Below are 144179 nucleotides of genomic sequence, written 5' to 3'. Positions count from 1 at the left end.
GACGGGATTAACCCGTCACAAGCAAGACGCTTTGTACTACATCCTACGTCATACTTCCTCTTAGTTGCTCATTTCTTCCTCTTCCATTTTACACAAGAAATAAGGAATTAATTTTAGACCACACAAAACAATTTAGCCCATATCAATACTATATATTAAATCCAGAAACCAAGGGACTTCAATGTAATTAAAGAAATTTATACAAATTAAATATATTATATAGTTTTAAATCGATAGCACCATGTGATGGACCTGATAAAGGGGTCTAAATGTAAATATTATATAGTTTTGGTTAAAAGTATAATATAAAGATTCCTTGATGAAGAATATTTATGGAAACTACATTAAATTAAAGTAATTAAATTTAGAAAACACAATAATATAGTGATTTTCCTTAAAATTAACATGTCTCACTTATGGAATTAAATAGCATCATAGATTTATAAATTAAGTTAAATGTAGTAAAAGTAATAGTAGCAGCAACGAGATTAATAAAAAAATTAACGGTGTTAATGTGGGAGTAGTGACAATTATAATAATGACAGTGAGAGTAGTGAATGTAACAACGAATGTAGTGAAAGTAACAGTGCATGAGAAAAAGTATGAACACTTAAATAACCAATCGACTCAAGACAATATTTTATTTATTTAAATATAGGCCGGATAAAATTAACGGGAATAATTAATTTAAAAAAAATAGAGGAATTAGTAAAAGAAACAATAGTAACCACGGGAGTAGTGAACATAATGATATTAACAAAGAATGTCGTGAAATTAATAATATTAATAGCGGGGTAGTGAACATGTCTCATAATTTGAAAATAAATTTTACATTTCACCATAATTACAAGATATGTCATAGAAAAACAAATTACTAATAGTAAACGTGTGAGTTAGACAACCCAACATAGTTTATTTCATTGAAAATAAAATTTAACGGTAAATAGAGGTAGCCCGGGCGAAGCCGGTCACCAAATCTAGTGCAAATAAATTTGGATCACACAAACTTTTTCAAAAAAGGAAAGAAGGAAGAAAGACCGACTACCATAAAAAAGAAAAAAAGAGAAAAAATGAGCGACTAGAGGGATAAATCATTTTCTTGTTTAACATTTGATTAAAATATTCTCACAAAAAAAATAAAGAAAAATGTAAGCAAATGGTTGGATGGAGAAACTAGGAAGTATCAATATCAAATATGGAGCATACATGCACAAATTTTTGTTTAGGATTGTCTTAAATTAAAACGTCATTCACAACCGATTCAAATAAAACAAAATTTAGACCAGAAAAAACCAATGAACATAGATAGAATTAGGGGTGGTCAACAGTGCAGATCGACCTTGCTAACCCGAACCCGGCCTGCCTGTGACCCGTAGATGAAACCAGCCCGCCTGACCCGGACCCGACCCGCCACTATATCCGGGCCGGTTTCCCAAATGTCAAACCCGGCCCATCCAAACCCGGACCCGCCCATAAACCCGCCTCCAGGTCACTCCTGACCCGCCTCAACCCGCCCCTTACCCGGGCCGGTTCCGGGTCTCCCAAACCTTGACCCGGCCCGTCCCCGGCCGACCCGCACTATTGACCACCCCTAGATAGAATAGTGCTTCCAAAAAAGTTCAAAATCAAAACGAGAGGTAAATGGGCAAATACAAACACCTCAAACCCCTTGAAGTAAATAGACTATGAGAATCAGTATGAACAATGCCATAACCCTCAATTTGATCCTTGAATTAAGCCAGTTTTCGATATCATTCCACGCTCGTATTAATGTTCCATGATGATGTTCACACCTACTTCGAACGATGGGGCTCTAGTAGAGCGAGCGAGTCGGCCCAAAGCCATCGATAATCCACAACAAGCTTCAAACTCAAGAATAATGTACAACCATCTAACACTAAGGACAATGAGTCAAAGACATTAGGCTAAAGACAAGTACTAATTCAGAAATTGAATCTACGGAATCAGAAACAATCTCAGCTAGTGTTGCCATTTGTAGTCCAAATTCCTCAATTCCTCAATTGCCCTCCTTATAAGCACCCCGTGTTTATGCTCAAGACAAACCTCTGCCCATTTTCAACTATCAGCCATTAGTCTTAGAAGCTTCTAGAGTTTGGGATGCATATGACCCATTGTTCCAAGGAGGTAAGACCGTTATAATGCAGCACCAAGCGTAATTGTTGTAGCATTTGTTTGCAAGCCCCCACTACTTTTGTCTCCTTCTCCTCTTCTGTATGTCACGCTGTACAAATTCTGTGACAAAGAATGAGATCAAATTAGATCAGCATGTTAGATGTTGTACAATAGGCCTAACAGTAGTATATACCTATTCATGACCTCAACATAATAACAACGTAAAACTTGGGATAAACGCAAAGAACTGAGCTTGTATGGTTTTAACGTAGAGAATTAAAGGAGTAACAATTGTTGTGACAATGGCTTAATGAAAGCAGAGAGATTAACCATTGTCAGAAATTGGCAATACCCAAATATTACTGACCTATTTCCAGTTGCAGCTTGGTTATTGTCAAAGCAGCCAGAAGTAGTGCTCTCATTTCAATAGATAACTTCATACTAACTGACAAAGCATAATATATGATTCGCAGCTGTATAAAGTGCCCGATGCCACTGTTTCTGGTCACAGTTGATTGGGCTGATTGTAGATGAACTCTTTGGATCAGAAATCTGGCGAAACCATCATTAGTTGTTGATAATTACAAAGTCCAAAAGTAGAAGATGGGGGTACTTTCAGACAATTGGTGGGAGTAATATTAAAGGAAAGACTAAAATGGTCAAATAGATTCATACATGTTCGGGCATGTTATATCGCAAGTGCAACTTTCCCACTGTAGAACTTGAGCAGCCATTTTCTCTGTTCCGAGAATTATGTTTTAACTAAAATAATGATTATTGGTTTGTAAATGTTAGATTAATGATGAGCTCCTATTTCTACTACATTTTGGCACCTTTTTGAGCTCATTTGGTAGCACTTGGTGACGGTTTTTGACGTTATTTAGCCAATTCCATATGCTTCACCATTTAGCGTAGTTTCAAGTGAAGATTAAGAAGCCAAAAGATCGAGAGAAGTGTCCTAGGAAGAGCCAAGAACAAGCTTGAAGAAATGCCACAAGAAAGCCTTCCAAAGGATCAAAGGAAAAAACGAAAGAAAGACGCACTCCAGCAGCAAACTCGCACCGTGCGAGTTTCCAGACACCAGAACTCGCACGGTGCGAAAATTCTGGGTTTGATGGCGTTTGTTGCCGTTTTGTATTACGGGCTTCTCTTTTGTTAAGCCCATAAGTATTAGGTTACGGTAGACTATAAATACAATGTTTGCAAGTAGGTTAATCATTTTTTGCTCTTTGAATTAATCAAGTTGTAATTTTGGGAATTATTTCATCTTTTGAATTGGGTTAGATCTAATTATGGAGAACTAATCTCCCTTTCTTAATCCGACTCAAAGGCTTAATCTTTGGTTGTAAGACTCCCTAATCTTTCCTTAATTATTATTATTGTTCTTAATCTCTTTGTGTTTATTGTTTGGAATTATGGAAACCTTGTTTATGTTGAGTAATTAAGTGTGATTTCCTTGTTGCTTAATTAATCAAGTTCCTTAATTTATTATTGTTGGGGTTATTAAGTGTGATTTCCTTGTAATCCCATGTTGCAACAACTTGTTATTAGACTAATGAATGTGATTTCTTCTTGGTTTAATTAGCATTAGAGAGATTAAGTTGTAATTGCTCATTAATTGTGATTTCATTGTGAGTAATTTCACCTATTAGATTCCTATTGCTTTATCTTCTTGTTAATGAATCTATGTGTGTGATTTCCACTAGAGGAGTTGATAAGTTGGGTCAATTATTAAGTGTGATTTCCTTGTGATTGACTTCTAATTAAGGGAATTTGGAGATTTAATCTCACTAATAGGACAATAATATTGATTAAAAGGATTGATTGAAGGGTTTTGTCAACTAAAGTGCCAAACTTTGGGTCGGGTTAAGTCTTTCTCAAATTGATTAATTTCCATCTTTAAAACTCTTGATTGATTACTTGCTTTGCACTCTTGTTTGAATTTCCTTGCTTTTGTTACAATTGAAACTCAACCTAAACCCCCCCTTTTATATAATTGTTGTTACTTTGTCTTAATTATTCTAATTACTCTTTTAATTTCACTATTGCAAAACCCATCTTCTCTTGGGTTCGATCCCTTGCTTGCTATTTTACTAGTTTATAATTAGTGCTAATTAGTGTGTTTAGTGGTATATAAATTGTTAATTTGGCCGTCTTTTAGTGCGACATTTTAGGCGTGTCAAATTTTGGCGCCGTTGCCGGGGAAGGTAACGGTTTTGCTAGTGTGTTATTTGTGTTTTAGAATAGTTATTTTAGTTACTCTTTGTTTCTTGTTGTTAGTGTCTTGTTCATCACTTGTGTGAACTTTTTGATTGTGTGCTCTTGTGTAGAGTTGTTTATGGTCAATACTAGGAATTCAAGTGAACCACTTTTTCCTTTCAATCCGGAGATTCAAAGATCACTTGCTTGGATAGGAGGAGGTATTAGAAGAGACAACCCGGTTATTGAAGAAATTGATGCCGGTTTTCAACAAGACCAAAGAGAAGATAACAACATCCCTTTTGAACAACCCATACCCATACAAATCATTATGGGTGATCGTGAAGACGGGAATCCACACCTAGATGGTGCAAGAGAGAACCCACCAAGGCCTAGAACCATTAAGGAACTTACCGCCCCGGATCTCACACAAGTTCCCTTGTGTATCTCCTTTCCGGCTTTGGCGGAAAATGCCACCTTTGAGTTGAAGTCCGGGCTCATTTACCAATTGCCCCAATTTCATGGACTTAGCACGGAAGATCCCAACAAGCATCTCAACAAATTTCATGTTGTTTGCTCAAGCATGAAGCCAAATGAGGTTACCGATGAACAACTTGAACTAAGGGCCTTCCCTTTCTCACTCAAGGACGCGGCCAATGATTGGCTTTATTATCTCCCTACCGGGAGCATCACCACTTGGAATCAAATGAAGAAGGCTTTCTTAGAAAAGTATTTTCCCGCTAGTCTCTCATCTCAATTGAAGAAAGAAATAAGTAATGTTGAACAAATGGATGGGGAGAACTTGTATGAGTATTGGGAGAGGTTTAAACAACTTCTTGCTAGTTGTCCATACCATGGGTATACCGACCACGACCTTCTCTTGAACTTTTGTGGTGGTTTACTTGAGGATGATGCTAGGATGATTAAAGCCGCCACCCAAGGTGGAATTGAATACATGTCGGTCCAAGAAGCAAACGAGTTGATTGAAAGGTTGGTAGGAAGCTCTAGGAATTTTGGGAGGAGAATTAAGAAGTCAAGTGGAACATTCTCTTCAAGGCAAAGCTCCAATCATATGGAGGAGAAAGTTGATTTTCTTACCAATTTGGTCAAGGAACTTACAAAAGGTGGTGGGAGTACTTCTCATGTGAAATTTTGTGGTCTTTGTAATGACCCAACTCATCCCACCGATGGGTGTCCATCTTTGCAAACGGAGGAAGCAATTGAAGCGGTGAAGGCTATTGGTTTTAGGAAGTTTGACCCCTATTCTAACACTTACAATAAAGGTTGGAAATCTCATCCAAATATGGGGTGGGGTGGAAACCAAAATCAAAGCCAAAATCAAAACCAAAATCAAAATCAAAAAGGGGCTTCAAACTCTTCATTTCAAAAGCCAAATCAAAATCAAAACCAATCCCAAAATTCCTTGGAAGAGATGATGAAAACACTTACCATGAATCAAATGTCAATGCAACAAAGTACCAAGGAATTTCAAATCGCCGTGTACCAACAAAACCGACTCACCGACTCTAGGTTTGTTAACCTTGAGACCCAAGTTGGTCAAATCCTCACTACACTCAATTCTCAACCCACCCAAGGAGGGAGTCTCCCTTCTCACACCATTCCTCCACCCAACAAGGAACAAGCAAAAGCGGTCTCTTTGAGGAATGGTAGAGAGTTGGTAGAGGCACCCAAGGCTCCTAAGAAGACAATACCACTTCCTATTGTTCATGAAGTGGAGGATGTGGTTGAAGATGAAATTGAAGTGGCAGTGGAACAAAGGGAAGCACCTACACCTCAACAAGTGAGGATCCATGAACCTCTTCCGGAATATGAGCCACAAGCTTCATTTCCAAGTGCTTTGAATGATACAAGGATAATTGACAAGAAGACTTCAAGCCTTTACGATATCTTTCGTAAAGTGGAGGTAAACATTCCTCTTCTTGATCTTCTTAGTAGTGTACCCAAGCATGCAAAGTTTTTGAAAGAGTTGTGCACTACTAAGAGGACCAACAAAGCAAAAAGCATGAAAAAGGTAAGGGCTAGTGAACATGTGTCGGCAATTTTTCAAAAACGGTTGCCACAAAAATGTAGTGACCCGGGCATGTTCACCATCCCTTGCAAAATTGGTGACTTGGATTGTCAACATGCTATGCTTGATTTAGGTGCATCCATTAATGTCTTGCCCAATTACCTTTATGAGTCACTCAAGTTAGGGCCTTTGAAACCAACTCGTACGGTCATTTCTTTGGCCGATAGGTCCAATATCTATCCTAAGGGGGTTGTGGAAGATGTCTTGGTGAAGGTGGGGGAAATGCTTTTCCCCGCCGACTTCTATGTGATTGAAATGGAACCCGAGAAAGGCTCCACTCCCATTTTGTTGGGAAGGCCTTTCATGAGAACTTCTAACACCAAGATTGATGTATCTAGTGGACGCCTCACAATGGAATTTGAGGGGGAAAAGATTGAGTATAGCATACATGAGGCTATGAAATACCCATCTGAGACTTCATCCTTGTGTTTTCTTGAAATTTTTGAGCCAATTGTGCAAACCGTGTATGAATTGTGCAAAGTTGATGCATTAAATGTTGTTTTGACTAATGGATTGGTTGGAGAGGATACGGGGTATGCTTTGTCTTGTGATTTGCAGGAAACAATCAAGGACCTAGAGGAAAATCCCCCAATGGAAGAATGGGAAGAAAAGGAAGAAACCGGAAGGAAGACAAACTCGCACCGTGCGAGTTTCTCAGCTCCAAAACTCGCACCGTGCGAATTACCCCCTGTCCAGGAAATTTTCTTCCTTTCTTCCAAATTGTTAGACGAGCTACCAAAGGAGAAACCCGTTCCCTCTATTGTCAAGCCTCCTACTGTTGAATTGAAGCCATTACCAAGCCACTTGAAGTATGCATTTCTAGGAAGTAAAGAAACTTTACCGGTAATTATTTCAAGCAAGCTTACTAAGGAGCAAGAAGAGGCTCTCATCCGGGTTCTTAAGCAACACAAGGAAGCAATTGGGTGGACAATGGCCGACATCAAAGGCATTAGTCCCACTTTATGCATGCACCAGATTCTTCTTGAAGATGAAGCAAAGCCCGTTAGACAACCACAAAGGCGTTTGAATCCTCCAATGATGGATGTTGTGAAGAAAGAGGTACTCAAACTCCTTCATGTAGGTATGATCTATCCTATCTCTGATAGTCAATGGGTTAGTCCAACCCAAGTTGTCCCAAAGAAATCCGGGCTAACGGTAGTCGAGAATCATGAAGGTGTTTTGACCCCCACTCGAGTTCAAAATGGGTGGTGGGTATGTATCGACCACCGTAGGCTCAATGCCGTGACCCGAAAAGATCACTTCCCGCTTCCCTTCATGGATCAAATGTTGGAGAGGTTAGCGGGAAAAGCCTTCTACTGTTTTTTGGATGGCTACTCGGGTTATTTTCAAATCTCAATTGCACCCGAGGACCAAACAAAAACAACCTTCACATGTTCCTTTGGAACGTTTGCCTATAGAAAGATGCTTTTCGGTCTTTGTAATGCTCCGGGAACGTTCCAAAGGTGTATGATGAGTATCTTTTCGGATCATGTTGAGGACTTTATTGAAGTGTTTATGGACGATTTTACCGTTCATGGCCAATCTTTTGAGGATTGTTTGAGTCATCTCACTTGGGTTTTGAAGAGATGTATTGATACCAACCTCGTTCTCAACCATGAGAAATGCCATTTCATGGTTGATGAAGGAATAGTCTTGGGACATGTGATCTCCTCTAGGGGGATTGAGGTTGATAAGGCAAAGGTCGATACCATTCGCACCTTGCCTTATCCTACTAATGTGCGTGAAGTGAGGTCTTTCCTAGGTCATGCCGGGTTCTACCGGCGTTTCATTAAGGATTTCTCCAAGATTGCCGCTCCCCTATGCAAGTTACTTCAAAAGGATTGTGAATTTGTCATGAGTGAAGAATGCAAGGGAGCTTTTGATATGCTCAAGGAGAAGCTTATTTCGGCACCTATAATTCAACCTCCCAATTGGAATGAACCGTTTGAGATAATGTCGGATGCAAGCAATTATGCCCTTTGCGCGGTACTTGGCCAAAGGGTAGGAAGAGCTCCTCATGTTATTCAATATGCATCGACAATGATGAATGAGGCTCAAAGAAATTATACAACTACCGAGAAAGAATTTCTTGCGGTGGTGTTTGCCTTAGAGAAATTTCGACCTTATATTCTTGGAGCCAAGGTCATCATCTTCACGGATCATGCCGGCTTAAGGCATTTGGTGAGCAAGAAGGAGTCCAAGCCCCGTTTGATGAGATGGGTGCTACTTTTGAGTGAGTTTGACGTTGAACTCAAAGACAAGAAGGGCACAACTAACACGGTGGCGGATCACCTAAGTAGAATTGTGCAAGAGAATCCTCAAGGAGCCTTGGAATCATCAATACAAGCTTCCTTTCCGGATGATACACTCCTAGCATTGTCTACCATTGAACCATGGTATGCACATATCGTGAATTACTTGGTCTTGGACAAATTTCCACCGGGTTTGACTCGACATCAAAGAGACAAAATCAAGAGTGATTCCAAGTACTATGTGTGGGATGATCCTTATTTGTGGAAATTTTGTTCCGATCAAGTGGTAAGGAGATGTGTGCCGGACACCGAAATCATGTCAATTCTTCGGTTTAGCCACGAGTATGCTTGTGGAGGTCATTTCGGAGCCAAGAAGACGGCTCGGAAAGTCTTAGAGATCGGATTCTTTTGGCCCACACTCTTCCGTGATGCCCATGCCATAGTCAAGACTTGTGATAGATGCCAAAGACTTGGCAATATCTCAAGGAAAGGAGAAATTCCCCAAACCCCGATGCTCTATTGTGAAATCTTTGATGTGTGGGGTATTGACTTTATGGGGCCATTTCCCGCGTCTTATGGCAACATCTACATACTCTTGGCGGTGGATTATGTCTCCAAATGGGTGGAAGCCAAAGCCACCAAAACCGATGATGCCAAGGTAGTTGGGGAGTTCCTCAAGACTAATATTTTCTCTCGGTTTGGGTTTCCCAAGGCATTGATAAGTGACCGCGGCACGCACTTTTGTAACAAAGCTATTGGTGCCCTTCTCAAAAAGTATGGGGTGATTCACAAAGTTTCCACGGCCTATCACCCTCAAACCAATGGCCAAGCCGAGGTTTCCAATAGGGAGATAAAGACCATCCTTGAGAAAACGGTAAATCCCGATCGCAAAGATTGGAGTTTGAGATTGGATGATGCCTTGTGGGCCTATCGCACGGCTTACAAGACACCGATTGGGATGTCGCCGTACCGACTACTCTTTGGAAAGCCATGTCATCTACCCGTGGAGATTGAACATAAGGCCTATTGGGCGGTTAAATCCTTCAATTTGCAAATAGATGAGGCGGGACTCCATAGGAAGCTTCAACTTCATGAATTGGAAGAGATTAGGAATGAGACCTATGAGAATGCATCAATCTATAAGGCTAGGACAAGGGCATGGCATGATAATATGATTGCAAGAAGAGTTTTTCAATTGGGAGAGAAAGTCTTGCTTTTTCAAAATAGGCTTAGACTTTTCTCCGGGAAATTGCGGTCTCGATGGATGGGACCATATGAAGTGGTGAAAGTTTTTCAACATGGAGCAATAGAAATCAAGTGTTTGAAGACCGGGAAAGTCTTGAAAGTGAATAGACAACGACTTAAGCATTATTATGAAGGCATTGAAGCGGGTGAAGTGGAAACATTACACCTTGTTGATCCCATTTACGAGGCTTAAATGAAAGCGCAACTTTGTCGAGCCATCGACGTTAAATAAACGGCAAAAGTTTGTAAATATTTCTTTCCCTTGCATATTTAAATTACGCATTGCATTGTTTATATTGCATTTGTCATATTTAAATTAATTGCATTGTTTATATTGCATTTTGCATGTTTAAATTTATTGCATCCTTTAATTCTTGCATAATAAATTAAATCATTTGCATTTTCACTAATGTTTTTGGCATATTAGAATGGTTTAATGTGTGTTTTAGTGATAGGATATCAACTCAAGGGCATATGTGAAGAAAAGAAGGAAGAATGATGGGTAAAAGAATTGGCTAGAGTGAAGAATTTTGCAACGAAAAAGTCGCTTCCAGCAGCAAAGTCGCACCGTGTGACTTTTCAGAAGGCATAATTCGCACGGTGCGAGTTTATGAAGAATGCCACATTTCAGCTTCTTTTTCCACGATTCACTCATTTGTTCTTCCCCAATTCTCCTAATATTCTCCCTCTCTCTTCCTCCATAACCCTAAACCCCTAAAATCAACCATCAAAACCTTCTCAAATCATACAAATCAATCAATTTACCTTCAAGTTTCATCAACTTTCATCTCCCAACATCAATTTGGGTAAGGTAAATTGCAGAAAACCCGAGAAACCATCACCAACTCGACCTAGGGTTTGAACGAATTGAAGAAATTGAAGAAATTGGAGATTTTGGGTTGCAAGTTGGATAAAAGGGACGAATTTGAGCAATTGTGGGTAGCATTCTTCACCACACGACACAAGCAAGGATCAAAGGGAGGTATAACACCTTATTCTTCTCCTTGTCATTCATTGTTTGCTAAATTTCGAATTTGAGTGCCTCAAATTCGAAAGTTAGTTGTTTTATTGTGTTAAAATCGTCCTTAAACAACCCTTTAACTAGTGAGGTGTTTTTATTCTAACAAATAGCTAATTAGCACAACATTTTTTGTAGTGCATATTAGGTGTTTGATCATTTGCCTCACCCAAAACTTTCTTCAAAAATTGTGTTTTTTCTGAAAGGCTAATTGTTCTCAATGGGAAAAGGTAAAGAAACTGCGGCTTCCTCCTCAAAAGGATCCAAGGGAGCCGCGGATTATGATGAAAGTGAATATTCGGGTAAGGAGGGCCTCCGAGACAAGGCCCTCTCAAATTGGAGGAAGTTTGCTTCGGTATCAACCGTGGCACAAACTAAATTCCTGGATGTAAATTTGCTCACCGAGTTGGGAATGCTTCCCATAACCCGTATGCTTTTAGAAAAGGTCGGACTTGAGGCCTACATTCGAATTTCCGCACCCACCCGAAGGGGTGTTACTTTTGAGTTTTTATCATCGTTGGAAAAAGTGAAAGTGGGAAGGGACAAGGTCCCGGGGATCAAATTTCGGGCTTGTCGCCTTGTCCATACCTTGACATATGATGAGGTTCATGAGGCCCTACATATCACCAAAGCCCCCGTCAAAGAAAAACTTGATAAACCATTGATGAGTGCTTTTTGGAACGATATTACGGGTGATGTACGTCACGGGAACTCAAAGAACACCACCATCCCCAACCCGGTCTTACGCCTCCTAAGCCGTCACATAAACACAAATTTCTTGGTCATGACCGAACCAACCAAAATGCAATACCAATAAATTCAATGTCTTTGGTCAATGACCCCGGAAGGGAGGGGAGTGCCGGATTGGGTGGAATTGTTTGTGAGTGGGTGCCTTGAATTACAAAAGAACCCCAAAGGGACCATTTTTATTGGGGGTATGATCAAATTAATCGTGCAAAAGACGGGTGTGCCATTTCCACCCAATGCTTACCCTCTTGATGGTAGTGGTCTCATAGACTACCATTACTTGAAGCACTCAAAAGTGATTGAGGTGGTTGACAAAGTAACCCCCTTAGTCATTTGGTGCATGGGTGGACAAAATTCCAAACATTATATGTACCTACCCCGTCCCTCTGACTCACCACCCTTGGGTTGGGGGAGTGCACAAGATTTCTACATGCCCCCCGATGATGCTTTTGTGTACCTTTGGGTTGATAGAGCCCAAGTAGTTGAGCCGGAAGAGGATGAGGGAGGAGAGCAACCGCAAGTGGGGGGGGGGGGGGGCTTTGACTTTTGGTGACATGCCTCATAATGATGCACCATTTGATGAACCCATGCCTAATGCCCCCTTTGATGAGCCACATTTCACTCCTCCCCAAATGCCACAACAACAACCACAATATCCTTTTTCGGGCCCTCAATTCGACTACCCGGCCTTCAACACATGGCAAACCAACATTACCAACCGTGTCTCAAACATTGAATCTACCCTCTCCCAAATGCAATTAACGGAGAATGCTCGGTGGGGAATCACCGAAAACCGCTACCACCATTATCAAGAAGATTTGGAAGAGATGCGTTATACTTCAAACGCAACTTTTGATATGGTGGCCGCGATGAATGCTCAATTCATGCAACAATTCCCCACCCAATACCAAGGGTATAGTGAGACTCGGGTTGAGGAAACAAGAGCCGAAAGGGCTAGGATGAGAAGAAGAAGAGAATCAAGAAGAAGAGGAGGACCTCCGGACTTTGGAGGTGCCTCAAGCTCACACTCTTAAGTGAGTCTAGGGTGTTCACCTCACAATTTGGGGACAAAGTGAAGATTAAAGTGTGGGGTGGGCATGAGTTGGTATCATCTATATATTGTGATATATTTCAATTCCATGCATTGTATTTCATTTCAAAAAAAAAAAAAAAACGAAAAAGAAAAAGAAAGAAAAGAAAAAGAAAAAAAAAACCCGGCTAGGATGAAAACCCGAAAGGGCATCCTAGGCAAAAATGGGAAAGTGGCCGAGGCCGGAGTGAAAACCCGAAAGGGCGCTCCGGGCAAAATGAAGAAAAGAGTGCGAGCCACGAGAGTAGAGGTGAGGAAAAGAGCTAAACCGAAAACCCGAAAGGGCGGTTTAGGCAAAATGAGAGAATTAGGAAAAAATTGAAAAATCATGTGACCTCTTTGAAGCCTTGAAATCATGTCACATACTTGACTATTTCCATTTGGAGTTGGTGACATAAGTGGTGGAGCTCTAGAAGGCCGGAAGGGTAGGATAGTGATATGCCAAGACTAGGAGGGGGATTTGGAAGCTTACTTTGTTACTAGTGCTTGGCATACTTGTTGTGTGGGATTGTGTTTACTTGTATTTATGCATTGGAGGAAGTGTTGAGTTTTGGGAAGGATGAATGGATGAATCGGTGGACTTAGGATCATCTTAGAAGAGGGATGACATAAGGAGGGGGAGTGAGAGAAGAGAGGTTCGAATTGGTGGAATTTGGGTCACTTACTCACTTATTAGAGCTATGAAGGAAAGTGACCATGAGCTTAGTCGAGGGATGACATAAGAAGGAAGAAGTGAGGTGAAGAGAGGGGAATTAGGAGTGCCCATACTTCTTGGCCTAGGTGGTGATTAGGTTTATTCTAGTTTGCTCGGGACGAGCAAAGGGCTAAGTGTGGGGTGTTTGATAAGCTCCTATTTCTACTACATTTTGGCACCTTTTTGAGCTCATTTGGTAGCACTTGGTGACGGTTTTTGACGTTATTTAGCCAATTCCATATGCTTCACCATTTAGCGTAGTTTCAAGTGAAGATTAAGAAGCCAAAAGATCGAGAGAAGTGTCCTAGGAAGAGCCAAGAACAAGCTTGAAGAAATGCCACAAGAAAGCCTTCCAAAGGATCAAAGGAAAAAACGAAAGAAAGACGCACTCCAGCAGCAAACTCGCACCGTGCGAGTTTCCAGACACCAGAACTCGCACGGTGCGAAAATTCTGGGTTTGATGGCGTTTGTTGCCGTTTTGTATTACGGGCTTCTCTTTTGTTAAGCCCATAAGTATTAGGTTACGGTAGACTATAAATACAATGTTTGCAAGTAGGTTAATCATCTTTTGCTCTTTGAATTAATCAAGTTGTAATTTTGGGAATTATTTCATCTTTTGAATTGGGTTAGATCTAATTATGGAGAACTAATCTCCCTTTCTTAATCCGACTCAAAGGCTTAATCTTTGGTTGTAAGACTCCCTAATCTTTCCTTAATTATTATTATTGTTCTTAATCTCTTTGTGTTTATTGTTTGGAATTATGGAAACCTTGTTTATGTTGAGTAATTAAGTGTGATTTCCTTGTTGCTTAATTAATCAAGTTCCTTAATTTATTATTGTTGGGGTTATTAAGTGTGATTTCCTTGTAATCCCATGTTGCAACAACTTGTTATTAGACTAATGAATGTGATTTCTTCTTGGTTTAATTAGCATTAGAGAGATTAAGTTGTAATTGCTCATTAATTGTGATTTCATTGTGAGTAATTTCACCTATTAGATTCCTATTGCTTTATCTTCTTGTTAATGAATCTATGTGTGTGATTTCCACTAGAGGAGTTGATAAGTTGGGTCAATTATTAAGTGTGATTTCCTTGTGATTGACTTCTAATTAAGGGAATTTGGAGATTTAATCTCACTAATAGGACAATAATATTGATTAAAAGGATTGATTGAAGGGTTTTGTCAACTAAAGTGCCAAACTTTGGGTCGGGTTAAGTCTTTCTCAAATTGATTAATTTCCATCTTTAAAACTCTTGATTGATTACTTGCTTTGCACTCTTGTTTGAATTTCCTTGCTTTTGTTACAATTGAAACTCAACCTAACCCCCCCCCCCCCCCCCCTTTTTATATAATTGTTGTTACTTTGTCTTAATTATTCTAATTACTCTTTTAATTTCACTATTGCAAAACCCATCTTCTCTTGGGTTCGATCCCTTGCTTGCTATTTTACTAGTTTATAATTAGTGCTAATTAGTGTGTTTAGTGGTATATAAATTGTTAATTTGACCGTCTTTTAGTGCGACATTTTAGGCGTGTCAATTAACATAAACAAGAACTTTAGCTCGTCGCTCATTTAACTAAAATAGTTATGCTCAAGTGCATCAACTAGCTCATCCAATTATGTGTCACAACTTTTTCTGTCTCGATTATGCTGTCGCCCCAAACCTGAATGCATTTAAACAGTTGTTTGTATTTCTTAGTTATTTATGTTAAAGATGGCCGGCAGTATGAATGAAGTAAGGGACATGATCTTAAAATAATGCTACAAACAAACATGAACACTAATAATAATAATAATAGTTATTGACAAAGTACGAGTTATTTCTTAGTTATTTATGTTAAAGATGGCAGTATGCTACAAACCCATCTTATAATTGAAGGCAACCCAACCATAATATGCTTCTTCTCTCCCACTTAAAAGAATGCTCCTTAACCATTCTTTTAAGTGGGAGAGAGATTGATATGGGTGTTAAGGAATCAATCTCTCTTCCACTTAAAAGAATGCTCCTTAACCACATGCTCGACATCATCTATAATTGTCTTTGATTCCTCCAAGAATACTCCTTTATCCTGCAATAGCTGAAACTGGCAAATCCCCATTTCTCACGACGCTAGTACCAGTACTCTCACAATCCAAAACCGCGATTTAAGTTAAAACCGTCTTAAACAAGACCATCTCATAAAATATAGCTTTCCGTTTCCTATTATGCCAAACCTGTGTAACATAGCCAAAACAAATCCCAAAATTGCTATGACAAAAGGCACAAAAACAAGCAGCGTTTCACAGTTGTATAAAATTTGATGCACCCCACTGCAGAAAGTTTCGATTTTGATGGGGGCTACGGTTCCATAATCGTTTAAATGACATTAAAATCATCAAAGTTGTGCAATTTGTCATGAAATTTCGCAACCACCCATTTGCTGAAAGTAAATACTACCCTCTCCGTCCCGAATTCCCGATCATTTGTTTAATTTGGTTTTGGCACAAAGACCAAATAACGAGGAGGGGGTCAATTATCAAATAACAAGTGGATTAAATTGGGTGTGGATGATTAAATTGCTTATCAAATACATTCATAAAATAAAAAGGTAAGTAATTGAATGAGAGACCCAAAAATAGAATAGATAAACAAATGACGAGACAAAGAGTATTATCCAGATCACGTAAAGGGTCATCTTTGAATTTAACAACATTGTTCAGAAAGAAAAGAAATGATTGATCCTACTCTACACTACATAGATAATTGAGTAAGGAGGTGTTTGGTAAAGTGCCGATTGATAGATTTTTAGCATATTGAGGTCGTTTAGCATGTTTGACTCGTTAATATGTCATTTGCGGTGTTTAGTAGATAGCATATTGAAATAGTATATTGGGTACAATGAAGTACTATTTTGCAATCGCTGCTCCCGAACATCTTCAATTACTAGATTGGAAAATATTTTAATTGACAATTTTACCCTTGAAAACATATACTATCCATAATGATTTACATCCCCTTAAACTAAAAGAATAAGACGGTGAAATGGATGTTTTTAGAGGAGCTTTTGATGCGGATGGGATTTGATGGTGCCTGGGTCAGGCGGGTTATGGAATGTGTGAAGACGGTGAAGTACGAGGTCCTGGTGAATGGTAAGACGTCTCGATTATTTAGCCCAGGTAGAGGGCTCCGCCAAGGAGATCCTATTTCGCCGTACTTGTTCATTCTGTGCGCTGAAGTGCTTTCTAGCCTTATTCGGAAGGCGGTGGAGAATAATGCTTTACACGGTATCCGTATTGCTCCTACTGCCCCCGTTATCTCGCACTTGCTCTTTGCAAATGACAGCATCTTCTTCGTAAAAGCTAATGAGGCAGAGGCGCTTAAGGTGAGGGCTATTTTGCGCGATTACGAGAAAGCTTCGGGGCAATTGGTAAATTTCGATAAAACTACAGTGTCGTTTAGCAAAGGAACGAGGGGTGCAAGGAGGGAGAGGGTGGCGAATATTCTGGGAGTTCGTGTTGTTGAGACGCAGGATAGATACTTGGGGCTGCCGACCGTCATTGGCCATTCGAAGCAGGTTGTGACGAAAGTTGTGCGCGACAAACTGAGTAAGAAATTACAAGGTTGGAAAGGGATGCTCCTAAGAAAAGCGGGTCGGGAAATTTTGATTAAGGCAGTGGCCCAATCCATCCCGACATATGCGATGAGTGTGTTCAAATTGCCAACGAACTTTTGCGACGAACTTCGATCCATGGTCACTCGGTTCTGGTGGGGGGCGGAAGGGGGGAAGAGGAAGATGGCGTGGATAGGATGGGATAAGCTATGCTTACCCAAAGCTAAAGGAGGCCTTAGTTTTCGGGATTTTAATAAATTCAACCAGGCTTTGATGGGCAAACAAGCCTAGAAACTTATGACGGAAACTGAACCTCTGATGACACGAGTTTTGCGCGGGAAATACTTCCCTGGAAGGAGTTTTTTAGAAGCTGATCTCGGCCATAACCCGAGCTATACTTGGAGGAGTATTTGGGAAGCGAGGGAGGTGATTAAAATTGGAGCTCGGCGTCGCATTGGAGATGGTAAAGAGACTAGATGCTGGACCGACCCATGGATTCCTGGCAATTCCTCCAAACGTGTTCTATCACCAAGAGGACAGGAAGATGTTAATATGTGTGTAGCCGATTTATTCTTGCCGGACACTGTTACATGGGATTCGAATAAGGTACGTAATTTATTACTTCCCTTTGAAGCTGATAGGGTCTTGAACATCAGGCTTAGCAGCGATGCCCCTCGTGACGAATGGTGTTGGGACCTCACGAAGGATGGGTGTTATTCGGTCCGGACAGCATATTGGGCTCTAACGAAGAATGATGGAGACCGGGCGGAACAATCTGATTTCTCGCGGGAGCGATGGTTGTGGAATAAAATCTGGGCGGTACCAGTCATCCCTCGTATCAAAGTTTTCTTTTGGCAACTTTGCAACGATGCCATAGCCACAAAGCATAATATTGCGAGACGCGTGCATGGGTTTGACGTGGGATGTCCGGTTTGTTCGTGCGAGGTGGAGACTTGTCTCCATGTTATACGGGATTGTGGGTGGTTGGGGGGTATATGGGACGGGCTGGGTTTGGATGTCAAGAAGGAAATTGGGTTTGAGCGGGTGAGGGAGTGGGGTGAGGCCATCATGAGGGAGTTGGAGGTGAGGGATTGCGAATTATTGATGACATGTTGTTGGGCCGTATGGGAAGCAAGAAACAAGTGTGTGTTTGAGGGAGCTAGACCGAGAGTGCCTGATGTCCTTAGAAGAGTGAGGGATATTGTGGGTGAGATGAGGGAGGTGGAGACGGAGGTGTTCGGGCTGTTGGGGCTGGTGTCCTTAACAGTTAGTGCAAGGACTTATAAATCTCTAAAAGGATCAAAGGGTATACTTTTGTATCATAATCAGTTGGTCCACGTTTATCAATAACGGTTGGCTTGCTAGATAAGTTTGACGTTATTGTCATACAGATGGCGGTGATCAACTGGTCCCTAAAAGTCACACCTATAGGATACGTTTGAGAGATGTGACGGTATGAAAATACAGTCATATAGATGCCAAATTTGACTAACCAGTTAGTCTGAGTTATTTGACTAATAATAAGTCAAAATTGTGATGTTGAGATATTTTATTTAATACGGATTAAATAATAATGGCTAAGGCGAATTGTGATTAATTCGTAAAATTGAATATAAACGTTTTATATTTAATTAAATGTATATTGAATATAATTATACGATATTGTCTTTGTCGGACATGTATTAATAATTCAACTAACCCGTCTTATTAGTTGATGCTTTAATAACCGATAACCGATGACGATTTATAATTAAACCGTGTCATATACATTTAGCGCATTTCGGGTCGTACCACGAGTTTAAGTGAAGAGGAAATTAAAAAGCCCACGAGCTCTCCTCTCACTCGGTTTGGCCGAGCCCTTCATAGACAAAAGGAGAGCTTCTCCTCTTGTCTAACAAAATTGTCATTTGCAAAATTAAATTAGGGTTTTGGAGATCATTTTCTCTCTAAAACCTAGATCTCTCATCTAGGCAAAAACTCACAAAATTAATCCTCTCAATATTGCAAGGCAATTAGAGGATTCGATCTAGCACAAGGGCATTTCTCGGACTATCTTGGGTGCATCATTTAGGAGGAGGTCTACTTTGATCTCTCATTGCCTTATTGCACTAGGACCGAAGGTTATTCCTTAATCTTTATCGTTTCATTATGTTTTTCGTTTTATGACTATAAATTACATATAAAATTTGCGTTATAATCCTAATTTTATAGGGTAGTATACGGATATTACCCCATAAGTGGTATCAGAGCGAGGCCACGTAAATTTTCTATGTGTTTTTCATCAAACGAAATGAATCGATGAATTTTTGTTCAAAAAAAATATGTCACGGCAGCCATTTTTTTTACACGGCAGAATTTTTTTTTCTTTTTGCTTTGCTGCGTTTTTTGGGTTGCATTGGGAACCGTGTCTTGTATACACGGCATTGGTTGTTTTTTGTTTACATTTAGATCTTTGCATAATGTTTTGTAAACGATATTCATTGCAATATGCGAAAGATCCATCAAATGTTTGCATAAAATTTCGTGTGGCACAAAAAATTTTTGTCTCGGCAAATTTTTTTTTGGAGAACCGTGTTGGCCTTCATGTTCACGGCCTGATTTTCTGTTTTTTTTGCATCGTTTTGCGTGCTACACTATTTTGTTAGATCAATCGATCTCTTGTTTTCAATCGTTCTTCACATGTTGTAATTTTAACCGATAATTATTGCAATATGTTGAAGATTAACAATTGTAGTTTGATTTCTATACGGATTAGATTAAAATTGCAATTGTGTTTTATCAAACCGTTTTGTTTTGATCTTTTGTTGCTCACGATTTTGAGCCGTATAAATTTTTTTTTGGGCCTTTTTGATGCTCTCGGTTTTTACAGCATTTAAAAAAAAAAATTTTTTTTGGTACTGGTACTGTTCACGTACAGCAGTACAGAAAAAAAAAAAAAAAATTTTTTGTTTTTTTTCGGCCGTTTTGTTGCATAAAACGTTTTTATGCTCTCGCTTGTTAGTGAAATGGTTCACCCACGTAAAATAAAGTTACTTTAAAACAATTTATTGTAACGGATTATCTCGGATTAAAATTAACTTGACTAAAGCGGTTTTGTCATGTAATTTTAATTATCTTTGGTGGTTTGGATAAAAATTTAACATAATTACGGAATTATGTCACGAATAAATTTTAATTTTAGTTGATGCATTTTATTTATCGTTATTGTTAATTGTTTTGAATGCTTTTAATTACGTATTTATTTATTTTGCAAACGGTTGTAACTTAGTGTGGCCTTAGTAGAACGTGTTACCGTAATGATGGAACACGGTCTTGGTTGCATTTTGAGATCTCGTATCTCCATTTTTATTTCTTTTAATTACAGTTTTTTATTTAGAATGTAAATAGGTTTATATTTGTAAATTTTAAATTGTAATTTTTTGAGAAGACTAAAGATGGAGACCGGATGCTCACTCCCGCTACATGGACAAAGATGGAACACCAAGACAAGCTTTTCGGGTCCAACGGTGGATTCCAAAGTTGTATTTTGTTCTTTTTACTAGGATAGGCCACACTAGGAATTTTTATTTACGTATCGCATTCATTTATTTATTTTATTGTAACGATAGTATGCATCATATTCCGCCTAAAAACCAAACCACCTAATAATTGCATGAAAACTGACACATATAGAGGTCACGAGTTAGTTTTCTTTGACATTCGCATGTCACACGATTTTAAGCCATCACCCAAAATTAATTCATTCACGCAGACGCTAGTTATTCGTTCACTTAATATGAATTATAATTTAGTTGATGGGATCTTCCTCGTATAAACAAAAATTGAGAACGGTCTTTATAGGTCAAACTCCAATGAGTCCCTTCTTCGTCGGTAGGCATAATATGACCCCTTCTACGTCGGGTAAGTTGGAACCGATTGACCTATTTTATCTCAACACTATGGTCACTCGTACGATCCTGTGACTATGGTGGACTATAAATAGGATTTACGGAAATCTATCGACCAAGAGTTCTTCCGGAAGAATTAGCTAAACAGTTGGCTTATCAATTTACAGAAATTGAGTCTTGGGATCACTTGTATCATTCTTGAGGGAGATCAATTATGCAAGTGCATTGAGTCTACACGTTAAAATGAATTTTAAATAGACTTAAATCACCTCGATGAGTTGCTTATTTCGTTTTTGTTTTTCTTTCTTTTTCAGTGTAGATCACGTTCTTTTAAACCGCAAATAACAAATGGTGGTTCTCGATAACCCAATGCCAAGTGCCACATTGGACCGTGAGTCCCGGCTTCGGATCTTCATGAATCGGATGAATCGGTCTACTCGATCGAAGAATGATGGATCAAACTTCGGAGCGGGAGGCGGCATTACGGAATGTCACGCCGACGGAAGCTCAAATATCTATTAGAGCCCCTCCCGGCAAACCCAGGTCCCACGGCTAGAGCTGCTGAAATCACCAAGTTTAATGATTTCTGTATGGAAGCGGGTGCGATTAAAAACGTACTCATTTTTGCAATGGAATCCAATTTGCAGAAACGCTTCATAGCCCATGGTGCGAACAAGATTTTCACCACGCTCACCATGGAATTCTCGAAAGCACCGAGAATCGTGACCTATGAGCATACCACTCGCTTCTTTGATGCGAGACTCCAGAAGGGCCAACCAGTTAGCCCACACATTCTCAGCATGATTGAGAATGTCGAGAAGCTGGAGACCTTTGATTGTAACATCAGCGAGAACATTGTCATTGACCGCATGCTTCATTCACTCCACGATGGTTTTTCGCAATTTAGAGCGAATTACTATATGAATGATTTGAAGAAAACCCCACATGAACATGAAGCTCAGTGGGAGCTTGAAACAGGATGTTCTCGTTGTGTCGAACAAGGGGAAAGGTAAGGGCAAAGCTCAGGCAAACCTAGCAGTAGGTAAACCGAAGTTCAAGAAGTCGGGTTCAGGTAAGAGTGGGCCTGGTGAGTCGAGCACCTCAACAGGCGCGACAAAGAGCAAAACCGAGAACATGGAATGCCATCACTGCCACAAGACTGGGCATTGGAGGCGGACATGTCCTGTTTATCATGAGGACATAAAAGCAGGTCGCGTTAAACCTGTTGGTATGTCTTCTTCTTCTACTTTTATTCATATGATTGAGATTAACCATGCAAGTTACGGAACTTGGGTACTAGATACTGGTTGTGGTTCTCATCTGTGTAATCATGTGCAGGGCCTCCGAAATCTCGAGCCTCTCGTAAAGGGTGAGGTTGACCTGCGTGTTGGGAATGGAGCAAGAGTGGCTGCCGTCTCAAAGGGGACATATGTGATCCAGCTTCCTAGCGGATTTGAGTTGTCATTATATGATTGCTATTATGTACCCAGTCTTTCCAAAAACATTATTTCTTTTCGCACTTGACAAACTTGGTTTTTCATTTGTAATAGAGAATAATACTTGCATTTTCTCATTACACGATATGATTTATGGCAAGGCAGTCTCCATGAATGGAATTTATGTTTTAGATCAGACAACCGAAATATTACACGTAATGAATAAAAAGTTAAAGGTTGGTGAGAAAGATCAAACGTATCTATGGCACTGCCGTATGGGACACATTAATGAGAAACGCGTAAAACAGCTCATTAAAAATGGAGCTATCTCGGCCTTTGATTTTCAATCATTTGGCACGTGTGAATCATGTCTCATCGGTAAGATGACTCGTATTTCCTTCAAAGGTGTTGGAATGCGCGCTACGCCGACCTATTAGGGCTCATACACACGGATGTATGTGGTCCTATGTCAATCACCGCACGAGAAGGCTATAGGTATTTCATCACTTTCACGGATGATTTAAGTAGATATGGCTATGTCTACTTAATGAAGCACAAAAGTGAATCCTTTGAGAAATTCAAAGAATACCAAAATAGGGTCTGAGAACCTACTTGGTAGAAAGATAAAAACACTACGTTCAGATCGTGGTGGCGAGTATCTTTCTCACGAGTTTGATCAACACCTCAAAGACTGTGGGATTGCCTTACAGTTAACTCCACCTGGAACACCTCAATTGAATGGTGTGTCCGAACGGAGAAATCGAACACTACTTGATATGGTTCGATCCATGATGAGTCACACCGTGTTGCCTCATTGTGGGGTTATGCTCTTCTGTCAGTTGCTCTAATACTTAACCGAAGTCCGTCTAAAGCTGTTGACAAGACTCCATATGAACTATGGAAGGGAACGGTCCCTAACTTGTCCTTTATACGGGTTTGGGGCTGCGAGGCTTATGTCAAGTGGAGACACGAGGATAAGCTCGGCCCGCGATCGGTCAAGACATACTTTATAGGTTATCCTAAAGGAACACTTGGTCATTACTTCTATTCGCCAACCGAACAACGTGTTTTTGTTGCGGCTAGTGCGACATTCTTAGAGAAGGAATTTCTCGAGAATGCAAAGAGTGATAGAACCTTCGACTGTCGGAGATTCCGAACCAAATACCGAGCAACTATTGGAGGAACCTATTCCTTCAATCCCGGCTGCGGTTAACATTTCTGAGGAACCTAGGAGGTCGGGAAGAGTCTCTATTCCTCCGGACAGATACATTGGTATGGTCGAGGAACATGACATAGATGACGTTCTACTCTTAACGAGTAGTGAACCCGCAACCTATAAAGGTGCCATGACTAGTTTCGACTCAAAGCTATGGCTTGAGGCCATGCAATCCGAGATGGACTCTATGTATGAGAACAACGTGTGGGATCTTGTTGACTTACTTGCTAAGGTTCGTCCCCTTCAATGCAAATGGCTTTACAAGATAAAGCATTCAGTGGAAGGTCAACAAGATATCTACAAAGCACGACTAGTTGCTAAAGGTTTCACCCAAGTGCCAGGTTTGCACTACGATGAAATTTTTGCACCCGTAGTCATCTTTGCGTTCCATTCGGATTATCTTAGCGATTGCTGCTTTTCATGACTATGAAATTTGGCAGATGATGGGACGTGAAAACCGCCTTCTTAAACGGCTTTTGGAGGAAGAGTTGTACATGGTACAACCCGAAGGTTTCATCGATCCATAACATCCTAAGAAAGTGTGCAAGCTTAAGCGTTCCATTTATGGACTTAAGCAAGCATCAAGGAGTTGGAATCATCGCTTCGACCAAGTGATAAAATAAAATGGATTTACTCGATCGGTCGAGGAACCATGTCTATATATCAAGTCGAGTGGGAGCAAGATTGTCTTCCTAATATTGTATGTTGACGACATACTCCTGATTGGGAATGACATACCTCTCTTAACTTCGGTGAAAGTATGGTTGAAAAACCATTTCCAGATGAAAGATCTGGGAGAGGCACAAAGAATTCTAGGCATCCGTATCTATCGAGATAGATCACGACGGATGCTATCTCTCGATCGGGAGTCTTACATAGACAAAGTCCTAGAGAGATTCAAAGCATGACTAACTCCAAGAAGGGGTTCCTTCCTATGTCTCCAGGGGTGCATTTGAGCAAGTCTCAGGCACCAGAGACACCGGAAGAGAAAGAGCGCATGGCACGGATACCTTATGCCTCGACAATAGGATCTATCATGTATGCCATGATATGCACACGTCCGGACGTGGCATATGCATTGAGTATGACAAGTCGATTCCAACAGCATCCAGGTGAACCACATTGGTTGGCTGTCAAGAAAATTCTTAAGTACCTACGGAGGACTAAAGATTGGGCATTGACTTATGGAGGCGAACAAAAGCTATGCGCAACCGATTCTGCGCAGATGCTAGCTTCCAAACGGATCGTGATGACTCGAAATCTCGTCTGGATTCGTTTTTTACTCTTAATGGCGCTGCAGATCAGTGGAAGAGTTCAAAACAAATGTTACAAAGAGATTCTACGACCGAGTCCGAGTACTATGCGCGCGTCGAAGCTACAAAGGAAGCGATATGGATGCGTCAATTCTTACATGGGCTATCTGTAGTGCCTAGTTCGAATGACCCGATCACCATCTATTGCGACAATAGTGGTGCCATCTTCCAAGCTAAGGAGCCTAAGTCTAGCAACAAGTCTAGACATGTACAACGGAAAGCTCATCTAATCCGAGATTACGTGGAGCAAAAGGAAGTAGTGATAGACAAGATTGCTACCGATGATAACATAGCAGATCCTCTCACTAAAGCATTACGACAAGATAAGCATGAAGGGCATGTTAATTCCATGGGAATTAAACGTGTTCCTAAGTTGTAGTACTCTTTTATGGATTAGATTCATTCGCTTTTGTACTCTATACAACATCATCGTTTTGATATTTATCTATTTTGTTTTTCATGTGGATTTGTACGACAAATGTTGAACACCACAAAGTGAACTGAACGAACATTATATTTTTCAGTCCTTAATTGCCCACATGAGCTGATAACTCTGGCAATTATTTTGTGACGTTGGTTGATGGTGGGTTCAACTAGCCATAAGTCAACAAAGTTGTCGACCAATCACAGAGGCGATTTATACGGATATCTCGTAGGACACAATTGTGACATCAACGTGGAGTCCTAAATGTTTTACAACATTCGGTGCCCGGTCGTGGATAGGACCTCCATGGTGATCCTAAGAGTCGATTCTTTTGACTATCGACTGTCTCTTGAGACTACGGCAGATTTTGGGTGACTTTGGTTTCTTTCTCACGGTCATCCGTAACAGGGGCCAAGTAGATTGTTTTCGGGTCATTTCATGCCGTGCTTAGATCGGAAGGAGTTCGAGTTGAAGGAAATATTCAGCCTTTATCAGGTACTCGATATTTCTCAGGGCCACTCGAGGAGTCAGAATCGAAATGCATGGCCATGCTCGGATACGGATTCGTTTTATCAGTTAAGTTACTCTCTAGTTGGAGAAACCACTCTAGATCCAGATCGATTGTGAAATACGACCTTTGTGGATCCAGATCTGCAAATTGTTTTACATTGAGTGGGAGAAATTTTAAATGAATATGAGAATCGGTTATCGCACATACACTTGTACGGACAAGTGGGAGTTTGTTGGAGCTTGTGTCCTCCAGTTAGTGCGGATAACGTCATTGCACATACACTTGTACGGACAAGTGGGAGCTTGTTGGGGTGGTGTCCTTAACGTTAGTGCAAGGACTTATAAATCTCTAAAAGGATCAAAGGGTATACTTTTGTATCATAATCAGTTGGTCCACGTTTATCAATAACGGTTGGCTTGCTAGATAAGTTTGACGTTATTGTCATACAGATGGCGGTGATCAACTGGTCCCTAAAAGTCACACCTATAGGATACGTTTGAGAGATGTGACGGTATGAAAATACAGTCATATAGATGCCAAATTTGACTAACCAGTTAGTCTGAGTTATTTGACTAATAATAAGTCAAAATTGTGATGTTGAGATATTTTATTTAATACGGATTAAATAATAATGGCTAAGGCGAATTAAGCAGTTAATTCGTAAAATTGAATATAAACGTTTTATATTTAATTAAATGTATATTGAATATAATTATACGATATTGTCTTTGTCGGACATGTATTAATAATTCAACTAACCCGTCTTATTAGTTGATGCTTTAATAACCGATAACCGATGACGATTTATAATTAAACCGTGTCATATACATTTAGCGCATTTCGGGTCGTACCACGAGTTTAAGTGAAGAGGAAATTAAAAAGCCCACGAGCTCTCCTCTCACTCGGTTTGGCCGAGCCCTTCATAGACAAAAGGAGAGCTTCTCCTCTTGTCTAACAAAATTGTCATTTGCAAAATTAAATTAGGGTTTTGGAGATCATTTTCTCTCTAAAACCTAGATCTCTCATCTAGGCAAAAACTCACAAAATTAATCCTCTCAATATTGCAAGGCAATTAGAGGATTCGATCTAGCACAAGGGCATTTCTCGGACTATCTTGGGTGCATCATTTAGGAGGAGGTCTACTTTGATCTCTCATTGCCTTATTGCACTAGGACCGAAGGTTATTCCTTAATCTTTATCGTTTCATTATGTTTTTCGTTTTATGACTATAAATTACATATAAAATTTGCGTTATAATCCTAATTTTATAGGGTAGTATACGGATATTACCCCACAAGGGCATGTGGAAGGCAGGCAGGAGATTAGGGGATGGCGCAGGCCGAGACAAGGGTGGAGTAAAATTAATGTGGATGCGGGTTGGAGGGAGGGAGGGGGACTGGGATTTGGAGTGGTATGCCGGGACGATGAGGGAAGAGTGAAGTGGGGAGTGACGGTACAGAAGCGGGACGAGCGTGAAATCCAAGCCTTGGAAGCTGAAGCGGTAATTGTCGGACTGCAGGAAGCGAGACGAGAAGGCCTGACTAAAGTCGTGATCGAAAGTGATTGCCTTACAGTGATAGAAGACGTGAAGAGGAAGAAGCATGGTCGAAGCGATATTTTTCTTATTTATGATGAAATTCATAAGTTATGTTCTCATTTTGTTTCTGTTGAGTTTTCTTTTGCAAAACGTTTGTTTAATAGAGTGGCTCACGAGCTTGCACATGTGTGGCCGTGGCACGTAGGTCGTAGATTTTGGGACGGTGTCCTGCCTGGCAGCATTGAAGAAGCTGTGGCTTTTGATAGTGATAATATGATTTAAACCCTATATGGGTTTCCTCAAAAAAAAAAAAGAAAAAGAAATCTATAAAGTTTTCCCGCCTAAATGAATTAGGCTATAAATGGGCTTCATAACATCATATCTACAACTGAGTCATCTTGATTAATTTCGACTTAAGTTATAAATGGGCTTCATAATATCATATCTACAACTAGACCATACTGATTAATTTCATACAATAAATAATTTCTATATACCATTTAAAAAAGGGATAATATTCTTTTAATTTGCATAGACATAATAACAGATATAAATATTTTTACTTTTGATATATTTTTTTTTACACTTTAACTTAATATTCATCTTTGCTCCATACTATATGAAAACTTAAATTTTGATTACTTTTTCTTAATTGTTTATATAACGCCTTGAGGATATAGTGATATAATTAAAAACAACGTTTTATTAAAACAAAGTTAATAAAATAATTTTATTAAAACCGACAATCTTATACAGAGTAAAAAGTGTTGAAAAATCTCTTTTCTAGCTCTTAATACAAAATTACTAATAATAAATTTTATAATAAAATTTCAAATGGAGTTAAATACCAATAGTATAATTATTAAATTCTCTAATATTCTTATCTAAAAAACCGCGCATTTGCGCGGGATCTATACTAGTCCATTATTAGTCATTTTACAAGAAAAATAAACAATCTGCTAATGTGAAACAGCTAATTACCAAATACCGTTAACAAACTTTGCTATTATATATTTTAGTCAAACCTATTACTAAAACCTGCTAATTATAATCTGTTTTTACAATCTGCTTCTACTAATATAAATCCACTGTTATCAAACAAGGCCTAAATGAAAGCGTATAGTAAATACTGAAAATCGCGTACATGGAAAACTGATAAATAACTTACTATTAGTAGTTAATTTAGGGATATGTTTAATACAATTAACTTGTGGTTTTACACTAACACTTATGTAAAACCGCTTTATATAAGAACTATTATCCGGAATTGTGATAGTTATATCTTATATCCACGTTTTCTTTGTTGACCATCATCGTTTCTCGTCAATTCATTGATGGTTGGTGTTTGTAGTCTGTAATGTTTAGTGGTGATAGCCCGATGGGTGGTTGGTCGTGATGGGCTTTAAACCTTCAACATTCAAAATGTTACATGATCATTGAATGCAAATAAGACCAAACAAATCCCACAAATAGACCAACTCGTAGTAGATATTATGTGATTTCATATTCACATTGGGAATAACGGTTATTAATCAAATTAATTATGGTTTCAGGGAATAATATCCGTTAAGCAAATTTGGTTTCTCATGTAATATTCAATTGCATGTTCTTTTATACTTAATTTCAGCTCATTTCAGTTCAGTTAAGCCCTACTCAGTTCAGTTCAGCTTTTCTCTTCACAAATTAACTATTTACTTCAGTTTAGTTCGATCCATTAGGTTCAGTTCAGTTCAGTTCAGTTCAAACGGTATTAGTCCAAAAAAACAGGGCATAAATGTTAAACAATTGGATGAGATTCACGATTTTGAGTATCAAAATTACGAATGAACTCGGTGTTTATAAATGAATGTCTGCAAAGTTTGAGATACTGTTGAACAGTTGAGAATCGTATCAATCGATTCAAACCAGCTCCTTCAAGCGAATGAGATATTATCTTGTAGCTGTGAGTATGAATAATTTATCTTTCATACAAATTATATAGTCCTCAAAATACGTTATACTGAGAGTAAAATTACAACGTGTTACGAGCACAGCTTATAGACCCTAGGTACAACCTTCCATTTGTGTTATACCTCCATTCTTGATTATTTTACCGGATTCGTTAATATCGACGACGTTTTAGTAAACGTCGACGACGTTTTTTAAAAAAAAGACGCTCACTGCCCCTCATCTCTCACTACCCATTCTCCCTATTCTCTCTATTCTCTCTACTCAACACTCAACACCACCAACACTCAACACCACCACACTCCCACCACAACCACCGCCACCACACAGCTGCCACCACCACGCCGATGTTGCCGCCTCCACCGCCACCACACTGCTGCCTCCGACATCCCAAGTAAGTGCCGTTTTTTTTTTTTGTTAAATTAGTTTAGAAATTGAAACTAATTGAATTAAACTATGAAATTAAATAGTTTTCTTTCCTTTATTGTTATTGTTGATCGATTAAATTGATTAATTTTTGTTTTAGAATTGAATTAGTTAGTAAATTAGGTTATGTGTTAGGTTTTTATTAAAATTAATTGAATTAGTGTAAAATTTGTTAGTTTTTCTATTAAAATTCATGTTAATTAGTTGTTATTATGTAAATTTTGGTATTGTTATATGTTGTTTGCGAAATATAGTTGATTGGGATTGATTTTTGAGTCGAAATTTGTTGTTGTTAATCGGATTGGGAGTGAATTTGATGCGTTTTGTGGCCGAAACCACGACCAAACGTTGGAAATGGAGGTTTGGGCCGTGGTGAAACGTTGATTTCCAACGTTAAACTGCAGTGCAACGTGGGAATTGAAGGTTTGGCTGCGGTCAAACGTTTAGTTCTCACGTTTGACCGTGGTCAAACGTTGGAAAAAATTGTTTGGCCGTGGTCAAACATCCATTTCTATTGTTTGGCCGCGGTAAAAAAAAAGAAAAAAAATGTTTGGCCGCGGTAAAAAAAAAAAAATGTTTAGCCACCGTCAAGTAAGGGATTTTTTTGTTCAACCGCGGTCAAAGAAGGGGTTTGTTTTGTTAGTCCGCGGTAAATTAATTTTTTTTTAAGAACCGTGTTTTATGCTATTATTTGCCGATTTTTGTTACTTTATATGATATTTAGTCGATTAACGTGTTTTCTAACAACTTCCAATTTCCTAATGCAGATGGCAGATCGAAATGAGAGAGGAAAGGCAATCATGAATGCTCCGCCTCCGCCTAACATACACGACCGTACCGCTGGGCGTTATGTTACGGGCTCGGAGCGTCGTTCTGAGTTAAGCGAGGCCCACAAGCAGCCACCCCCACTTCGAGAGACGTCCGGAATGGTTATGATGCCTACTCCGGTCACGTCGTTAGCGAGTCGGAGGAGGCGAGGTTTCGGGAGGTTCTTTGGTAGTTACCAAGCATGATAGAGATGATGAGCCGTCGGATGCGGTTGGGGGAGGAGGAGGAGGACGCTGGAGAGTATGTGGTCCAACCGAACCCGGCACCGCCGAGAGTGTTGAGTCCGAAGTTGGGCCGGGATAGTAGAGGACGTTATTCGAGTGTTAGAGAGTCCTCTAGCACCGATAGGTCGAGGAGGCCGAGTAGGGATAGTTCTTGGATCCGAGAGAGCCCGTTCTGGTGGTCCTAGGAACATTAGCACCCTACGGATTTTTGGTGGTCACGTTGCGTTCAACAGTTGGTCGGACCCTAACCCGGAGAATATGAGGTCGTGGATCAAGCTCTACGAGAGGCCGAAAGCTGCGAGGGAGATTAGGAACATGGTTCTCACTGAGGGTGTTGCAGCTAGGGTACAGGCGAGCGGGCTTGGGGTTTTGAAGGAGTGTTTTACCACCGGTCTAGATGATAACCTCCTTAGTGCTTTTATCGAGAGGTGGCACCCGGATACTAACACTTTCCATATGCCTTTTGGAGAGATTAGTATCATGCTCCATGATGTCCAGCATATTCTTGGGATACCTGTTAGTGGTGATCGGGTTCTTGTGGCCGGTTCGGGCGAGGATGATGACAGTGGTTTGCGGGGCAAGATTGCGAGGTTTTATGGAGTTCCTGAGTCCGATGTTGCACCATCGCTCTACAAGAATGGCGGTATACTAACATCGGAGTTGAGGCAGGTTGTTTACCTAGGGAACGAGCATGACTCGTTACGGGCTTACCTCTTGATGTTACTGGGTCATACTCTTTTCATGGATAAGAGTGGTGATAGGGTGTCCGCTCAGTTGTTGCCCTTGTTTGATAGTCTTGAGCGGGTTGGTTCATATGCTTGGGGTGCGGCTTGTTTGGCTTACTTGTACCGACAGCTAGGGATAGCATCGCGCCGAGATAGTGCTGGTGTTAGTGGGTGTCTACCGTTACTCCAGGCGTGGATATACGAGTACTTTCCCAGGTTCCGACCCGGTGGTGGATTCTTTTTTGAGGACCGTCCTCTTGTTGAGGCTTGGGCCAACTTGCCTCGGAGTAAGGGCGAGTCTCGTACTTTTCAGTTGTATCGTCATAGTTTGGACGATCTTAGGTCAGAGCATGTCCGATGGTTGCCTTACGGGAACCGTCCTCAGGGAGCTTGCAGAGTATCGCTTTACTCGGGTTTTATCAGACATCTTGATATAGTAGAACCGTACCAGCCGGATCGGTGCATGCGTCAGTTTGGGTACCGTCAGGATGTCCCGGTCTCGATGCCTATTGCGGTGAATGAGTCTCGGCCCGTGATAGCAATAAACTAGGTGTCGTAAAAAGCTAGAATTAAGCTACCAAATTAACAATTTATAAACCAAACTATACTCTAGATTACTCCAATTGATAAAGCAATATAGTGCAAGTAAGAGTTGATCCCAAGAGAAGGTTTTTTAATAAGCTAAATACTTGAATTGTAAACTATTGAATACTAATGACAAGTGTATAAATAAACAATGGTTATCAACAATGACAAACAATAGATGTACATAGATAAAGGGGAGGTTTTGAGTTGATTGGTAACATGAAAATAAAGTAAAGTTGCAATCTTTTTCTAACAAGCAATATGACAAACACTTGGTGAGCAAGAAAATTCAATATTAAAGAGGACTTGGTGTAATCCCTCCTTAGTAACCAACAAGGATAAAGTTTGACTCTTTTGTAATTCTCTCCTTATTATCCACCCAATACTATCAAATCAAGATGTTAACATACACAAATTAAACCATCCATGTATATCCTTCAAGTTTAATCAACAATTCATTAAACCATGAGTAAAAATTAAACATGAGCATTAAGGGTTATGCCAAGACAAGTAGCTAGGATCAATTCTCACAAGATTAAACCATACAAATGAGAAAAGACATGAAATTTCCTACTTATTGCATGAATCCTTTAAACCAAATCAACATACAACAAGCTTGCTCCAATTAATCCTAGATAAATTAAACCATTTCTCTAGAATTTGCAATAGTTGGGTAAATAAGATACAAGAGTGATCAATTCATACATTCATCTACTCAACATAAGAAAATAAGCACAAGGAAAGATCAATGGATAAGTAAAGAGAGATTAAAAGAGTCTTACAATACCAAAGTTGGAAACTTTGGATGAATTACACCAAGATGAAAGACTTAGCCAACCATAGTTTGATTACAACCCAATTTTTGTGGAAAGATTACAATAAAAATGGAAATTGATTAAGGTCTAATTATTACAAAATTAAAACTCAAGCATAAGATTTGATGGTAAGGAGGTGAAAAAGGGCTTTCAAAACCTAATGCAAAACATGTATTTATAGTCTAAAAACAAGGCATAGGAAAATGGGCTTTCAATAGAAACATATGACGGAATTTAGAATCTCGTTTCCAGCCAAAATGGCAGTCTGCCGTGGTCTTGGCAGTCTGCCATGGCAGATTGCCGTTATTTTGGCAGACTGCGGTTTTTCCTGTGGCAGCAACTTGCGAGAGCCATAACTCTCTCGTTTCTTGGTCAAATAAGGCATGCGACCTACCGTTGGAAAGCTAAGATCACAAGCTTTCACCTCCACTTGGCCTTGCATCGATACGAGCTCTATAACTGTAGATATATGCGTTTGAAGTTGACCCTTGTGAAATCGAGTTCTCAATTCTTCATTTTGGCTCTTGTTTGTGCATGTCAAGGCTTCAATTCTTCCTTTTGCTTGCTTCTCTTGATTTTGCACTTATTCCCTTGGCTTTCCTTTTGCTCTCCTTCTTTGCCTTGGTAAGTTATAAGCTAAGTCTCTAAAATTACAACCAAAAGTGCAAACCGGTATATTATAACAAGTTCAACTAAAACCCGGTATCAAGCATGTTTATTGTGATAACGTTAACCTATTGACTCGTCACAATTTGACACTATCAAATTCCCCCACACTTGGACTTTACTCGTCCCGAGTAAAACTCAAGACTAAGTAGGAAGGTACACAAGTCCATCAAGTGAGTGTAGGAGAATCCGATCACTCTTCCCTCACTACAACCTTCTTATAACTTTCTCATTGACAACCACCGATAAAAAGGAAAATATAGACTCAAAGTTGACACACTCTCTTCTCTCACACACCCTCCTTATAACATCCCTCTAAACAAGACACAACACACCTCCAACTCCGACTCATCAACTTCACAACCACCCTACTTATCACTCCAAAGCAAAGATGGTGACTCTTGCCTTATCCCAAGGCAATAGCAAAGTGACCTACACAATCCTTCAAATCATTCATACTCCCCTTATATCACTCCCTTATCACTCCAAACAATGAAAGTTATGCTACTAAGTTGGCCAAACACCAATAAAGATCAACAACCTAGTAGCCAACATGAAAAACCACCAATATGAAGCAAATTTTTGTGAAACAAAAAAAAATTAAATCCTAAAGCTAGCCTCCTTCCAAGACCCTCCTTATCACTCCCTTCTTGTCCCTCCATCTTTTTGTTGGTGCATTTTTCAATTTTTTGATTTTTTTGTTGAAAATCCCTCATTTTGCCTAAGGTGCCCTTTCGGGTTTTCACCTTAGCTTTTCCTTTCCTCTCATGGTGGCTCGCAACTCAATTTTTCATTTTGCCCGGAACGCCCTTTCGGGTTTTCATTCCGTCCTCGGCCACCTTCCCAATCTTGCCTTAGGTGCCCACCCTTGTGGGTTTTCACCTAGCCGGAATTTTCAATTTTTTTTTTTTTTTTTTTTTTTTGTTTTTTAAATAATGCATCAAAAACATGAGATAAAGCTTACATATGTTACAACTAAACTCCTCCCTCACACTTAGTTTCCACATTGTCCTCAATGTGGAGGAGAGTACTAGAAATGCAAAGGAGAGTAAAGAAATGTGAAAGGAGTACGGGTTGCCTCCCGTAAAGCGCTTTTGGTTTTCGTCGTTTGCTCGACGCCTTTTCAACATTTTTCTTCTTCAAGAATCAAGAGCGGAACAACGCATCGCCCTTAGTAACTTGTCATACACATTAGCCCATAAACAAGAGGCATGACCATAGCATAAATCACCCACATAGCAAGCATAAGTAAGGAAATAGTAAACACAAGATAAGTGTCTCAAGTTTTCATACCCAAGGAACGGTTTCTTGTCACGATAAGGCTCTTTGAATGATGGAATGGACTTGGTGAAGACCAAGTAAGAATAAGGGGACTCATGAGCTTCTTTGGGTGATAAGCTAGATGGCTTTTCAAAACAAATTTGAGGTGGTTCCTCCTTGAGGGGGTAAACCTCTACAAACTTTGATAGCAATAAACTAGGTGTCGTAAAAAGCTAGAATTAAGCTACCAAATTAACAATTTATAAACCAAACTATACTCTAGATTACTCCAATTGATAAAGCAATATAGTGCAAGTAAGGGTCGATCCCAAGAGAAGGTTTTTTAATAAGCTAAATACTTGAATTGTAAACTATTGAATACTAATGACAAGTGTATAAATAAACAATGGTTATCAACAATGACAAACAATAGATGTACATAGATAAAGGGGAGGTTTTGAGTTGATTGGTAACATGAAAATAAAGTAAAGTTGCAATCTTTTTCTAACAAGCAATATGACAAACACTTGGTGAGCAAGAAAATTCAATATTAAAGAGGACTTGGTGTAATCCCTCCTTAGTAACCAACAAGGATAAAGTTTGACTCTTTTGTAATTCTCTCCTTATTATCCACCCAATACTATCAAATCAAGATGTTAACATACACAAATTAAACCATCCATGTATATCCTTCAAGTTTAATCAACAATTCATTAAACCATGAGTAAAAATTAAACATGAGCATTAAGGGTTATGCCAAGACAAGTAGCTAGGATCAATTCTCACAAGATTAAACCATACAAATGAGAAAAGACATGAAATTTCCTACTTATTGCATGAATCCTTTAAACCAAATCAACATACAACAAGCTTGCTCCAATTAATCCTAGATAAATTAAACCATTTCTCTAGAATTTGCAATAGTTGGGTAAATAAGATACAAGAGTGATCAATTCATACATTCATCTACTCAACATAAGAAAATAAGCACAAGGAAAGATCAATGGATAAGTAAAGAGAGATTAAAAGAGTCTTACAATACCAAAGTTGGAAACTTTGGATGAATTACACCAAGATGAAAGACTTAGCCAACCATAGTTTGATTACAACCCAATTTTTGTGGAAAGATTACAATAAAAATGGAAATTGATTAAGGTCTAATTATTACAAAATTAAAACTCAAGCATAAGATTTGATGGTAAGGAGGTGAAAAAAGGGCCTTCAAAACCTAATGCAAAACATGTATTTATAGTCTAAAAACAAGGCATAGGAAAATGGGCTTTCAATAGAAACATATGACGGAATTTAGAATCTCGTTTCCAGCCAAAATGGCAGTCTGCCGTGGTCTTGGCAGTCTGCCATGGCAGATTGCCGTTATTTTGGCAGACTGCGGTTTTTCCTGTGGCAGCAACTTGCGAGAGCCATAACTCTCTCGTTTCTTGGTCAAATAAGGCATGCGACCTACCGTTGGAAAGCTAAGATCACAAGCTTTCACCTCCACTTGGCCTTGCATCGATACGAGCTCTATAACTGTAGATATATGCGTTTGAAGTTGACCCTTGTGAAATCGAGTTCTCAATTCTTCATTTTGGCTCTTGTTTGTGCATGTCAAGGCTTCAATTCTTCCTTTTGCTTGCTTCTCTTGATTTTGCACTTATTCCCTTGGCTTTCCTTTTGCTCTCCTTCTTTGCCTTGGTAAGTTATAAGCTAAGTCTCTAAAATTACAACCAAAAGTGCAAACCGGTATATTATAACAAGTTCAACTAAAACCCGGTATCAAGCATGTTTATTGTGATAACGTTAACCTATTGACTCGTCACAATTTGACACTATCAAATTCCCCCACACTTGGACTTTACTCGTCCCGAGTAAAACTCAAGACTAAGTAGGAAGGTACACAAGTCCATCAAGTGAGTGTAGGAGAATCCGATCACTCTTCCCTCACTACAACCTTCTTATAACTTTCTCATTGACAACCACCGATAAAAAGGAAAATATAGACTCAAAGTTGACACACTCTCTTCTCTCACACACCCTCCTTATAACATCCCTCTAAACAAGACACAACACACCTCCAACTCCGACTCATCAACTTCACAACCACCCTACTTATCACTCCAAAGCAAAGATGGTGACTCTTGCCTTATCCCAAGGCAATAGCAAAGTGACCTACACAATCCTTCAAATCATTCATACTCCCCTTATATCACTCCCTTATCACTCCAAACAATGAAAGTTATGCTACTAAGTTGGCCAAACACCAATAAAGATCAACAACCTAGTAGCCAACATGAAAAACCACCAATATGAAGCAAATTTTTGTGAAACAAAAAAAAATTAAATCCTAAAGCTAGCCTCCTTCCAAGACCCTCCTTATCACTCCCTTCTTGTCCCTCCATCTTTTTGTTGGTGCATTTTTCAATTTTTTGATTTTTTTGTTGAAAATCCCTCATTTTGCCTAAGGTGCCCTTTCGGGTTTTCACCTTAGCTTTTCCTTTCCTCTCATGGTGGCTCGCAACTCAATTTTTCATTTTGCCCGGAACGCCCTTTCGGGTTTTCATTCCGTCCTCGGCCACCTTCCCAATCTTGCCTTAGGTGCCCACCCTTGTGGGTTTTCACCTAGCCGGAATTTTCAATTTTTTTTTTTTTTTTTTTTGTTTTTTAAATAATGCATCAAAAACATGAGATAAAGCTTACATATGTTACAACTAAACTCCTCCCTCACACTTAGTTTCCACATTGTCCTCAATGTGGAGGAGAGTACTAGAAATGCAAAGGAGAGTAAAGAAATGTGAAAGGAGTACGGGTTGCCTCCCGTAAAGCGCTTTTGGTTTTCGTCGTTTGCTCGACGCCTTTTCAACATTTTTCTTCTTCAAGAATCAAGAGCGGAACAACGCATCGCCCTTAGTAACTTGTCATACACATTAGCCCATAAACAAGAGGCATGACCATAGCATAAATCACCCACATAGCAAGCATAAGTAAGGAAATAGTAAACACAAGATAAGTGTCTCAAGTTTTCATACCCAAGGAACGGTTTCTTGTCACGATAAGGCTCTTTGAATGATGGAATGGACTTGGTGAAGACCAAGTAAGAATAAGGGGACTCATGAGCTTCTTTGGGTGATAAGCTAGATGGCTTTTCAAAACAAATTTGAGGTGGTTCCTCCTTGAGGGGGTAAACCTCTACAAACTTTGATAGCAATAAACTAGGTGTCGTAAAAAGCTAGAATTAAGCTACCAAATTAACAATTTATAAACCAAACTATACTCTAGATTACTCCAATTGATAAAGCAATATAGTGCAAGTAAGGGTCGATCCCAAGAGAAGGTTTTTTAATAAGCTAAATACTTGAATTGTAAACTATTGAATACTAATGACAAGTGTATAAATAAACAATGGTTATCAACAATGACAAACAATAGATGTACATAGATAAAGGGGAGGTTTTGAGTTGATTGGTAACATGAAAATAAAGTAAAGTTGCAATCTTTTTCTAACAAGCAATATGACAAACACTTGGTGAGCAAGAAAATTCAATATTAAAGAGGACTTGGTGTAATCCCTCCTTAGTAACCAACAAGGATAAAGTTTGACTCTTTTGTAATTCTCTCCTTATTATCCACCCAATACTATCAAATCAAGATGTTAACATACACAAATTAAACCATCCATGTATATCCTTCAAGTTTAATCAACAATTCATTAAACCATGAGTAAAAATTAAACATGAGCATTAAGGGTTATGCCAAGACAAGTAGCTAGGATCAATTCTCACAAGATTAAACCATACAAATGAGAAAAGACATGAAATTTCCTACTTATTGCATGAATCCTTTAAACCAAATCAACATACAACAAGCTTGCTCCAATTAATCCTAGATAAATTAAACCATTTCTCTAGAATTTGCAATAGTTGGGTAAATAAGATACAAGAGTGATCAATTCATACATTCATCTACTCAACATAAGAAAATAAGCACAAGGAAAGATCAATGGATAAGTAAAGAGAGATTAAAAGAGTCTTACAATACCAAAGTTGGAAACTTTGGATGAATTACACCAAGATGAAAGACTTAGCCAACCATAGTTTGATTACAACCCAATTTTTGTGGAAAGATTACAATAAAAATGGAAATTGATTAAGGTCTAATTATTACAAAATTAAAACTCAAGCATAAGATTTGATGGTAAGGAGGTGAAAAAAGGGCCTTCAAAACCTAATGCAAAACATGTATTTATAGTCTAAAAACAAGGCATAGGAAAATGGGCTTTCAATAGAAACATATGACGGAATTTAGAATCTCGTTTCCAGCCAAAATGGCAGTCTGCCGTGGTCTTGGCAGTCTGCCATGGCAGATTGCCGTTATTTTGGCAGACTGCGGTTTTTCCTGTGGCAGCAACTTGCGAGAGCCATAACTCTCTCGTTTCTTGGTCAAATAAGGCATGCGACCTACCGTTGGAAAGCTAAGATCACAAGCTTTCACCTCCACTTGGCCTTGCATCGATACGAGCTCTATAACTGTAGATATATGCGTTTGAAGTTGACCCTTGTGAAATCGAGTTCTCAATTCTTCATTTTGGCTCTTGTTTGTGCATGTCAAGGCTTCAATTCTTCCTTTTGCTTGCTTCTCTTGATTTTGCACTTATTCCCTTGGCTTTCCTTTTGCTCTCCTTCTTTGCCTTGGTAAGTTATAAGCTAAGTCTCTAAAATTACAACCAAAAGTGCAAACCGGTATATTATAACAAGTTCAACTAAAACCCGGTATCAAGCATGTTTATTGTGATAACGTTAACCTATTGACTCGTCACAATTTGACACTATCAGCCCGCGAACGGGACTTACAGGCTGAATTTCGGGCAAGAGCCCGATAGGACATGGATGTCCGAGATATCCATCACACACCTCCGAAACCTGTCAAAGAAGGCATATATGCCTTTCGAGTGTACTAAGGGATACATGTCTTGGTATGTAGACCATTCACACCCCTACTTTTATCCCCCCTCACACCGCGTCCATTTTCGGCCTGTCGAGTTTCATGAGGAGCCGGAAGTCGCTCTAGCTGTTAGTCGTAAGTTGAAGAATGTCTTCCGGCAAGCTGATGAGGAGGCCGAGAGAGAGACTCTAGAGGATTTGTTTGCGGGGATGCGTCCTTACTATGCAGCCGTGTATGATGACTAGTTTCTTTTTATTTTCTTATGTTTTTCTATTTCTTTGGATTATGTTTGTTTGGATGATGTTTGTATGGTTTTTTTAGTATCTTTGTATGGATAATTTTTATGTTTTATTTTTATTTTCAGATGTTTGTATTATTGTTTGGAGACGGTATTTAATTAAATGCAACGATATTTAATTAAATGACTTTAAACGTAATTTAACATAATTTAATTAAAACATTCATTAATTGAAATACAACGACATTACATAAACCACTTAAAATATGATTAAAACATAAACCACTTAAAACATAAATTCAAAACTAACAACAACACCCCATACCCTAAACCCTAAACCCTAAACCCTAAACCCTAAACCCCATACCCTAAACCCCATACCCCATACCCTAAACCCTAAACCCTAAACCCTAAACCCTAAACCCCAAACCATAAACGATTATTACTTAAAACATAACATAATTAAATAACTATCGAACTTAATTATCTTCCGATGATGAAGACGACGATTCCTTATCTTCTTCATGGTCATGAACCTCAATTTCTTCAGGTTGGGTAGACATATATTCAGTCAACAAATCATTCAAGTAGAGATAAAGAATTCCTTGGTCGGCTAAGACTCTACCAAAGACATAAGTCGATAGTCTTGGGTAATCGATCACAGTGAGAATGCGCTCAAAATATGTAAAGATGTCACTTTTTAACCTACGAAACTCCCACATCTTCTCGGTTAATGCTTCATCAGAGACAACCTCATCTGTAATTGCTGGAGTTAGCACATCTTCTCGGTTCCTTGTAAAATTATACAAAGGCTACCAATTGGAGGCTCTTCAAGCATGTGCCATACAGTGGCACTGGGAACCACTGATTCAAGACGCTCAATTAGAATTGGTAAATTTTGAACAATTAGGTCGATTCTTATTTGATAAACTCGGTTTTTGTGCATTTGTGAGATCCATTTTAGTATTGTATGTTGTGAATAGAATTGGATGTTGTGATTAGAATTGGATGTTGTGATTGAAATTGACATAGAATGGCCTATTTATAAGCTAGTAATTGTAACGGCTATTTATTAATTGTAACGGCTATTTTTGAATAATAACGGTAACATTTGAATTATAACGGTGATTTTGAATTATAACGGTAACATTTGAATTATAACGGTGATTTTGAATTATAACGGTAACATTTGAATTATAACGGTAACATTTGAATTATAACGGTAACATTTTTGAATTATAACGGTGATTTTGAATAATAACGGTTATTTTGAATTATAACGGTTATTTTTAATTATAACGGTTATTTTTGAATACTCATCTATATTAACATATTCATCTTCTTCCAGTTTTCAATCATCCTCATCTTCTTCTACTTTTGACTTATATTTTCTTCCTTATCTATCCACTAATGTCGACATCATCCACAATGGGGAGAAATCACCCAATTGAAGGCCTTAACTTTAAGAATCAACGTTGCAATCTTTGCCGCAAAAACGCTATCATCATGATTTCCGGGTCAATTAATAATCCAATGAAAGCGTACTTTAAGTGTTTAGTTTGCAATAATTTTGTGTCGTGGTTGACTGAAGATCATTTGACAATAACAAAAAGGTTGGAGATAGCATGTGAAGATGAAGGTGATGACGCATCAAGTGGAAAAGCCATGAAAGAGCAAGTGATATGTTTGAAAGAGGAAATTTCGAGTTTGTCAAAGATGATGAAGTTTTATTTCAAGTGTATCTTGTATTTGTTTGTATTTCTTATGTTAGCCATTGTTATGAAGTAGTGAGTATTTGCAAAAATTTCCAAATTTGTATTAGTTGTCATGAATTCCAGAAATTTCAGAAATTAGTAATTATTATGATTTTCATTAATATATTACATTACACAAGTGAACTTAATAGTTTTTTCAATGCGAACAACTACTAATCGAGATAATCGTCGCACTATCGAGACCCGACTTCTACGACGTCTTCTCGGAGTTTCTAACATGAACGCTTGCCAAATCTCAATGTTATGTCGGTACAAAGTCTCTAGGTGAACGACACTGGGATCTCGGAAGGTCAACCAAGTGGGATCAAGTGGCGGCATAGGGAGACTCTCAAGGGGGCTGCTAGAATGCAACCGCATCCAATGGCTATGATGTAGGACAAACCACAAAATACCACACGGTAGTCGGCCTTCAATTCGGGTCTTCAATGGCATGATAGTTTTGCAACTTCCTTCCCAAACATTCTTCCCGTCTCGCAGTGTATGACCAATCACACATATCGTCCGATTGAACATCGTTGCAAAAACTAGCAAATCGTCGCTACACATCCAATGGTCCGGCCCACAACTAATCTCTTTGAAAAAACTCAACTCGTCGAAGTGCTAAATCTAACCCTGACATACCGCTGAGTGGTGATAGAAAACCTCCATATAACTCTGCGTAGATAGAGTCGGTCCTCATCTCCCTCGAACACCATTCCCGCATAACTATATAATCTGTCTCTCGGCCTTTGGCGTGCGATATTACCCGGAATCCACAATGACCGTCATCTCCAACATCCACCCAACCATCGAAGTGGCCCCACAAAACCTCAGGTATACCCCACCGTTTGACCCATGTTGATATAAAGCCAATGGTAAAGTTCCTTCCCAAAGGAGCACCGGAGTTCCGATTCGAAATCACCAATTCTTTGTTGAACCTCTCGCATTTGTTGAACAGTGAGTACTTGGTGTCCCGAACTTCCTTTCTGCATGCTCAAAACCCGACTTGTTTCTAGTGGTTGAACCTCTTGGACGACCTTTCGGGTGCTCATTAATAGGGGGTGGCAAAATCTCTTGGTCCTCCGGGTGCTGGAAATCACGCAACAAGTCTATGGCCGCCCTTAGTTTAACCGGGTCACTGTGCCTTATATCATTCGCTAATTCATCCCATAAATCACCATCATTTTTCGGCATTTGTTGAGGAATATCATACACCAATGTCTTCCAAAAGACATGAATATCCTCGAGATGGACCCTCCTACCTTTTCCGTGCAAAGATACCAAATTGCATGCACAAGGTAATCCATGAGTCGTTCGCATCACGTGTCGGCATCGATCATTCAATCCGATACCCAAACCAAGGCCTTTAGTAAGTTCTTTCTCCATTAACTCTATGGCCTTAGTAGACACGTTTCCTTGCAATAAGGAGAAAGTACGAGATGTTCTCCTAGGTTTACTCATTTCATCTTCGAGTTCTTTCTTAATCTTCGAGTGTTGACTTTCAAGCATGCCGTGGATACGGGACCACATGGAGTCAAGTGTGAGATGCTTTGACTTCAACCAAGCCTTCAATAGAGAATGTGCTGACTCAACACGGGAAGTTGTCGTGTTACCAAAATGTAAGACCTCGTTTGTATAGCATAAAACGAACTTCCCTGCGTGTTGACCCCAAGTTGTCCGTACATAATCCACCATTTGTGGCCACTTACGTTGGAAACACTGCCATGCACGCTGAAACGATTCATCGGTAACTGAATTGATCACCCTAAACCAACCATCTTCATCATTTGAGATGACAAATTTCCTCATACTTTCAGTTTTGAATGTTGTCAAGGCTTTTGCATTGACGGCTTTGTTCACATGCCATCTACACAACAAATGCTCAGCCCGGGGAAATACTTGCTCAAGAGCGCTGATCAAACCCAATTCCCGGTCGGTGACAAATACAGCAGGGGACGCAACTCCGGTGGCATCTAAAATCGCAGCTAACTTTCTCAACAGCCACTTGTAATTCACGTCAGACTCGGAAGGAATCATCGCACATGCAATTAAGAAGGACGATCCCGTGGGTGTCACACCAACCATCTCAATGAGTGGAATCTGGTAAATGTTGGTTTTATAAGTCGAATCCATGAGGACCACATAAGGATAAGCCCGGAACAACTTAATAAACCAGGATGAGCCATGAAAATGTGAGTCAACTCTTTTGACTCCTCGGAATCAATCTCGTAGAAGTGGACGTATTTCGCTGCCACCGCTAGAGCCAACATTTGCTGAGCGGTGTTTCTTTCACCCATTTATTCTTTCTTAATTTTCCTTGTTTCATTATACAGTTGGGTGCTTGACGGTTGAGGTTTATCGGGGGATCTCAAATGAAGACCATTTTTAATATCCCTCGGTTGAACCCCGGCCAATGTTTGTTGCCTAACATATGCCTTCTCTTCCGCGTCCAATCCCGCAAAGTGCCTATCCCCGTCCTTATAAACGGCTACGTTGTGGTTGTGTAGTCCACCACCCTCGGAGGTTAGAATGTTCCACACCACCGTCTCTTTATCATTTTTAGACACGAAATTTTGAACGGCACGAATACGAAACTTGCATGAACACTTCTGCGACCTCCTTGGCTTTTCAAGATCGTCCGTTTCTTTTGGTTTACCATGTCTTTTACATCGAAAATAACTTGCCAACAACCCGTTCTTTTTCCTATTTTTAGCTCCGTTATTTGTTTTAACCAAAGCAAACCCATTCTCGAATGCGATTTTCTGAGCCCAATTGAAAGTTTCGTCACGCGTTTCGAAATCTATAGTAGTCTCGAACAACGGGTTGTAATCAATTGGATTATCGCCAAAATCCTCCCACGATTCCTGTTACAAGCAATAACGACTATAGTAAGACAATAAAAAGGAATCATATACTACATAAATTGCGTAAAACGAAAGAAAAACGTGTAAAAACGACTTATTCATGCCTAAAACACGAGACCCAACAAACGACCGCGGCCAAACATTACTTTCTATCGATCAACCGCGGACGAACAACGAAAACCAACTTTAATCCACGGCCAAACAATGAAAATCAACATTTGACCACGGCCAAACAATGAAATCCAACGTTTGACCACGGCCAAACATTGAATTCCAACGTTTGACCACGGCCAAACATTGGAATCCAACGTTGGACCATGGCCAAACGTGGAATTCCATTGTTTGGTCCGTGGCAAACGTTGGTTTCCAACGTTTGAGCCATGGTCTGAACGTTGGTTTCCAACTTTGGCCATGGTTCATCTTTCGGGGGATATTTTTCAGATTACGCAACAAATTCAAACATTCCCTACTACTAAGTTAATACGTCAATTAATTCAACTATCGAATAGAATGAACGATGCGCAAAAAAAAATTGAAAAATTAAGCAAATGATTAAGTTGTTTACGTACCGTTGAATCGAGATTAGACATATTGTTAATTGTTGTTGTTGTTGTTTGTTTTGAATTTAGTTGAGTTTGAGAGAATTTTTTTTAGAGAGATAAAGTCATAAGGGCAGTCATCGTCTTTTTTATGAAAAACGTCGTCGATATTTACTAAAACGTCGTCGATATAACACGTCATAAACGCAAAGAACTGAGCTTATATATGGCTTTTAACACACTTCTCACTTTGGGATCCTAACAGATATCAATTACAAAATAATCAAGAAGTCCGTATTATGACCATCCAAGGTTCGAGTCTATATATGATAGAAATAAGGTTAATCCCTGTGAATTTTAACCGCATATTAAATTTGTCTTATTATTTCTCCGCTTTACTACTTGTTTAGTAGTTGGATTTAAGTGATATAAATTGTTAGTTTTTGGCATGCGACCTTAGTTTGTCAGTACTCGACCCCTACATCATACCCTATTGCAATACGATGATAAGTTGCGTTCAACCCTCCCGGCTAGCGAGTAAAATTTAGCCAATGTCACAGAGAGCGAGTTTTTGAGCAATATGGTATTAAGTGGAGTTTGGTAAAAGACTATGAAAGACATGTGAACTGGAGGTGTGAATTAGTCTACAAAGGAGAGTCGGATGGTGTTGGTGGTTTGGTGTTTGAGGAAAAGTTATTATTATTACAATCAATATACGATGTGCAATATATAAAATTGAGCCGGGTTGCGCGGTATAATGGTTACTTTAGTATTTTTATGAGATGAAGCTCAAGTTATTGTATGCTGAGATTTGGTGAAGAGACTACAAGGAAGTTATGTTTATAGTAATTGAAAGTTGATAATTTAGTTGTTTCAGGTGAAGAAAATGAAGGATGAAAAGGGAATGCTTTTAAGACAAAGGTCATACTATACCCTTCTTGTTCATGTGTGTTCGCGTTTTTAAATGAACTCACTCTGCTTTTGTATGATAAAATATATAGTTAATCCTTCTTGTGACGGGTATATCCGTTATAAACTTATAACGAGTTAAATTAAATATCACAACATGGATAGATAAGACAAATATAAAAGTGTCTAGGGGATAACAAATGATTTATCTTTATCTCAAGTAGATAATATTTGACTCGTCACAAGTTTATGACGGATATATTCGTAAAAAACAAGAATTTGTGTAAAATATATTCTTGTTTGCCTGATGAGTCAAAAAATGATGGTTAGCTAAGATAGTTGGGTGGTTGTAAAAGTGAAGTCAATTTTAAATAAGTTGGGTGGATGTAAAAGTGATTTAATAGTCGACTTATTTAGCTTGTCAAAAATGTCTCTAAGGCAATGTTGTGGCAATTGAATAATTAGCTATGACTCGGGTTAAGATGTCTGTGGCTCTGTTTGGTAAAAGTAGCTGAAAAGATAGCTGAAATTTGAAAAAGTAGCTGAAAACAGAAAAGCTAACTAAAACCTGAAAAGGTAACTGATAAGGTAGCTGAAAATTAAGACCTGATAAGATAGCTGATTATATAAAACAAATGTTTGGCAAACTAACTGAAAAGGTAACTGATTTTGATTAAATGACGTAAAAGGATATGATAATTATTTAATTGTATAAATTTAAGGGATAAAAAGGGAAAATCAAATCAAATCAGGTACCTGAAATCTCAAATGCTACTCTAGGTAGCATTTCATCATTGCTCATTCATGGACAACTTTTACTCTTTCATGGACTTTTTACCATTATATTTCCTTACCTTACCTTTCTTCTAAAAAAAAAAAAAATTTCTCTCTAACTCTCTTCCTCCCAAAACTAATCAAACTCCATTCAAATAATTCAATTATGGATAGTAACTCTCTTGTTAGTCAACTAATAATCCTGATTAAATTAACTATGCATGAATGACATTAAAATAGGGAAATTTAGTTAATTATGGTTAATAAATTAGGATTTATATACTTGTGTTAATGAAAATTAAGAACACGGGAATGCCAAAGGCTGGCTGGGGTGGAAAGGGAAGGGGCGGAGTTCGGAGGGAGGCATGTGGTGGCCGGCGTCAGAAGGCGAGGGAGAGGGACGATAGGGATCAGATGCCTTGATTCTGGCCGGAGAGAGGCGACATGAAGAGAGGGTATGGTTGTGGCGTGAGGCATGGGTTCGTGGGGTCCGCCGGTCGGGGTTTGGTGCGGTGATTCTGATTGTGGTGGATTGGTGGTTGGTGGGTGGTTTTGAAGTGTAATTTGAAAGGTTTGTTGAAATTGGTACAAAGTGGTAAATGAGATTTAAAAGTAAGGGTATAATGGTCATTTAGGTACATGATTGAGTAAATCATGTCCATGAATGAGCATGACCCTTTCATTTCAGGTAGCTTATTTAGTTAAATAAGCTACTTGCCAAACGCTTACAAAAAAATAAGGTACCTGAAATTTTGGTCAAATAAGCTATTTTGACCAAATCAGGTACCTGAAATGCCTTACCAAACAGTGCCTTTGTTTAATGACTAAAAATGGAGTATAATGGACAATAAGTTTCGAGTTTGAATTTCTCATCCTTGATATTGTAGTGCGCTTGTGGCTCATTTGACATAAAAAGAAAAAGGGGACTTAGGTTTTTGATGGATATATGTAGACTAGACCGAGTTGACTCGATTCTATTCGAATGACTGGATTTGATAAGGCTGATTCGAGACATGAAACTGTTATCTGGTCTGATATTTTGGTAATGACCTGAAACCTGAATTGACCGAACCCGAACATTAATTGACCCAATGTTGACTAGCTCGAGGTGACCCAACCCAACCCAAAAAAACCAGGCATGTAATTAATAACTCGATCCAAAATGATCAAAAGTGTTCAGAAATTATAAGTATGAAGTCATATTAATATTATATAAGTCTAGATATAGGGTTCGTTGATTCCAATTTCTATTGCTCCATAAAAAATAATAAATTTTGTAGGATACTCTTTGTTAATCACATTAGTACTAACTAAAGTCTTTTGCGCATAAATGACCCGATCAAAAATGACCCATATCCGAAAATGACCCAAACCAACCCTAGTGATATGACGTTGACGTTGACGTTGACGTAGCCGCATAACTTATATGCAAGGTTAAGTATACATCAAGATTTGAGGAACATGATGGAGGTGCTTTTCCTTTGGCAATACTCAGTATGGTGGATGGTAATTTTTATGGATGACCGATGGTTGGATGAAGATTTAAAGTAACCGATAGATGACGAATGTAGATTCACCCGACCCGATCCATTGCCATAATTAGGCATTATTATAGCTGTGAATTTTACTTTCTAAATTGTGTTGTGATTTGTGATAAGAGGATGATACGTGCATGAAATAGTTTTCATGGGAGAAAACTCACAAATGCTTCATGCAGTTCGATTCTGCTCGATTTGCTGCGTTACTCTCATAGCCACAGTATCACATAAGAGCAGTTTAACGCAGATTTGTTTTGAATAATGTAGAACTTGGAAACACAATATCTTACACTCCAATACATTTTCACACAAACAAATGATCGTGTACGTACAACGGATTCAAACGATAAGGATTCAGGGATTTGTAACTATATGTGTGATTTGAGTGAACGAATCTCATCATCTTCGTCAAACATAGCAACATCATGTTCGAGCACATTCAACCAAGCTTCAACTCCTTGTCCACACTTTGTAGGCATAAAAAACACATTGTTCTTGTATGGTAACGTAGTCGTAGATACCAACATAGGTGTTCCCCATCCAAAATTAACCTCATAAAGCGGTAATCTAATCAAGCTACTAAACGCGCATAAATCTCCTTCCCCTCGAGAAAATCTCTCAAAAACCTTTTGCGGTTCAACAAGACATTCTCCTGTTTTAATCTTACGTAAATAACTCGTATCTATCTTTTTCACAGCCGTCCTGAGCTTGCCTACTGCCTCGGTGAATTCTATTTCTCGTTCGACTTGGGTATGCGCTAATGTAGTCCAGAAAAGGTTCCCCTCGTAATTCTCTGGGATAGGTGAATTCTTTATTGTTCTCAAGTTTACGATTTGTGAAACGCTGGAAATCTTGATGGGTGTTGACTTATCCCGCGCGATCTTAATAAACTTTTTCCAAAAGAAGGCGGAAACCACCCCTACTCTTGTCGGGGGACTCTCTAATTTTCCGACATCACATTGCTTTTTCAGCTCGTCTAACTTCTCTTTGTCGAAAATCAGTCTCCTCGTCACAATCTTTTCCTTACAAATGAAATCGTCAGGGTTATAGATCCCATTCAAGTCCATTGGAGGAAAAAGCGATGCTGAATCAAATGTAACCAATTTTGTGTGATTATTATCAGTTGAAAAACCTCGAGCATTACAAGCCCAAGCGTTGATAAACGCAAAACAGGTTGCTGCATCAGCAATCTTGTGCGAAATGCATACAGTTACAGCTACATTGCCACACGGAAAATAGTTCACTTGGACCGTTGTAACTTCGCTACTGTTAATGTTAACAGTTGCAGAAGGTAATAGCTTTACTAATTCTTCTGGATCTGGATTCGTTATAATTTCCGCCATGCTTGTTAAAACATCAGCTTCGTAAAACTCAACCCCTTCATCATTACAGTCGATAGATAAATTGCCTTCTATTCTTCCTGCTAGCGGGTAGAACTGAACCAATGTCTCGGAGAGGGACTTCTTAAGCAATTTGGTTGTGGTGGTTTCGGAGTTGTTATTGTGGTTAAATGGAGTTTGGTAAAAGAATATCAAAGGCATGAGAATGGGAGGCGCAAACAGGTCTATAAAAGACGGTTGGAGGGTCTTAAGGTGATTTGGTGTTTCAGAAAAAGGCTTGATCATGTCTTTTGATTTAATCTCGACATTGATTTTTGCCATTTTAATCGATATTGTTTGAAAAAGATAGCAGGTTATTTTTAGCTCTTGTGGTGTTGTATTGTATGTTCTGAGTGTAGCATAAGTCTCTCAATTTATAGGCAAACTAAAGACATGCAGTCTTCCTACCATGCATATTTTATGTCATGCGTGGAAAATTCAGCAAGTTTAATATTCAAAAGTAAATTCTCTCAAATGTAAAAAGTAAATCCTCTCAAATGTGAACAGTTTGCCTTTTTTGTATTTTATCCGAGTGCGTCGGAAAGCTGCCTGGGTAGATTATCAATTAATTGATGATTTCTGGCGGTCGTCTTCTTCTTGTTAGACTACACAAGTCTTTGTTTAATTTTAATTTGACATACAGTTTAATCAAAGATGTGATGATGAATCAAGTGGTGTTAGTCCAGTGGTAGCCGGGTTAAACCTGAAATATGCAATGCAGGAGTTGACAGGGGTGGCTTACATGGTTCATGTGGTGCAGCCCCGAAGGGGGTGGCTTACATGGTTCAAGTGGCGGTGCGGGAATGCATGAGCCGTGGGATTTAACCCCTTCGTCATCAAAAAACAAAAAAACAAAAAAGATGTGATGAACAAGTGGCGGAACTAGGATTTGAAATTGAAAGGTCATAATTGTTGACCAGAACTACTCCTTTAGACTACATATTTTTATAAAAAATCCATCGTCTCGAAAAATAAAAATGTCATATTTACAAAAACGAAGGAGTAACAAACACTATTATGACCGGGAAAAGTTGACTCGACTCGAATGATCCGACCGGAACCCAACCCAACACCCGAACTCAAGACCCGACCTTGACGCAAACCCGAATTGACCAGACGCAGTATAATTCGGCCCGAATATTTATTGTTGCAAACTGATTATTATCCACGAATAATTTGATAATAGTTGACCTGAAAATGACCCGAACATGAAGTCTACCGACCTGAAATAACCCGACACAAAATTGACCCGAACTGAAATTGACCCGACCTATGGTAACCGACATAGATTGCCTATAAAGTATAAATACAAAAATCAAGAGTAAGGAAGGTAAAAATATGGCCATTGTAACCGACTAACCGACATAGATTGCCTACAAATAGGCTCGATGTACTGCAATTTGAGGTAAGAAAACACACTAAATTGGGGTTTTAGTGTCTCCAATAAATTTGAGAAATTCCGTCAAATTCCATCGCAAACATCTGGTGAGCATTCCCCTTTCTATTTTAATTTGCAAATATATTTTTCCTTTTTTTTGTTTTTGTTTCAAATTTTGATTCAGTGTGGTTTGTATCTATTTGCTAATTTCGTGTTTTAATTTCGAATTGTTTTGGATTTTCTGTCTCCATTCTGTCAATTATTGATGTATCACTAGTTGTTGAGTTCAAGTATTTGCTGAGCTGAGCTCTAGTGTACATATGTTTGCAACATCTATGTATTTTGCTAAGTTTATAATTTGACAATCGCTGAGCTGAGCTGTACTATGCATATGTTTTCGCAATTTGTATTACTCCGTACTACTTCTTATTATTATTATTATTGATTTTGATATCAGGCTTGGTGGATTCCTAGAACCCAAAGATAAGGTCATTGTAGACAATGCCCACAACGAAGCCAATTGAGTTGATGCTTATAACGCCAAGCGAGACTATGTCCTCAAACAACTCAGCTGATACGATCCACCTCGTCAAACCATGTGAAACAATTCCTGAAAAGTCAGTAAAAAAGAGACGTATAATGTCAAGTGTGGTGGACGAGGACGAGGACGAGGACGAGGACGACAACGACGAGGGGGAGGATGACGATGATGGGGATGATGATGATGAGGGAATGCAGCCAGATTCAACTATTCCTTCTCATGAATTTGAGAAAGGAAAACTTGTTGATGTGAAAGCCTTGCTATCTACTGACACTCGAAATTTTCTGGTCACGACCAAAAGTGGTATAACTGTCCCTATCGCTAGTCTTGAGGGAAACTACGTTGTTGTTTGTTGTTTCCGCATCCCTTTTCAGAATGATTATCCTGAAGCTAGGGTTTGCCGAAACCTTGAAGCGTTATACTCTCAACTATCTCTCAAAGGAATTGATCATAACGTTAAGTTGGTTGTTGTTGCGGTGATTGATACTGGTTTTGGTGAGGCTGATTTTAACAGCTTTTATTCCACTTTGTCACTTGATTGTCTTGCTATCCCCTTCTCTGATTTCACGTCCCGTGACAAGATATGGGAGTCTTTCTGCATGTGGCCCAAGAGTATGTTGCGCCAAGTACCTTGCCTAGTTGTACATCCCAATGGCATGATTTTGAAGTCCGATTCTCATTTCCTGAATAATTACGGAGCTGAATCTTATCCGTTTACTAAGGAGCATTTTGATAATATCCAGCATCAAGATGAGATTACTCGACAGAGGCTACGGTCCACTGATTCTCCTATATCCCTTAGCGAACTTCTCCAATGTGATCATCTCTCATTAATTTCCGATGAAAACAGTTCTATACCAACGTCTGACCTTGGTGATAATACAGTTGTCGGACTATACCTCTATTTTGACGGGAAATTCATGGTTAAGCTTAAGGACGTCCATCAAAAATGTGTCGGTGAAGGGCATAACTTTCAGATTGTCGTTGTCCCAATACCCTTTGGAACTCATCATGATCCCGCATCCTTTTATAACCTTATGAAAGAATCTGCTTTGAAAAATTCTTGTTCATCTTGGTTGGTATTCCCCTTCAACGACAAGATATGTCGTACCCTTTGGCGCCACTACTACTGCTATTCAGAAGACCAGTTAATCATTTTGCCACATGGTGACCGTCCTGGAGACGTTTGGGGAAAACATATTGCAAGTTCGTACGAGGTTGATGCATTTCCCTTCACAAGGGACGTTATCATAGAAAGGAAGGTCAGTGAGATTAGATCAATCACCCTAGAACAAATGATCGGACATTATTCACACATGTCAGAACTTCACAATAAGAATGTTCTACTTTACTTTGACTTCCCCTCATTGTATAAGAGCAACAGATCGTCTCTATTCAAGAGACTGAAAAAGGAGTACCGTGGAATTAAGGTCAAGTTTCCGGATGCAGAGGTGGTTTTTGTTCCTTTCGGGTCCGTTTCAGGACAGATACATAGCCAAGTGTGTGAGATGAAGTGGCATATATTGCCTTATGATTTGAGTGAAATCGTGATGAAGCATACATATAACAAGATGCTTACTCGTCCAAGCCTAGTATCAATTGGGAAAGACGGGAAGATACTATCGCTTTGGGCTGAAAATAATCTATATGTATCGGATTCCTTTGCCTCCCTATTCGATAACACATTGGCCTCTGAGATTCTTAGACGCCTTGAAGAGGATACCCGGTAGCAGAGGGTTACAAAGTTGCTAGTATAACATAAATCTCAATTTATATGCTCTTTTACTGTTGTATTGTGTGTTCTTAGTCTAACATAAATCTCAATTTATATGCAGACAATTATTTTAGATGAATTATTGGGAAGAGCCATTAGTAAATGCAAAGTCAATGATTCTTGTGTAATATTATATGCAAACAATCTCAATTTATACGCAAACTGCATGCTGTAAATGCAAAGTCTATGCTTCTTCTGTATTTTATGACTTGATAAAATATAGAAGAATCATCATTGACTCAAATTGCAAATTATTGGAGTCTGGTGGCCTGTCTTTTTATTGTTAGACTTCACATCTCTTTCGTTAATTTTAAATCGACATACAGTTTAATCGAAGATGCGATGATCAGATGGTCACAACGTTGTTTAAGGCCATTTGGTACAAGGGTAATAATACGTAGGTATACTCGGAATATGTATTCCCTTAATAACTTGACTCACTGTATTGTGCTTTCTCATACTCGGCGCAGCAATTAGACGTCTTACATCCAGTACAGGGTGGTCTACTGGTCTTAATTAACGCTGCCATTAATTGAATTGTGCGACACTGCTACATACTAGACTCACGCCTTTCATATTCTTTTACGAAACTCTGCTTAGCCGCAATAATACCCACGCACATCGCTCAAAAACTCGTTCTCCAAGTCATTACAATTGAATCAGAAACACAATAGACTGAGGCAGTAAACAAGCTAAGGATGGCTGTCAAACAAATCGACACAAAGGTGGTAAAAATGGCCACCAGAAATGGCCTTAAACACAGATTTGAGTAATTACTGAAAGAGTTGTTTGACCCCAAAATAAATGGGCTTAAACACAGATTTGAGTAATGTGACCATCTGATCATCACGTCTTCGCCTGTATTTCAATAAGAAAATGACACTTATAATACTAAACTGAACATATCGTATTCAGAGGCTGGGGACTCAAATCTTCAATTAACTGGCATTCTCGAATAAAGAAAAACAACCAAGCCGAACAGAACACACTGGAGAGAATTGACTTGAGTATTAAACTGCTTGTAATCAGTATTATTCTGCGACAGCTTGTAATCAGGATCCATAAACGAAGCCAGACTAAACATGCTTCAGAGAGAGTATCGGTATTAAACAGCCTGTAATCCGCCGGCCTCCCATAAAATATACTGGATTGGTAAGGTATTATCTTCGAACAATCATTCAGTTTGCAATTTTTTTATGGTACTTCGCCATAATTCAATTAAACATAAATATTTTTGTCAAATAAATTTTCGCATATATATACATTGAGATTTAGGCTAGAATAATACCAATACAACGTACAGCAAAAAGAGCAAAAAACCCGACTATCTTCCCCAAAAACCATCTAGGAAAAAAAATGTCGAATTTCAAAGTTGAGATAAAATCGAAAGACATGATCAAGCCATTTTCTGAAACCCCAAATAATCTAAAAACCCTTCAACTCTCCTTTCTTGATCAGTTTGCACCTCCTGTTCTCATGCCTTTGATATTTTATTACCAAACTCCATTTAGCCAACACAATAATAATACCACCACCACCACCATGTTGCTCAAGAACTCGCTCTCCGAGACATTAGTTCAGTTCTATCCGCTAGCTGGAAGGGTTAATGGCAACTTATCAATCGACTGCAACGACCAAGGGGTCGAGTTTTACGAAGCTGATATTTTAGCTAGTCTGGCGGAAGTTATAGCCAATCCAGATTTGAAGGAATTAACAAAGCTATTACCCTATGCACCTCTTAGCATTAATAATAATAACATAGTAACCGCGGTCCAAGTAAACCATTTTTCATGTGGCAGTATGGCTATTGGTGTGTGCATGTCTCATAAGATTGCTGATGGAGCAACCGTTGGTGCGTTTATTAAAGCTTGGGCTCGTTGTGCTCGAGGTGATTCTAATAATGATAAAAAATTGGTTACATTTGATTCGGCATCCTTTTTTCCTCCCATGGACCTGAATGGGATCTATGACCCTGAAATTGCCATATGTAAAGAAGAGCTTGTAACGAGGAGGCTAATTTTCGACAAGGAGAAATTAGACGAGCTGAAAAAGCAATGTGACAATGAGCAACTAGAGAGTCCTCCCACAAGAGCGGGAGTGGTTTCCGCCTTGTTATGGAAGATGTTCATTAAGATTGCGAGAGCCAAGCCAATGCCAACCAAGTTTTTCGGTGTTTCTCAAGTTGTAAACTTGAGGACAATAAAGAGCTCGCCTATCCCAGAGAACTACCACGGGAATCTATTCTGGTCTACATTCGCGCATACCCAAGTTGAACCAGAAATAGAATACACCGAAGCAGTAGGCAAGCTCAGGACGGCTGTGAAAAAGATCGATACAAGTTATTTAGAAAAGATCAAAACAGGAGAGTGTCTTGTTGAATTACAAAAGGCTTATGAGAGCTTTTCTCAAGGGGAAGCAGACTTTTGCGGAGTTAGTAGCTTGATTTGGTTTCCATTGTATGAGGTTAATTTTGGGTGGGGCACGCCTATATGGGTATCTACGACTACATTACCATTCAAAAACACAGTGTTTTTGTTGCCTACAAAGTGTGGACAAGGAATTGAAGCTTGGATGAATGTACTCGAACATGATGTTGCTACGCTTGAAGCAGATCAAGAGTTTTGTTCACTCGCATCGCCCATTATTCAACTGTAATTGTATTGTTTATGGAATGTCAGTGTGTTTTCTTTTTCCAGTAACATCTGTATACCAGAAGCCTAAGTTTTCTTTAATAGAATTATGAAAGATTGAATTTCATTGAGTTGAATTGCATAGAATACAAAGAGTACAAGACTTTGTTTATATACTAATTACTCCCTCTGTCCCGGTCATTTGTTGTCCTTTCGTTTTAGCACAAAGACTAAAAAAATAGGAGAGAGCCAATTACTAAATGACATGTGGACCAAATTGAGTGTGAATGATCAAATTGTTCATCACATGCATTCCTAAAATAGAAAGGACAACAAATGACTGAGACACCCCAAAATGGAAAAGGACAACAAATGACCGGGACAGAGGCAATCTACCCTAACAACTTATAGTAGCCGTAATGCATAAGTCATAACTTATGTACAAGCATGAGATCAACTAAGAATATTTCCATGATATTATAGGATAATTTTGACCTAAAGAATATTAACAAATATGGTTAGAAATATTTACGATATTATTCTCAATATTCTTATTCGAATTTCATTTGTAATACGGAGTAACATAATGACTTGTGAAGGATGAAAAGGGAATGCTTTTAAGACAAGGGTCATAGTGTATGTTGGGGATAAAAATAGCACTTTTTTATCCATGATGATGTGGCATCTTTTCATTGGCGGATGAAAAAGCAAGGAGATTGATGAGATGGACAAGTAGGGACCATTGGATTAAAAGATAAACAAACACATTTGTGTTTGTTACCTCACGCACAAAAGGGGAGGAAAAGTCAACCAACCACCTCCTATTATCAAGCAACTACCCCTTACTTTACAGGAGCATACGCAGGAATCCAGGAGCAGAAGCAGGAAAACATTGTGGACTTAACTCTAGCAAGACAACAACTATATAAAGGGAAGCAAGTCACAATTAAGGAGGCATCTCATTCCACACACAAACACTCTACTATTCAATATACCGTCGACTCTTAGCAATAATTCGCTAGCAAAATAAGTCTTGTATTTCCTTACTTGCATAATTCCGTCTCGATTATAGTGCAAAGTTGGTGGGATTTCGACTCCCCCCGCGGTTGTTCACACACCGGGTTTTTCGCGTCACCAAAAATTCCTCGAGTCACTCTCTTATTTCGTTGTTCATTCGTACATTAAATTTATCGCATTCATTCCGTCGTTGGCCATAGATTAATCACTATCACTCACTAATTAAATTAATAACTCGGTAAATTTTTACCAAAACAGTATACCACTAGACTCATGATCTTCTTCAAACATGGCGACATCATGTTCGAGCACTAAATTTCCTTGTATGAGGATCAATTTCATTTCTTGGTACCGGTACATTACAATTTTGCTCGCATACAGTGCGATGCGAGTGGATGAATCTCCTGATCTTGATCAAGCATGGCAACATATTCATCTAGCACATGAACCCAAGCTTCGATTCCTTGTCCGCACTTGGTGCTAAACAAAATTACATTATTTTTGAACGGCAACGTAGTTTGAGATACCCATAAAGGTGTACCCCACCCAAAATTAACCTCATACAGCGGCATTCTAATCAGGCTACTAAACGAACAAAAGTATATTCCCCTTTTGGAAAAGTTCGTATAAGCCTCTTGGAATTCGAGAAGACACTCTCCTGTTTTGATCTTTCTTAAAAGACTCATATCATTCTGCTTCAATACCGTCTTAAGCTTGACTATTGTCTCGGTGTTTTCTGATTCGATTGAGGTATGCGCGAATGGGATCCAGTAAAGGTTACCGTAGCAATTATTAGGGATAGGTGAACCCCTTATTGCCCTCAAGTTTACAGCTATTGAAGCACTAGAGATCTTTGGGGGTGTCGGCTTAGCCCTCGCAATCTTAATAAGTTTGTTCCATAAGAAGGCATAAACCGCGGTCACTCTAGTCGGGGGACTCCCTAGTTGCCCGTCATCATATTGCTTTTTTAGCTCGTCTAACTTTTCCTTGTCGAAAACTAGCCTCCTTGTGACTATCTTTTTTTTAGAAATGACGGATTCCGGGTCAAATATCCCATTTAAGTCCATGGGAGTCAAAAATGGTGTCGAATCAAATGTAACCAAATTGTCATCACTATCAGAAACACCACCGCGAGCATTACGACCCCAAGTGTTGATAAACGCGATATCAGTCGTTGCATCACCAATCTTATGTGAAATGCACACACTTATAGCCATACCGCCACATGAAAAGCGGTTGACTTGGACCGCAGTTACTATGCTAGTGTTAGTCCTAACAGTTGCATAAGGTAATAGCCTTATTAATTCGTCCGGATCTGGATTCACTATAACTTCAGCCAAGCTAGCTAAAACATCAGCTTCATAAAACTCGGCCCCTTCATCGTTGCAGTTGATTGATAAGTTTCCTTCAATCCTTCCGGCTAGAGGGTAGAACTGAACCAATGTCTCAGAGAGCGACTTTTTAAGCAATTTGGTGGTAGTTTGGGAGTTAATACTATTATTATAGTTAAATGGAGTATTGTAAAAGAATATAAAAGGCATGAGAACAGGAGGTGCAAACTTGTCTATAAAGGAGAGTTGGTGGTTCTTAAGGTGATTTGGTGTTGGAGATAAAGGTTTGATCATGTCTTTTGATTTAATCTCGACTTTGAATTTCGCCATTTTGATCTATAGTTTTTGGAGAAGATAGGCGGTTTTCTTCTCTAGCCTGAATCTCAACTTATATGCATACAATCAAATGAGAAAATCATTTATTTTTTGTTAAATAATTATTGCAAACTGCCATTAAAATTTGTGAACTCGATTATTCTTCTAAGACAACATCTTATATATGATGTAGTTTATTAGCATTACAGTGACTTGCTACCTAAATGGCCTTAAACTATGTCGTGACCATCTGATCATTACATCTTCGATTTAACTGTATTTCAATTTAAAATTAACGAAAGAGATGTGAAGTCTAACAATAAAAAGACACGCCACCAGACTGCAACAATTTGCAATTTGAGTCAATGATTCTTCTATATTTTATCAAGTCATAAAATGCAGAAGAAACATAGACTTTGTTTTTACAGCATGCAGTTTGCATAAAATATTACAGAGGAATCATTGACTTTGCATTTACTAATGGCTCTTCCCAATAATTCATCTAAAATTATACTAACATTGACTTTGCATATAAATTGAGATTTATGTTAACATTGACATAAATAACTGTTAGCATTAACAGCAGCATAATTACAGCGGTCCAAGTGAACCACTTTTCGTGTGGCAATATGGCTATAACTTTGTGCATTTCGCACAAGATTGCTGATGCAGCAACCTATTTTGCGTTTATAGACGCTCGGGCTTGTAATGCTCGAGGTGTTTTAAGTGATAATCACTCAAAATCGGCCACATTTGATTCACCATCCCTTTTTCCTGCCATGGACTTGAATGGGATCTATGACCCTGACGATTTCATTTTTAAGGAAAAGGTTGTGACGAGAAGGCTTATTGTTGGTGATTTAAGAGTAATTACCGGTTCATTTAGCGTAATTAAGATTGGTTCGTAGATGGGTAATTTCTAAATAATATAATGTGAGTTCGGGAAGTACGGAGTGTACACTTGCATAATTATTTACGGAATTACGGTATAGTTTTCGGTTCGAATAACTATGACGGAGGTTGGTAGTAATTAAATTACTCGGGTTTTAATTAATTGAAAACGGAATTTCTGAAGAGTTGTGACTCTTCAGAAATACATCTCCCTATACCCTCCTTTGTCATTATAAATAGACAGAGGGATGAGAAGGAAAAGTTACAGTAGAACAAGAATTTCATCTTCTGCATCATAGAACCACATAACAATCTACACAAAATACTTCTTAATTATATCTCTGTATTCTGTGCCGAATACAGAGGGCAACCGTCTTATCTCAATAGAAAGTTCGATACAACCCAGGCACTAAAGTAAGGGTCGAATTGTTCTATTAGGAAAGCATAGCGATTCGGTGCGGTTTTCATTATTGTCAATCCTTATTCGTGCATACACAAATATCTAACAATCTAATAGAACAATTTATCGAAATCTTTCAAGATGACGAATGCTGAAGGAATGACAATGAAGGTTAATTATGGAATCCGTATGCAAGATGATATCGACATATGGAAAGTCGGGGAGTTTGTAATTTGCGGTTCATGGATTAAGATCAAAGATTCGTGTCTTTGATGTGTTACGTACACATGAGGCAGGATTGATGATATTGGGGTTTGTCATCAATTGTTAGAAAAGGAAATCGTACATGAAAACTGATGAGAATGGGATAATTTTTATTAGTTTGGCTATTCTTTGTGATAATGATTGTATCATTGTGCGAGAAGACATCAATATCGAAATGATGGGTTTGCGAGGATGCATGGTTTGTTATGGGATAATATTTTCCTGGTGGTACGTATGCAATACGTTGTTTGTTTGGGAACTTATTTTACCAAATTATGCAACAGGATATATACAAGATAAGTTTACATTCCTTTACTCTTAAGGAAAGCGTGCTGTTCGTGATTCGGTTGATATCCAAGTTTACGATCATTATCACTGTTACCCTATACCAAATTTTACCAACATTCTTAAGAGTATTTATTTGTTTTTGTGATAATGGTTGTATTGTTACGCTAGTCATCATACTCATCAATATTGGAAGAAAATCAGAGAAGTTGATTTATGGTTCATTTATGGTTCCTGAATTTGTCTCCGATGATTCTACTTGATGATATGACAAACAGGGCATGGTATTGTCTACAAATTTGTTAAAATCATGCGTGTGTTTGATGTCCTCAGTGCGGAGTGAATGGATGTTAATGCATCATCATTGTGTGTTGGATATTTTAGTGGATCAAACATTGCACAGATAAGTACATTATACTTATTATATACCTTTAATGTTTGATAAATAATTGTAACTTTATGGTCATCTATGATGTGCACCATCTTCAAAAGTTATGTTTCGTATATTGTTTTCTTCGTTTGCCAAAAGCATCAAAGTGGATAAAAAAAAAATCACTATTGCATCGAGTTTTGATAAAAGTGAATTGATTCATCTTAAATATGTGTGGCATGTTAACTATATTTGTTGTGGTATTGCATTGTTGATCAATTATTACTGATGTTGATGCATGATAATGTTTGGCCTGAAGTCAGTTATCTACCCATGAACAAATGCATCATGAACTTTTTTCAACATGTTTGTTTTAAGAATCAACAATGGTTATTATATCAATGTGGAATTTATAAACGATTATGATTTACATGTATGATTTGATGATCGTTTATATGTTGTTGAAACTTTGATTGTATAATTAATGTATTCCGTGAAACCGTTGTATTTGTGCAGTGGGTATTGCACTATCAATTTTTATTGTTTAGTTGAAGTGCATACATCTTGTTATTTGGTTTAATGACCGACAAATGTTTGTTTGATTTAATCGTGTCTTTTCAAGATTAATCAATGCATGGTGTAGTGCATGTTATGTTACATAAAACCTAAGATCATTTTGAGTTGTGATGACGGTTTATTATTCATTTGGTCCTGGGTTGTTATGGTTTTCGTTTAGGGCATTTTATCAAAATGAATTTGCAAGATATTTTGCTGGTCAAATTTTGATGAAATGACATGGAATTAAGAATGGTAGAAAACTATTCTGTTATTTATAAATTGATTCTTTTGCACTTATATCTTATAAAGATTGATCATATTTTATGACATGGTTAAGAGAGTATCTCTTTGGTTGTCCCAAGTTAGTATAGAATAACAACTTGGTTGTTGTCTATAAGAAGTGGGTGTGAATATCTTTTCTAGATCTTCCTTAACATAATACACGATCAGGCGGAATTGAGTGGTAAAACACGGGTACTCGTATAGCTCAATAGCATAGTGTATTGAAGTTTGTGTGGTGTGTAGTCAATGTTTATAGTGACTTGAGACACACACGGTTGTTTAAGAAGAGAATTGGAGTATCACCCATGAAATGTGACACGCTTTTTGTCATGTTTTTGTCTCATTGGCGGTCACCGCGAGTTCTATGGGGTGCAAGCTTAATGAGATGGTTCTTTGTATTAACTTTTGATAAGAGTTGTTATTTGATCATGCATGATGTATATCATGTAGACTATCTATGTAAACATATATGTTTGTTTGATCAATTGGTTTAAAAATGATCATGGTTATTGTTGTGGTAAATATGCAAATAACTTTATGCTCTCATGAATATTAGAGTGATTAATGTTATATTTATGATGTTTGATCATCAAATGTTTTAATAATTATGTTAAAAATTGGTTATTAGTTATTAGTTATCATGTGGGTTGACTATGTTTTAGTTGAGTAACATTTGATCGGTTATATAGTATTGTGGTTAGTGTTCTAACTGTCTTGAAATGATTGTTTAACATGTCAATAACTTGTGTAAAGCTATTTAAAAGTTTGATTATTTAATTAATTTTATCATATAATCTCGGGAATGATGGTTTGTGATAACCATGGTGAGATTATGGCATCATGGTGGTTTAACCATGTAAGAGGTACATCAATAGCATTTAATGTACAGTTATTTGACGAGTCCGGTAAAGGAGTAGTCATTTGTTGTAAGATTATTGACAAGTTGATCTTTGGCATAGACCAAAGATGATTTACCTTGTAAAAGGTGGTTCTGTTATCGTGTTCTTCTATGAAGGACATGGGGGAGGTAGTATGATCCTTGGTATTAGGATCAAAGGTAAGAGTATGATTATTATTCTCCGGTTAATACTCCCAGGGTCGAGTATGTCTCTTTTATTCTATAGTGATAGTGGAGTCATTACTTGGGTTTTCACAATGGCTTAATTATTGCGGTATGACAAGTTGAGTAAGTATACTAGTATAACTAGAACTCATCCTTGGCAAGCTATTAGGCAAGTGTGAAAATGTATGAAGTAAACCATGAATTATGGTTTGTCCTATGTCGTTTTTCCTTCGGTTATGGAGGGAAAATGTTATGCAATTTTATTTACTAATGTAAATGGTCCTTTCTACAAATGGTAGAGTATTCTTGTTTAGGGGAGACACCGTTAGCTTATGGGTTTCCAAGAAGTGAATTTGCATAATGAGTTTGACATCGGAGTTGGTATGCGTAGTGTTAGCATATAGCCGGTTAAAGGGCTAAGTAGCTGAAGAAAATAATCTACGATGTTCCTTAAATTATTTAACCAGTTTCATTAATATATTTTTTGATAGTGAATAACGGTGCGCACCGGGGTGTTTGTTATAACACGGTTTATAGACTATCATAAATGGGAATTGATATTGGTTGTCTTTTGTGAGATCTCAATTTTTAGTTGATCACTTTGCATAAAGGATCAATTAGGGACTTGGTTATAAAGTCGGTTGACGGGATGAGACTAAAACTCGTATAAGATCCTTGGCGATAGGATACCCAATTCCCCTCTAATACAACGTTAGAGGCTGAATTCAATGTGGAAGGCTTATTGTTAAGAGATTGAAGCACACAATAATTTATATCCCGAGGTGTGTGCTTAGACTTGCATGTTGTAAGGTTGATCTTTTGAAAAAGTGTGTTTGCAAGGACACGATGAAAAGAATCAACCTATATGAACATGAAGTACAGCCGCTTCAAGGGAGTATGGGTTTGACTCCTGATATGTTCATGAATAGATATGGGACACTAGGCTTGTAAATAAGTGTCGGTTTATGTAATTTTAGAAGTAAATTAGTTTATGTGTGAGTTATCTTCATGTATTCAAAATGGGTAGAAAGGGTTCAATGCTTAGTCACACCCCGATACTCGAATATTTGGAATGTGTAATTTCACTAAGTGGAAATTCAATCTTCGTGACATTTCCATTTATGCATAAATTGGTATGTTTGTTAGCTGTTTAAATTCTTGAATTACGCTTAAATGGGGGAGGAATGTTGGTGATTTAAGAGTAATTACCGGTTCATTTAGCGTAATTAAGATTGGTTCGTAGATGGGTAATTTCTAAATAATATAATGTGAGTTCGGGAAGTACGGAGTGTACACTTGCATAATTATTTACGGAATTACGGTATAGTTTTCGGTTCGAATAACTATGACGGAGGTTGGTAGTAATTAAATTACTCGGGTTTTAATTAATTGAAAACGGAATTTCTGAAGAGTTGTGACTCTTCAGAAATACATCTCCCTATACCCTCCTTTGTCATTATAAATAGACAGAGGGATGAGAAGGAAAAGTTACAGTAGAACAAGAATTTCATCTTCTGCATCATAGAACCACATAACAATCTACACAAAATACTTCTTAATTATATCTCTGTATTCTGTGCCGAATACAGAGGGCAACCGTCTTATCTCAATAGAAAGTTCGATACAACCCATGCACTAAAGTAAGGGTCGAATTGTTCTATTAGGAAAGCATAGCGATTCGGTGCGGTTTTCATTATTGTCAATCCTTATTCGTGCATACACAAATATCTAACACTTATTTTCGACAAAGAGAAGTTAGACGAGCTGAAAAAGCAATGTGATGTCGGACGATTAGATAGTCCCCCAACAAGGGTAGGGGTGGTTTCCGCCTTCTTTTGGAAGAAGTTTATTAAGACTGCGAGGGCTAAGCCAACGTCCAACAAGATTTTCAGTGTTTCTCAAATCGTAAACTTGAGGGCGATAAAGGGGTCACCTATCCCAGAGAACTACCAGGGGAAGGTGCGACATTGCAAGCCAAATTTAAAAGTCGATACGTGTATCCTAACAGTAAAAAAATGGCCTTAAACACAGATGTGACGTCTTATCATCACGTCTCCGACTGTATATCAATTTAATTAAAATTAAAGATATAAGTGTATGTTGGTTTAATTGCGGTAACAGAGAAGAACTAGAATCGAAAATAAGCGAAAGAGAGCAGAAAGATAGAACCGTAAAAAGTAGTGCCGTGGTAGAATGCCACTGCCTTGAAAACTATTTGCCCGGTACGACCGTGGTGGCGATCAGTTAGTGCCGGTAGTTCCCCAAGGATCACACTACAGCCTCCTCAATGTCACGCCCACTCGTGACAGAGAGACTTGGCACGAAATTAAGCAAATACCCAGAAATAATTTAGAGAACAGAAGAGAAGAGAGGAAGAAGAGTGTGAAAGAATGTGTTTTTTGAAGCTGAATGCAGGGTCTTATTTATAGCAGAACTGGAGCAGTTCAGAAGCTAAAAACGTGCCCCTGAACTGCAGCAGTCAAGGCCTGAAGAACAGGAGCCTTTTGCTCACCCACTAACAGTCGGATTGACTGTTTCTTATTCTGTTTTGACACCAAAACAGAAGCAGCAAAAAACACATACTCAGGACTGGCCCAAAAAGATAGGCATAGCCCGCCGCAGGCGATTACCAAATCCCGAATCACGGATCCGGATCCGGGCACGGGCACGGCGTGCGTGTGCGAGCTGAATTAAGCACCTCGCAAGGCTTCCACAAAAGCCTCCCTTGACCCAGTAGTGATAGTGTAAGGCAAGATGAGATATATAAACACATACATCTTTCTTTTCCTCACCAATGTGGGACAATATGGAGAAATGACTTTGCTAAAAAAAGCCCTTATTTCCAACAATCCCCCACTAGGGGCGCCAGAGACAAAGAAAAAGAATTCCTGGGTAAAGGAAGGATTGGATACTTAGGTATCAATATCTTTCGATTTGAATTGACACTTTAGTGTAATGAGGAAACAACTTACTTACAGCGAGAGAATATCTTGCGATTTGAATTCCTAGCTGAGCTTCGGTCGATACCCCCCACAACACATATCATACCTTCAGATTAAGATCGTTCCGCGAAAGTGCAACGCGCTCTTTTAGAGTTATGCGTTTACCTCGGTACTAATAGATGTGATCAGAAGACTTCTCATAGTCTAATGATCGTTACACCTACGTAGGTGACTCAAGTGCTTCTCAATAACACTTCTCACATGAGTCCTTAAGGACCTAAGTCCAACCTGGTGTATGATTCATCAAGTGCGTCTCAAACGCACCACCATAGAGGCTATGAATCATACAACGCCATAGGAATATAAGCTTTAGACCTAGTCAAGTCTCACTCTTGACCTAAGGACTTAAGCCCCATTCCCCTCGACGTATCAACGACTAGTCTCCTAGCCAGCCCTTTAGTAAAGGGATCTGCGAGATTGTTTTCAGACTTCACATAGTCCAAAGCAATCACTCCATTGTCTTGGAGTTGTCTAACTGCAGCGTGCTTTATTCGAATGTGTCTCTTTTTCGAATTGTAGACACTATTCTTTGCAACACCAATAGCAGCCTGCGAGTCACAGTGCAGGGAGACCGGTGTCAACCGTCCGCCCCATACTGGTATATCAGCTAAAAGGTTTCTCAACCATTCAGCCTCTTGTCCTTCTAACTCAAGAGCTATGAACTCAGATTCCATGGTAGAGCGTGCGATACAAGTCTGTTTAGAGGACTTCCACGATATAGCACCTCCACCCATGGTAAAGACATAACCACTAGTAGAACAGATCTCATCGTTACCTGCAACCCAGTTCACATCACAATATCCCTCTAACACAGCAGGAAATTTACTATAATGCAAACATAAGTAAACTGTTCCTTTTAGGTATTTTAGTAAACGACGAAGAGCATTCCAGTGTTCATTACTAGGGTTATGTGTATAACGACTCAGTCTACTAACTGCATAAGCAATATCTGGTCGAGTGCAGTTCATTAAAAACATCACACTACCTAGGATTTTAGCATACTCTTCTTGGGAAACACTCTTGCCCAAGTTTTTACACAATGGTACACTAGGATCATAGGGTGTTCTAGCAGGCACATCATCAAAGCAGTTAAACTTTCTCAACACTTTTTCAACATAATGAGATTGACTTAGACAGATTCCATTGGGGTTTCGGATGACCTTAACTCCTAGGATAACATTAGCTTCTCCTAAGTCCTTCATCTCAAATTGTGATGACAAAAAATCTTTGGTTCTAATTATGACCTCCAATTTATTACCAAGTATTAACATGTCATCAACATACATGCATATAATTGCACAATCAGATCCCATCTTTTTTGAATAAACACATGAATCAGAATTGTTAACCACATAGCCATTACTTATCAAAGTGTTGTTAAATTTCTCATACCACTGTTTAGGTGCTTGTTTCAGTCCATAAAGTGACTTGTTCAGTTTACACACTTTACTCTCTTGACCCTCAATCACAAAACCTTCAGGTTGAGACATATAGATCTCTTCCCTTAGTTCACTATTCAAAAAAGCAGTTTTAACATCCATCTGATGTATAACAAGGTTATGAATAGCAGCTAAGGCGACAAGAGTCCTAATAGTCGAAATTTTGGTCACAGGAGAGTAAGTATCAAAGTAATCAATACCCTTCTTTTGTGTAAAACTTCTAACTACAAGTCTAGCTTTGAACCTCTCTATTGTACCGCCAGGTCTCATTTTCTTTTTAAAGATCCATTTACTTGTAATGGGTTTTCTACCTTTAGGTAAATCAGTCAATTTCCAAGTCTGATTTGACACAATAGAGTCAAGTTCACTTTTAATAACATCTTTCCAAAAATTAGCATCAATGGATTTCATTGCCTCACTATAGGTTTTTGGGTCATCTTCTATTAAAAAAGCTGAAACAAACTCATCACTAGCACAAACAGTGTATCCAAGTTCAGACAACATCGTTGTATCATAATCATCACCAAAGTTCTTTGGGCATCTAGGTCTTTTACTTCTTCTATGTTCAACAGAAACATCAATAGAAGTGCTAGTACTAGCATGTGAAGACAAATCAGGAGATGCAACAGATAAACTAGGAGATGGTACAACAGTTTTCTGAAAAGGAAAAACATGCTAAAAAAATTCGGCATCTCTAGCCTCAGATGTAGAACGGTCACTCAAAGACATAAATCTATAAACAGAGCTATTTTGAGCGTAACCTATAAACACACAATCATAGGTCTTAGGTCCAACGGTAGGTCTCCTAAAATCAGGTAAACCCACTTTAGCTAAACACCCCCATACCCTAAGGAAGCTCAGGTTAGGAGGATAGCCCTTCCAAATCTCGTAGGGTATCTTGTCAATTTTCTTATGAGGTACACGGTTAAGAATGTGACAAGCTGAAAGAATAGCTTCCCCCCACATATCGTCAGATAGGCCAGAACTTAAAACATAGCATTCATCATTTCTTTTAAGGTTCTATTTTTACGTTCAGCTACACCATTGGATTGGGGTAAGTAAGGTGGACTAGTCTCATGTATTAAACCGTTTTGCAAAGACAAAAGTCGGCTAGATAACTGGATTTATACTCACCACCTCTATCAGACCTTACCCTTTTAATTTTCTTGTCAAGTTGGTTCTCAACTTCATTCTTAAAGTTTATAAAAGATTGTTTCGCTTCATCTTTAGTCTTAAGCAAATAGACACGGGTGTATCTAGAACAGTCATCTATAAACGTAACATAATAATTCTTGCCACCTCTACTTGCAACATTTTTGAAGTCAGCTAGGTCGGTGTGAATTAACTCAAGAAGACTCGTGTTCCTAGTAGTCACAGGTTTACTAGGTTTCTTTGTAAACTTAGCCTCAACACAGCTAGCACATTTAGAGAATTCTTGACTCGTCAAACTCGAAATTAAACTCATAGTTCTAAGTTTTTTAATATAATCCACAATCACATGACCTAACCTACCATGCCAAACATCAATAGACTCGGCGATATAAGCGAGAAGAAGATGCAATATTATTAATAGCAGATTCGGTGTTCAATACAAAAAGACCCCCAGAAAGATAACCCTTGCCCACAAATTCCCTATTACGCGACATTACCACCTTGTCAGCCTCAAAAACAAGTTTCAAACCAGCTTTGTTTAACAAGGCACCAGACACAAGGTTTCGACGTAATGAGGGTACAAATAAAACATTGCGAGAGCAAGTGTTTTCCCCAATGTGAGTTTGAGAAAGATCTTGCCTTTGCTCGTGATCTTTGCGGATGAAGAGTTACCCATGTAGACGCATTCCCCATCAAAGAACTTCCTCGAACTCAAAGCAAATAAACCCTATCAAAGACAGAGGTGTCTCAAAGCTCCAGATCCAAAACCCATTCAAGAACATTACCCACCGATTAGCTTCCACAACCACACCGGTGCAATAACGTCATCGATCCAAAGAACATTGGCCTCGCAGATTTCTTCTCGAACATTGGTAGGCTTTGTGCCCAGGTTTTCCACAAACATAGCAGACAATAGGACCCTTAGCAGCTTTTTGAATCTTAGGAACCGGTTTGGTATGCTTCCCTGGACCATTCTTCTTTGCAGGACCCTGGTTCTTACCCTGACCAACCTTGGCCTTACCCTTACCCTTATATTTCTCAGCATAAGACGGACCACCAGACTCAACCAGATTAGCTTTTACAAAGAAGAACAAACAGAATGAACATCACAGATTGACTAGCGGGGAAGGTCTTTAAGGCGATTAGCCTCCTCGGTCCTCATATGTCCTATAAGTTCCTTAAGGGACAGGTCTTTCTTTTTGTGCTTAAGTTGGTTTGGTAATCGGACCGGGAGGGAGGGAATTTCTCTAGCGTAACATTAGCTACAAAGATATCATCAAGTTTCATGCCCTCATTCACAATATCAAAGACATAAATTTTCATAGACATGGACTTGATCCATGATAGGTTTCCGTCGACCATTTGAAATCCCAACCATTTTCCCACAACATATTTCTTTTTCCCCGCATCATCAGCCCCATACTTAGTTTCTAAAGACTCCCAGATAAACTTAGCAGACTTATTCACAGCAAATAAGTCGAATAGGGTGTTTGTCATATTATTCAGAATATGCCACCTAGCAGTTTTGTTGTCTTTCACAAATTTTGCAATATCCTCTTCATTGGACTTAATATCTTTAGAGGGAGGAGGAGTTTTCTCAGCATCAGTAGGGGTGATAGGCTTAGGCGGGTCATTAAATAAGACGTAATCAATTTCTAACTGCTCAAAATACATCAATAATTTCTGGGACCAGCGCTTATAATTGTGACCATCTAAAGACTCCAATTTCGCCAATTCAGGAGCAATTTTCGAACTATCAGACATGGTTACAGCAACTAAAAATAGTTTTCAAATTGTTGGTTTAATTGCGGTAACAGAGAAGAACTAGAATCGAAAATAAGCGAAAGAGAGCAAAAAGATAGAACCGTAAAAAGTAGTGCCGTGGCAGAATGCCACTGCCTTGAAAACTATTTGTCCGGTACGACCGTGGTGGCGATCAGTTAGTGCCGGTAGTTCCCCAAGGATCACACTACCGCCTCGTCAATGTCACGCCCACTCGTGACAGAGAGACTTGGAACGAAATTAAGCAATACCCAGAAATAATTTAGAGAACAGAAGAGAAGAGAGGAAGAAGAGTGTGAAAGAATGTGTTTTTTGAAGCTGAATGCAGGGTCTTATTTATAGCAGAACTGGAGCAGTTCAGAAGCTAAAAACGTGCCCCTAAACTACAGCAGTCAAGGCCTGAAGAACAGGAGCCTTTTGCTCACCCACTAACAGTCTCAGGACTGGCCCAAAAAGATAGGCATAGCCCGCCGCAGGCGATTGCCAAATCCCGAATCCGGGCCGGGTATGGGCACAGCCCCCGCGCGCGTGTGCGAGCTAAATTAAGCACCTCGCAAGGCTCCCACAAAAGCCTCCCTTGACCCACTAGTGATAGTGTAAGGCAAGATGAGATATATAAACACATACATCTTTCTTTTCCTCACCAATGTGGGACAATATGGAGAAATGACTTTGCTAAAAAAAGCCCCTATTTCCAACCGTGTATCCTAACAATAAGAAAATGGCCACCAGAAATAACAGACAGAATACTAAATTGAACATGTCATATTCGGAGGCGATTCAAATCTTCAATTAATTGGTATTCTACCAAGGCAGCTTTCCCCCACATTCGAATAATAAAATTAAAGAGATACGCGATTTGCGGGCATTGAATATAATATTTACGGACCGTAACTGCTTGTAATCAGTATTCAGGAATGAAGCTGAACTGAAAGGATTGACGGAATTATTAAACTGCTTGCGACTTGGTTTAGCATAAAAACAAAGCCACGAGGCTACAGCTTGTAATCAGGATACAAAATCAACTTGATAGATACGGTATTATTTTGAAGAATCATAAAGTTGGCAATAATTCATTTTTTAATTAAATAGCTATTTGCAATAATTCATCTAAATTTAATGTGTTTTGTTAAATGATTGTTTGCATATAAATTGAGATTTATTCTAGACTAGAGCATACAATACAAGAGCAGAAGAGCAAAAAATAAACCACCTACCTTTCTCGAAAAATATAGATCAAAATGGCAAAAATCAGTGTCGAGATAAAATCAAAAGACATGATCAAGCCTTTTTCTGAAACACCAAATCACCTGAAGACCCTCCAACTCTCCTTAATAGACCAGTTTGCACCTCCTGTCCACCCGCCGTGCATATTATTTTACCAAACTAAACTTACCCACAATATTAACTCCGAAACTACCACATTGCTCAAAAACTCGCTCTCTGAGACATTGGTTCAGTTCTACCCACTAGCCGGAAGGATTCAAGGCAACTTATCAATTAATTGCAACGATGAAGGGGTCGAGTACTATGAAGCCGATGTTTTACAAAGTCTAGCAGAAGTTATAGCGAATCCAGATCCAGAGGAATTAATAAGGTTATTACCTTTTCCACCTCTAAACACTAACAAGAGCATAGTCACCGCGGTCCAGGTAAACCACTTTTCGTGTGGAGGTATGGCTATAAGTATATCCATTTCGCATAAGATTGCTGATGCAGCAACCTCTGCCGCGTTTATTAACGCTTGGGCACTTACTGCTCGAGGTGTTTCTAGTATTGATCAAACGAAATTGGTTTCATTTGATACGGCATCATTTTTTCCTCCCATGGACCTGGATGGGATCTTTGGCCCTGTGGAGGCCATTTGTAGGGAAAAGATTGTCACAAGGCGGTTTATTTTCGACAAAGAGAAGTTAAATGAGCTGAAAAGTCAATGTGATCTACAGAGTCCGACGACAAGAATGTCTGTGGTTTCTGCCTTCATTTGGAAGAAGTTGATTAAGATTGCGAAGGCTAAGTCAACGCCGGTCAAGATTTTTGGTGCATTGCAATTCGTAAACTTGAGGACAATAAAGAACTCACCTATCCCACAGAATTACTGTGGGAACCTTTTTCAGTCCACATTAGCGCGTACCTCAGTCGAACCAGAAATAGAAAGCGCCGAGGCAGTAAACAAGCTCAGGACGGCTGTGAAACAGATTGATACGAGTTATTTACCAAAGATCAAAACAGGAGAGTGTTTTAGGGAATCAGCAAAGTTCAATGAGATGGTTTGTCGCGGGGAAGCAGAGAGTTGTGCATTTAGTAGTTGGATTAGATATCCATTGTATGAGATTAATTTCGGGTGGGGTAAACCTATATGGGTATCTACAACTACTTTACCTTTCAAAAATATGGTATGTTTGTTACCCACAAAGTCCGGAGAAGGAATCGAAGCTTGGATGAATGTGCTCGAACATGATTTTCACTTGCTTGAACAAGATCATGAGTTTCGTTCACTCGTATTGCACAATAATATTCGAGCAAAACTGTAAGAAATTAATCACAAATACTATTATACAACTGGTTGTATAAGAGCATTGTACAATCATAATTATGTGTATTTTTTTCGAGCTCTTATATTTTTTTATTTTAATTTTAATTTTTTGATGTCAAAAATTAAAATTTAATTGAGCTCCTATATATTATTTTTGAGTTTCATTATAATTTTTTAAGTTCAATATTTTTATAATGGAGCTCGAATTCTTTTAAACAAACCTCATAATCTATAGGTCTAAATTCAACTAAATAATTCTAAAGCTCAGGTTCTTTTCGATACAACCAATACAACTGGTTGTATAGCTCAGGTACATTTTCGATACACGTGTCATTTTCCAATACAATTCAATCTTTGGCGACATTGATTACTTTTTTTATATTCAAGTGGTGACCCTAACAAGACGGTCCACAAAGTGTGGACAAGGAATCGAAGCTTTGATGAATCTGCTCGAACATGATTTTCATATGCTTGAACAAGATCACGAGTTTTGTTCACTCGCAGTTCACAATAATATTCGAGCAAAACTGTAAGAAACTGATAGCGGGGCACCATTAGAGATTTATTCATTAATCTTTCTAAATTTTACTAAGGAATTTGAATAAAACTAGATAGATATCCCCGTGCATTTTCCAAGGGTATTAAGCTAGTTGAATACATGTCTTTATTTCATCACATTATGTTAGATTTATATACGACAGAACAATACGACTTTATTATTATTGATAATCTTGTGTTGTTCTGATACGAATACATAAGACCCGTATTTATAGTACTGGCTCAAACCTTAACCCTGGATCTAGAATATATCGTGCTAACTTATTCTGCAAGACAATAAGATAATTTAACTTATAACTTATACGGTAAGATATATGGTATATTTTAATATTACCATATCTCTTACTCCTTCCTAATACATTACAGTTTTGCTCGCATACCATGTGATGCGAGTGAATGAATCTCGTGATCTTGCTCAAGCATGGCAGCATCTTGTTCAAGCACATTCACCCAAGCTTCAATTCCTTGACCGCACTTTGTGTTCAACAAAACTACCGCGTTTTGGAATGGTATTGTAGTCGGAGATACCCAGACAGGTGCGCCCCAGCCAAAATCAAGCTCATACAGCGGTAATTTAGTCCAGCTAGTAAAACCACAAAAGTATACTTCACCTTCAGAAAAGTTGTTATAAGCCTCTTGTAATTCCAGAACACACTCTCCTGTTTCGATCTCTTGTAAAAGACTCGTATTGATCTTTTTAGATGACCCCTTGAGCTTCCCAACTACCTCAGTGAAATCTGATTCGATTGGAGTGTGCACGAATGAAGTCCAGAAAAGGTTACCATAGCAATTTTCTCGGAAAGGTGAGCTCCTTATCGTCCTCAAGTTCACAGCTTGTGTAGCACTGGACATTTTCGGGGGTTTTGGCTTAGCCCTCGCGATCTTCATTAGCTTGATCCATAAGAAGGCAGAAACTACCGCCACTCTTGACAGAGGACTCGCTTTATGTCCGTCATCAGCTTTCTTTTTCAGCTCGTCTAACTTCTCCTTGTTGAAAACTAGCCTCCTCGTAACAATCTTTTCTTTACAAATGGGACTTTCATGGTCATAGATCCCATTCAGGTCCAAGGGAGGTAAAAATGATGCCGAATCAAATGTAAACAATTTGTCTAACATTATCAGAAACTCCTCGAGCATTACAAGTCCAAGCGTTTATAAACGCAGAACAGGTTGCTCCATCAACAATCTTATGTGAAAGGCATACACTTATAGCCAAACCGCCACATGAAAAATAGCTAACTTGGACCGCAGTTACTAAGCTAATGTTATTGCTAACAGGTGCGTTGGGTGCGTAGGGTGATAGCCTTATTAATTCCTCCGGATCTGGATTCGCTATAACTTCCACCAGGCTAGCTAAAACATCAGCTTCGTAAAACTCAACCCCTTCATCGTTGCAGTCGATTGATGAATTGCCTACAACCCTTCCAGCTAGCGGGTAGAACTGAACCAATGTCTTGGAGAGCGAGTTTTTGAGCAATGTGGTAGTAGTTTGGGGGTTATTATATTTGCCAAGTGGAGTTTTGTAATAGCATATCGAAGACAAGAGAACAGGAGGTGCAAGCTGATCTATGAAGGTTAGTTGGAGAGTCTTGAGGTGATTCGGGGTTTCAGATAAAGGCTTGATCATGTCTTTTGATTTAATCTCGACTTTGAATTTTGCCATTTTGTTCGATATTTTTCGAGAAAGATCAGATAGGCGCTTTTTTTTTTTTTTTGCTCTGTTGGTAATGTGTTGATCTTACTCTAGCCTATATCTCAACTTATATGCATACAATCATCTGAGAAAATCTCAAGTCAATGATTCTTCTTGGATAACACTATTTGCGATAATCAATAAGTCTCCCTTAAGATGATCATTTTTCATCTTAAACTTACAAGGAGTAAATGTGACCTATTTAGAATATAATGTAACCATTTTTATTGATAAAAAGTACCAGAACAATGTAGACAAAAAGTGCCCGTCTACATTGACAATTTGCGATAATGAAATAGTTTATTAGCATTACAGTGAATTGGTGTCAGTTTAATAATACTCCATTCAATTAGCATTGCTTGCAATAATTGCAAGAATCAGTTATGGATGTATGAATTGCATGTGCAGTATGATTGCATGAACAATTCATTAAATGTTTTAGCATCAAACTCATCGATCTATATTTGTTATAGACTTGATCATGTTCAAGCATTTAATTCGTTGATCGGTCTATGATAATGGTGTTGAGTTTATCAATCAGGTACTTAAGAGGGGAAGGGTGAATTAAGTACTCTTTTTAGAAATAATGTAAATTTTTAAAGCGAAAATAGTGTTCTTGTTCTTTTTTTTTTTGGTCGAAAAAGAACATTATATTAAAAAAGAAGCAAAGAGTTCAAGTACATCATGGAGGGGGGTCGGGGTTAAGAGGCGTGCAAGCCTCTAAGAAGTCAAGAATACATAAATTCGTAACAAAAGAGGGGGCATGTTCCCAAATAAAACATCCATTAGAAAGGCTTGTGTCCGCCGCGGAGAATTTGGCAACTGCATCCGCAACCTTATTAGCCGATCTCTTCTCAAACACAAGCTCCAGTCTTGGTGAAGCTTTTAATAGTTCCCTACACTCAATGGTGATGTTAGCAAAGGGACCGCACGGATGGTCCGGGCTCAAAATAGCATTTATAGCATTAATACAGTCAGATGCAATCACAAAATTATCAGTGGACAAAACAGCAAAACGAATCCCTTCTCTAATAACAAGGACCTCACTAATAAAGGGGGTAGTAGCAAAACACCGGCTAGACCACCCATGAACCCAAGAGCCAAAAGAGTCCCTAACAACACACCCAAAACAAGTGACCGAGGAGGAGGGGGAGAAGGCCGCATCTACATTGATCTTACACCAATGTTGCGGCGGGGGGGCCCAGCTACGAGGGAAGCGAAAGGCAGAGACAGGAGAGCTGAGGGGGGCGGTTGGAGGGGAGCACGTGTTGGCAGCACTCCAAGAGGCAGCCTGGGAAGTAATAGAGTTGCAGAAAAGCAAAAGAGCGGGGAAAGGGGTAAGAGAGTAGATAGTATCACAACGTCTTGTCCAAAGACGCCACACAATGAAGGAGAAGAGGGTGGGCCACTTACAGCTCGCAGAGTCGCAGTACAGTTCTCAAAAATCCAAGATTGGAGATCAAGGAGGAAGAAGGATTGATTTACATTGAAATGAGACCAAGTAGCAGCTGCAAGGTCACAATCCCGGAGGGCGTGGAGGGTAGACTCAGGGAGGGAAGGGCTGGCACAAAAGGTACACCTAGGCGAGGGAATAATGGATCGAGTATGGAGGGTGAGGTTATGCGGGAGCTTATCCCACCAAGCAAGCCAAATGAAGGCTTTGATTTTTGGCATGGAGGGGATGTCCCAAAGCCAAAAGAGGTCGGGAGAGAAAGGAGGGAGAGGGGGGGAGGTGTCCAGAAGGGAGGAGTAGGTGGTTCCAACAGAGAATTTATTTTTAGGGGCGAGGGAGGTAGTGATAAAATCAGATTTCTGGGTGGAAGGGAGAGGTATGCTAAGAATGGCAGTGGTAACAAGGTCAGGAAGGATGAAGTCAAGAGAGTTAAAAGACCATTGTCCATTAGAGATAATAGAGTTAAGGTTCGCATTCCTGGAGCTCAAGCTAAGAGGGCCAGAGACGACACTCCTAAGGGGCCCTAAAGGAGACCAGGGGTCATCCCAAAGATGGATAGAGGAGCCATCACCAATGGACCACGTCAGATGTTGCTTAAGAATAGACCACCCGAGTCCCACATTTTTCCAAATAGTGTTCTTGTTCGATACTGAAACAGTACACAGGTGAATTTAACAATCTCGGTGACTGTTCAAACAATACGAATTGTGCTGTACTGTTTTGGATGTATGCTTGAAACGAGAACTCTACAACTAAGCGAGAAATAAAACAAATAAAGAGAAAGAGTACAAGACACGAGATTTTTAACGTGGTTCGACCTACTCTATAAAGGTCTACGTCCACCCTCTCTCTTATTAATATTTTCTTTATAACCAAACTCATTACAAAGAAAACCCCCATGATCAACCCCCATCGTGCAACTCGAGTACAACCCGTACTCCAAAAAACACTCTCTCACAAAAGTGAAAATTACAACACACATTGTCTCACAAAAAAGTTTTATGATCGTGGAATAATGCTTGAACATGATCAAGTATATAACAAATATAGATCGATGAGTTTGATGACAATATATATTATTCATGCAATCAAACTGCACATGCAATACATATATCCATTATTGATTCTTGTCAACAAGCATCATATCATATATTATCTTAATGCAAATTGCTTGTGATCGTGCATTACCAAATTAAAGCTTCTCACGTGATAACCGCGAATAATTACAGTTTGCACCAATTATTGTAAGCAATGCTAATTAAACTGCCAGCGATTTACAGTTGTATCAATTGACTGAAGAATTATTAACCATGTAAATTTGTATACGTATAAATTGAGATTTTGACGAGAGTAAGATCAATATATACAACAAAAGAGCAAAAAAAAAACGTCTATGTTGAAGAAAAATAGATCAAATAAGGCGAAATAATTTTTTAAAAAAAAATACAGATAAAAATGGCAAAATTCAACGCCGAGATAAAATCAAAAGACGTTATCAAGCCATTTTCCGAAACCGCAAATCACCTTAAGACCCTCCAATTCACCTTTATAGACCAACTTGCACCTCCTGTTCTCATGCCTTTGATATTCTACTACAAAACTCCGATTATTAGCCACTATAATAACTCCGAAACTACCACCTTATTACTTAAGAACTCGCTCTCCAAGACGTTGGTTCAGTTCTATCCACTAGCCGGAAGGGTTGTAGGCAATTCATCAATCGACTGCAACGATGAAGGGGTTGAGTTTTACGAAGCTGATGTTTTAGCTAGCCTAGCGGAAGTTATAGCGAATCCAGATCCGGAGGAATTAATAAGGCTATTACCTTACGCACCTAAAGCACCTATTAGCAATAATATTAGCGTAGCAAGTGCGGTCCAACTGAACCATTTTTCATGTGGCAGTATGGCTATTAGTGTGTGCATTTCGCATAAGATTGCTGATGCAACAACATTTGTTGCGTTTTTAAACGCTTGGGCTTGTAATACTCGAGATGATGGCTATAAGTCTGATAATGATCAGAAATTGGTTTCGTTTGATTCGGCATCATTTTTACCTTCTATAGATCTGAATGAGATCTACGACCATGAAAGTCCAATTTGTAAAGAAAAGATTGTATCGAGGAGACTAGTTTTCAGCAAGGACAAGTTAGACGAGCTGAAAGGACTAGAGAGTCGTCCCGTGTCAAGAGTAACGGTGGTTTCCGCCTTCTTATGGAACAAGTTCATTAAGTTCGCGAAGGTTAAGCCAACACCCCCCAAGATAATGTCCAGTGCTACACAAGCTGTTAACTTGAGGACGATAAAGAGCTCACCTATCCCAGAGAATTGCTATGGCAACCTCTTCTGGACCAAATTCGTGCACACGCCAATCGAGTCAGATTACACTGAGGCAGTACGGAAGCTCAGGGAGTCATCCAAACATATCAATACAAGTCTTTTACAAGAGATCGAAACAGGAGAGTGTCTTCTGTCATTACAAGAGACTTATAAGAATTTTACGGAAGGGGAACTGGGGAAGGACATTTTTGTGGGTTTACGAGCGTGATTAGAATGCCGTTTTATGAGATTAATTTTGGGTGGGGCACACCTGTCTGGGTATCGCAGACTACCAAAACGCAGTAGTTTTGTTGCCCACAAAATGCGGACAAGGAATCGAAGCTTGGGTGAATGTGCTCGAACAAGATGTTGCCATGCTTGATCAAGATCACGAGATTCGTTCGCTCGCATCGCACTGTATGCGAGCAAAACTGTGATGTACTAGTAGAACATGGGAACTCTCCTGTACTGTAAACACAGAAAGCCTAAGGTTTTTTACTCCCTCCTATTTTCTAACATCTTCCCCATTTCCTAAAACGATAAATACAGTTTTGAGAACTTTGAGAATTGAAATTTCAGTTTTTGAGGTATTGTTGCATGCTACGGAGTATATAAGTATAGATCATGATTGGATCCTCATTATTGAACTATGGAATAGGTATATTGGAGGACAATAGTAGATCAGAAGTATGTTTCTAATTTCTTCAGTATAATTCGTTTAAAATTCTAGTTTTATTCATGAACTATGTAAAAAGTCTTAGAATTCTTTTTAAGTTAGCTTACGTATATCTTTAAATAATTTATCTATATCTATTACTTAGTCGTTAATTCTTTTTTATTCAAGAACGTAAAAAGTCTTAGAATTCTATTAGGAGTATTAGTCAAGCATTATAATCGTCCTAGACTTTTTTGTTGACTCTCTAAGCTAACTAAATGAAAGTTTTAAATAAGTTTGTCCGAATGTATATTAGATTAACATGAGTTGAAAATTTGAGGCAAATTTAATTCTTTTAAGTTGAACACTTCTAAAATCTTTAATTTTTTTTTTCTTATTGTTGAGAGGAAGGCTTAGAGGAAAAGTAAAGACCATACAATTACATGATGTTTAAAGATTGAACCCTCATACAACTACCTTATTAGGCTCGAGAGGACTCTCATCATAATTTTTGATATAAAAGGAAAAATAATTGCATAAATTTATCATAAATAATAATTACATCGGGATTCGGGGTAGACATTAACCCGAACTCTCATCGCGTAGTCAAGAGGTATATAGTGCATCATTTTGATGCACCGCCTCATTTACACTCCGCCTCACAAAACTGGAACTTATTAATTCAAAATTTCGCTCATAAGTCATAACTCAAGAATTCCTTCACCACAATTGTCATGTAATAGCCAGGAGTACTTGGTGCTTTACGCCTTTGATTGTTGGGAGTCAGATTCTAAATTTAATGAATGAACCTTCATCCGCCTTGCTACTATATCGACTCCAACATCGCATCTTTCGCCTCCGTAACATCAACGCCCCCATGCCCCCATTAGTGTCTATCCTCTATGCTTGACCGATTCGTGTCTTACGTATCCTAAATGATCTCGCAGCACTATCTCCATATCACATTCCGTCATTATACGTTGCAGCATCCATGTTTGTTATCCAAATTCCAAACTCAAGGGGTGGCATGGCTCACCTAGTCTTTTACAGGCTACAACTCCACCACGCTTTACTCCACCATGCTTTACTGTGTTCCTCTTGCTCCGTACGCCCAAAGCCCCATTACGTATATACATGTCTTGAATTTTAATTGTTGAGCATTACATACTAATAATTTTACTAAGCTTTAAGCAACAACCCTGCAAAATAATTACGTGCTCCCTACGTTTTGTTTCGATCAATAATATATCTTTGTTTCAAAATTCTCCTCACAAAAAAGTCAATTGTTAACTACTTAGCGGAACAGAGGTTCTATAATACCTTTAGATAAAGATAAAACGACAATCTTTTAATTTCGCATGACGTTAGTTACCTTTTTTGTATAGAAACCACGCAAACCAAAGTACTCCATATAACCGATGAGAACGATGTACGTAAATGTTATTGTGCTGCAAAAAAAGAAAAACAAAGCAAACAAAGCAATCATCAATCATGTAATACTCAGACCAAAAAAAATTTACTATGAGCAACTAAAAATTACGTGGAAAACCAATCAAGAAGTTGAATGAATGAATGACGAAGCAAGGACATTGAATATTGAGTATATATATATATACATATGAAATATTAGAGGTAGATGTATATATTTGTGTCATTATAGAATTCTTTTAACAAACTGATTCTTATTAATAGTCAATTTTGACGTTTGTTAATGCTTAAGTTCTATCTTTTAGTTTTATATTTGCATTTGTTTAAATTTGTACGTATAATTCTATATTTTATTTTTTATTCTAGGTATTTTACAAAGTTTGGAGTCTCTACAATCGCTCGAAAAAAGCTTCCTTTAATAATATAGATAGATATATCAACTCTTATCACTAGATTTAAATAATGTGACTAATCAATCTTAAATAAAGGATTTAGGAGTGAGTAAAAAATCACAAACCCCAAAATTAACTTTTTTTTGACGAAAAAATTAATTGATAGTACTTGTTAACATATGACATATAGGTATTTTTGGACAAAAAAATAATATTATATATCCACGTGCAAAGTGACTAATTGTTAGGTACATTCTGACAAAAAAAACCCTTGTTTAAACATATTTTCCTCACCCTTTACCAAAAAGCAAGAAAAGGATTAGCCCTAAATCCCTCCAAATTCATTCCCCCACCTCCGATCCCAAGGGTTTCCCATTCCTCACCCTACTAGGCTACTACCCAGAGATGGAAATTCAGGCTGAGCCAGGGCGGGTGGCACGAGTCTGGCACGGCACAATACGGCCTGGGTGAACAGTACCACTGGCACGGGCACGACATGAGCTATTTGCTGCGATTTGTGAAAATTCTTGTGCGTAGGCACGAGCATGGCCGAAGCACGGACTAACCGGCTAGAACCAGGCCCGCGGGGCGGGCCTGACACAGGACACGACCCGATTTTTGGCCCATAAATTTGTGATTGTTGTAATGGTGCCGTTGCAATGTGACTGTTGTAGTGTTGACATGTTGTTGCCATTTGAATATAGCTGTTACTTAGGCTTTGTTTTATTTTTTATTTTTTTTTCTCCCCTAACTCTATAACTAACAATCAATTCTCACCATTTTTCTCACAAAATGTTTTTCTACTCATCTTATAATCTTATATATTATTACTCAATTAGTCATACTTAAGTTATTAAACAAAAAGTACTAAAAATATAACAATTACAAAACAATTTTAAAAAATAAAAAATAAAAAGTATTATGGGCCGGCCCACGTGCAAGGCACGATTAGCCCATGGGCCAGGCACGGCCCGATCACAAAAATGGGCATGCCATGAACGGCCCGCGGCGGAAGTTGGGATGACTGGGCCAGGCACGGCACGACCAGCCCAAGCCCAATATCCGTGCCTAGGCCAGACCATTTTTGAAGGAAGGCACGATGGGCCGACACAGCACGGAACAATGCCAACTTTACTACTACCTACCTCACCACAACCACGTACATCCACCCTCAACACCAACACCATTCACCTCCATCACCGGCAGCACTACACACGCCAACACCGGCACCATTTATCTCTACTGGTCATGCCGGCCGCCTAGTTCTGCAGCCTAGACCAGCCCTACCCTCATTGAAATCACCATCCCTATTCCCTAAACCCTTAACCACCACACCAACAATTACAAAACCCATCCCACACTCCAGAATGTGTGTATTTTGTTTTTATGGAAAAAGGTAAGGTAGGGAAAAGTACGGATAAAAAGTACATAAAAGATTAATTTTAATTACGTTTCTTATAGGCCCATCGCTAAAGGTAAACTCCAAAACTAGACCCTCGCCTTGTTCAACATAATTTAATCGACAATCATCTATGTGGAGTTTTAAATACAAACCTGATTGCCAGATTTACAAGCATATAAGGGATCAGTTTAACACGGCATTTAACCTCGTAAAAAGAGGTAAAACGTTAAACATACTAATTACATTACACTACTGCATAGTGCATAACCACTACTAATTCACATCTAAAGAGGTAAAACCGTAAAAGTAAAACTAATAACAAGCTACATACAATAGAGAGATCTGCATTTGTATATAGTCAAGTCCAAGTGCCTTCAAAGAGGGGTGCAGTCGGAACACAATCCGGCCCAAACATCTTGACCAAATCCGAGCACCCAGGGTTAGGTTCTTCGGTTTCTGGCTTAAGCTCCAAGCCCAATTCCTCCTCTATATCATCGGAAGCCGATATAAGCAGAAATTCACCCCCTTCATAATTCAGAAAATCGGTTGGATCATCCGGCCCAAACCGTTTATTTCCAAATCGACCCTGAAGGTGGGCTGGAAAGACGGCTTTCCGCTTACTCTGCACTCCTCTGAAATCAGACCGGGACCCGCCTTGCTCAGGATTCTTTATTTGTATTATGAAGGAACCCTCTCGCTCAATGTTAAGCTCGCCCTGAGGCTCGTTCTTCGCGTCTTTAGGAGGCAGTTCTAGCTTGTACACTAAATGAGTGTGCATTCTGTTTTCAGAGTACTTGTGCCTTAGGATGCGGTACACGCCTTCCCCCACTGCTCGCGCCTTAGGGTTTTTTCGATGTCCCCTCGTCTTTGTATCATATTCTTCTGCATTTACCCATCACATTGTCGTAATGACCACCGTAAATTATAAAAATTGCGAAAAATAACAGTAGTTTTACTATGCCATTGTATTGTAAATTACCAAATTTCCTCGGGTGTCTAGTATTAGCTACTAGAAGTTTGACAATATACCGTAATCTCCTAACATGACCCATAAAGTTTCTGATCCTAACATGACCCATACACCTAGCATCATTCATACAGCTATACAAGATTCAAGTGTACATACCTTCTTGAAGAGCATCTCTGATGTCGTTGATCTTTGTAGTAACCATCTCTACGAAACCGAAAAAAGGCCGACTCTTTTTAGTAGGATCCGGTAGAGCCTTCTTTCCCATGATGATTAATCTCAGCAAAGGTTCCTTTTCTATATTCACTTCCTGCAATCATTTGCAAACATTCCAACCAAGCCCATTACACTCAAACAACCATGCAATTTTAGAGTATCATACAGATATATTATGCCCCTTACTATTATATAAATTTATTCCGTATTATATAGTCAATTTAAATGATCGTGTAAACTAATGTTGCGATTTATGCATCACCTTTATTCCATGTCCTCCTTCGGGGTGCTCTTTAAGGCGCTTATCTTCGTCGTTATCATGACTATGGCTCGAGCCAGGACTAGAAAGTCCAGACTTAGCTCCTTCCTTGCCAGAATCAGGGGACTGCTTCTGCTCCACTGCTTTTTCACCTGATTCTGGACGAAGAACGATGTATAGCCGTTGCACGTCATCTGCACTATGAACTTCTTCTCTGTTTACTTTCGGCCGGTAAAAGAAAAATATCTCCCCTCTTTCCTGTTCATTACAAAACTCTTGTTATAAGATTGAACAAAAAGAAAAGAAGTAACCCCCTTTATTCACCTTGACTTTACGCAATCTACAAGACGAGACATTGACCACATTTTGTATAATAATACTACCATTCAATATACTACAATTTACGAATATATTTTTACTTGTATATTATCCATGACACGAATTTCAATACATCGGACAATAAAAAAATTTAAAATACTTGAAATCAAGATTAAAGATTTTAATCTTAAAGAAGTGGAGAGCACATAATTTGGTACTTTGGTTAGATCGACTATATGTCGTATCCACTTCGAAAATGTTGGTCCAGAAAATCTACTATCTGTAATTCCTTTTCGTTCCGCGGCCACTTCTCTAACTCTATATGTAAATGTTAATTAGAAACTTAAGCTTAAACTCGGAACGTTATAACACTTATGTTCAAATGTTCAATCACTTCAATATTGTTCCGTTTCGATCCAAATACTGGTAGTTAGTCTTAGTAACCTCAATATGTTTCCAAGAAATCAATAAATGTAATTAAATAAGCCAAATGTAACACCTAAAATCTTAACCTATAAAATGTCGAGACTTACAACCATCAATACTCATCCAAACTTCTTCATTTTTAATCCAACAAAACAAAAAAAGATGGATAGACCTATGATGAAGCTTGTAGGACTAATTGCCATCATGTTATTTTCTTATGCAATTATCGGGTCGGATGCTAGTAAATCTTTTGAGCATCCTAATCCTAAAGACCCATGGTTCAATTTGCCACTACCACCACAACCACGACCTGGGTTTTACAAGTTTTTAGGCGATTGCATCGATAAAACAACCCGAGAGTGCGGGTTGAAGATGTATGATGCGATCTTCAAATACAAAGACAACATTGATAGGCATTGTTGCGAGAAAATCATAAAGGCGTCATATCTTTGCAATCGTTCTTTGCAATACATTCTTGGCCAATTCGAGAAGTTTAAGTATGATGCCGCTTTTATTTCCGATAGAAGCAACATTGTGTATAAGAATTGCGAGAATTCGCTCAAAGACGAGATTATTGCATAGAGTTTTAATAGTAAATTATACCAATAAATTTTTGATTTTAGGTCGTGGTTCTAAACTAAAAATCAGGGCCGGTCCTAGGGTTGTGCAAGCGGTGCGGCCGCACAGGGCCCCAACTTGATGGCCCCAATCTCAAGAAATATCTGTAATAGTTAATAATTAATTTAGCACGTATTTTCAATGTAATAATCTGCTTGACTCAATGGTAAGACTAGGTATATTTTGTCAAATGGTCACAGGCGATGTGGCTTCTGATCATGTGCCCTAAAAACCGTTGATAGTAAAAGTAACTAAACGCGGTGCAACCAACCGATCAAAATCGAATACAGACCGTAAGATTACGAACTTCAGTCCACAAGTAAAATTACGTGTTTTTGTTGTTTGGCTACCTTACCAAATACTCCCTCCGTCCCGTCCCGGTCAATTGTTGTCATTGGTTTTGGCACGAAGATCAAGAAAAGCGGAGGGAGCCAATGATATGATGACAAGTGGACTAAATTGGATGTGAATGATAAAATTGTTCATCAAAAGCAATCCTAAAATAAAAAGGACAACAATTGACTGACATACCAAAATGAAATAAGATGATAAATGACCGGGACAAATGGAGTACCAAATAATTTGAATTATAAATTTATAAATCTTTTGGTTTTTCCAGGGAAAAGGATTATACATATAGATGTACAATAACTAATTAAAGATAAATAAATAATCGAGTCCTATTCCGTCAGACCGTATTAATAAGAAAAAGTTGTTCAAGGAATACTCCCGTCTCAATTATTTGCTTATTTTTGTAGTTATTTGCGAAAGTTATCTTAATCAATCACAAATAATTGAGACGGAAAGAGTATTTGATATACAACAACAGTAATTATATTAATGAATTATGAAAATGAAGGATTAGGGAAACCTGAATTTCGACTTGAGGGTCATTTCTAGTCTTTATAAGTTCTTGACCCTGTCCCATGTTTTTTTCTTCGCTGCGATTTAGAACTACACTTGAGAATTTATCCGAGAGAATGTTATGATATGGAAATAAAAAGTTTTCTGAATAATATTTCCTACAGTATAAATTTGCGAATTGCAGTGAAGGACACTAGTCACTACATAGTACGTTTTCATTGCCACGTTTTTTACCAGATACAATGTACGTGTCACCCATTGTGAACCGAATGTTCGAGTTTTATATATATACTAGTATTGGTGCCCGGCTTCGCCCGGGCTACCTCTACTTGCCATTAAATTTTTTTTTTAAATAAAATTACTTAAAGTTGCATAACCCATAAATTTATTATTTATATATTTTTTATAACATATCATAAAATTACGATGCAATAAATTTTGAGACAAATTCACTACTCCCGCTATTAATATTTTACTCTTATTAATGAAACAATAGTAATAACATTTCACTACTTGTCCGTAATCATTGTTACTTTTACTACTCCCGCCGTAATTATTGTTACTGTCACTACTGCCGCATTCGTAATTATTGTTACTTTCACTATTGCTGCATTAATATTGATTATTTCACTACTCCCGTTGTTGTTTCTACCCCTCTCACTAATCTCGTTGATAATATTGTTACTTTTACTATTCAAATGAGTGATTAATATCATATAACTATATCCAATGTTACTACAATTCTTTTCTTTACTGACAAAATTACTTTTACTACTTAGGCATGTAATTTTAAGACGATTATATATTTATATAAATATATTACATATATGCAGTAAATCAAATCGAAAGAATTATGCAATATTATATATTATGGAATTTAACTTGAATTATTTATAAACTACTTATTATATTTTTGTATGTTAAATAATTAACATCTCTATACATCTAATAAACTAAATAAACTATAAAGTTTAATAAAATTGCATAGATTTTAAATTTAATATATAATTTTATGATGATAATAATTAATACCATAAGTGTGCATGTTTATACTAATTAATTATTTTATTTTAAGGAAATTGACCATCTTCTAGTCTTCTATAAATATTTAGGAAAATTACCAGGCATCTTCTTTCTTTTAGTCTCCTTGAAATTGACCATCTTAATTAATTATTTTATTTTAAGGAAATTGACCATGTTTCGAAAAATTACCAAGCTTCTATATAATTTAATTTTAACCCAAACTATACAATATTTGCATTAAGATCCCTTAATCGGGTCCATCACACGGTGCTATTGATTTAAAACTATATAATATAATTAATTTGTATAACTTTCTTTAATTACATTAAAGTCCATTGGTTTCTGGATTTAATATATAGTATTGATATATATATATATATATATATATATATATATTTTTTTTTTTTGATAAAAACCGTCCTTAATATTATACTCCCTCCTATTCGGGGTTTTCTTCCCCTTTGATGTGGGCACAAGATTTTAGGAGATGATTAAAGAATGAATAAAGGAAGATGGTGGGGTTTGTGAATTGGAGAGAGGAATGAATAATTAGGAATTAAATAAGGAATTGTGAGTTAGGTGGGGTTTGGTGATATGAGAGGGATGAATAAAATAAGAGTAAAAGTTGGGTGAGGTTTGGTAATAGGAGAGAGGATAAATAAAATAAAAGTAAAAATTTCCAAAATAAGAAAGGGAAAGAAAACCTGAATAATCCGTTTAAGGAAATAGGGAAGAAAATAATGAATATGAGGGAGTATAAAATCATTGTGTGTCAAAGACAAGAGCCATCCGGAACATTAGCTTGCCAACTAAGACCCATGACATCGTATGAGCTAAATCATGTGCCACTCTATTAAAGTCTCTACGAACAAAATAAAAGGAAATTGACTCGAAAAAAAAAAAACAAAAGAAAGTAATAGAAGTAACAACGGGAACAGTGAAAATATCAATTTTAATCCCGTAGTAGTAAAGTAACAATAATTACGGTGGAAGTAGTTAAAGTAATAGTAGTAATAACAAATGTAATAAAAATAATAATAATAACAACAAAAGAAAGTATATATGAGCAATTATTTCACCAACCAATAATTTAAGTAAAATATTAATAGCAGAAGTACTGAATTTGTCAAAGTTGAGGAATACGGTTCCACTTTCCCTGGAAGAGATTAGCACTTGGCACTTGGCAAGGCACGGTGAGAACCGCGATGCCCTGCCTTCGCTGACTTTGATGCGCGCTTTGCTCCCAAAATCAGCGCTCAACTCCTTTTTTCTTCATTTTGGGTCTTTATTCCTTCTTTTGTTCGGTCATGAATGAATAGTTTTTGGGCCTCTCTTAAGTTAGTGTGATGTTTGTTAGCCTCCATGTTACCTATAAAAGCAACAAAAACAAGCAAAACCGAACCAAATATCCAAATGACGAGTTTTATGCAACTTTACTTGAGCAATTAAATCATAAATGTCCATATATTGTGCATATGAGTAAGCGATAAGCAAATGTTTTTAGCATGGAAAAACACGTAAATAACGTAGTTATTTTTTTTACAACGTATTTTGCTTTTATTTTATTTATATTACTTAATCCGTTTTAAATTTAAGACAAATATACGCATATGACTGTATTAAATGAGAGAATTTGTGATTAAAGTAAAGGCGTTGATCAAACATATGACTCGTGTCTAGTTAGTGTGCGCATGGCACTCGTGGAGCACAATCACGTTGTGTCTTCTATGCATGTTATATATACTTATATAATGACAATTTCTTTTGCCTTGCTAACCTCGGGTCCCTCGTGCGTTTGGACGTTGTCATGACTCCATGCACTTAATTTGCAATTGCTACTACCTTCTCCAGTCATATTCTTGCAATATCTAAATTGTTTTTACTCCATAAAATTTAATTCTAAGTTGCTCTATTTATTTTTAAATAAGTTTATTTTTAATTTTAATATGATCGTTGATCTCAACATTTACTTACCTACGAGAAGAAGTTACATTGATTAGGTCTACATTTTCCATGTTTAATCGAGTTCCGTTTTAAGATTTTTTTTCTTAGATAACATGAAATTTTTTGAAGAAACATTTATCTTATTAATATATGAGTAAATATAAATGTACTCGTAATGTAACAAGTTGATAATTAAACCAGTTAATGTATTATACAACTAGTTGTATATACAACTTATTCAATGTAGTTGAGCTTTGTTATAAAGTTATCGAGCTCTACTAACAAAATTATCGAGCTATGATACAAAGTTATTGAGTTTAACAGAATAATTATTAAGCTCAATAACTTTGTAAAATAGCTAAATAACTTGTAAAACAGCTCAACAACTTTGTATAAGAGCTCGACAACTTTGAGGCGGTTGTACAATGCTACTATACAACTGATTGTAGGATAGTATTTGTGTAATTAAACCTAACTACCAATAAAGTAGAATTCTCCTAATGTACTCAAATTCATTTGTGAAATTGAAAATTTTAGTTTGAATTTTTTTAGTTTACCGTATTATTTTGCCCTTTTGAAATTTGAACATACCCCACTTAAATCTTGATTTCATTACGCTCCAAATTATATAGAAAAATAAAGACAATAAACCAACAAACAAATTGATTGTGAGCAAAGTTAGAATGGATGTTGCCAAAATTTTGACACTCCAAATCATAACTTAAATACACAAAAGAAATATATTTGTATTTGACAAACAAAAAAAGCATGTATTTATTCACTATAATGTTCCCTCTTTCCCGAAACGGATTATTCAAGTAATGTTCCCCTTTTCTTTTTTGGTAATTTTTACTCTTATTTTATTCATCCCTCTCTCCTATCACCAAACCCCACATAACTCTTTTACTCTTATTTTATTACTTTTCTTAATATTTTGGCCCCACAACTCCTTATTTAACTCCTAATAATTCATCTCTCTCTTTTAACACCAACCCCACCAATGTCCTTTATTCATTTTTAATAGTATTCCTTAAGTATCGTGCCAGAGACAAAGGAGAACATTATAACGAACTAGAGGGATTATATTGGATATTTAACTTAGACTAAAAAAGTAAAAACCTCATTTTCATTTCTTATACAACCACCTTAATCCATATATACGTCCAAGGGTTAAAACATACTCCTATAAATAGAAACACTTTGGAGAAATCCCTCATCACTAAGTTAAAATAACAAAATAAAAAAGAACCAGAGAGCTCTTCTTCCTTTGTGGCATGGTTCTCTTCATCTTCCTATCTCTAATATCCCTTTTCGTCCTCCACAATCATCGTTTTGCCCGGGGTATACATTACCCCGGGCAAGATGGGACTGCCTATAATAGGTGAGTCCTACGACTTCTTATCGACGGCCACCCAGAGAAGTTCATATTTAGGAGAAAAAGTGAGCGTAATGTGTGGTGCGGCATGTAACAAGTTCTTGTTCTCGAACGAGAACAAATTAGTCGAAGCTTGGTGGCATTACAAAGGTATATACTGTGTTAACTTTATACTACTCCTACATGCATATGATGCATTATAACCTAATCAATGATTTAGACGATCTTCAGTAAGACTATATACGATATATTATAACTAAGTTCACTTATTCACATCATTTAATGATATCAGTAAGCTATTATAATCTAATATTTTTATGATGTATACGGAGTACATATTAATTTAAGTCGGGTCATACTTTGACATGTCTTACAGGTACATACCCATAATGGACAAGATCGCAATTCGGCACATGGAAGACGGGTGGGAAGGAAAAGACAAAGTGGAAGTATTCCCTCTAACAAAACGTTACACATTTTGGTTAGCATGCCGTATATTCCTAAGCATAGAGGACCCGGTACATGTAGCTAATATAAGTTCGCTGACCCGTTCAATGATGGTGTTTTTATAAAGGTATGTGTTTACCTAATCCGGCCTTTCCATGTCTTCTTCCGGTTTTTATCATTTAGTTTATATAAGACTGTCTCATCATATTTATATAGTGTCTTCTTCCCATTAAGTTGAACGCAGAGCAAAATAGCAAATGGAGATAGAAAAGTCGAAAGCAACAGGAGAGAATCAAACATGGGAGGACATACAGAAGATGAAGTATTCGTGGAACGTGGCGTGTGAAGTGATGCGCTTGGCACCCCCTCTTCAAGGTGTTTTTAGGGAAGCGCTCTCCGATTTCATGTATGCTGGTTTCCAAATTCCCAAGGGTTGGAAGGTATTTTTTCTACTAAGCACTTAAGTATAACCATTCTTTTCCAGTCAATTGTCTATGTTTCAAATGATTTCAAATATATGAAAAAGGTGACTCCGAAACTAAGCATCAGCCACAAGGACAATTGGAATGCTAACGGGATTTGAACCCCAGGTTATGAGTAACACCACCCATTATTTTACTAACCCCAGGTACTTAACATCTTCAAAACCGGGCTATGTATAATAGAATCATATCAAACCAATAACCTAGTTTAATGGTTGATAACGACATTTACTCAATAGTTTTATGCTTAATATGGTTGACCCATCACTCTTACCAATACTTGACCCGTTTTAAGTTTAAGACGGATATTGGAGCGATACAAGAATTTGTATACGCTAACAAGCCACATAATATTGAACTCAGACGTACGCATACATGCTTACATCATGCAGTTATATTGGAGTGCAAATTCAACACATAGAAACCCAAAATGCTTCCCAGAACCTGAGAAATTTGACCCTACAAGGTTCGACGGGAGTGGTCCGGCACCATACACGTTCGTACCATTCGGTGGAGGCCCAAGAATGTGCCCAGGAAAGAGTTTGCCAGGTTGGAAATATTAATGTTCATGCACAATATTGTAAAGAGATTTAAATGGGAGAAACTTATTCCAGACGAGGGTATAGTCGTAAATCCCATGCCTAACCCCTCATCTTCAATCTCCTGCAGATTAATTAATTATGTTTTTGTCATTTAAGTTGTGTTATTTGTTGTGCGGAAGCGATACAGAATAGATGCAAAAAATAAAAGACACAAAGATTTAACGTAGTTCACTATTAATGCGATAGCTACATATCCACCCGGGCGTGGGAAAATATTTTACTATGTCGGGAGAATTACAGATTACAAAAGATGAGCACAAGAGTTTTTCTAGATCTGCCTCTTAAAACTCTCAATGTGCTTGCCTCACAAATCTCTCCTTGAATAACTAGGTTAGGGTAGTGTTTATATATTAAACTACCTAACAAAGATTATTCTGATTAGGAAACAAAATAAACAAAACTTAATCAAATAAACTAAAGACGGAAGTCGGAAACAGAAACCCACGTATAAGTCCAAAAGGCCACTTAAACTTGAAAAGTGAAGGGACCCACTAATTTCCAAGACTTGAACAAAGTTCACGTTGAAAAGTCAAAGCAAACTCAAAGTCACGTAGCAAAAGACGGGCAGTGCAAACTCAGCATGTCATGTGACCTGCAGACATACACGCGACTCGCCTGTGTTGCGGCTTCTATTCCTCCTTTTTCTTGTTTATTTTTTCATCTTTAATCTTACTCCGACATACTCCGAAAGCGACATACGAGTCACATACTAACAATTCTCCACCTTGACTCGGACAGTAGCATTTAGCAAATGACTTTCAAATCACTCGACCACTATACAAGTCACTCAAGAGTAGACTAGTATCTGCCATGTTCCTGAAATTGAGCTCTCACACTAGAACACCATAGACTCCACCTTCAGTCTATAACCATCCAATGTACACTGGACTAGGTCTGCCGTCCAATAAGCCCTGAACAAATTCTGCGTTCTTTTAGCCCTGGATCGGGCCGCTCAAGGATGCTCCACCTCAAGCTCAGCACCCCCGAAGGGTCTAGACATAAATGTCTATAATCAGGGACTTCTTTTGTTTTATCAATGGCGAAAATTGAGGATCTGGATGTTTTCAAGGTGTATTATCAGGTGACTGGTAAGTGGTAAGGCATATCAATGATGGTAATGGATGGGGAACTTTCGATGGTGGTTGAGCATGGTTAGGTGAAGGGGATGAAGGTGTTATCAGTGATGGTGGTGGGGCAGTAACAATGGCACCAGCGAGGAAGGGGATGAATGGTGTAGTTGATGGATGTAGTGGTGGTTGTGGGTGGCGGATGTGAGATATACTTGTCGATGGGTGGGACTCCGTGTCAGATAATGTGGGTGTGGCTGCCTTTAATTTTGTAGGAGAGGCTGGATTGAGATTGTGATGGGGGTATATCGGTCCATTTATAGATAATTTATGTACAAATAAGTAAATATGAAAGAAAACCTGAATAACTGAATAAAAAAATATAAAAGAAATTAAAATGGTGAGTAGGAGGGGAGTATTATATAGTTTTAATTGGAGTATTATATAGTTTTAATCAATAGCGATGTGTAATAGACCTGACAAAGGGACTTCAATGTAAATATTATATAGTTTTGGTTGAAGTATAAATTTAGAAAACGCCAGAATATGATGATTTTCCTTAAAATAAAAATGCCCCACTTATGGTAGTAATTAGTATAAAGATGTTAATTATTTAACATACACAAATATAATATAAGTATTTTATATTTTGGTAATTATTTAACATACACAAATATAATATAAGTATGTTATATTTTGAAAACTATTAAAAGGTAAATAAATCAAGCCAGATTTCCAAAAAGTATAATATTCCATAATTATTTCAATTTGGATATGCATATATGAAATATATTTATATAAATATGTAAGTCTGTTAAACTTGCATGCCTAAATAGTAAAATTAATTCTGTTGGTAGTGAAAAGAATTGCATTAACATACACAAATATAATATAAGTATGTTATATTTTGAAAACTATTAAAAGGTAAATAAATCAAGCCAGATTTCCAAAAAGTATAATATTCCATAATTATTTCAATTTGGATATGCATATATGAAATATATTTATATAAATATGTAAGTCTGTTAAACTTGCATGCCTAAATAGTAAAATTAATTCTGTTGGTAGTGAAAAGAATTGCACGTAGTAACATTGGATATAGTAATATAATAGTAATCACTCATTTGAATAGTCAAAGTAACAATATTAGCAGTGAGCGGGAGTATTGAAAGTAATAGAAGTAACAACGGGAGTAGTGAAGTTATCAATATTAATCCGACAGTAGTAAAAGTAACAATAATTAGGCGGGAGTAGTGAAAGTAATAACTGTAGTAATAACGAATGTAATAAAAGTAACAATACTAACAACAAAAGAATCGAAAGTATATATAAACAATTATCTAACCAATCAATTTAAGTAAAATATTAATAGCGGGAGTAGTAAATTTGCCAAAGTTGATAAACACGGTTCCTCCTTCCCTGGAAGAGATCAGCACTTGGCACTTGAGCAAGGCATGGCGAGAACCGCACTCCCTTGCCTTCGCTGACTTTGATGCGTGCTTTGCTCCCAAGATCAGCGTTGAACTCATTTTTTTCTTCATTTTTGGTCTTTATTCCTTCTTTTGTTGGGTCATGGGTCAAGTGATTAGTTTTTGGGCCTCTCTTAAGTTAGTGTGATGTTTGTTGGCCTCCATGTTACCTATAAAAGCAACAAAAACAAGCAAAACCGAAACAAATACCCAAATGACGGGTTTTATACAACTTTACTTAAGCAATCAAATCATAAATGTCCATATATTGTGCATATGAGTGAGCGATAAACAAATGTTTTTAGCATGGAAAGACAAGTAGATAACGTAGTTATCATTTTTTCCAACGTATTTTGCTTTTGTTTTATTTATACTACTTAACCCGTCTTTAAGTTTAAGAGAAATATATGAATATACTTGTCTTAAATAAAAATTTGTGATTAAAGTAAAAGTGTTGATCAAACTTATGACTTGTGTCTAGTTAGTGTGCGCATGGCGCTCCTGGAGCACAATCACGTTGTGTATCTCGGCAGTCGGCAGTCCACATATATACGACCACCTTCTTCTATGTGCTTAATTTACGACCACATATATAATGTCAATTTCTTATCTCTTTTGCCTTGCTAACCTCGAGTCCCTCGCGCGTTTGGACCTTGTCATTACTCCATGCATTTCCCATCTCCTGTCATATTCTTGCAATATCTAAATTGTTTTTACTCCATAAAACTTAATTCTACAACAAAATAAGTTTATTCTTAATTTCAATATGATCGTTGATCTCAACGTTTACTTACCTACAACAAAAAGTTACATTGCTTGGTTCTACATTTTCCATGTTTAGTCGAGTTTCGTTCTAAGATTTTTTTTTTTCTAGTTAACATGAAAATTTTTGAAAAAACATTTATCTTATTAATATATGAGTAAATATAAATGTACTCGTAATGTAACAAGTTGATAATTAAACCTAATTACCAATAAAGTAGAATTCTCCTAATGTACTCAAATTCATTTGTGGAATTGAAAATTTTAGTTAGAATTTTCTTAGTTTACCGAATTGTTTTGCCCTTTTGAAATTTTAACATACCCAACTTTAAATCTTGTTTTCATTACGCTCGAGATTACTTAAAAAAAAGGACAATAAACCAATAAACAAATTGATTGTGAGCAAAGTTATAATGGATGTTGCAAAAAATTTGACACTCCAAATCATAACTTAAATACACAAAAGAAATATATTTGTAGTATTTGACAAACAAAAAAAAAGGTGTATATATTGGATAGAGTATTTAACTTAGACTAAAAAGTAAAAAATATCATTTTCATTTTTTATACAACCACCTTAATCCATATAGGTCCAAGGGTTAAAACTTACTCCTATAAGATATAAATAGAAACACTCGGAGAAATCCCTCATCACTAAATTAAAATAAAAAAAAATAAAAAAGAACCATGGAGCTCTTCTTCCTTTGTGGCATGGTTCTCTTCATCTTCCTATCTCTAATATCCCTTTTCGTCCTCCACAACCATCGTACTGCTCGGGGGTATAAATTACCCCCCGGCAAGATGGGACTGCCTGTGATAGGCGAGTCCTATGACTTCTTATCGACTGGGTGGAAAGGCCACCCAGAGAAGTTCATATTTAGTAGGTTGGCTAAATATGAGCCTAGTCAAATTTTCAAGACATCCATCTTAGGAGAAAAAATGGCGGTAATGTGTGGTGCGGCATGTAACAAATTCTTGTTCTCGAACGAGAACAAATTAGTCGAAGCTTGGTGGCCTAGCTCCATTAACAAGATCTTCCCTCCTTCTACTCAAACTAACTCTAAGGAAGAAGCTAAGAAAATGAGGAGACTCATTCCTACTTTCTTCAAGCATGAGGCATTACAAAGGTATAACCTAATCGATGATTTAGACGATCTGCTGTAAGACTGTTGTACGATATATAATAACAAGTTAACTTATTCACATCATTTAATGATATCGGTAAGCTATTATAATCTAATATTTTTATGATGTATACGGAGTATATATTAATTTAAATCGGGTCATATTTTGACATGTCTTACAGGTACATACCCATAATGGACAAGATCGCAATCCGACACATGGAAGACGAGTGGGAGGGTAAAGACAAAGTAGAAGTATACCCTCTAGCAAAACGTTACACATTTTGGTTAGCATGCCGTATATTCGTAAGCATGGAGGACCCGGTACATGTAGCTAAGTTCGCTGACCCGTTCAATGATATTGCATCAGGAATCATCTCGATTCCAATTGATCTCCCAGGAACGCCTTTTAATCGAGGGATCAAGGCGTCGAACGTGGTGAGACGAGAGCTGAGGGCGATTATAAATCAAAGGAAGTTGGATTTGGCGGACAACAAGGCGTCCCCTACGCAAGATATATTGTCACATATGTTGTTTAACAACATACCGGATGAAGACGGTCGATTTATGAATGAGTTGGATATTGCTAATAAAATTTTGGCATTGCTTATTGCTGGACATGATACTGCTAGTGCTGCTTGTACATTTATTGTTAAATTTCTAGCCGAACTCCCTCATATCTATGAAGGTGTTTATAAAGGTATTTACTATTTATGTAATACTTTCCAAGTAGATCATTTAGTTTCATATAAGATGGTCTCATATTTCATGAAATTGAACGCAGAGCAAATGGAGATAGCAAAGTCGAAAGCACCAGGCGAGCATCTAACATGGGATGACATACAGAAGATGAAGTATTCGTGGAATGTCGCGTGTGAAGTGATGCGTTTGGCACCTCCTCTTCAAGGTGCTTTTAGGGAAGCCCTCTCCGATTTCATGTATGCTGGTTTCCAAATTCCCAAGGGTTGGAAGGTACCTCTTCTACTAAGCACTTAAGTATAACGGGGTTTGATCCCAAGTTACCACCGCTGAATTACTTTACCAACTAAGTTACTTGACATATGCAAATCTGGACTATAATAGAATCAATCATATCAAACCAATAACGTAGTCGCTAGTGGTTGACGACCACATTCAATCAATAGTTTTATGTCTTAATATGGTCGAAACATCACTCGATCAGACCACTACTTAATTCGTTTTAAGTTTAAGACGAATATTGCACTCTAACAACCCACATAATTAATATTGAACTCACAAACATACATGTTTACATCATGCAGTTATATTGGAATGCAAATTCAACACATAGGAACCCAAAATGCTTCCCAGAACCCGAGAAATTTGATCCGACAAGGTTCGAAGGGAGCGGTCCGGCACCATACACGTTTGTGCCATTCGGTGGAGGCCCAAGAATGTGCCCAGGAAAAGAGTATGCAAGGTTGGAAATATTAGTGTTCATGCACAATATTGTAAAGAGATTTAAATGGGAGAAACTTATTCCGGACGAGGGTATAGTCGTTAATCCCCTGCCTACTCCTGCTAAAGGCCTTCCTGTTCGCCTCCATCCTCATCTTCAATCTCCTGCAGCTTAATTAATTATGCCTTTTGTCATTTAAGTTGTGTTATCTACATAGTATAAAATGTTGCAATTTACATACATTTGACGGGTCTAATATGTCAAATACCTAAAATATAATTTTAATAAAATACAGTTGTTTATTATCTGATATTCAAATCTAATATTTATCAAATATTCGAATCTCCAAATTTGACTAGTTATATTGTCTAGGTATTGAACACTTAATCACGCTCAATTTGACTACTTATATTGTCTCAGGATTCTTTATTTGTATTATGAAGGAACCCTCACGCTCAATGTTGAGCTCGCTTTGAGGCTCGTTCTTCGTATCTTTGGGAGGCAGTTCTAGCTTGTACACTAAGTGAGTGTGCATTCTGTTTTCTGAGTATTTGTGCCTTAGGATGCGGTACACGCCTTCCCCTAACGCACACGCCTTGGGGTTTTTTCGATGCCCCCTCGTCTTTGTATCATATTCTTCTGTCTTTAGACAGCACATTGTTTTACGGAAACGATCAAAACGACCAACGGAAATTATAAAAGTTATTACGAAATATTACAGTAGTTTACAATGCCATTGTATTTAAATTAGTTTGACCCATACAGTTTCTGATCTCATTGTTTGAAATTTCATAATTTACCATTGATATGATTTCTTGATTTTAGGTAGTTTCTGTTATTATCATACGGTCAGAGAGGGTGGCCGACTGAAGAGTGGCTTACGGAAGTATGCTAAAACACGTAAAACTAAACGAGTAGTACATAACTAGACCCTACTCGGGCCGGGCGGGCCAGGGGGCGGGCCGGGCTCTCCTGGTCAAACCTGGGCTAGGCCAAGGGGAAGGGACGGGCTTGGCCGGGCCGGGTTGGGATATGCTTGACTCAGGTTAGGATTCGAGGCAGGTTAAGGGCGGGCCGGGCTGGCGGGCCTTACCATTTTATTTTTCTATTTTTTATTTTTGTTAAAATGGCGGGCCAAGGCCGGGCCGGGCTGGAGTTTCAGGACCCGGGCTAGGCCAGGGTTAACGGCGGGCTGTGGTCGGGTCAGGCCGGGCCGGGCCAAATTACAAACAATAACGGGCCAAGGCGGGCCGGGTCAATCCGTGCTGATGGCCAGCTCTAATAACAACATACGGGTTTTGCAAGACTTTACATGTAAATACACGTAGGCAACTAGCATCATTTAACACAGCTATACAAGATTCAAGTGTATTACCTTCCTTCTTGAAGAGCATCTCTGACGTCGTTGATTTTTGTAGTAACCATTTATACGAAACGGAAAAAAAGAAAAATATCTCCCCTCTTTCCAGTTGATCCAAAACTCTTGCTATAAGATTGAACATAAAGAAATTGTAACACCCTTTATTCAATTTGACTTCACGCAAACTACAAGGCGAGACATTGACCACATTTTCTATAATACTACCATTCAATATATTACGAGTTACGAATATATTTTACATTATAATCCTTGAGACAAATGTCATCGGACCTCAATTTTCTACTCTAAATATGAACTAAATTATTATAACACTTACGATTGAGTTAAAAAAATTTGATTTGAAAGAAGCCAAAAGGGGAGGGGGACTCAAAGAGAGCACATAGTTTGCTACTTTCGTTAGATCGACTATATATATGTTGTATCCACTTCAAGTATGTTTTGTCTAGAAATCTTCCGCGGTCACTTTTCTAACTCTATATAAATAAATAAATACGTATTAAGCTTAAACTGAGAACGTTAAAAACATACTCCGTATATATGTTCAAATCTTCGATCACTTCAATATTGTTCCGTTTCAATCCAAATATTGCTAGTTAGTCTGAGTAACCTCAATATGTTTCCAAGAAATCAATAAAGGTGACACAGATTGTTGTATAGGACCGTCTCTTACCATAAGACGAGTCCATTCTGCTAAAGATCGTCGACAAATTACTAAATATCGTCGACAATTTTAATAAACTTCCAAAATTGCCCCTCCCTCACACTCCCCCTAATATTTTTCTTTTTATTCAAAAACTACCTTTCACATTCCAAATTTTGAAAAAAAAAACCTGACTCAAATAACAACAAAAAAACGTATCGACTGCATAATTTCCGTCACGAATTCAAACATTCAACAAGGTATGTGATTGTTATTAAAAATTTTTTGTAGTATTTGTAAGATTAACTTTCCGATTTCAATAATGAAATCAGTCCCAAGATACAATATAGATTTGAGTTAATTCAACCCTTTATACAATTAAAAGACGGAATAAAGACTAACCTTGGTCCATGTCATACAGACGCCATCAATTCAATAAGAAGTATAAGACGATTGATTCTCCTCCTTAACCCTTTCCTTTATGTTCCTTTGATGATGGAAGAAGAAACTGTGTCTTTCACCCTTTCTTTTATTGTACGTTGTTTTTGTTTTTGTCAGATGATAATGATTCTTTTAACTTCCATAATATATATAATATATTACGTACCTTTTCGCACAATCAAACCCGATCGTACCTTTTCGTGAAAGACGATGTATAATAGGGTAAGGTAAGAGGGAATAATAATTCCCGAACTTTAATTACATTAATCGGGACCGATCCATAAAGATACCGTCTTTTATATTAAAGTCTCATAATAATAATGTGAACTTAACTTTTATTAAAACCGAAACACATAGGCCACTCGAATATTATTAAATATTCTAACATTTTCCCACTTGGCCTTTGTGTTTACTTAATGGTTCAATAATACTATAATGTGCACTTTTATGTTAAGTTCATTAACTTGTGTATCTTTAATGAATTAGAACTAATTGGATCATGGCGGTCACACGTCATTTATTAATCGACATGATTCCTTCCATGTATCACAAATCAATTCCAAATCTAAGTCACCTTTAATTTGAGAAGAGCATTAATTCTCATAATTAGTCACATGTAATTTAATAACTGTAATGTATACATATACTATAATGATTAACATGTCTATTATAGCAGAAACAATACTATAAGTGAATTCTAGATGTCATATTTATTACAAGCATATTAACTTTATAATAACAAGGCCTTTGATACAACACCCATGCGTTCTACATGGCCAATGAACGTCTTGGGTGGTAATCCCTTAGTTAATGGATCTGCCACCATTTTATCCGTTCTAATATGCTCAAATGACACTCTTTGCTTCTGTACCTCCTCTTTGACCGATAAGAACTTTAATTCCATGTGTTTAGCACCCTTGGAGTATTTATCGTTCTTAGAGAAGAACACGGTCTGAGAATTGTCACAATAAATTCTCGTGCTTGGCTATACTATCGACGATCCCAAGTCCCGAGATAAAGTTTCGCAACCACAATGCATGAATAGTGGCCTCAAAGCATGCCACAAATTCGGCTTCCATAGTAGAAGTAGCAATGACAGACTGCTTCCCACTTTTCCATGATATCGCCCCTTGACTAAAAGGAACAAGTAGCCAAATGTTGATTTTCTACTATCAACACATCCGGCATAATCGAATCGAATAACCAATCACCTCAAGATGATCGGATGTCCTATAAGTAAGCATGAGCTCCTTAGTGCCTTGTAAGTACCTAAGGACCTTTTTGTGACTTTCGGTGGTCCATCCGGGATTACTTTGGTACCGACCCAACATTCCAACAGCAAAGCTGATATCTGGTCGAGTACATGTCTGAACATAGTTCAAACTCCCAACCACAAATGCATAGGGAATTCTCTCCATTTCTTTTCGTTCCAGCTCATTACGAGGACATTGCATTTTACTAAATTTGTCCCCTTTCTGTATAGGAACTATCCCTGCGGAGCATTCATTCATTCTATATCTCTAAAACTTTGTCAATGTAAGCTTTCGAGACAACCCTAACGATCCTTGTGATCTATCACGGAAAATTTCGATTCCGATCACATAGGATGCCTCACCCATATCTTTCATTTCAAAGTTCTTAGATAGATATTTCTTTACATCATGCAACATGCCTAGATCATTCGCAGCTAGCAAAATATCGTCAACATATAAGACTAAAATAATAAATCTGCTCCCACTGATCTTAATGTAGATACACCGATCAACTGTAATCTCTACAAATCCATATGACGTGATGGTATCATTAAACTTTAAATACCATTGTCTAGAAGCTTGTTTTAGTCCATATATCGACTTCTTGACCTACACACCTTATCTTCATTACCAGGGATGCAAATCCCTCAGGTTGGTCCATATATACTTCTTCCTCAAGCTCACCGTTTAGAAAAGCGGTCTTTACATCCATTTGGTGAAGCTCTAGATCATAATGAGCTACCAAAGCCAAGGCAATTCTTAAAGAATCTTTCTTTGACACCGGAGAGAAAGTTTCTTTATAGTCAATACCATCTTTCTGAGTAAAACCTTTGGCAACAAGTCGAGCCTTATACCTTTCAATGTTACCTTTGGAGTCCCTTTTGGTCTTATAGACCCATTTCGACCCAACGGCCTTAGAACCCTCAGGTAACACTACTAAGTCCCATACTTTGTTGTCATCCATAGATTTCATCTCCTCTTTCATGGCAATTAACCACTTTTCAGAATTATCACTTTCCATGGCCTTACGAAATGAGACGGGATCCTCACTAATGCTCAAGTCACATTCAACGTTATATGTCTCGTAGTACCCTCTGGGATGGCTGATCTTCTTTCTCTTATAGATCGCCTTAATTGTTCCTCTGGAACATTGACTACCCTCCTTCGCCTTACAGGTTGCCTTGACTGTTCACGTGACATATTATTCTCCCCTTGAATTGTGACTTGATCATCATTGTTATTGTCATTTTGTGGGTCGTCTTGCACTTCGTTTCGTTGTTGTCCTATTATGTCATTTGACTGTGACGACACGATTGGTACAACAATTTCACGTGCAACTTCAGGAGAAAAAACTTCAACCTGAATTTCTTTAATGTCCACTTTTCGTGGTTCAATGCTCCCACTAGTTTGACCGTTCTCAATGAATCTATCATTTCCAGTCTCTACTATTCTCGTACTATGATTAGGACAGTAAAATCTATACCTTTTTTACTTTTCAGGATAGCCAATAAAATAACCACTGACTGTCCTAGGATCTAGCTTCTTTTCATTTGGGTTATACAACCTCACTTCAGCTGGGGAACCCCAAACTCGAAGATGTCTTAAACTCGGTTTCCTTCCCGTCCATAGTTCATAAGGAGTCTTAGGAACTGCTTTACTAGGAACCCGATTTAAAACATAGGTTGCTGTCTTTAATGCATAGATAGATCCATAGTGAAAGAGGTAAAGAACAATTACTTAACATACTTCTAACCATTTCCATTAAGGTACGGTTCCGCCTTTCAGCAACACCGTTCTGCTGAGGTGTACCGGGCATTGTATATTGTGCACAAATACCCCTACTTTCAAGTAACTTGGCAAATGGACCAGGACATTGTCCATTTCAATAAACCTTCCATAAAATTCACCACCTCTATCCGATCTCACAATTTTCACTTTCTTTTCTAGCTGCCTTTCCACCTCATTTATGAATATCTCAAGGACATCCACAAAATGAGCTTTTTCATGCAACAAATAAGTGAAACCATACCGCGAGAAATCATCTATAAAAGTGATAAAGTACTTTTCACCACTCCAAGATGGAGTGTCAAAAGGTCCACAAATATCGGTGTGTATAATTTCTAAAAGCTGAGAGCTCCTTGTAGCTGATTTATTTACTGTATGTTTAGTCTGCTTACCTTTAATGCAATCTACACACACATCTAAGTCACTAAAATCAAATTGAGGTAGAATTTCATCTTTTACCAACCTCGTTAACCTTTCTTTGGATATGTGACCTAGCCTTTGATGCCACAAGTAAGCTGATTTTTCATTCGATGCACTACGTTTAATACCTTGACTCTCAACAATAAATAGGGAATCAGAAAATTTAACATCAAGATTGAACCTATAAAGTGAATCAATCAAAGTACCACTACCATAAAAGTATTCATTACGGTACATAGAAAATACACCATGTCCAAACTTAAAGTTAAAACCTAAATTATCCAATCTACTTAATGATACAAGATTTCGAGCACAATCAGGTACATAGAGACAATCTATAAAATCTATATGACAACCAGTGTCTAAGATTAATCTGTAAGTCCCAATGCCCTCAATGCGTGCTTTCATCCTGTTTCCCATGGATACAAACTGTTCAGCTCCTCTTATGGGCTGGATCTTATGATATCCCTGTTTAATGTGAGAAATATGAGTAGTTGCACCAGAATCTAACCACCAAGTATTATTAGGTACTTCTATAAGATTTGATTCAAAGCAAACAAAACTATAATGTTTACCTTTCTTTTCGAACCATGCCTTCCTTTTAGGACAATCCTTCTTGAAGTGTCCAGGTTTCTTGCAGAAGTGACACTTCTTTTCTTTCTGGATCGCACTTTCAGGTCCTTTAAAGAAAGACTTTCCCTTCTTACCATTCTTACCTTTCTTACTCGGTTTAGCCTTCTGCTTTGGCACCATCATGACTTAGAAATGAACAGAGCTTGATCTTTCATCTTCTTTAATCTCCCCTCCTCCTGTATAAGCATGGCTTTTAACTCTTGATAGTTCCATTTATCTTTAATGGTGTTATAGTTCACCTGAAACTGGCCAAACTCATAAGGTAGAGAGTTAATGATGAATTGGACCAAGAAAGTATCACTTACATCCATTCCTAAAGTCTTCAACTTTGCTGCCAGGTTAGACATGCGTGTCACATGATCATGAATCGGTTGAGACCAGTCAAACGTTTTAGTAGTCAGCTCACTCATTAAACTACCAACAATTGACTTATCAGCTAAATCCGACTGTGAACACTCCTTTACTTTGAGCATGAATTCCCTTGCTTTCTCTGTTTTAGGCATGGAGGGCTTAATGTTATCAGCCATTGTCATCCTCATGAGGTGTAAACCCAACCTGTTAGATTTCTCCCAAGCCTGATAATGGCACTTTTCGGCTTCGAGCTCTCAGGTGTAATTTTTGTTGGCACCTCATCTGTCAGGATGGCAATGTCCAAAGCCATTATAACCAGTGTATACTGGATCTTTAATGCCCACTCATCATAATTAAGCCCATTAAACTTTACAAAAGAGTCAGCAGATGCAAACAAATTTGGAGATGCTGCAATCATTTATACATGTTACCAATTAGTGCTTTGAAAAACTATCATACAGATTCAAATAATTTATATAAACTTTTATACATGTATTTAAATGACCTTTGGGCAACACTTAAATACAAGTAACCATCATTGATGTTAATATATACTTTAACAATTAATTATTAACACACATGAATCAAATAAGAATGCTATCTTTGGATATACACACTATTAGACCCAATTTATGAATAATTAATCCTTTTATATTGTCAACTACATTTAATGACCCACCTTTGGGTGATCTCCCAAAATATAGATGACAAAAAATTAATCGACCAATTGAACTATAATGTCATTTAAACATCTCTTTTTAAAAAAAAATGATCAATTAATAACTTTTATTTTAAATGTCTAATTATAATATAACAAGGCCACTTTGGTGACTAACATGTCATATACAATCAAAACATTCAACAATAATGAAACTCCGTCTCTCATTTGCAGAAATTTCTTTATATAATATTGATACCAAACAAACATAAAAACATGAATGTATACCCAAATAATGCGATGTAGCGGAAATACATTAGTCGTATTAATTAAATATGCTTGGTCAATTCACTTGTCTTACATTATGCGTGTTTGCTGTTCATCAAGCACTCTTGCAGTATACATGTGATTAGTGCCTTTATTAATTCATTATATATTTACATTAGGCAGACAAACACACACCCAAAAGCATGAGATGATATGCAATACGATTAACTGAACATTAATATTAATGAAAAAAAATTATGTAACAGTGCATCTATATGTACATGACTGTCATATCATTAAGAGTGCATAACCAATTATTGAGAGTAAAGTATCAATACAGTAAATACTTTTCATTATTATCAATGATGTTGCGATGCACATTTAAAACAACAAACTATGTATCAATTTGCAATTTATACATAATTTAATTACAAAAGTTCATACATATTAATCAGTGACTGAATTTCACCATAAGAACGCGGAAGCAATGATGATTCTTTTATTTGTCTTGCGTAAGAAAAAGACCCAGTAATTCAGATCATACGAAGTGATCGACACCACATATATTAATGACTATAAACAAAACAACCGTCAATACATAGAACCATACAATCTGCCAACATACTAAAAAAAATGTCATGAATGCATTTCCAAAATATCTACAGCCTCCTTTTACAAACAGGAATATGACCAAAATAATTAATGACAAACTCTTTTAGTATAGTTAAGCAGCGGAACATCACGCAAATACAATCTAATTCTCGTAATCTTTAATGGGTAAATTAATCAAATCTATAATTTCTCTGATACCAAATGTAAGATTAACTTTCCGATTTCAATAATGAAATCAGTCCCAAGATACAATATAGATTTGAGTTAATTCAACCCTTTATACAATTAAAAGACGGAATAAAGACTAACCTTGGTCCATGTCTTACAGACGCAATCAATTCAATAAGAAGTATAAGACGATTGATTCTCCTCCATAACCCTTTCCTTTATGTTCCTTTGATGATGGAGGAAGAAACTGTCTCTTTCACCCTTTCTTTTATTGTACGTTGTTTTTGTTTTTGTCAGATGATAATGATTCTTTTAACTTCCATAATATATATAATATATTACGTACCTTTTCGCACAATCAAACCCGATCGTACCTTTTCGTGAAAGACGATGTATAATAGGGTAAGGTAAGAGGGAATAATAATTCCCGAACTTTAATTACATTAATCGGGACCGATCCATCATGATACCGTCTTTTATATTAAAGTCTCATAATAATGTGAACTTAACTTTTATTAAAACCGAAACACATAGGCCACTCGAATATTATTAAATATTCTAACAGTATTTTCTTAGATTGTAAATTTGTGACGGAATTAGGATAGATGCCTTTATTGTAGACGGAATTAGGATAGATGCTTTGATTTGAATCGGATTAAGTTGTGTTATGCCGAAAATCAATCGAAAAATTCAAAAAAAGAAAAACGTAAAAAAAAAAATGAAATCTGGGCTGGGACGAAGAACATTTTCGTCCAGGTCCAGGCCCGGACGAAAATGTTCTTCGTCCATTATGGGTCTTGGACGAAAAACATTTTCGTCTGGGCCTGGACCTGGACGAAAATGTTCTTCGTCCAAGCCCATTTTCTGGTTTTTTTTTTCTTTTTGTATTTGAATTTCTCGTTTCTTTTTTTTTTTTAAAAAAAACTTATTTTTCCGTCTTGTTTTGTTATCGTTCTAAACTAATAAATTATTAATAATAAACCTCGTCCGTGGCGAACTCGTTGTAAAATTAATTATTTTATTTTTTAAATTTTTAAAAACTTATTTTTCCGTCTTGTTTTGTTAGCGTTAAAAACTAATAAATTATTAATAATAATTCTCGTCTTGTTTTATAAATTCGTTGTAAATTTTTTTTTTTTCCGTCTCGTTTTGGTTTCGTAAAATATTAATTAATTATTACTAATAAACCCCGTTTGGGGATATTTTGTTTTATTTTTATTTTTTAATTTACTTAAACATATGTTTATAAATTATTTGTTTTATTAATCTAAGTAATCAATGCGGTTTTATTTTTTTTTGAATCGATGGCCGGTGGAGGAAAAGACCGTCACGTTCGAGCTCGAAAGGGGCTCCAGTTTGAGTCTGAGGTTGGAGATGGTAGTACCCAGTCGTGGACTGCGGAGCATTTAGAGGAGGTGGTTCGGTCTGGTGATGTGATAGGTGAGGAGGAGGCGGGTGATGAGCGAGTGCGTAGGGTGCCCCGTAGACGGAATGAGGAGGGGCGTTTTCAGCGGATGTCGGATGGTAGTTCTAGTAGTGTCGTGGCTCCGAAGAAGAAGAAGTCGGGTAAGGATGTCTCTTGGTTGATTTCCGATCGTGTTCCGGGTGGTCCGATGTTTCCCCACGTGATTCCTAGCTTTGGGGGCCACATTGCCAACACCTTATGGCCGACTCCTAATGAGATCGGTCGACCAGTTTTGATGGGTTACCACCGGTTTGGTAAGACGAGGTTGTTGAGTTGTTGGGAACTACCTTCGGCCGTTCAGACTATTTATGACGGTAGTGGTCTTTCTCACCTATTAGATTCCATGGCCGAGCATTTTAACATGCCCCTTATTTCTGCTTTCGTTGAGAGATGACAACCCGTCACCAATAGTTTTCACATGCCTTTTGGGGAGATGTCCATACTCCTTCACGATGTTGCACAGATCTTAGGTGTTCGGGTTGATGGTAACTGTTGTAAGGTGGAGACTAATGACGGGAAGTTGGCGGATCCCCTTATGTTTGTTTGTGGCTTCTTTGGGATTTCATCAGATGAGTTGAGGTTGCCGTTAAACCCTAGTAAGAAGGCCCCTATTTACAAGAGTGGGGGTATATTGGTAGATGCAGTTTGTGAAATGGCGGCAGCTAGTTGTGATGTTGTTTTTGCTCAGGGGTTTTTGGCTGCGGTGTTGGGGTCGACACTATCTGTCGACAAATCAGGTAATAGGTTACGTCCTCAGTTGTTTCCTTTAGTGTATGATACTGATAGTGTACACGACTACTCTTGGGGAGCCGGTGTACTAGCCTTCATGTACCGACAGTTGGGTGTGGCTTCACGTGCTGGTGTGAAAACTATTGGTGGTTGCTTGACTTTGTTGCAATCGTGGATCTATGAGTATTTTCCTATGTTCAGACCCGGTCCACCTTCGGTAATTGACCCTACTCAGCCTCGGTCGTGTTCTTGGAGATCCGTTGATCCCTTCGCTCAAAATGCGGAGAAATTGTTGGAGTATCGGAGGTTGTTAGATGGGCTTACTTATGCTTCCATTAGGTGAGATCCGTACGGGCCGCGTCAGGAGGAGTATCATCCTCGTACTCTGTTTTCCGGTTGTGTTCGTTTCATGGACATAGCCGAGCCGTACCAGCCTGATCGGTGTTTACGACAGTTTGGGTATGTGCAGATAATACTCAATCCCATTATGAGATTGATAGCGCATCGTCCTGCTTCGGGGATAGGGTACGAGGTTAGTGTCAGGGCTGCGGTGGCTGATCATCTTTGGATTAGTAACTGACCTGAAAATCTTGATGATAGCGTTTCTGTGACAACGATTGCAAATTTGATTCTTAAAATCAAGGCCTTCAATGGGTGGTTTCCCCACATTGAGGATGATGTTGACATAAGTAGAGAGTTGAAGAAGAAAATGGAAGAAGATGAAGATGATTGGAGAATAAAAAAAGTTGAAAATGAGTGCAGAAATACAACAATATGTAGATGTTTATATAGGGAAAAATAACCGTTACAATTCAAATGTTACCGTTACAATTCAAAATAACCGTTATAATTCAAAATAACCGTTACAATTCAAATGTTACCGTTATAATTCAAAATAACCGTTATAATTCAAAAATAGCCGTTACAATTCAAAAATAACCGTTACAATTCAAAATAACCGTTATAATTCAAAATAACCGTTACAATTCAAATGTTACCGTTATAATTCAAAATAACCGTTATAATTCAAAATAACCGTTACAATTCAAATGTTACCGTTATAATTCAAAATAACCGTTACAATTCAAAAATAGCCGTTACAATTCAAAAATAGCCGTTATAGTTAATAGCTTATAAATAGGCCATTCTATGTCAATTTCAATCACAACATCCAATCCTATTCACTCACTACAATACTAAAATGGTTCTCACAAATACTCAAAAAATCAGAGGTTATCAAGGCAGAATCGATCTAATTGTTCAAAATTTACCAATTCTAATTAAGCGTCTTGAATCAGTGGTTCCCAGTGACACTGTATGGCACATGCTTGAAGAGCCTCCAATTGGTAGCCTTTGTATAATTTTTGCCGGAAACCCGGATCATGTTCTAACTCCAGCAGTTAGAGATGAGGTTGTTTCTGATGAAGCACTAAACGAGAAGATGTGGGAGTTTCGCAGGTTAAGAAGTGATATCTTTACATATTTTGAGCGCATCCTCACCGTGATCGATTACCCAAGACTATCAGACTTATGTGCCTGTAGAGTGCTCAACCAAGGAAATCTTTATCTCTACATCAATGATTTGTTGACTCAATATATGTCTACCCAACCTGAAGAAATTGAGATTCAAGATCATGAAGAAGATAAGGAATCGTCATCTTCATCATCGAAAGATAATTAAGTTCGATAGTTATTTAATTATGTTATGTTTTAAGTAATAATCGTTTATGGTATGGGTTTGAGGTTTAGGGTTTAGGGTTTGGGGTTTGGGGTTTAGGGTTTGGGGTATGGTATGTTTTAATTATGTTTTAAGTGCTTTATGTTTTAATTATGTTTTAAGTGGTTTATGTAATGTCGTTGTATTTCAAATTAAGGAATGTTTTAATTAAAATATGTCAAATTGTGTTTTAAGGAATGTTTTAATTAAATTACGTTTTAAGTCATTTAATCGGATGCAGAGGATAATAAACTACAATAATCTAGCAATGCGATGAAGTGAACAAGCACATAACAAACCAAGTGTAGTAGCCTTTACACAACCGCAATCGATCATCAAGGCATCTTCCGTCATCTTGGCACCTCTTGCGAATTCTTCACGCAATTCAATGATGGCATTCTTTGATATTTTATAAGAAAGTCTGGAAAATAATCACTGAATCCCCGTCAACCGCCTCGATCTAGATAACTCCAACGAGTGTCGGATCTCAACATGTTGCGTTTCCATCAAAGAATGAAATCGAATCCAGATGCTATCAACGGCCAGTTTCGCGCTATTCAACCATCTCTTCAAATTCGCATGAGCCGACTCAATCCGGAATGTAGAAGTGTTCTCAAAATGAGTTATCTTGTTCGTTCTATACTTGGCCCATTTTTCCAAGTGCGGGAACCATTGCCTCTCTCAATATAAGCCGCCACTCCCGCCCATTGCCTTGCCAAATTGCCCTACGCCACATTAAACTTATCTTCGGTCTCCGCCTCGACAACCGCTTCAAACAAGTTACAAGTTATGTGCTTAGCCCAACTATCCTGACCCGTGATATCAAGTGCTTTCGTCTCCACGTCAGAATATATATGCGAAAGACATAGCAAGTGAGACGAATCCGGAAAAACAGTGGGAATCGCGTTCAACAAACCTGCCTCACAATCAGTAACAATAGCATTAGGTTGAACGACATCATTGAGAAGGGCCTTCAGTTTCCGTAGGACCCACAGATATCCATCCTCGGACTCATGCGTCACAAGAGCATACGCGATGACAAATCTCTTCCCGACGGGTTTGACTCCAACCATCTCAACAAGTGGAAGATGGTATTCATTTGTCTTGTACGTGGAATCGATCAGTACCACATAATAGTATGATCGAAACATCTTAACGGCTTCTGGATGAGCCATGAACACGTGGGTTAGCTCATCGGTCTCCTGATAAGTGGCCCAATAATGAACGTACTTATGCTGAACCGCAAGTGCTAACATCTGTTGTGCCGGGTTTCTCCCGTCTCTTTCCTCGGCCCTTACTTTCTGAGAACGATTGTAGATTTGTCGCCGATTAGGTCTTGACTTTTCCGGATTCCGCAGATGCAAACCCGCACTAATAATTGTCGGTCTAACATGAGCTCTAACTTGAGCATCGGTATAAGCCAACTCCTCTTCATCAAACTTTGCAAAGTATCTGCCGCCGTCACAATACAACGTTAAAGCATGATTATGAAACCCGGATCTCATCACAAGCTTCCACTTATTCTCTTCTAATTCAATAACTTTCATTGAAAATTTGCATTTGCACCACGCGGTAGCCGTGTTACCCCTCATTAAAGAATCGACATCCTTATTTACGGGACCTCTTCCGCCCATCTGACAAACAAAATAATCTTGTCTCAAATTCGTGTTACGATCAACTCTCTTGTTGCTTGCTCTTTTTATACCAAACCCGAGTCGAAGTCCGATTTCATATGCCCAATTAAACGCTTCCAGACTTGATGCAAAGAACAAGGTAGTAGTAAAATGATCTGAGTAATCAATACCGTCTCCATCGTTATTCACCTGCGCACGCATTTCGATAAATTAGTTAATAATTAATTATTTTCTACGAAACGAGTCGGAAAAAATAAAAAATAAAAAAAATATAATACAAAGACGGTAATTAATTATTTTAATTGTTTTATACAAAACGAGTCGGAAAAAATAAAGAAAAAAATATAATATATAGTAGGTAATTAATTATTTGAATTGTTTTATAGAAAACGAGTCGGAAAAAATAAAAAATAAAAAAAATATAATACAAAGACGGGAATTAATTATTTTAATTGTTTTATACAAAACGAGTCGGAAAAAAAAAAGAAAAAAAAAACGAATTGGGCCTTGGACGAAAGGATTTTTCGTCCAAAACCAGGCCTGGACGAAAAATTCTTTCGTCCAGTATGGGCCTTGGACGAAAGAATTTTTCGTCCAGGCCTGGTGTTGGACGAAAAATTCTTTCGTCCAAGGCCCATACTGGACGAAAGAATTTTTCGTCCAACACCAGGTCTGGACGAAAATTCTCTTCGTCCAGGCCCAATTCGTCCTATTTTTTTTTTTTTTCGATTGCATTTTCAACAAAAATCCGTCACGAATTCTATCATAATTACGTCTACAATCAAGGCATCTATCCTAATTCGGGATTCAATCGATAATAAAACATAAATTTTTAACAAAACTAAATCGTAAACTCACCTCGTTACTAGCTTCATTGTTGGAATCGTTGTTAAAATCGTTCCCGTTCATGTTGTTAATTACAAAACCCGTCTTTTTTTTTGTTTGAAATATTTTAGTGAGACGGTGACTTGTGTTTTAGTGAGACGGAAATTGCATTTGTGTTTTAGTGAGACGGAAATTGCATTTTGGTGAGACGGATATGGAGTTATGTTATGGAGGGCAAACTTGGAAATTTACATTAATTGTCGACGATAATTAGTAAAATGTCGACGACATATAGCAGGACCCTAATTAAACGCCCAATATCATAATGAAAAAGTTCAAATTCACATGAAATAAACCAACTTCATACCTAGGGGTGCTAACGAGCCGAGCCAAGCCCGAGCTTGGCATTGCTCGGCTTGTGCTCAAGAACCAAAACTCGATCTCGAGCCCATCTCGAGCTTACTCGAGCTTGTAAAATATGTGCTCGTTATCAAGTTTGCGAGTTTTAACGCGAGCTCGAGCCAAACTCGAGCTCAAATCGAGCCTATATGTAATGGCTGATTTTTTTGAATTTTTTTTTCTTCCGATATTTTTAATAACAAGGCTGGAAAGTTAAATGTAAAATATTTGGCAAATCGATGAGACATTTGATATATGTGATACAAAATATAATCATGATAAAATATCACAAGTTCGAGCTGCTCACGAGCTTTTCGAGCCGAGCCGGCGTTTGCTCGGCTTGTCTCGTTAAACTCTTGAGCTGAGCCCGAGTTCAAGCCGATCTCACACGAGCCAAGCTTTGACCGAGCCAATCTCGAGTTGCTCGCGAGCTATCTCGTCTCATTAACACCCCTAGTTATGACTACTGTTATGTTAAAGGGTTTTCAATCTTTTTAATTTGGGTTTTATATAAAATCTCTGTTTTAATGGGCTGCATTCTCCTATTGAGCTCATCTTATGCTATATGACGGTCCTAGAGAAGACTTACTGTAAATGTAATTAAATAAGCAAAATATAACACCGAAAAACTTAACCTATAAAATGTCGAGACTTATTACCATCAATACTCATCCAAACAACTTCATTTCTTAATCCAATACAACAAATCATCCAACAAAACAAAAAAGATGGATAGATCTATGATGAAGCTAGTAGGAGTAATTGCCATCATGTTATTTTCTTATGCAATTATCGGGTCGGATGCTAGTAAATCTTTTGAACATCCTAATCCTAAAGACCCATGGTTCAATTTGCCACTACCACCACAACCACGACCTGGGTTTTACAAGTTTTAGGCAATTGCATTGGTAAAACAACATTGATAGGCATTGTTGCGAGAAAATCGTAAAGGCGACATATCTTTGCAATCGTTCTTTGCAATATATTCTTGGCCAATTCGACAAGTTCAAGTATGATGCCGCTTTTATTTTCGATAGAAGCAACATTGTGTACAAGAATTGTGAGAGATCATATATGGCTTCTGATCATGTGTCCTAAAAACCGTTAATAGTAAAGTAACTAAAAGTGGTGCCACCAAATACATTGACTTCTTCACATTTGTCGAGACACTTTTTGCAACGTGAATATATTTAGTTACACCTTATTAAAAATTATAAAAATTTGATATTCTTATAGAATTCATGACGATAAATCAAACAAGATCTCACATAACTATATTTCGTCTTATAGATTAAGAATAATATCGAAGAATCCCTACGACCATGAATAGTGTCAAGATTCGTGTGGTATAGAGGGAGTAATTTGAATTATAAATTTATAAATCTATTGGTTTTTCCCGGGATAAGGATAGGATTATGCATACCGATTACAAATGTATAATAACATTAATTAAAGATAAATAAATAAATCGAGTCTTATACCGTGAGACAATATTAATAAAAAAATTTGTTCAAGGAATACTCATGTCCCAATTATTTGCTTATTTCGTGAAGGATATCTTAATTAATGATAAACAAGTCATTGAGACGGAAAGAGCATTTGATATACAATAAGAATAATTATATTTATGAAAATGAAGGATTAGGGAAAACCTGAATTTCGACTTGAGGGTCATTTCTAGTCTTTAGTTCTTGACCCTGTCCCATTTTCTTTTTTTGCTGCGGTTTAGAACTACACTTTGAGAATTCTTCCGAGAGAATGTTATGATATGGGAGTAATAATAAAAATCGGGGAAGTGGCAAATATGCCCCATACGTTTGCCACTACGTGCAAATTAGCCCCATCTCTTTCTTTTAGTGCAAATTCAATCCATCTCGTTTCATACGTGGCAACGAAAACATATTGTAGTAACTAGTGTCCCTTCACTGCAATGCGTAAATCTTTTTTTTTTGGAAGAAAGGAGCAATAGATAAATAAACATAGGAAAAGAGTTAAGAGTATATCACGGGGGCGGGTCAGGGGAAAGAGGCGCACTGGCCAAAACAAAGTCTAAAGTACAAAAGTCTACAACAAAAGGAGGGGGTGATCCCACTCAAAACAACCCGACAAAGTACTAGTGTCTCGAATGGAGTGGTGGGCAATGGCATCCGCGACACGGTTGGCCGATCTCTTCTTAAATACAAGCTTCAAATGTGGGGAGTCCTGCAAGAGAGCCCTACACTCAAGAATAATTTTAGTAAACGGTCCACAGGGGGCAGAGGGGCATAAAATGGAGGTAACCGCATCAAGACCGTCAGAGGCGATCAAGACATTATTCACATGGACTCTAGAGCGTAAAATCCCATCACGAATGGCAAGGACCTCACAAAGGTATGGGTTAGGACCGAGGAAGCGGGTGGACCAACCTAAAACCCAGAACCAAAACCGTCTCTGATGACACACCTCAGGCTGGCTAAGGAAGATGAGGGGGAAAAAGCCGCGTCAACGTTGGTTTTTAGCCAACCTAACGACGGAGGGGCCCAGCTCAAAGGGTAGCTAAAGGCATCATGATGGGTGGAAATCGTAGGGGCAGTGTGAGGACAGTTGGAGGCACGGGTCCAGGCAAAGGATTAGGAGGTGACCGAGGCACAGAAGGTGGAAGGGGAGAGAGAGGTGAGTGTGGAGGGGGAGAAAGTTAAGTCGCAGCGTCTCAGCCAATGGCGCCAGAGGACGAAGGTGAAAAGGGTAGACGAACTAAGGAGATGAGAGGTGCAGTTGTCATGAATCCAGTGATGAAGGTCAGCATTGAAGAAAGAGTCAGAGACATTGAGGATAGACCAAGAGTGAGAGGCAAAGCTACAGTCACGGAGAGCATGGAGAGTGGTCTCGGGAATAGAGGGATTAGGACACATGGAGCAGGACGGACTGGGCAAGATGTTCTTCCCAAAAAGGGAAGCTTTGTGTGGTAGCTTGTTCCACCACACAAGCCAGAGGAAGACTTTGATTCGAGGTTGAGTTGGAAGGTTCCAAAGCCAGCTAAGGTCAGCAGAAAAAGAAGAAGGGGTAAGTGTTGAGTTTATGGATTCAAGTACCTAAGAGGGGGAGGGGGTGAATTAGGTACTATTTAAAATTTATAACTTCAACTTTATTGAATTAAAGTGAGTTACGAGGACAAAAGAGATGAGAAGATACTTTGAATGATATTCAAAGATTAAACAAGTATCACGATGAATGTTTGCTGAAGTATGAAAGTAACAATCGTTCTGACTGTAGCTATTTGTCTCAGTTTGTGGAATACGACTGCAGACCAAATGTGACAGTATGATGAACTGTTACTTCTAAGGTTAAGCAAAGCAAGACAAACAAACAAAGTAAATTGCAGCGGAAATAAAGTAAAACAATGAAACACGAGATTTTGAATTGGTTCGGCAAGAAACTCAAGTGCCTACGTCCAATCTACCTTTTTATTGCTTTCTTTTAGTGATCTACTCCGACAACTAAAAGACCCTTACAATAAAAGACACCAACCTACTCCGGTTATAAAGCTAGTACAAGAACTACTCCGTTCTTATGACAAGCTAACTCGCAACCTACTCCGGTTGCCAAGAGTTAAAGACTACTCCGTCCTAAACTCTACTAACACACTTAGAATGTTATAGGATCAAGTTTCCACTAACATATTCTTAGCAAAGAATAGATATGGACAACTTTTACAAGATCAACAATTCTTAAGCAAGAGAGTTTAGTATTATAAAGTAACAGTAGCCACGACTGTAACAACTTGAAGACTCTTTAAAGGTTTTGCAAATGTGACACGGTTTAAAGCTTTGAAAAAAATTTTGCAAACTTGGAATTAAATTCAGAAAGAAGTCTTGAGATTTTATGAAGGAGAGGCACGGTTTATATAGAGAAGGTGAGTGAAGGGGTTGCTAGGGTTTTGAAGGGTCAAAGACCACACATGTGAAGGGCATTTGAAACCACCCAAAACTTGCACCAAAGAGGGCTCTTTTGCAAAGGTAAGAATAGAGAAAGAGTGTTTGAAAGATATCCTTAAAAGCTCATGCAAATTCAGAAAACAAAGAGAGAAAAGACAAGTCACATGATGACAAGTTAACACCAAAATGGCAAAAAGCATTCTTTGTTTTCTTAAAGAACCAAAGGGTTGAATTTGCATAAAGAGGAAACATTTTGAAAATAATAATAATTCAAACCACTCTTTATTGAAGACCAACTCCTTAATAAAAATCTGATTTTTATCTTTGAAAAATAAGAGTCACGTGAAAGGCTTTTGAAAGATAAAAAGTGACTTCAAGTTTTACGAATAGTGGCAACAATCCAAGCAGTTGTTTACTAATGAAAGCAACAGTCGTCCAACAGTCGTCTGGACTGTTTCTATTACTCTAAGATACTCTACTTTCTCACTTGTACATTAGATGACACTTAGACTTAATACAATGGGATGATTAACAACTTCAACACTTCTTAATCCATGCTTGATTACATCATTAATCCTGAAAAGGTAAACTAAGATAGAACAAATCAAATGGGCATGTTATCATCAACATAAGGAACCCAACAAATTCCCCCTTTGATGATGACAAGCCCCAAACGAATGTATAAGCAATGTAAACACCTTGATTCAAGATTTTAAACAAGCAAGATCAAATGAGAGAAGGGACAATATTACCTTACCTAAGGCAAGAGCTAGAATCAAACTAGCCAAGACAATTTTACATTGCCCCAAAACAAGATTCAAAACTAAGAAGGTTAGACAAGGCATTAGTTAATCAATATGCAAAGAGATTAAGAGCATGAGTTTACCTTTTCCCCCTCTTGACATCATCAAACGGATAGGGATGTCAAAAGCATTAGAGTGCAAATAATTCACAAGAAAACACAAAAAGACACATGTAATCGTGACAAGGTAACAAGGTCAACATAAACATACGGTTTAAACATAAGTTTACCATAGTTTATCATGGCTAAATAAAGTTTAAAATACACCACCAAGTATTAAGATAACAAGTAAAGAAAATAATATCTTAGAAGGGCACAACCAAGGTGGAACAAAAGGTGTAAGGCAAAAGACAAGTTTGATTATGGGCAAATTCAGGGTGCGGAAGTTTGGTCATCGTTTTGAGGATAAAGAAGAAGATAGCAAAATGGTTAAGGTTTGACAATGAAGGTCTGAGTCACAGTCATCTCTACTGTTGCATTAGACTTTGTATATTGATGGTATCAAGCTATACCTCGCAAGTGCACGATTTTATCGTTGTACACTATTAAGGGTCGATCCCACAAGGAGCTAGGAAGACTACTAATCGTTTTAACTCTATGGTTTAGCTAAGTCGACAATAATGGGAGAAGGTTATACTAGAACTACCAACAACAAGGTAAAACAACTAAATAAAGAAATAGGAGAAAAAGCAAGATAGACTAAATGGATGTAAATCAAATGATTAAAAACCTAAGACTCGGTTCTTCCCAAACAATTCGTAATTCCACACAATCAAATCTCTTGGCTAATCACAAGGGTAGTTAGGTAAGGAGGTGACGACTCTAATTCGCCTAAGACCCCCCTCTCGGGTTCGAAATAGGACACTAGTACTACCCACCAACCCCCCTCTCGGGTTCGAAGGTCGGAATCCTTAACCCAATACCCAACTACCCCAAAAACATGCATTTTCCCAAGGTAGTCCGGTTATTTGCTAAGGTCAATAAGCCCCATCAATTCCCGGGTCATCCCACTCCCTCTCTCGAGGGTCGATTTCAAACGCTAGATTAGAGGTGTCCTACCCCGGTTCTCCCTTTCGGTCTCAACCAAAGTTAACAATAGGGTCAAATCTCGGGTATCCAAATCACAACCTAACCAACTCTCGTTGGTGGTCAAGGGTCGTAAGTCAACACTACCCAAAAGTCAACCCATAAACCAAGTCAGTCCTCTAACCTACCCTTACCAATTTCCCCAAATAATTAGCCTTTATGAAATTCAATTAGTGAAATTACTCATGTTGGGTCAAACCGAGCCCTAGTGGAGGACTACTCACTAATCATGGTCCTAATTGCAAAATAAACAATAAAGATGGAAACTTTGGTCACAAACATGGTGGGAAGATGAAATTTACTACTAAACATGCAACAATCTAACAATAGGTGTAAGGAAAGATGATTTAATCTAATAACAAGGTTGATTAAACTAAAAGACACAATCTTTAACCAAATCAACTCAAAGATTAAGTCTTTGAGGACAACTACCCAAGGATGAACAAATGAAAGAGAAACAAGGGAAAGATGAACAATGAAAAGATGAACAATGATGAAAATAACAACAACAAACAAATCACAACAACAATTTTAACATGAACAATCAAACAAACATGAAAGAAGAACAAAATGTAAACAAATGAAAATAGGGAGAGAATTAATACCAACAAAATAGTGAAAGAGGAATTTGGATAGAAATAATAAAGAAGGAAATCCTTCAATCTTCTTACAAACCCAAATTCAATCACTAATTGATTGAAGAATTTCTCTAATTAAGGAAAGATTAACAAAGAGATTAACAAAGTTTTAAGCTTGAAAGGGTAATTATTCTGGATCTAGGGTTGTGTGTACAAAAGGGGTTTACGGGGGGGTATTTATAGGTTCCACAAGGATTAGGACAGAAATTGAAATGGGCTTTGAAACACGTATACGCACTCCCGGCCGGTCAACCGGCCGCCGGTTCTTTGGCCGGCTGGGAGATCTCTGGAAGTTTTAAACAATCTTTGGGAATCATCAGGCATGCTCGGCCGGTCAACCGGCCGCCGGTCCATGACCGGCTGGGACACCTTTGACCTCGAATCTTGACTTTTGCCCTTGGGGGTACTCCCAGCCGGCTAGCCGGCTGCCGGTCATTTGACCGGCAGGGAGATCCCTGTAACTTTCTTCCAACTTCTTTGTTTCCTAGCTCATTGTGTCTTCCCAGCCGGCTAGTCGGCCGCCGGGCCACCGGCTGGGGATGCTCTTCCTTGTTTCTTCCTTGTTTTCATGTATATACGTGCTCCCAGCCGGCTGGCCGGCCGCCGGCCTACCGGCTGAGAGTACTTCTCAGCATCATTCCTTCATCTTTCATGCGTGGCTTAGTATTCTCGTCTTTCTAGCTTCGTTTCACCCGTTCCCGCTTCAATTTCTGCAAGGGGGCCACAGTGTCATAGTAAAGGGAACCGGGACAAGAAACAAGAGGAAAGGGGGTACAAAACCGCCTCAAATGGAGTCGAATATGCATGAAAATAAAGGGAAAAAGGGTGCAAAATGGTCCTATATCATATATTGAAACCACCAAGGTATGCACCGATGTAAGTTCTCAACATGTGATGAAGGAACATCAACTTCTTGTATTTTGCTTTCATATCATGAAATTTTTGACAAACTTGATCTTGACCTCTGAGCGTAGCAACAGTTGCATACACTGTTGCTTTCCTTTCTACTTTGACCTTTGAGCATAGCAACAGTCGCATACACTGTGACTTCCTTTCAATTTCTTCCAAAATTTTTGCTTTACTTCTTTTCTCAAGACCGTCGCAGTTTTCAATTTCATCTATCTCGTTTCCAATAATCACTTTGACATTTCGCATATTGCCTTCCCTTTTTTTTTTTTTTTTTTTTATTCTCCAATTTTCCAACCAACTTCAATTTTCAATTTCATCTATCTCCATTTTTCTAACCAACTTCCCAATCATCTCTTGATGCATATGTAGAACATGTAGTTGTTTGGTTCTTTGTTTCACATAGACCTTTGCAACATAAGTGAATTGAATGTGAAGGGATGATGTCTTTGGGTATTGAAAATGAAGGATTTTGAGCAATTTGAAGAGTATAAAAGACATCCATTTGAAGGTGGTTGAACGGGTTGGTATTCGTATTGAAGGACGTTTTGACCATGGTGGGTAATTGTTGAGTTTAATCGGTAGGTGAGATGGAGGGAGTTGAAGGTGAAAGGTTTGTAGGATTTTGGTGGGTTAGTAAGTTTGGACGGGTATAGGGGTAGAAGGTGGGTTGAAGGGAGTAAATGGCCCAATAAATGAGGGAGGTGAGGTAGTTGGCCCAACTTAAACACATTTAATTACTCGAAATAAAAACGCAAGGTAACATATAATAAACGTAAATTTAGATATGAGGTTGAGTGATTACCGACTCACAAATACGGTGTCAATTTTTGGTCTAAACATGATGTCAATGCACTTAGAATACTTAATGACATATATCCAATTTTAATTTAATCAATTAAGGAAATTTGTAAAACTCACACTAAAAATCACAAGCAATTAATTAACCCAATTTCTAGTCTAAATTTCTCAAAATGTTCTCTTGCAAGTGGCTTAGTGAAAATATCGGCAATTTGATTTTCGGTCTTGCAAAAGATAAGTTTAACATGTCCTTTTTCCACATGATCACGAATAAAATGGTGACGAATATCAATATGTTTGGTTTTAGAGTGTTGAATAGGATTTTTGGAAATATTTATTGCACTCGTATTATCACACATTATGGGAACGGAGTCAAAAATAATACCAAAATCCAAGAGTTGTTGTCTTACCCAAAGTAATTGAGAACAACAATATGCGGCACTAACGTACTCACTTTCGGCCGTTGAAAGAGCTACCGTATTTTGTTTCTTTGAGCCCCAAGAGATCAAACAAAGACCCAAGAATGTTGCAATTCCGGAGGTGCTCTTTCTATCAACCGTGCATCCCGCATAGTCCGCATCCGAAAAACCTATGAGATCAAAAGGACAATGTAAGGGATACCACAAGTAAAGATTTTGTGTTCCAATCAAATACCGAAGAATTCGTTTAACGGCTTTAAAATGTGATTCTTTCGGATTTGCTTGGAATCTAGCACATAAACAAACACTAAAGAGAATGTCGGGACGACTTGCAGTCAAGTAGAAAAGTGAGCCTATCATACCTCTATACACCTTATCCCTAACATTCTTACCGAGTTCATCTTTGTCCAATTTGGACCCGGCTACCATAGGTGTATCATGAGACTTACCATTAGTCATCCCAAATTTCTTAAGCATTTCTTTGATATACTTTTGTTGATGGATCATGATTCCATCCTTTGATTGCTTAATTTGGAGCCCAAGGAAAAATCCTAGCTCACCCATCATGCTCATTTCAAACTCCGATTTCATTAGTTCCGAAAAATATAAGTAAAGGAGTTCATTTGTTGCACCAAATATAATGTCATCAATATATACTTGTACAACCAACAGTTCACTGGACTGTTGCTTTAAGAACAATGTTTTGTCAACGGAGCCTCTTTTAAAACCATTTTCAATAAGAAATTTAGACAATCTATCATACCAACATCTTGGTGCTTGTTTTAAACCATTAAGAGCTTTGTCTAATTTGAAAACATGGTTAGGCAAGTCATTGTTCTCAAAACCCGGTGGTTGCTCTACAAAGACATCTTCTTCCAAATATCCATTTAAGAAAGCGGTTTTGACATCCATTTGGAAGAGTTTAATGCTTTTGTGAGCCGCAAAAGCTATAAGCAATCGTATGGCCTCAAGTCTAGCTACCGGTGCATAGGTTTCATCGTAATCAATACCCTCTTGTTGGTTATAACCTTGCACCACTTGTCTAGCCTTGTTCCTTACAATTTCTCCCGAGTCATCAAGCTTATTGCGAAAGACCCACCTAGTACCAATGACGGTACGATTAGGCGGTCTAGGGACTAAGTGCCATACCTCATTTCTTTTGAATTGATTGAGTTCTTCTTGCATAGCAAGCAACCAGTCTGCATAAGTCAAGGCGACTGTTACATTTGAAGGTTCAATTTGAGAAAGGAAGGCATTATGGGCACAATACTCATTGAGATGAGCGAGATTGTTGAGGGATTATCTTGTTCGAATTCCCGAGTTGAGATCACTTGTAAGATTAGTGAGTGGATGAGAGCTTTGATGTTTCCACTTCTTTGGAACAATGGTTTCTTGTTCCCACTCAACAAAGATCGATCCATGATGGACTGTTTCTTTTGGCCTGGAAGGATCTTCATCCTCACCTTTGTTTTGAGTTACTTGATTCGGAGGTGGAGGCAACGATCGTTGGGTCCGTTGCTTCCAGAGAAGAATCAGTAGCAGAGGTGCTACGTGTTCCCCCTGAGTTGCTGATCTTCTTTGAAGGTGACAGTCTCTGTGTCTGTTGCAATTCAGTGCTGGGAGCTTCTTCATCCGTGAACACGAAGTCCTTTCGAACAAGACCAATCTCAAACTCATCATCCTCATCCTCATCATCATCATCCATGTTTTGTACCTGTCCAAGCACACTAGATTCATCAAAAATGACATGGATGCTTTCTTCAATTAACAAGGTTCGTTTATTGTAAACTTTATAGGCCTTGCTATGATCGGAGTACCAAATAAATACTCCTTCATCACTATGTGGATCGAACTTACCCAAGTTCTTTTTACCATTGTTATGAACAAAACATTTGCTTCCAAAACATCTAAAATATGAAATGTTGGGTTTTCTTCCACGTAGCGATTCATAGGGAGTTTTATTCAATATACTCCTTATCATGACACGATTATGAATGTAGCAAGCGGTATTTACCGCTTCGGCCCAAAAGTTCTTAGGCAACTTACTAGATAATAACATTGTTCTAGCCATTCCTTCAAGGGTTCTATTCATCCTTTCAACCACACCATTTTGTTGTGGGGTTCTAGGAGCCAAGAAGTTATGGTCTACACCATTGTCATCACAATAAGCACCAAATGATGAGTTTTCGAATTCGGTTCCGTGATCGGTTCTCATTGAAACAAGTTTTAAACCAAGTTTATTTTGAATCTTTCTTAACCAAATTAGAAACTCATCAAATGTCTCATCCTTAGAGCTTAGGAAGAGTGCCCAAACGAACCTAGAGTAATCATCAACAATGACACACACATAACGACTACCACCTCTACTTCTAGTTCTCATTGGTCCACACAAGTCGATATGTAAAAGTTGTAAAGGTTGAGATGTACTCATAATTCTTTTGGATTTAAAGGAACTTTTAACATGTTTACCTCTAGCACATTCATCACATACTTTATCAAAATCAAACTTTATATTAGGAATGCCTTCAACTAAGTCAAGTCTTTTAAGGGTATTAAGAGTTTTTGTACTAACATGACCAAACCTTTTATACCATAACCAAGGATCATTGTTCATTACACTCATGCAATACATGGTGTGACCGGATAGAGTGTTCAAATTAGTTAAGTATACGTCTTTGACACGTCTTCCTTCGAGTATTAGTTCATTAGTAGTGGCATCAAATATTTGACACAAATTAGCACTAAATTCTACAAAATTACCCTTATCACAAAGTTGAGAGATACTAAGGAGATTATGCTTCAAACCTTTGACAAGCCGCACGTTGTCGACACAAAGTAATGATGACTTACCAACCTTTCCAATGCCAATTACTTCACCTTTCTTGTTGTCACCAAATCTTACCGTGCCACCATCATATGCTTTAAGTGAGAGGAATTGGCTTCTATCACCCGTCATGTGACGAGAGCATCCACTATCCAAGTACCAATTGCGGCCGCCTCTCACCAAGCCCTACACAAGATTAGTTTTTGAGTTTAGGAACCCAAATGAATTTGGGTCCCTTTTTGTGATCAACATAACTTGTGGTGTCTTTCTTAATGCTCATTTGCTTTAAAGTTTTGGTATTCTTGTCAATGTCATCAAACCATTTTGTACATCCATTAAAAATATGACCATTGTCACCACAATAATTGCAAATGATGTATTCGGGAAGACCTACGTACTTCCTTCCTCTAAAATCGTTTTTAGGCTTACGGATGCAACGATCGGTCGATTGTTCCATTTGAAGCCCAAACCAGCAACTTTATCACATTTCTCGGTTTGATTCGTGAGGAAATTTAACACGGTTTGACTTCCTTCCCACTTTTCAGTGATGTTCTTAGCATTAACAAGTTCATTGGTCAAGTCATTGACACGTGAGAGGAGATGCAAATTCTTTTCTTTTTCTCTTTTGAGTTCATCATTGTTGACACTTTCTATGGACAATCTTTTCTCAACAATGAAGTCATGGGTGTGGTTGTTGAGTTTAGACACGAGATACATGATTCTTTCTTTGGACTCTTCATATTTAGATGTCATCTCGTCAAGTCTTTTGTTTAGATCAACGATTTCATCGGATCTATGATGAGGAGAAGACCTAGAAGTACTACATTCGGGCATACCTTTTTGAAGGAATGTAAGCCTATCATGGAGGACTTCTATTTCATTCTTGAGACAAACAACCTCACCTTTTAGACACTTGTTCTCATTTTCCAAACATTTGATCCTTTCTTTTGACTCGTCTAGATCATGGTCAGAAGCAACGGTCTTAGACACTGTTTCTCTTAAGTCTACAACTTCAACTACAAGGTCATAGATCTCATTTTCAAGATCATCTTTGTCCTTCAAAAGATCATCACGTTCCTTGGTTAGTGAAGAAACTTGCATCACCAAGGTAGTGTTGACATTTTCAAGGTCAGAGACGTCCGTGGGTGTCGACCTAAGACGCTCTAGTTCTTTAGTCAAATGTTTGTTTAACTTGTTGACTCTTTTAACTTCATCATATGCTTCAGAGGTGACAGTGATGCAGTCTGTTGCTTTTAGTTCATTTTTCAGATTAAAGTTTTCTTGAGCAATTTCCTCAATCTCATTTTGCATTACCTCAAGTTTATCATTTTGAAACCGACACTTATCAAAAAGTTGGTCAAGAAGCTTACATACTTTATCTTTGGAGTAAGTTCTAGCCTTGGCCTTTAGATGATTTACCTCGTTGTCGGAATCGGAGTCGGAATCGTCGGGGTTAGCCATGAGGCATCTTAAGTGTTCAAGTTTTGAGGTTTTTGAGACTTTTTCTTTACCATGATTTGCAAGACACATTTTAGCCTCAAGTTCCTCCTCGATGAGTTCCTCATCTTCCTCGGAGTCGGACATTCCCCAAATAGCACTCATGACTCTATGTTTATAGTCCTTTTTAACCTTTTCTCTTCTTTCCTTTGATTTGATTTCTTCCCACTTGGGACATTCTTTAATTTGGTGAGTTTTATCACCACATTTAAAGCATCCCACGGTGGAGTTAGGTCGTTTCTTAGGAAAGCGTTTTTTCGAGTAATTATTAGTGAACCTTTTGTTTCCTTGACCATTGACCAACCCGGCTAGATTCCTTGTGAACATAGCAAACTGGTCTTCCTCCTCATCTTCTCCATCACTTGGAGAGGATGTGAGGGCGAGACTCTTTCCCTTTGATGACTCACTAGAATGCTTATCGAGGTTAAACTCGTGAGCCATTAGTGATCCCATTAGTTCATGAAGAGATAGGGTTGACAAGTCTTTAGCTTCCTCTATGGCGGTGACTTTAGGTTGCCATTTAGGGGTTAGACTACGAAGGATTTTTCGAATAATGTCCTCGGACTCGAAATTCCTTCCTAGATTTTTAAGCTCATTAATAATACAAGAAAAACGTGAAGAGAAACTATTTAAAGACTCGTCCTTTGACATTCTAAACATCTCATATTGTTGCATGAGAAGGTCAATACGGTGTTTTCTTACTTGGGACGTCCCTTCATAGGCAAGTACAAGGGAATCCCAAATAGATTTTGCCGTAGGACACCCGGAGATTCGACTAACTTCCCCCTCACCAACACAACGTTGAAGAATCGACATTGCTTTGGAATTCTTTTCGGCAAGTTTGAAGTCGTTCTCATTGTAATTTCTTTCCTCTTTTGTCTTGGTGAATCCGTTTAGAATATCGGTTTCCTCAATGGCAAGAGGTCCATTTTGGATGATGTTCCAACATTGATAATCGATACTTTTGATGTAATATTCCATTTTGAGTTTCCACCATCCAAAATTCAAACCGGTAAAGACCGGGATCTTGGAGTGTTTCTCGGAATCCATTACCCACGAATCAAACTCTAAGGCGATTAGCCTCGATCAAGAGCACGAGGCTCTGATACCAATTGTTGAGTTTATGGATTCAAGTACCTAAGAGGGGGAGGGGGTGAATTAGGTACTATTTAAAAATTTATAACTTCAACTTTATTGAATTAAAGTGAGTTACGAGGACAAAAGAGATGAGAAGATACTTTGAATGATATTGAAAGATTAAACAAGTATCACGATGAATGTTTGCTGAAGTATGAAAGTAACAATCGTTCTGACTGTAGCTATTTGTCTTAGTTTGTGGAATACGACTGCAGACCAAATGTGACAAGATGATGAAATTACTTCTAAGGTTAAGCAAAGCAAGACAAACAAACAAAGTAAATTGCAGCGGAAATAAAGTAAAACAATGAAACACGAGATTTTGAATTGGTTCGGCAAGAAACTCAAGTGCCTACGTCCAATCTACCTTTTTATTGCTTTCTTTTAGTGATCTACTCCGACAACTAAAAGACCCTTACAATAAAAGACACCAACCTACTCCGGTTGTAAAGCTAGTACAAGAACTACTCCGTTCTTATGACAAGCTAACTCGCAACCTACTCCGGTTGCCAAGAGTTAAAGACTACTCCGTCCTAAACTCTACTAACACACTTAGAATGTTATAGGATCAAGTTTCCACTAACATATTCTTAGCAAAGAATAGAGATGAACAACTTTTACAAGATCAACAATTCTTAAGCAAGAGAGTTTAGTATTATAAAGTAACAGTAGCCACGACTGTAACAACTTGAAGACTCTTTAAAGGTTTTGCAAATGTGACACGGTTTAAAGCTTTGAAAACAATTTTGCAAACTTGAAATTAAATTCAGAAAGAAGTCTTGAGATTTTATGAAGGAGAGGCACGGTTTATATAGAGAAGGTGAGTGAAGGGGTTGCTAGGGTTTTGAAGGGTCAAAGACCACACATGTGAAGGGCATTTGCAACCACCCAAAACTTGCACCAAAGAGGGCTCTTTTGCAAAGGTAAGAATAGAGAAAGAGTGTTTGAAAGATATCCTTAAAAGCTCATGCAAATTCAGAAAACAAAGAGAGAAAAGACAAGTCACATGATGACAAGTTAACACCAAAATGGCAAAAAGCATTCTTTGTTTTCTTAAAGAACCAAAGGGTTGAATTTGCATAAAGAGGAAACATTTTGAAAATAATAATAATTCAAACCACTCTTTATTGAAGACCAACTCCTTAATAAAAATCTGATTATTATCTTTGAAAAATAAGAGTCACGTGAAAGGCTTTTGAAAGATAAAAAGGGACTTCAAGTTTTACGAATAGTGGCAACAATCCAAGCAGCTGTTTACTAATGAAAGCAACAGTCGTCTGGACTGTTTCTATTACTCTAAGATACTCTACTTTCTCACTTGTACATTAGATGACACTTAGACTTAATACAATGGGATGATTAACAACTTCAACACTTCTTAATCCATGCTTGATTACATCATTAATCCTGAAAAGGTAAACTAAGATAGAACAAATCAAATGGGCATGTTATCATCAACATAAGGAACCCAACAGTAAGTGTAACACTCACTCATACCAAGGTACCTTACCAAGGACTACCCTAGCATGAAAGACTCTTACCATCTCGGTTTCCCGAGGTTAGTATATCAAAGTTACCAATTCCAAACAACCTTTATAAAAGTATAAAGAGTTAGTGATTACATGTTTCCAAAACCAAACGAAGGTTTAACTGTGAAAGCTCTAATAACTACAACGAATGCAAGCTAAGTCTCTTGACGGCGGAAGCTAGACTCGAGTGATGAATCCCCATGACTGTCCCATAGCTAAACATCTGCATTACCTGTCATAATCTGCTCACCATCCCCGAATGGATCACCGCGGGTTTTACAAAATAACAACACGGGGTCAGTTACTGCATAATCAAAGTAAGACAAGTACAATAAGCAACCAGCTGATCATCCTCCATCCCCGGTCTCCCGATCTCAGACAGTAACCGACTACACACCAAAGTGTGTAGCCCTGCCATATTACCCATCGCAACAGGTAATCCTCGCCGCCAGTGGGTGACCGCAGCCCATCCCCACCTAGTCCTGCTCATCAACGAGCGACTAACAATCCCTGTCCCCTAATGTGCATATCCCCTCCCGTGACGGGTTCCACGGAGGGCGACCTAGGGTGTGAAGCCACTCCCGCAAGTGACTCCACCACAATCACACACACAGCATCACAGCTGTCACAACACCACAACCGTCACAACACAACTACACCAACACCGGCACCACAACACCCAACCTCCGATGATCAGCAGATAACAACAATTATAAAACATATGCAATCTCAATCAATTAACAGTACTGATTAGAAGAAACCCTACCTTTTCGAAATCCAAGCACACTCAAGCAATCAATTATGATCCTTCACATATCCATCACCTACATAACATAATTATGTATATTTACCACCTAGTAAATCAATTAATCATGCACATAACCTAGACTCATTATAACTTAATAAGAATATCAACTTAAAGAACAAACACGACTTTTCCTGATTTTCCAGCACATGACAGACTCGGAATAAAATACATAACTAATTCCAGAAAAATCACTTCGATGCAAGGCCAATTGGATTAGAACCCTATGAGTCTTAGCTTCAAATTATATCTAACGAAGGTTTCTCAAATTCCAAACGTATTAAGGATTGTCAGACTGATTTCCAAAAGCTGACAGAATACATCGCATAAAACGTATTGATTCATAAAACGAGTTTAAAACATTATTTTTTAGAAATTCCAAATTCTATTGTTATCTAGACTCTACAAAGATGATGTATAAAAAAGACCCAAAATTGAATCGACATATAAATTAGGGTTTCAAATCATTTTCCACAACCAAATCAGATTCGCGGACGTTTCAGCGACATGTTCATAAATAAATCACCTAGGACAAACCATAAGGAATTTGACCCCGACATTTGAAATGCATAAACTAGACTTCAAATAAACATGACTCTCTTTTTAAACTTTTCGAAGAAGACGACTTCAAAATAGTGTAAACAATTGAATGAAATTGACTTACCAACAAGGAAATCGAATTAGGTTGAAAAAGATGAGAAATCTCCAATCCAATGAAAGGCTCGACACTCTTCTTCCTCTCCGATCCCTCTCTCTAGGTTTAGAAAATGGTTTATAGAGATGTTAAAATGAACTAGAAATGATATAAGCATTATAACGATATAATTGGTCAAAACATAAAAGAAACCGTCAACTTGCTGAACCGCTTTACTCGGTTAAGTGCACTCGGCCGAGTAACACACACTCGACCGAGTACCAACCAAGTATTCGACCAAGTACTCCAACTAAAATACTGAGTATTACAGTCTTCCCTCCTTAAAAAGAACTTCGTCCTCGAAGTTCCAACCCAACCTATAAAACATGGACACCTAACACTTACTCCACCAACCACGCTTACTTCCACACTATGGCTCACGATATCGTCTCAACTACAGCATAAACTCTCAATGCTAACTCAACAGTACTATCGGATACCCATAACATAAGTGTTTCCAAATCTGTCTTACTTCCATAACGCTCATTAGCACCCTAAATACCAAGACAATCCACCAAACAAGATCAACCGTCAAAACGAAATGTTACATTCTACCACCCTTAAAACGAACTTCGTCCTCGAAGTTTACTCACACTCGTAAACATCATACTACTACAAGCACTGCCATTACCTGTAATAAAATCAACCCCAACACAAATCCATCATTTACTCTACACCAACACTTAAACTTCCGATTATAGTATAACATGTACAACCATCAAACTCTCTTTGTCGCATCCTACTCCTCTTAAGATAAATGTTACGTCCTCGTAATTCACTAATACTAGATCCTTAACTATATATTCTCACTATCCTCATCACTACCGCATGTCAACGATATCCGCCTATAGCCTCGACACCTACTACATCTATTCCTATATCCAGGGCTCTCTTACTCTAGTTGTTCTCATACTTCAATTAATTCGGCACACCACATAACCTATACCACAAACACCATACTTCTTTATACATGCACTTATCTCCACAATCTTATCTCACAATCCTCAAGAGTTACACATACTCCCATTAGCTTTTCAAGTTCATCTCTTCTATTACCGCAAAACTCACTCTTGACTTGACATGATACTAAGTCCTAAAACTCCGTACTCACTGTCCCAAGAAAAGGTGCTAAACCATATGTAGTTCCAGTTCAATACCACACATGCTCCACAATTCTCTTGCCACAATTATGTCCACCAACGCCTTATCTAAAACAAGATTAAAAGTACTCCAACAACCTCTCACTACTGTGTCCTATTAACAGAATATTACTATACCATGACAACAACAAAACCATACCTCACTCTCTTTCATATCATACTCTATAAAAACTAATAGGACCATACCCATACCGACACTGACAAGAAATAGCAGTAAACAAACAACGATCTATGACAACACGAAAATGCTCGTATCACAACACGAATTACCATGCACAGTACACAACAACCACATCGATAACCATCACAACTTTTACAATCTCATAACACTGACTCATCACAACTTCCTTGACCACAAGACTTTCTTAAAACTGCTATACCAGATCACGACGCAGCATATTAGACGGGATCACAAATACCAACCTTATGAATATTATCCATACCATAACTCTTGAGGCTGGAACCTCACACCATTACTTACAGATATCATGCATACACATATAAGTATAACATATGACGCGGAACACACATATAACGACTCGTAACTATCACGCCACACCATTACTTGTGAGGCCAGGACCCCACACAAAGTTTTACACACCTCATGGACCCATAATCGAATCTAACTAGCCAATCCTGATCACGTAAGTTACCACTTGTTAATGAATACCTCTCATCCGGACTTAACTCAGGTGCCCTTCAGAACATATTATCTCATACACACAATTATCACCCCCCGGCAAACGTAGCCATAACATCAGTACCCAACTTCTAGCGAACAGCTCATATATCCACCTCTCGTACTCCCTCACAACCATACATACCAATCAATCTCCACAGAATCAACCCCATTAGGACAACTAACTTTTCTAATGTAACATCATCCTCAACCACTAGTGACAACAATACGACACCACCATCCTTCATGTGACCGCTCTCTCACTATCACTTCTTTATACAACAGTTTATTTCCTCTTTTGGTTGTCATCCCATACAACGAGCATCAGATCCATCAACAAAATTTTCCTCAACATTATTCCCAATTCTATCTTTTATCGTATCGTCACCTAACTCTCCACCAAAATCTCAGACCGTGCAAACATTCTACAAGCTTCATACTCCCTTAATACCTAGAAACTCACGGCTAACACGTCGTCCCGTTCTCCTATATAACCATTAACTCACACCCTCTAATGAGGCTCTCGTTCATTTTCATAATTTCCTACTTACTTCCTTCCCTCTTTCCCCCTTTTCACGCAATAATACCAATTAATAATTCATGTCCTTCCTCTTTCTACCTAACTCTTTAGTAATCCGATTGCCTTCATGTTACTCCACAGCTCAAATTCCATTAATTCATATAAATATCTTCTCATTCTTCCTTATCACCGATCCTCTCTCATCATACTACTCACTCACACTTGTCACTATCAAATCCACACACTAACGGTTACTTTTCAATTAGTCGTATCTCCCTTTCGTATCTCTATAAAGCCAAAAATTCACCTCATATTGTCAATTGCCCAAAGAATTACACACTAGGCTCACCTCTTGATATTTCAAATTCCCAAACTGGACCACTATCTACCCATCACGACATAACTCGATCTCACTATACACCATTCGTTTCCATCTCTCTATAACGACCTTTCATCACATATATCCTTAACCAACAGAATCCTAACAGTCTCCCACCATAAATCCTTACACATCCCAATTTGTCACTATTCGCATCCCTAAACTCAATCTTTAATTCTCGCGTTTTTTTCACACTTATATCACTCTTGCCCATAAACACTTACTTTTATATTACTCAACATACGACCATATCACTCACCATATCTCACAAAACATGCTCTTTACCTCGATTGGCTCATCATTCTTCCCTTTCCTTTTTCCACTATTTCTCACAACCACATTAACACATGTCTTCCTCATAAGCCGGCATTCTCCATATCATAACAACCGGTAAATTACGTATCAAGACCGTCACATATATAAAAGAATGCGTTAAGACTCAAAACATACGTGTGCACATACCCCACGACTGAAAACAAATGTAAGAACATAGCTACCGACTCAAAATGGTCGCCCACTGAGGTACTCGGTCGAGTACGTGGCATACTAGGCCGAGTACAGGGTGCTCGGTCGAGTAATGAGACTACTCGTCCGAGTTAACGGCTCCAGAAGCTAAACAGAATTATCACAGAGAGATTACTCGGCCGAATATGGAATACTCGGTCGAGTATAAAAGATACTCGGCCGAGTAGGGACTACTCGGTCGAGTATCAGCGCAGTTCTCAGAACCGTCCAGTTTTCGTAAAACAGTCATATCTCACTCGTTACTTGGTCAATCTGGGCGTGTGACCTATCGTTAGAATCTTAAGAAGACAAGGGACTACTCGGTCGAGTATCAGCGCAGTTCTCAGCACCGTCCAGTTTTCGTAAAACAGTCATATCTCACTCGTTACTTAGTCAATCTGGGCGTGTGACCTATCGTTAGAATCTTAAGAAGATAAGCTATAACCTCCAATTGGAATTACAGCAATACCATTTCTAGAACTCAACTTATGACAGTTTTAAGACAACCCTTCTGTAATCGATCTTCATGCAAATCAAATTTTCTAAACAAAAAGTTGAACATGAATAAAGCAAACATTAACAACTCGATACTTCTAAAAACCAGTACATAAGTGAACTTTATCATACCCACATGAAAATTAAACACGACATTCATATATATAGACGCGTGACCTTCATCACATGCTACTACCAACAACCAAACATTAACATCATCATGATCATATACGCATGTACCACTACCCTTTTGAAAGCCACATAATAAACACTTAACATACCAACATATTCCATACTAAAATTCAAATCAGTATATCTCGCCACGCTTTTCACATGTTTTCACATACCACTTCTCATACCGCATTATCCAACCATTCAAGTTTCAAGTACCACACACATACACGACTCGACACACAACAGTCCCCCCCATGTGACCGGCTTGAGATCGTAAGGGCCTTAATGCGACTTCGGGACGTCTCCCAAGTCTTTGTGGTAGCTCCAAACAACTCTCCCCGGGTTCATTTTATTTAGACACCCTAAGTTCATTGGATTCATTAGTTTTAGTTGCCAGAATCGTCGTCTCTGATACCACTTTGTAACACCCCCTCATACCAAGGTACCTTACCAAGGACTACCCTAGCATGAAAGACTGTTACCATCTCGGTTTCCCGAGTTTAGTATATCAAAGTTACCAATTCCAAACAACCTTTATAAAAGTATAAAGAGTTAGTGATTACATGTTTCCAAAACCAAACCAAGGTTTAACTGTGAAAGGTCTAATAACTACAAATAATGCAAGCTAAGTCTCTTGACGGCGGAAACTAAACTCGAGTGATGACTCCCCATGACTGTCCCATAGCTAAACATCTGCATAACCTGTCATAATCTGCTCACCATCCCCAAATGGATCACCGCAGGTTTTACAAAACAACAACACGGGGTCAGTTACTGCATAATCAAAGTAAGACAAGTACAATAAGCAACCAGCTGATCATCCTCCATCCCCGGTCTCCCGATCTCACACAGTAATCGACTACAAACCGAAGTGTGTAGCCCTGCCAGATTACCCATCGCAACAGGTAATCCTCGCCGCCAGTGGGTGATCGCAGCCCATCCCCACCTAGTCCAGCTCATCAACGAGCGACTAACAATCCATGTCCCTTAATGTGCACATCCCCTCCCGTGACGGGTTCCACGGAGGGCGAACTAGGGTGTGAAGCCACTCCCGCAAGTGACTCCACCACAATCACACACACACAGCATCACAGCTGTCACAACACCACAACCGTCACAACACAACCACACCAACACCGTCACCAAAACACCCAACCTCCGATGATCAGCAGATAACAACAATTATAAAACGTATGCAATCTCAATCAATTAACAGTACTGAGTAGGAGAAACCCTACCTTTTCTTAATCCAAGCACACTCAAGCAATCAATTATGATCCTTCACATATCCATCACCTACATAACATAATTATGTATAGTTACCACCTATTAAATCAATTAATCATTCACATAACCTAGACTCATCATAACTTAATAAGAATATCAACTTAAAGAACAAACACGACTTTTCCTGATTTTCCAGCACATGACAGACTCGGAATAAAATACATAACTAATTCCAGAAAAATCAAATCAATGCAAGGCCAATTGGATTAGAACCCCATAAGTCTTAGATACAAAGTATATCTAATAAAGGTTTCTCAAATTCCAAATTTATTAAGAGTTTTCAGACTGATTTCCAAAAGCTGACAGAATCCGTCGCATAAAAAGTATTGATTCATAAAACGAGTTTAAAACATTATTTTTCCGAAATTCCAAATTCTATTGTCATCTAGACTCTACAAAGATGATGTATGAAAAAGCCCCAAAATTGAATCGACATATAAATTAGGGTTTCAAATCATTTTCCGCAACCAAATCAGATTCGCGGAGTTTTCAGCGACATGTTCATAAATAAATCACCTAGGACAAACCATAAGGAATTTGACCCCTAGATTTGATATGCATAAACTAGACTTCAAATAAACATGACTCTCTTTTCAAACTTTTCAAAGAAGACGACTTTAAAATAGTGTAAACAATTGAATGAAATCGATTTACCAACAGGGAAATTGAATTAGGTTGAAAAAGATGAGAAATCTCCAATAAAATGAAAGGCTCGACACTCTTCTTCCTCTCCCTCTCTCTAGGTTTAGAAAATGGTTTATAGAGATGTTAAAATGAACTAGAAATGATATAAGCATTATAACGATATCCTTGGTCAAAACATAAAAGAAACCGTCAACTTGCTGAACCGCTTTACTCGGTTAAGTGCACTCGGCCGAGTAACACACACTCGACCGAGTACCAACCAAGTATTCGACCAAGTACTCCAACTAAAATACAGAGTATTACAGTAAGGGTGTGGGTGGGACGACACATGGAGGAATAAGCATCACTGACAGAGAATTTGCCTTTGGAGGCAAGGGAGGTGGAAAGGGTATCAGGTCTAGGAATAACCGGGATGGGGATGGAGAGAATGTTGGTGATGTAATCAGGGAGGACGAAGTCAAGGGAGTCAAGGGCCCAAACTCCATTGGAGATGATAGAGCATAATCTGGCATTGGAGGAAGAAAGATTAAAGGGGCCAAGAATGAGGTTTCTGAGCGGACCAAGGCAAAACCAAGGATCATCCTAAAGACTGATGGTGGAGCCATCTCCTATGGACCAAGAAATGTGATCTTTAAGGATGTTCCACCCTCTTCCAATGTTCTTCCAAATATGGGAACCCTGGGAGAAAGAACGTCGGGAGGGAGTACAATATTTACTGTGAATGGCCTTAGCGGCAGTGTAGGAGTTGTTGAGGAGGATGTTAGTACTGAGTTTGGTTGAGAGAGCATCATTAAGAGGCTCGGCGGCTTTAATTCCAAGACCGCCAAGGGAGAGGGGGAGGGTGACAAGATCCCAATTAGCAAGATGAAGTTGGTTTGCGGACTGGCTAGACCAAAGGAAACTCCTAGTGATCTTGTCAATGTCGCGGAGAATGGAGGAAGGGAGGAGGATGCATTGCATCGTATGATTGGGAATGGCGTTGATGGTAGATTTGATAAGGCAGATTCTGCCGGCTCTAGAAAGAAACCGAAACTTCCAAGTGGCAAGTTTAGACTTTATGTTGTCCAAGATGTAATGTAAATCAGATCGCTTAGGTTTTCTACCAAGGACGGAGAAACCTAGATAAGTACCAAGGCTGTTGGTTTTCTTGATGCCGAGGGCGTCTTCGAAGAGAGTGGCCTCGGAAACTAACGACGAAGTGAATGTCAAAGGTGATGAATGTCAAATTGGTTCCCAAAGGTACCCTCTTTAGGCTCTCCCTCTCGGGTTCAACCCAAATAGGCTAAGGATGTAAATAGGTGGTCAATCTAGGACCTAACCAATCTCATTGGTGGACAAGGGTCGACAATCAACCAAAATCCCAATTACAACATTAAAAAGATAAATCCTTTGATGAACCCCACTAATTTCCCTTTGACAACTAATTTAAACGGAATTAATCATATTAATTACTCATGTTAGTGCTTAATCGCAACCTAGTAAGGGGACTACTCACTACTTATGTTAATTAAGACTAAACAATTGATAAAAGTTGCAACTTTGACAATAAACATAGTATGAAATTGATGTCTACAATTTATCACGCAAACAACTATGTGGAAAGGATAATTAACTAATTGAACTATAACTACAATGAATTGATAGAAAAAGGAAAAGGCTTTGACTCAATTAAACCAAAGATTCAAACTTTACTAGAAGAACAATACTCAAAAGTGGTAACGCAAAACTAGATGTCGTAAAAAGCTAGAATTAAGCTACCAAATTAACAATTTATAAACCAAACTATACTCTAGATTACTCCAAATGATAAAGCAATATAGTGCAAGTAAGGGTCGATCCCAAGAGAAGGTCTTTTAAGCTAAATACTTGAATTGTAAACTATTGAATACTAATGACAAGTGTATAAACAAACAATGGTTATCAACAATGACAAACAATAGATGAACATAGATAAAGGGGGGGTTTTGAGTTGATTGGTAACATGAAAACAAAGTAAAGTTGCAATCTTTTTCTAACAAGCAATATGACAAACACTTGGTGAGCAAGAAAATTCAATATTAAAGAGGACTTGGTGTAATCCCTCCTTAGTAACCAACAAGGATAAAGTTTAACTCTTTTGTAATTCTCTCCTTATTATCCACCCAATACTATCAAATCAAGATGTTAACATACACAAATTAAACCATCCATGTATATCCTTCAAGTTTAATCAACAATTCATTAAACCATGAGTGAAAATTAAACATGAGCATTAAGGGTTATGCCAAGACAAGAAGCTAGGATCAATTCTCACAAGATTAAACCATACAAATGAGAAAAGACATGAAATTTCCTACTTATTGCATGAATCCTTTAAACCAAATCAACATACAACAAGTTTGCTCCAATTAATCCTAGATAGATTAAACCATTTCTCTAGAATTTGCAATAGTTGGGTAAATAAGATGCAAGAGTGATCAATTCATACATTCATCTACTCAACATAAGAAAATAAGCACAAGGAAAGATCAATGGATAAGTAAAGAGAGATTAAAAGAGTCTTACAATACCAAAGTTGAAAACTTTGGATGAATTACACCAAGATGAAAGACTTAGCCAACCATAGTTTGATTCCAACCCAATTTTTGTGGAAAGATTACAATAAAAATGGAAATTGATTAAGGTCTAATTATTACAAGATTAAAACTCAAGCATAAGATTTGATGGTAAGGAGGTGAAAAAAAGGGCTCCCAAAACCTAATGCAAAACATGTATTTATAGTCTAAAAACAAGGCATAGGAAAATGGGCTTTCAATAGGAACATATGACGGAATTTAGAATCTCGTTTCCAGCCAAAACGGCAGTCTGCCGTGGTCTTGGCAGATTGCCGTTATTTTGGCAGACTGCGGTTTTTCCTGTGGCAGCAACTTGCGAGAGCCATAACTCTCTCGTTTCTTGGTCAAATATGGCATGCGACCTACCGTTGGAAAGCTAAGATCACAAGCTTTCACCTCCACTTGGCCTTGCATCGATACGAGCTCTATAACTCCAGATATATGCGTTTGAAGTTGACCCTTGTGAAATCGAGTTCTCAATTCTTCATTTTGGCTCTTGTTTGTGCATGTCAAGGCTTCAATTCTTCCTTTTGCTTGCTTCTCTTGATTTTTCACTTATTCCCTTGGCTTTCCTTTTGCTCTCCTTCTTTGCCTTGGTAAGTTATAAGCTAAGTCTCTAAAATTACAACCAAAAGTGCAAACCGGTATATTATAACAAGTTCAACTAAAACCCGGTATCAAGCATGTTTATTGTGATAACGTTAACCTATTGACTCGTCACAATTTGACACTATCAAATTCCCCCACACTTGGACTTTACTCGTCCCGAGTAAAACTCAAGACTAAGTAGGAAGGTACACAAGTCCATCAAGTGAGTGTAGGAGAATCCGATCGCTCTTCCCTCACTACAACCTTCTTATAACTTCCTCATTGAAAACCACCGATAAAAAGGAAAATATAGACTCAAAGTTGACACACTCTCTTCTCTTACACGCCCTCCTTATAACATCCCTCTAAACAAGACACAACACACCTCCAACTCCGACTCATCAACTTCACAACCACCCTACTTATCACTCCAAAGCAAAGATGGTCACTCTTGCCTTATCCCAAGGCAATAGCAAAGTGACCTACACAATCCTTCAAATCATTCATACTCCCCTTATATCACTCCCTTATCACTCCAAACAATGAAAGTTATGCTACTAAGTTGGCCAAACACCAATAAAGATCAACAACCTAGTAGCCAACATGAAAAACCACCAATATGAAGCAAATTTTTGTGACACAAAAAGAAATTAAATCCTAAAGCTAGCCTCCTTCCAAGACCCTCCTTATCACTCCCTTCTTGTGCCTCCATCTTTTTGGTGGTGCATTTTTCAATTTTTCAATTTTTTTGTTGAAAATCCCTCATTTTGCCTAAGGTGCCCTTTCGGGTTTTCACCTTAGCTTTTCCTTTCCTCTCATGGTGGCTCGCAACTCAATTTTTCATTTTGCCCGGAACGCCCTTTCGGGTTTTCATTCCGTCCTCGGCCACCTTCCCAATCTTGCCTTAGGTGCCCACCCTTGTGGGTTTTCACCTAGCCGGAATTTTCAATTTTTTTTTTTTTTTTGGTTTTTTAAATAATGCATCAAAAACATGAGATAAAGCTTACATATGATACAACTAAACTCCTCCCCTACACTTAGTTTCCACATTGTCCTTAATGTGGAGGAGAGTACTAGAAATGCAAAGGAGAGTAAAGAAATGTGAAAGGAGTACGGGTTGCCTCCCGTAAAGCGCTTTTGGTTTTCGTCGTTTGCTCGACGCCTTTTCAACATTTTTCTTCTTCAAGAATCAAGAGCGGAACAACGCATCGCCCTTAGTAACTTGTCATACACACTAGCCCATAAACAAGAGGCATGACCATAGCATAGATCATCCACATAGCAAGCATAAGTAAGGAAATAGTAAACACAAGATAAGTGTCTCAAGTTTTCATACCCAAGGAACGGTTTCTTGTCACGATAAGGCTCTTTGAATGAAGGAATGGACTTGGTGAAGACCAAGTAAGAATAAGGGGACTCATGAGCTTCTTTGGGTGATAAGCTTGGTGGCTTTTCAAAATAAATTTGTGGTGGTTCCTCCTTGAGGGGGTAAACCTCTACAAACTCATTTTCCATTCCCTCTTTTGCATATTCCTTGACCCCCACACTTGTAAATTTCATAATTTTTGAAGGGTCACAAATATCTTCAAGAGCTACCACCTTCTCTTTTTCTATCACAACTACCTCACAAATCATTGGTCCTTCCTCATTCCTCTCAAACACCTCACTCCTTGATTCCTTAAAGGTCAATTTCGGACAAGAGTTACTACGAACCAAGGAGTTGTTACCAAGATGTGAGGCATCAACTTCGGTACAAGGAATGTGAATAGGGATCTCAATGGATGGTAAGGCCAAAGAAGGTTTCAAGTCACACATATCATCTCCCTCATCAAATAGACCCTCAAAATAAGAGTTGTCAAAGGTGCAAACAACCTCTTCCTCAACCTTACTTCCCTCAAGTTCATCTTTTTCAACAATTTGACCCAATGACTCTTCACATGACAACTCCTCACCAAGGCCACTAAGGATCGAGGAGTTGTTCTCATCAACATGACTATTACTCGAGGAACCATCATCACTAGTGCACAAGGTGTCGGTAGATAGCACAACGGGGGAGTGGCATAGAAGTGTGGTGAAAACATAAGCGTCCTTCTCATCATCCCAAAAACAATACTCTTTATAAGAGTAGCTCGTATCAAGATTAAGGGGAGGAGGGTTTTCAAACTCAAGATCATTCTCTTTATCATAGGAACCATCATCAAAACACTCATTGTCTAAAGTGTGAATAACCTCTTCATGTTCTACTTCCTCAACTAATTCACTCAACGATCCCTCAATTTGAGGCTCCTCACCATGAATAGCCTCACATGCTACACTAGGGAGTGAATTTCTCAACTCCAATTCTTTACTCGCAATAGCCAACATAAGGAAAAATTTCCACTTCTCTTCATAGTTATAGACATTGCCAATAAATTCTTGATTAGTCAATTTATCGGTAAGGAACAAGGTTTCTTCATTCAACCCATTATATACCACATTACAAAGCTTTCTCATCTCATAAGGGTATTCACGTAGAGAGTTAAACTTTTTCGTTCTATTAAAAAACTTGTAAAATGGTTCATCATGAGTTTGGCGACAATAACAAGTAGCCATCAAATCAAAGAAGTAAACAAACTAAGGCAAGTAAAGGAGTCATATATTTACAAAGACTAACTACACTAATTAAAGACCAATAGTTCAAAAACAAGCTTTAGCTATGTTGCCCTTCCCCGGCAACGGCGCCAAAATTTGGTAACGCAAAACTAGATGTCGTAAAAAGCTAGAATTAAGCTACCAAATTAACAATTTATAAACCAAACTATACTCTAGATTACTCCAAATGATAAAGCAATATAGTGCAAGTAAGGGTCGATCCCAAGAGAAGGTCTTTTAAGCTAAATACTTGAATTGTAAACTATTGAATACTAATGACAAGTGTATAAACAAACAATGGTTATCAACAATGACAAACAATAGATGAACATAGATAAAGGGGGGGTTTTGAGTTGATTGGTAACATGAAAACAAAGTAAAGTTGCAATCTTTTTCTAACAAGCAATATGACAAACACTTGGTGAGCAAGAAAATTCAATATTAAAGAGGACTTGGTGTAATCCCTCCTTAGTAACCAACAAGGATAAAGTTTGACTCTTTTGTAATTCTCTCCTTATTATCCACCCAATACTATCAAATCAAGATGTTAACATACACAAATTAAACCATCCATGTATATCCTTCAAGTTTAATCAACAATTCATTAAACCATGAGTGAAAATTAAACATGAGCATTAAGGGTTATGCCAAGACAAGAAGCTAGGATCAATTCTCACAAGATTAAACCATACAAATGAGAAAAGACATGAAATTTCCTACTTATTGCATGAATCCTTTAAACCAAATCAACATACAACAAGTTTGCTCCAATTAATCCTAGATAGATTAAACCATTTCTCTAGAATTTGCAATAGTTGGGTAAATAAGATGCAAGAGTGATCAATTCATACATTCATCTACTCAACATAAGAAAATAAGCACAAGGAAAGATCAATGGATAAGTAAAGAGAGATTAAAAGAGTCTTACAATACCAAAGTTGAAAACTTTGGATGAATTACACCAAGATGAAAGACTTAGCCAACCATAGTTTGATTCCAACCCAATTTTTGTGGAAAGATTACAATAAAAATGGAAATTGATTAAGGTCTAATTATTACAAGATTAAAACTCAAGCATAAGATTTGATGGTAAGGAGGTGAAAAAAAGGGCTCCCAAAACCTAATGCAAAACATGTATTTATAGTCTAAAAACAAGGCATAGGAAAATGGGCTTTCAATAGGAACATATGACGGAATTTAGAATCTCGTTTCCAGCCAAAACGGCAGTCTGCCGTGGTCTTCTTGTGATTGCCGTTATTTTGGCAGATCTGCGGTTTTTCCTGTGGCAGCAACTTGCGAGAGCCATAACTCTCTCGTTTCTTGGTCAAATATGGCATGCGACCTACCGTTGGAAAGCTAAGATCACAAGCTTTCACCTCCACTTGGCCTTGCATCGATACGAGCTCTATAACTCCAGATATATGCGTTTGAAGTTGACCCTTGTGAAATCGAGTTCTCAATTCTTCATTTTGGCTCTTGTTTGTGCATGTCAAGGCTTCAATTCTTCCTTTTGCTTGCTTCTCTTGATTTTTCACTTATTCCCTTGGCTTTCCTTTTGCTCTCCTTCTTTGCCTTGGTAAGTTATAAGCTAAGTCTCTAAAATTACAACCAAAAGTGCAAACCGGTATATTATAACAAGTTCAACTAAAACCCGGTATCAAGCATGTTTATTGTGATAACGTTAACCTATTGACTCGTCACAATTTGACACTATCAAAAAGCATGGACAATTAAACAAGAGAGAGTCAGAGAATAACTCTATACTAGTAACAAACAAAAGGAATTCAACAATTACTAACAAATGAAACTAGGAGAAAGATAAATGTAAACAATTGAATAAGGGAAGAAAGATACATCAACTATGATGAAAAATGGTGAAATTTAATTTGGATTAAAATTGGAAGAAGAGTCCTTTCTAATCTTCAAATTACACCCAACTAGGAGCACTTGGCACTTGAGCAAGGCACGGTGAGAACCGCATTGCCTTGCATTCGTTGACTTTAATGTGC

The 144179-nt window shown here is 38.1% G+C and overlaps 12 protein-coding genes and 1 pseudogene across 12 annotated transcripts; 6 read left to right on the top strand and 7 right to left on the bottom strand.

The window, feature by feature from the left end:
- Positions 1-42707: 42707 nt before the first annotated feature.
- LOC141589655 (PKS-NRPS hybrid synthetase cheA-like) lies at positions 42708-43922 on the bottom strand. Its single transcript, XM_074410288.1, has one exon. It carries the CDS (start codon positions 43920-43922, stop codon positions 42708-42710), a length of 1215 nt encoding a protein of 404 aa, XP_074266389.1.
- Positions 43923-48781: 4859 nt separating this feature from the next.
- LOC141589654 (stemmadenine O-acetyltransferase-like) lies at positions 48782-50074 on the bottom strand. Its single transcript, XM_074410287.1, has one exon. It carries the CDS (start codon positions 50072-50074, stop codon positions 48782-48784), a length of 1293 nt encoding a protein of 430 aa, XP_074266388.1.
- A 1169-nt stretch (positions 50075-51243) lies between these two features.
- Positions 51244-53736, top strand: LOC141590851 (putative nucleoredoxin 1-2). The gene is made up of 2 exons (XM_074411383.1): positions 51244-53508; positions 53585-53736. The coding sequence occupies exon 1, from the start codon at positions 51672-51674 to the stop codon at positions 53439-53441; it is 1770 nt and encodes a 589-aa protein (XP_074267484.1). The 5' UTR covers positions 51244-51671; the 3' UTR covers positions 53442-53508; positions 53585-53736.
- A 1105-nt stretch (positions 53737-54841) lies between these two features.
- Positions 54842-56140, top strand: LOC141589653 (stemmadenine O-acetyltransferase-like). Its single transcript, XM_074410286.1, has one exon. The coding sequence runs from the start codon at positions 54842-54844 to the stop codon at positions 56138-56140; it is 1299 nt and encodes a 432-aa protein (XP_074266387.1).
- Positions 56141-57491: 1351 nt separating this feature from the next.
- Positions 57492-58793, bottom strand: LOC141589652 (stemmadenine O-acetyltransferase-like). Its single transcript, XM_074410285.1, has one exon. The coding sequence runs from the start codon at positions 58791-58793 to the stop codon at positions 57492-57494; it is 1302 nt and encodes a 433-aa protein (XP_074266386.1).
- Positions 58794-71507: 12714 nt separating this feature from the next.
- On the top strand, positions 71508-72800 carry LOC141589651 (stemmadenine O-acetyltransferase-like). The gene has a single exon (XM_074410284.1). The coding sequence runs from the start codon at positions 71508-71510 to the stop codon at positions 72798-72800; it is 1293 nt and encodes a 430-aa protein (XP_074266385.1).
- Positions 72801-73720: 920 nt separating this feature from the next.
- On the bottom strand, positions 73721-75023 carry LOC141589650 (stemmadenine O-acetyltransferase-like). The gene is made up of 2 exons (XM_074410283.1): positions 74601-75023; positions 73721-74488 (listed from the first exon to the last, which is right to left on the bottom strand). The coding sequence occupies exons 1-2, from the start codon at positions 75021-75023 to the stop codon at positions 73721-73723; spliced, it is 1191 nt and encodes a 396-aa protein (XP_074266384.1).
- A 2938-nt stretch (positions 75024-77961) lies between these two features.
- Positions 77962-79053, top strand: LOC141589649 (stemmadenine O-acetyltransferase-like). The gene has a single exon (XM_074410282.1). The coding sequence runs from the start codon at positions 77962-77964 to the stop codon at positions 79051-79053; it is 1092 nt and encodes a 363-aa protein (XP_074266383.1).
- Positions 79054-82880: 3827 nt separating this feature from the next.
- On the bottom strand, positions 82881-86503 carry LOC141590850 (uncharacterized). Its single transcript, XM_074411382.1, has 4 exons — positions 86377-86503; positions 84147-84401; positions 83828-83978; positions 82881-83583 (listed from the first exon to the last, which is right to left on the bottom strand). Exons 1-4 carry the CDS (start codon positions 86431-86433, stop codon positions 83060-83062), a joined length of 987 nt encoding a protein of 328 aa, XP_074267483.1. The 5' UTR covers positions 86434-86503; the 3' UTR covers positions 82881-83059.
- A 4762-nt stretch (positions 86504-91265) lies between these two features.
- LOC141589648 (cytochrome P450 716A75-like) lies at positions 91266-92337 on the top strand (annotated as a pseudogene).
- Positions 92338-96164: 3827 nt separating this feature from the next.
- Positions 96165-98387, top strand: LOC141591567 (beta-amyrin 28-monooxygenase-like). The gene is made up of 4 exons (XM_074411947.1): positions 96165-96667; positions 96847-97364; positions 97449-97636; positions 97948-98387. Exons 1-4 carry the CDS (start codon positions 96228-96230, stop codon positions 98257-98259), a joined length of 1458 nt encoding a protein of 485 aa, XP_074268048.1. The 5' UTR covers positions 96165-96227; the 3' UTR covers positions 98260-98387.
- Positions 98388-101718: 3331 nt separating this feature from the next.
- On the bottom strand, positions 101719-102057 carry LOC141589647 (secreted RxLR effector protein 161-like). Its single transcript, XM_074410281.1, has one exon. It carries the CDS (start codon positions 102055-102057, stop codon positions 101719-101721), a length of 339 nt encoding a protein of 112 aa, XP_074266382.1.
- A 9272-nt stretch (positions 102058-111329) lies between these two features.
- Positions 111330-112439, bottom strand: LOC141589646 (protein FAR1-RELATED SEQUENCE 5-like). Its single transcript, XM_074410280.1, has one exon. It carries the CDS (start codon positions 112437-112439, stop codon positions 111330-111332), a length of 1110 nt encoding a protein of 369 aa, XP_074266381.1.
- Between the last annotated feature and the right edge of the window lie 31740 nt (positions 112440-144179).

This window comes from Silene latifolia, chromosome 7, assembly GCF_048544455.1.
Source record: "Silene latifolia isolate original U9 population chromosome 7, ASM4854445v1, whole genome shotgun sequence".
Lineage (NCBI taxonomy): Eukaryota > Viridiplantae > Streptophyta > Magnoliopsida > Caryophyllales > Caryophyllaceae > Silene > Silene latifolia.
The sequence above is the reverse complement of the archived record's forward strand: the minus strand, read 5'-3'. Positions and strand labels throughout refer to the sequence as shown.

Excerpts from the sequence above, each read along its gene's own strand:
- LOC141589655 (XM_074410288.1), bottom strand. The coding sequence starts at position 43,922 with ATGGATTCGACTTATAAAACCAACATTTACCAGATTCCACTCATTGAG.
- LOC141589654 (XM_074410287.1), bottom strand. The coding sequence starts at position 50,074 with ATGGCAAAAATCAATGTCGAGATTAAATCAAAAGACATGATCAAGCCT.
- LOC141590851 (XM_074411383.1), top strand. The coding sequence starts at position 51,672 with ATGCCCACAACGAAGCCAATTGAGTTGATGCTTATAACGCCAAGCGAG.
- LOC141589653 (XM_074410286.1), top strand. The coding sequence starts at position 54,842 with ATGTCGAATTTCAAAGTTGAGATAAAATCGAAAGACATGATCAAGCCA.
- LOC141589652 (XM_074410285.1), bottom strand. The coding sequence starts at position 58,793 with ATGGCGAAATTCAAAGTCGAGATTAAATCAAAAGACATGATCAAACCT.
- LOC141589651 (XM_074410284.1), top strand. The coding sequence starts at position 71,508 with ATGGCAAAAATCAGTGTCGAGATAAAATCAAAAGACATGATCAAGCCT.
- LOC141589650 (XM_074410283.1), bottom strand. The coding sequence starts at position 75,023 with ATGGCAAAATTCAAAGTCGAGATTAAATCAAAAGACATGATCAAGCCT. Across the intron at positions 74,489-74,600 it reads GCTTAGTAACTGCGGTCCAA|GAGTTTCTGATAATGTTAGA; the intron begins GTTAGCTATTTT and ends GTAATGCTCGAG.
- LOC141589649 (XM_074410282.1), top strand. The coding sequence starts at position 77,962 with ATGGCAAAATTCAACGCCGAGATAAAATCAAAAGACGTTATCAAGCCA.
- LOC141590850 (XM_074411382.1), bottom strand. The coding sequence starts at position 86,433 with ATGGGACAGGGTCAAGAACTTATAAAGACTAGAAATGACCCTCAAGTC. Across the intron at positions 84,402-86,376 it reads ACCCTCAAGTCGAAATTCAG|GAAAGAGGGGAGATATTTTT; the intron begins GTTTCCCTAATC and ends TGTAATGAACAG. Across the intron at positions 83,584-83,827 it reads CAGAGATGCTCTTCAAGAAG|AAGAATATGATACAAAGACG; the intron begins GTATGTACACTT and ends GGGTAAATGCAG.
- LOC141591567 (XM_074411947.1), top strand. The coding sequence starts at position 96,228 with ATGGAGCTCTTCTTCCTTTGTGGCATGGTTCTCTTCATCTTCCTATCT. Across the intron at positions 97,365-97,448 it reads CTATGAAGGTGTTTATAAAG|AGCAAATGGAGATAGCAAAG; the intron begins GTATTTACTATT and ends AATTGAACGCAG. Across the intron at positions 97,637-97,947 it reads AAATTCCCAAGGGTTGGAAG|TTATATTGGAATGCAAATTC; the intron begins GTACCTCTTCTA and ends TACATCATGCAG.
- LOC141589647 (XM_074410281.1), bottom strand. The coding sequence starts at position 102,057 with ATGAATGAATGCTCCGCAGGGATAGTTCCTATACAGAAAGGGGACAAA.
- LOC141589646 (XM_074410280.1), bottom strand. The coding sequence starts at position 112,439 with ATGCGTGCGCAGGTGAATAACGATGGAGACGGTATTGATTACTCAGAT.